The sequence below is a fragment of the Pempheris klunzingeri genome, chromosome 9, assembly GCF_042242105.1.
Source record: "Pempheris klunzingeri isolate RE-2024b chromosome 9, fPemKlu1.hap1, whole genome shotgun sequence".
NCBI lineage: Eukaryota > Metazoa > Chordata > Actinopteri > Acropomatiformes > Pempheridae > Pempheris > Pempheris klunzingeri.
This window is the reverse complement of record NC_092020.1, coordinates 19,766,094-19,897,296: the sequence shown is the minus strand read 5'-3', so window position 1 is coordinate 19,897,296 and position 131,203 is coordinate 19,766,094. Positions and strand designations below refer to the sequence as shown.

The 131,203-nt window shown below is 40.6% G+C and overlaps 10 protein-coding genes and 1 non-coding gene across 14 annotated transcripts; 9 read left to right on the top strand and 2 right to left on the bottom strand.

The window, feature by feature from the left end:
• The first annotated feature begins 14,992 nt into the window (after window positions 1–14,992).
• On the top strand, window positions 14,993–16,505 carry LOC139206823 (signal-regulatory protein beta-2-like). The gene is made up of 6 exons (XM_070836421.1): window positions 14,993–15,043; window positions 15,140–15,469; window positions 15,591–15,944; window positions 16,064–16,098; window positions 16,330–16,388; window positions 16,487–16,505. Exons 1-6 carry the CDS (start codon window positions 15,001–15,003, stop codon window positions 16,503–16,505), a joined length of 840 nt encoding a protein of 279 aa, XP_070692522.1. The 5' UTR covers window positions 14,993–15,000.
• Window positions 16,506–33,492: 16,987 nt separating this feature from the next.
• Window positions 33,493–42,851, top strand: LOC139206760 (integrin alpha-6-like). Its single transcript, XM_070836337.1, has 25 exons — window positions 33,493–33,718; window positions 33,800–33,921; window positions 34,781–34,860; window positions 34,940–35,210; window positions 35,634–35,753; window positions 35,966–36,179; window positions 36,882–37,078; window positions 37,527–37,615; window positions 37,705–37,832; window positions 38,124–38,213; window positions 38,295–38,359; window positions 38,689–38,834; window positions 38,918–39,064; window positions 39,233–39,354; window positions 39,464–39,620; window positions 39,903–39,986; window positions 40,099–40,178; window positions 40,276–40,350; window positions 40,579–40,681; window positions 40,774–40,950; window positions 41,036–41,137; window positions 41,253–41,363; window positions 41,563–41,667; window positions 41,772–41,897; window positions 42,252–42,851. The coding sequence occupies exons 1-25, from the start codon at window positions 33,543–33,545 to the stop codon at window positions 42,336–42,338; spliced, it is 3,174 nt and encodes a 1,057-aa protein (XP_070692438.1). The 5' UTR covers window positions 33,493–33,542; the 3' UTR covers window positions 42,339–42,851.
• Window positions 42,852–44,824: 1,973 nt separating this feature from the next.
• On the bottom strand, window positions 44,825–56,310 carry gpc2 (glypican 2). Its single transcript, XM_070837010.1, has 11 exons — window positions 56,133–56,310; window positions 54,235–54,393; window positions 53,011–53,145; window positions 50,876–51,051; window positions 50,658–50,738; window positions 49,899–50,064; window positions 48,959–49,089; window positions 47,684–47,830; window positions 46,693–46,829; window positions 45,346–45,518; window positions 44,825–45,197 (listed from the first exon to the last, which is right to left on the bottom strand). Exons 1-11 carry the CDS (start codon window positions 56,308–56,310, stop codon window positions 44,920–44,922), a joined length of 1,761 nt encoding a protein of 586 aa, XP_070693111.1. The 3' UTR covers window positions 44,825–44,919.
• A 2,158-nt stretch (window positions 56,311–58,468) lies between these two features.
• Window positions 58,469–78,167, top strand: LOC139207423 (cohesin subunit SA-1-like). Its single transcript, XM_070837141.1, has 31 exons — window positions 58,469–58,497; window positions 58,926–59,019; window positions 59,336–59,548; window positions 60,408–60,504; window positions 60,812–60,888; window positions 61,243–61,447; window positions 63,300–63,451; window positions 63,925–64,122; window positions 64,638–64,736; window positions 65,273–65,352; window positions 66,122–66,229; window positions 67,136–67,232; window positions 68,643–68,745; window positions 68,923–69,026; window positions 69,330–69,422; window positions 69,607–69,699; window positions 70,248–70,448; window positions 71,036–71,103; window positions 71,183–71,270; window positions 71,474–71,554; window positions 72,633–72,725; window positions 72,983–73,151; window positions 73,622–73,755; window positions 74,167–74,268; window positions 74,879–75,012; window positions 75,194–75,316; window positions 75,567–75,745; window positions 76,552–76,747; window positions 77,255–77,356; window positions 77,483–77,570; window positions 78,117–78,167. The coding sequence occupies exons 1-31, from the start codon at window positions 58,469–58,471 to the stop codon at window positions 78,165–78,167; spliced, it is 3,651 nt and encodes a 1,216-aa protein (XP_070693242.1).
• Window positions 78,168–79,446: 1,279 nt separating this feature from the next.
• Window positions 79,447–88,856, top strand: mcm7 (minichromosome maintenance complex component 7). Its single transcript, XM_070837447.1, has 15 exons — window positions 79,447–79,628; window positions 82,022–82,101; window positions 82,829–82,993; window positions 83,126–83,250; window positions 83,393–83,573; window positions 83,654–83,791; window positions 83,880–84,029; window positions 84,189–84,303; window positions 84,428–84,559; window positions 84,916–84,999; window positions 85,322–85,533; window positions 85,616–85,881; window positions 86,044–86,212; window positions 87,292–87,401; window positions 88,218–88,856. The coding sequence occupies exons 1-15, from the start codon at window positions 79,598–79,600 to the stop codon at window positions 88,441–88,443; spliced, it is 2,184 nt and encodes a 727-aa protein (XP_070693548.1). The 5' UTR covers window positions 79,447–79,597; the 3' UTR covers window positions 88,444–88,856.
• Window positions 88,857–89,551: 695 nt separating this feature from the next.
• On the top strand, window positions 89,552–92,811 carry LOC139206822 (uncharacterized). The gene is made up of 4 exons (XM_070836420.1): window positions 89,552–89,609; window positions 90,839–90,883; window positions 90,977–91,137; window positions 92,017–92,811. The coding sequence occupies exons 1-4, from the start codon at window positions 89,552–89,554 to the stop codon at window positions 92,809–92,811; spliced, it is 1,059 nt and encodes a 352-aa protein (XP_070692521.1).
• A 762-nt stretch (window positions 92,812–93,573) lies between these two features.
• On the bottom strand, window positions 93,574–100,651 carry cops6 (COP9 signalosome subunit 6). 4 transcript variants are annotated; one of them, XM_070836784.1, is made up of 10 exons: window positions 100,590–100,651; window positions 99,185–99,306; window positions 98,871–99,002; window positions 98,166–98,254; window positions 97,671–97,760; window positions 97,540–97,587; window positions 97,313–97,436; window positions 95,903–95,995; window positions 95,561–95,661; window positions 93,574–94,048 (listed from the first exon to the last, which is right to left on the bottom strand). In XM_070836784.1, exons 1-10 carry the CDS (start codon window positions 100,634–100,636, stop codon window positions 93,908–93,910), a joined length of 987 nt encoding a protein of 328 aa, XP_070692885.1. In that variant the 5' UTR covers window positions 100,637–100,651; the 3' UTR covers window positions 93,574–93,907. The 4 variants fall into 4 exon arrangements, with proteins under 4 accessions (XP_070692885.1, XP_070692886.1, XP_070692887.1 ...); XM_070836785.1 differs by having other exon boundaries at window positions 97,322–97,436; XM_070836786.1 differs by having other exon boundaries at window positions 97,698–97,760.
• Window positions 100,652–100,821: 170 nt separating this feature from the next.
• Window positions 100,822–104,779, top strand: LOC139207055 (F-box/LRR-repeat protein 12-like). Its single transcript, XM_070836688.1, has 3 exons — window positions 100,822–101,064; window positions 101,204–101,279; window positions 102,327–104,779. Exons 1-3 carry the CDS (start codon window positions 100,895–100,897, stop codon window positions 103,377–103,379), a joined length of 1,299 nt encoding a protein of 432 aa, XP_070692789.1. The 5' UTR covers window positions 100,822–100,894; the 3' UTR covers window positions 103,380–104,779.
• A 1,451-nt stretch (window positions 104,780–106,230) lies between these two features.
• Window positions 106,231–110,759, top strand: aurkb (aurora kinase B). Its single transcript, XM_070836777.1, has 9 exons — window positions 106,231–106,311; window positions 107,134–107,172; window positions 107,301–107,382; window positions 107,461–107,506; window positions 107,640–107,828; window positions 108,463–108,601; window positions 108,757–108,905; window positions 109,027–109,201; window positions 110,144–110,759. The coding sequence occupies exons 1-9, from the start codon at window positions 106,306–106,308 to the stop codon at window positions 110,315–110,317; spliced, it is 999 nt and encodes a 332-aa protein (XP_070692878.1). The 5' UTR covers window positions 106,231–106,305; the 3' UTR covers window positions 110,318–110,759.
• Window positions 110,760–111,095: 336 nt separating this feature from the next.
• trnal-aag (transfer RNA leucine (anticodon AAG)) lies at window positions 111,096–111,177 on the top strand. Its single transcript has one exon. It is a non-coding gene; the product is annotated as a tRNA-Leu (tRNA).
• A 588-nt stretch (window positions 111,178–111,765) lies between these two features.
• Window positions 111,766–126,533, top strand: bod1l1 (biorientation of chromosomes in cell division 1-like 1). Its single transcript, XM_070837107.1, has 30 exons — window positions 111,766–111,981; window positions 112,731–112,855; window positions 112,992–113,182; window positions 113,298–113,786; window positions 114,336–114,485; window positions 114,620–114,771; window positions 115,794–115,890; window positions 116,242–116,368; window positions 116,489–116,546; window positions 116,646–118,479; window positions 118,580–118,650; window positions 118,807–118,924; window positions 119,115–119,228; window positions 119,317–119,360; window positions 119,709–119,760; window positions 119,858–119,922; window positions 120,110–120,188; window positions 120,351–120,409; window positions 120,509–120,584; window positions 120,746–120,792; window positions 120,923–121,091; window positions 121,399–121,484; window positions 122,172–122,298; window positions 122,812–122,864; window positions 122,990–123,083; window positions 123,272–123,351; window positions 123,492–123,594; window positions 124,274–124,415; window positions 125,096–125,167; window positions 126,308–126,533. The coding sequence occupies exons 1-30, from the start codon at window positions 111,865–111,867 to the stop codon at window positions 126,429–126,431; spliced, it is 5,115 nt and encodes a 1,704-aa protein (XP_070693208.1). The 5' UTR covers window positions 111,766–111,864; the 3' UTR covers window positions 126,432–126,533.
• Window positions 126,534–131,203: the final 4,670 nt, after the last annotated feature.

The following is a 131,203-nucleotide window of genomic DNA, read 5'->3' as shown; positions in this document are numbered from 1 at the left end:
GGTCCTGAGTTGATGTGAAAAGAGCAGGGTGCGACAGGGTGTTTAATATGACGTGCTAATACTGCTGAATGTCAGGGTTGAATATATGGTCTCCCCAGCGGCTTGCTGGAATGAGACTTATTGGCTGTTCTCTAAAGTGAAGCCGTCTTCTCATAACTCCACAGTGTCTGGGTAAATAGCAGCCCAGGGCCCTGTTCTCCTATTCACCCATTTCACTCTCAACGACTCTTAATGCTGTTTTTCCAGTCCTTATTGCCTATCATTTTTTCTTGTGCATAATTTTTTTCCTTCCTTGGTTTCTCACTTCAACACTTTTAGACAGACAATAAAATTCACTAAAAGTTGGACAAGCTACAGTTTAAAATGCATTCAGAACAGTTATTGCCTTTCTCTGAGGAGCTCTTTTCCTGATCTTTTCCTGTTAAGAAATACACGGCAGGAGGTTTTCTTCTGTTTTGTTTTTTCCATTATTTTGTAATTTTCTCCAGTCAGTATGGGGGCAAGACATGATGATGGAGGCAGATAGCATCTCCTGTCCTGACCCCAGGGAAACATGATTTTTCCGGGGAATACCCCTCATCCCTCCAAGACAGAGAATATTTGCTGTAGTTCTGTGAAAAGTGGAATGTATTTTTTCTTGAAGAAATTTTTTTTCACATATTTTAATAGTTTATCCAGTGGGATTTGAAAGGTTTACATAAGCTAAGGACAGTCACAGATGTTTCTCAACCTTTGGAACATTCTGTAATCTGAATTATTGCACATCGTCTCACACTATTAATTGTTTAGTAAAAATTATGCTGATATTTCAGCAATCTTGTGCTTTTTCATGACATTCTGGTTGCTCTTGTACTTGTGCTACGCAAATTTGTTGAATTTCAACTTGCGTGAAAAGCATCGTGTCACTTGAGTCTCTCGTATTTACTGATGTATTTGCATTGACTTATAATATATATAATTGCACAGTGCAGAGCATTTGCTGAACACACAGTTACCATCCTGTTCACGAATGTTGATGACTTGATGACAAAGACTCCTGAGGCATTTCATGGCAAAAAAAAAAATGAAAATGTCAAGCTAATGGTGACGCTAGCGGAACAGTCAATGGATCACCAAAGTCAGTAGGATTCACCCTCTGAGAAACATGATTGAGTGGCAGTTAATGTAAATTTTCCCCGATGGGGGATCAATAAAGTCCATCTTATCCAGGACAAACAGAGAGTCTTACAAAGCCATCCCTAGAATCACGTAGCTTAAGATTCTTAATATTCATGCTGAGACCGTTTACGGAGTGGCTAAGGATCTACTAATCAATCTTATGAGACGACTTAATTTGCTGGCCTGAGAGACAATAAACTAGAGAGACAGACAGCAAAGCTTTGATTGACATTTAACAGAAGTGACTCACAGGGCTAACTTCATTACACACACAAACACACACACACACACACACCCGCAGTACTTAATTTTAGAGGACAGAAGGAGTTTGAGGGGTCCAAACGTTTCTGTGAGCAGGGGGACTTGCAGGTCACACGTCAATCACTGTACTGTGATCTGCTAAATGTCTGCTGGATTCCTGTCCTTTAGATTAAAATTGACTTCTGCTCAGACTAGGACATTCACACACACAAACACAGAGTACATTAACACTCCCTTGTTGTTGCTGTCATCAGGTAAAAACCTTGCATCTCCTAAATGTCAGCCTCTGGGATAAAAAAAAAGAAATGCTTTGAGCTTTGATGAGCCTGAGAGGATGATGGGCGAAGTGAAAAGGGTGTGGAAAGAAAGAAAAGCAGACAGGAGTTGTGTAAAGAAAGGGAGAGAGAGAACCGATTGACAGATGTTGTATACAGTGAATAAGTTAATGAGAAGGAAATGGGCAGATTGGAGAGTGACAAAAAAAATGGAAGAGAAAGGAGATGAATAAACAAATAGTCTGAAAAGAAGTTGACCTTTGTAAAACAGAACTAACACACTGAACTTCATGTATATAGCTTCATTCTGCAATGATATATCATCACATGACAGCTTAAATGTCCATATTCTACTTGTTCTAGAGTATCTGTATTCTCATATCTGTCTTCTGAGGTCCTACTAGAGCAGGTTTACATGGTCTAATGTTAAAAAAAACAAGTTATTTGTCTCATATAGATGTGGCTGCTGCAGCTATTTTCAGCTTCGTTTTAGAATAGCAGAAACAATCTGCTGCTTCGCTCTCGTCTAGACATCCTCGTGTTTCCGGGAGCTGGTGTTAGAGAGGAAAAAACAACAAGGTGGATCCAGGAGGTTTTTCAGTGGACGGAGAGAATCGACCTGTTGAAGGGCTGGAGGAGGTCACATGATCAACAGATCCCCTTATGACATCATTAGGGGATCTAAATCCAGACAGTGTTTTCACAAACATTTGATGGAGCAGTGGAAAAAGAGATAGTACTGCCTTTCCTTATAGTTTGACGGTTGTCGACTTTGCATTAAAAATAGATGGAGTTGGACTGCAAAATAATTGGTAACTGACTGATGATACCTTGCTGAACATCTACTGATGCAGTAACACCAGTAAATGAGATGAATAGTTAGGATGCACAAAAATTGCCACTATGGATAAACAAATTTATCATAAGGAAATTGAATGTTAAACATAGTTATTGTACTGCCCACTTGTTTTGAATGACAAATTATTTCTATTAGAACTGTAAACAGGGTTTAGGGTTTTCACTCCATACCACAAAATGCATGTAGCGGTTACTGCACGTTTGATGAAACGATCCACCAAAGTTATCTTAGCACTCTAGCAGGCTACTAACCCAAGTTTCATTACACTCAGCCTCCTAACCCAAGTTTCATTACTTTCAGGCCGTGCTATCCATTACCCCAACCCTCGTCATACTCTTTAGCACTCCTCAGTGTTCATTAATGATGCTGTCAACCTCAATTCCCCCATCAGGCAAAGCTAAAGTAAGCCGAGTGCATTTCCCTGGAATAATAATTTTCCAATTATAGCTTTAGCATGATTGTGCAGTTTTGGAGTGCATTTCAGACATACATGATTTCTGTTTAATACCCACTGGAAATCAGAGTTATTGGACGTTATAGCTTGTGTATCAAGGAAATAGAAATCATTCTTTTACTAGGGAGATTAGGGAAACGTTACAATGAACAAAACAGAGATGCCACTAATTTCCAACAACCAAAATTTCTTGTTTTTCCCCTTTAGTTGTCTTCTCTCTACTCTGCCTCCTCTCCCTCTTCGCACTGGCATGGAGTGGGAACATTTCAGCTGGTTTCAAATGCTGTGATGTCTGTGTTGTAGCGATTGCACATTTGCCGTTACAGTGATAACCAGTTCTCATTAATCATGGGATTGACACCAGCTCATGAAACGCTGACATGTTGGCCCGTGTGCAAGGCAATTAGGCCGAGAACAGTAGTTAGAGACAATAGGGAGACAAGTTTGCCATTCACCATCCAAACTCAAACCCCATCACTCAAAAGTCAAAGCTCAAAGCTCTGGAGGTCAACAACATCCTGTCCACCCTCAAACTGTTGAATCACTTTGTGGAACTTAAGCGCACACTTCAGCAAATCCCACATTTTAAACTTGAAATGTATTCATCACGCCCCTTTCAAGTACAATACATTCCATTAATTTGGCAGACACTTATGTCCATAGTGACTTACAATAAATGAAGCACGTCTGGCCTGGCGTGCTTATGTGAGCATTTAAATCGCAGAGGGGAGGAAAATACGTTTTTTGAAATATCCATGCATGTGTGGACATGGCCTCAGAATTTGAAAGAGTACAACTTCAGGTCCCTCCCCCTGCAGCATGTACATTGTTGCTCTAAGTAACACAGACTTACCTGAGGTAAGTGAAAAAAAATCCTCATGAATCACCTTTGTCTTCAGTTCAGTGTTTTTGCGTACCCCTATTATATTGTTTGCATCATTTCATGTGAAATATGTTTCACAAAATGACAGTCACATCTTGTCTTTTAGAGCTAACAGGCAGCACTGATGTGTAGCGACCAGAGAGACCTGAGAGATCAGATTTAAGTTATCATGACAGCAAACATCTGTAGTACTCTAGCATCATTGAGCTAAACTGAATCCCTGCCAGGTCTAGAAATGCTGTTCTGCAGGCAACATTTTTCCTCTGACAGTAGGTTCTAGGTTCTTTTGCACCACTCAAGGTAAAATAGCTCCGGTACCCTCTCGCTACAGAGATCTGTACGTCTATTTATATAATTCTGCAGCGTTTTCTTCTTATAAGTGAGTGCTACTGCAGTGCAGGAGCTGTCCATAAAGTCCTCGTAGGGTGAAACATCTGCATGGATGTATTGAATCTTTTGTAAGCTCTGGGGCCAAGTCAGGTCAGACCTGCTAACTGGCTCATTACATCTTTTGCAGTTAATGAACCAAATCTGCTGCAGTCCAGAAAAACAAATGGCCACAGATGACATTACGTCAGAGTATTCCAGTAAGTGCCATCACTCCATAATGTAAACTTCCACAGCGGGTAAAAGGTTTGGCTCTGCATTTGATCTATTTGAAGGATATCAGCCCCTGTGAATGTGAAGAGGTACTGCTGTAAGCTCAGACATTTGTAAAAGGACAACGTTTGTGCAGATGCAGCTGTTTTAAAAGTTCAAGTTTTAATGGTGTCTGAGCTGCTGCCACACTTAACTTCATCTTTCAGTGTCCAGAGGGGAGAAAAATAAAATAAAATGATAGAAAAAAAATCACATTGCTTTCTTTTCAGTTATTGGAAATTACAAGGAATCGGTCTGTTTGAAATAAATGGACTTGGTTCAACTCTCAATTATTGTGACATAGATAAAGCATAAGTTCATGGTCCACGAGCCCTTTGTTGCAGTGTGGATTGAGGATCAGGGCTTTGAGGCGTACTGAGCCCCGGACTGTTTGTTTGTTTCATTTGTCCAACATCTGTGAACCGTGGATTACAAGAACTGTTTTTCTTCACGGACACATGCAGCTTTCATCCCCGACTAGAACTGCTGTACACACCATAATCTGTCCCCTCCATGCTATTTTACTTTCCTGATTCCTTTCTACTTTACTGTGTCACAATTGTCAGTAAAGGTATAACTATGTGCATGCAGCCATATGTATGCTTGTGTATAAATACAGCATTTATACCATGGTCTCTGAGAATGTTTGGCTTTGACTGGCTGACATGTAGGTGTGTTTTTTTTTTGGTAAGGGACAGTAACAGTTGCAGTAACCTCACATGCAGATGCTTGTTTTTTTTGTTCTAAATGAATGTGCCAGGATTAACTGTGCCAGGATCAGGTGAAGCCAAATAATCTAATGAGAACTACATAAGATAAGAGAGACTTCATTCATCCCACACCAGGGAATTTCACTTGTTACAGCAACAGAAGAGACAGAAAAGGTCCAAAACTAAAGTGTAGGTAACAGAAGTAGTGCAAAAACAAGCGATATAACAAATATAAAGAGAAATACAAATGTAAAAATGAGAAAAAAATATACATGTGTGTATTGCACACAATGTTATTTGTGAGAATCTGGACATCCACTAACAGGAGTCTATACCCAGGCTAGCTGCTCTGTAAGTCTCTTTCAAGGCATGAAAGGAAAAAGTCTTCCACTTTAATAAAAGCATACATTATCTCTGTGCCTGGGGACAGCCCTCACTATACTATACATACCAAAAGCCAGAAATAACAGAAAATCTAGAATTTTTGAGATATAAAATGAGCAGCTGCTCCATTAGCAGGACTGATCGAGCTGTCCCACCAGTGTTAGGTTCATATAGTGTACATCCAAGTTTCTTATCCGTATGGAGGGGCTTTGTCAAATCAAGTCACGTAATAGTATGAACGACATTATGATTATGATATCTTTGGGAAGAAGTGAAAGCATGACACTCATCAGGTCATAAATATCAGGATCTATAGAAGTGAACCACACAGACAGCTCGTAGTGATCAGAAACCTCAAACACATTTATGTTTGATATAAACATTATCCTAAATATAAGGTCAGCAATCAAAAGCTGCATATTACTTATATTATGACTTAAATTTCAGTGGAATTTGGTTTAGATTTACTTTGAAGGTCATATTTTGAATACAATGCCCTCTATTGGTGACCAGGAGGAGTTGCAACAAAACCTGATGGAACTTTATAAACAATATGATTTGCCCTAATTTTGTTAAATTACTGTCCTAATATTGTTAATGGACAGTAAAATTACTTCTTTAATTTTGTAATGATGTTGAATTCACCAACCCACAAATTATTCTGGTTTTTCCATGACTATGTTCTTCTTATGATTACTCTTATCATTTATTCAAACTAAATTGACAGAAAATTGCCCTCCACTTAACAAACCTTTCTCTGTATCCCCCTGTGGCCACAGAGATCTGGACTTTTCCACATTTGTCTTGTGAGTGGAGCCCAAGAACGGCAGCACTTTGGCCAGAATGTGGTAAAAAAAAAAACACGTCCAATAGCATCATCTGTTCCTCCACCAGTGGGGATGTTTTATCACTGCCTGGGTTGAAAAATGGATGACAGTCTTTTCTGCTTGCATTTACCCCAAACACCATATTTTCTGTGCTCCCAAGGGGGAAGTGAAGAGGGAAATGAGGATGCCAACTTTTTTAGGGGGCAATTTGTCTTTATAGATGAGGGGAATACAGAGAAGCCGATATACAGGACAGCACAAAGTTACACTGTCACACATGAAACTGAGGGTGTAATACTCCTAAATTTCAACATCCAAAAGTTTTATTGATGCTTTTAACCAAAGTGCCATTTCGGATACCATTACTAAGATGCCTCCCAGTTTTAAACATCCTGGAAAACAGGTACAAGGTTTGACAGACAAATGACGAATGTTAGGTCTTGACAAGAAATCTAATGAAACGTGTGCACACCGTTTGAAGTGTTTGAAGAATCTTACCAGGATGGCAACACATGTTAACTTTTTGTGCATTTGCAAGATCAGCATTTTGGACAAGGACTAGTGCGACATTTTGGGAAAAATTGCTCATCTGCTATCTTTAGATGAGAGGATTTATAGAAATATCTGAGCGTTAAGTACGGAACATAGCTTAAAGACTGGAAACAGGAAGAAAAAGCTCATTCCAAAGTTTTCCAGGTGTCCTACTAACACCTCTTAAGCTCACTAATCAACACATTTCATCTTATATTTTGTATACACATACAGAAATGTGAAAACACATTAGGGAGAGTTGAATTCTTTGAAAACCCTGAACAGGAACTTTCTGGAGTCTTATCATCCCCATCACAGTGTCACACAAAATGCTACCACCAGAGAAAGGGATTTTAATCCTACTGTATATAGCAGCTTAAATGCTTTGCTTTACTGACTCGTCAAATGCTTCTGAGCTATTTTCATTTTGGAGGAGAAAAAATAAAACCGTTCCATCAGCTACAGTCAGGACAACAGCAGCTACAGTCAGGACAACAGCAAGTTAGAGTAAATCAGTGATTTATGAGGTTTATTTATTTTCATATGTATAATATTGAAAAACCAATGGCTTTGTGATGGATTGTAATTCACTTTAAATCTTAATAATGCAGCACACCATAATACTCCGTCTTGGTATATCACACAGTAAAATGGAGGGCAGTAATATGAAATATATGTAACGCGCATAAATTGGGGAAGCACTAGAATGCACTGATGTGGTTGATGTGGTTGCCGTCCTTGTTTGTGTTGGCTGCACACACATATGGATGTGCTGCATGCATATGTATGAATGCGTGCAAATTTATATACCCATGTTGGCTGGCAGCCCCATGATGGCTGTGTGAGTGGTTTATCATTCCTGTCTGTTATCTTCATCACCATAAATCACTCAGAATGATGTCAATAGTCTGATTTCACAAAATGCTTCATAAAATTGTCAAAAGACAAGAGGCCAAACAAGAAAATTGGTGCGATATGCTGTCGGCATTTGAATGTTTTATATTTATATTCATTTCTTTAATATGATTGCTTGCAATAATGTACAATAGAGAAACACTGCAGTGACTGCAATATGTTATTTTGTTAGTTATTTTTGATGTTACCCATCAGACCGTCCGCCCCTAACATGAGCTGACAGTTATTTTGGGAAAGGGGAGAGACACTGACCTGACGACGACGCTTCCTCTGATCCCGGCGATGTCACCTCCCCTCAGGGCTGAGATACCTCATGTAGCACTGGGGCCCTTGAGGAGCAGAGAACACCCAGTCTGATCTCACACTCACGGCACGCAGCAGGAAGGAGCTGGATGACAAAATGATAAGGCACAAAAAAAGGCTGACCTTGAAAATACCTCAAAAAAAGGGAGCATAATGGAGTCAACGTGTACAGCTGGAACTGCAACACTGTCGACTGCAACACAGTGGACAGGTGAATCCAGGAAAAGGCTACATTTCTTTCATCATTTCAGGAAACTGTTGACACCTTTTTTTAGCCCCGAGATGTTTTGTGTGTTCCCCACGTTGCCTTAAACTAAAAAAAAGATTCTCCACATCTATCTTTTGATTGTGACACCCTTACCTCCTTTAGGCTTGAAGGGTGTTTGGTAAAAGTTTGTTTTTTGCTTTGTTTTGGGAGATGATTGGAAGTTAGCGGTTACAATGGACTCCAATGGTGCAAAATGTTAAGCTTTGTGGACATGGTAAACATCATACCTGCTGAATGTCAGGATATTAACTTTGTCAGTATCTTTATGTCATCATGAGCATAATGATGCATGTACCTCAAAGCAACCTGGAGGGGTGGAGGTGTGTGTGTGTGTTGGGGGGGGGGGGGGTCTCAGCTCCACTTTTGCTAGTTAAGCAGCACATAATCTGGACAGAAAGGGGTTGTGTTTAGCCTCTTAATTATTCATGTGTTTTTTGGGGCACAGTGCCATTTAAATTGCAGATTTAGCAAGTTGGAGATGCGAACGGTTTTCTGTTGAGGAAACAGATCTGCTTGTGCACGAAGTTAGTTTGTTGTGAACCCGTCTATGTGGGTATCTGAATATCCCCTAACCCAATAATAAAATGTAACCCATTTTACAGGGTTCCATCCCAAAGTTACACGGCAGTAGAAGTTAACTTCACTGATTAGTCTCCTCCTCCCCGTTTGATTTTCTATAAATACAAGCTACCAACTGTGAAAAACAAATCACATCACACCTCCTAGTGGTAATAAGTGGGACAAGTGGCACTTCCCTCTCTCTCTGACTCCCTCTTGAGTTTTTTTTAAACTGCAGAACAGTGGTAACTCAAACAGCAAACACTCATGTCTGCAGTAATAAAGATAAAAACAAAATGCTGGTTATAAATTCAAGACATTGGTATTTTGAATGGGGATGTTCCAGCAAATAAATGCTTTAAATCAACTGTTTTCTATATTATTCCAACAATCACAGTGCGTTTACGCGTGATGTCCGCAGACTGTCTCTTTTGTCCAGAGGACATCAGATCACAAGTTCAAAGTTCACTCAACATTTGCAGCCCTCTTACTCTGAAATCTGAGATGGTTTTAAAGACATGCAGTCTTTCCCCAGCCACACTATTTTATTCAATTGCTCAGCTCCAGCTCTCATTATACAGCACATTTCCTCTACCCATACTGCATTTCTCAGCCAAAAACAAGAGGGAGAGAAAGACCAGGGAAGATTGCTTCTCGGCACAGATCGGATTCCACCTGCACAGGGGGGTTTTGGTCTGGACAGTCGGTGAGGTATTGCGGTTTGGCGAGCAGGTTGTGTTTTTTCAGCAGAATGGGCAGGGAGGTTTTCTTTCAGTAATTACATACTTAGCAGCACTGGGAGACAAGAAGCAAGGAAGCAGACACATCAATCACATGCAAAATACAGCACTTTCAACAAGGTATTCTACAGTGAATAAAGAGAAATTCAGAGAGACCAGAGTATATAAATCAGAGGTGCTTCAGGAGTGTGCTGGACCCCAGGAAGAGCGCCAGGCTTTGAACAGGCCCAACTGGTTGTGGTCCTTTGTAGAATATACAGTAGGTGGATGTGAGAGAAAGTGTAGGCAGGAGTGGATGGTGGGCATTAGAGATGGTACTAAAGCTCCAAAGCTTGTTTCACCCCTGTGAAGCGCACCGTTTCAACTCACTGTGTTGGAGCTTGTGCCATATGAAGCATATGCGACGTGACTGACGATGTCCGTAGTTTGAAACATGACATTTATTTTGATCGTTCTGAAAGTTTTACAGCCTAACTAAATGATTGGCACAGAAGGGAGAATAACAGATATATGGAGATGTACACACAGTACGTATGGGAAGAGTTCCACCTAATAAAAATTTATGAGGTGGTAACAGAAACATGCCAATTTAATGAATATCAATTGCCAATTACATCACACGGAGACACATAAAATATTATAAATATCAACCATGAAGCTGAAACACACGAGACACTGGATCTTAACTACACATACAAAAAGCTACATTAATGTTTCATGTCTGCAAAAATATTTTGCATCTCCACTTTTTGGACAATTTGTCAAATGTTCCACTGTAATATAATTGATCCTAAATAACGTCTACATTTAATGAAGCTGTTTTGAACAAAAGTATTCAATAAATAACATGCAGGCTTCTTGGTCTTGAACTACATACAGGAGAGAGAAACCAATTAAAATCAGTGGGGCGTTGTGGTGCAATGAGTTCTGCAAGCCACCAGATGTCACCTTCTTTCTACCAACCAGGAATAAATAAGACCAAGTGATGGTGAATGGTTCCTTCTCCTTCATAAAATGATATTTACTTACAAAATATGTTACATGAATTAACCTTGCTGGGGCTGTCAGGTGGAACAAAAATGACAATTGCTTGTTTTGACCCAGTATTATTTTTAGGGGGTAATTTATCCAACTGAATATGTCTTGTAAAAATTTGTGACAGACTAAAAGTAAACCTTGAACTAGTTTTGTCCAACACTGAGTTTGATTGCTGACCCAGTGGTTTTCTGCCTCTAGGTAAAGCTAACCCAGTTGCTCATGAACAAGGGCCCCAAGATACCTGAATTTCTTTACATTTTAGCAGCAACTAAAGAGAGCAGATTCACTATTCTCAGACAGAGAACCACGGTCACAGGCTTTGAGATGCTGACCCTCATCTCGCTTCACACTCTGCTGCTCACTGCCCCGCCATGATGGAGGTCACAAACCGAAGGAAACCAGCAGAAATACTCATCAGCAAAAAGCAGAGCTTCAAAAAGCCTCTCAAGCCTTTTTCCCCTTTTGCATTTTATGAAGTTAAATAGCTTTCTTTTCACTTTCCAGCTCTTACTTTAATAGCCTTTTCAAAATGCTTAGTACTGTAATTGGGCAGATTTTAGTCTTTTGAATATTTAATTTCAGCCTAACTGAAAGGAATGAGTACCTCATTCAATTCTCGCACATGAAACAGTTATTTTTTTGACATTTTCCTTCAAAAGACCTTGAATGCAAGCTTTTATGTTTCATAGCAACACAGCACAAAAGAGTGTAACAGGGCTGGAGCACATGTCCCTCAAGTGACAAATTGTGGAGTTAAGAGTTTATGAAGGTGTTGGACAATTTAACAGATGGAGAAAATAAAAAAATCATTGTTGTGCAGATGAGGTGGGTATGTCCAGCTGGCTTCAATAGTAAAGTGTCTGGACACACGCTATGGGCCAAAAAATGAAAAGTACAATTCATGGGCCGACTAAGTATTTCACTCAGCTACTGTTGTCAAAGTTTAAAAGTGTGATTTTCTTCATGGTTGCCCCTGATGTGGTGTTTCCAGGTGTTTGGCTCCACAGCAAGATGTGTGATTTAATAAAGGACTCAATTACGCAGGTCGATGTTTAGCGCAAAGATCTGTGAGAATCAGCCGTCCAGGGGGAAGAGGGAAGACAGATGAGAAGCAGTTACAGTCAATTAACCAACACTAATTGGCAATCCCACCTCGACATTGCCATTGCAGAGCTGCCATGTTTAACTGCACGCCTCTACTGCTGCTAAACTTTAACCTCATGGAGGAGCTGTTCGCCAAAAATTGTGTTTCAGTATCAGACAGTTACTATCCTCCGTGGCTCCATCTGTAGACTAGAATACAAGGGCCACAGATTTATTCCACAATTTATTCCAAATCTATGGGTCGAACATGTCGCACCTCACTTACTTTTGCAGTTTGTTCACCTGCCTCATCAAATCGCCATTCGCTTGAATGCAAGTGGACCAGAACTCTGCAGAAAAGCTTTTAAGACAAGCATGTAGATCAGTTTATGCTTCTCTTCAACCAAGCCAACATACAGCCAGATTATGGCTGAGGAATTAGTGACTCTGACTCTGGAGAGTAGTAATACAGCCAAATTTGGACATCCAAATCAACGCTAAGATCAGGTTTTGTCTCAGTTTTCTTGTGGGTCTGAGCGGCAGTTGCATGGAAAGGCCGAGAGGAAATGTGGCCAAAACCACACAGAAAAATCAAGAGATGTGGTGATCTATTACGGCTAGGCTCAGAAACCAGATGGACTCAAATGCACGACCACTGAGACTTTCACACAGGTGACACTCTTTACTTGACAACCACAAACAATATTTACAGCATGGATCATGGAAACAAAAGACATAACTTGAATACAGAAGCTTTCAACACAGAGACGTGACAAGACGATCTGGCACAAGACAAAGGGAGACGCAGACTATTTATACATGAGGTAATGGGGAACAGGTGGAACAAATCAGGGCGGGGGAGACAATCACACAGGCGGGAAACACACAAGGGCAGGAAGTCAACAAGAGGAGAGTTTAAGGTTTCGAAATAAAACAGGAAGTGGGAGACAAGACTAGACACAAGTGAACATAGACAACTTAACACACACGACGAGACATGACATGATCTCACAGAGAAACGTATGAGCGAGAGAACGAGGGCTACCATGAATGTGCAATATGGCATTAAGACAGAGTCCTGCCTTTTCATCAACCCATAACAATACTGAGAGAATTCATAATGAATTACACTGAGTGAATTGTATAGAAATAACATCAACATAACATTTCTTTTCTCATTTGTTTTGGTGTGTGTGTGTGTGTGAGAGGGACAGAGAGAGAGAGAGAGAGAGAGAGAGAGTGAGTGAAAGAGAGAGCAGATAGACGGTGGTTTTGACATACAACATACTGTGTTCAGTTTAGTTTCACAGCATTTTGTAAAGGCCTTTTGTATTTCTGTCTGTTATAAGAACAGCGAGAAAAACCACATGCAACAGCTACAGGCTGTTGTTTCTCCACCCTCTGACCAGCCATCGAGGCTGTTTACTCAGAACAGACCTGACTGTGAGCTTCAACAGGATATGTAGTGAGGGGAGAGTGGCTTGAGGTCTCATTTGTACTTGCTTGGCTCGACACTCATTCAAAGCATTGTGTTAAAAGTGCATTTTTGAAGGTGCAACGTATCTGCAATCTTAAAACATGCAGTCTTCAGATTATTAATTTAGACAGGATACCAGCCTTTCATCGGGCTATGGGACATCAGCAAGGCTGTCAAACCTATGTTGTGATGTTAATAGTGATCAACACTGTAGTGCGATTATACTGTGAAACAGCAGTGCAGGTCCAGCTTCTTCGGGGTAAAAAAAAAAAAGTGAAAAGAAAAGCCCATTTGCATTCACACCTTAGTTTGAAAGGCTAACCACAGCATCGTTTCCATGCGTCATTTGTTTGTCAGTGATGACTGTGAATGCATGTTTATCTGCATCTGTTTGCGTGTTAAAGTACAAAGCAGGATGCAAAGTATTTTTAACTCTGTGTGTGTTATGTGTACAGGGGCTGGACATGGCACTGATTAAACTGTATGTAATCTTGTATGTCAGAACTCCAGCAATCAACCAATCAATCAATCAGTCTTTATTTATATAACGCCAATTCATAACAGCGTTATCTCAAGACGTTTTCCATGAAGGGCAGGTCTAGACCAAACTCTTTAATTAAGAGAGAAACCGAAACGATTCAGGAATTCAAAATTAAGGATTCAAAAATCTCCACATGAGAAAGCATTAGATGTTATGTTAGGCAACAGTGGCAGGAAAAACTCTCCTTTAATGGGAAAAAACTTCAAACAGAACCAGGCTCAGAGATGCAACACTCATACTATATTAACTTTATTACTTTGACTTGTGGTCAACAACATTTTGACCCAGATAAAGGCCACAAAACACAACATGCTGGTCTATGAAATGTTATGACAGTTTGGGCCCTATAGACTAGTTGTGCATCTATTTTCATTCTCCTCACGAGGGGTCTTCATGGGTCCAAACTGACTGATGCAAACCACAATGGACCTAGGAAATTATGGCCGCTCAATTAAGTGGCCATAATTGAGTCTGATCTCCCTTGGGAATGCATTACATTTTGGACTTTTCTGCAGTGTACCAGCTACATCCATCTGTCAGCCTGGAGACAACAAATTTGTAATAAGACCTCTGCCTTGCCAAGTTTAGCAGACGTGGGCATGTACTGGTTAGGGAGGCTCTAATGACTCATAGCAGGGACTTAAAGTCATCTTGGCTTAGCTTTTTGAACATTCCTTTCAAAATACGTCTCTTGTGAGTTCCCCAATTTTTTGGGAGCGCAATACTAAATTGGTGGAGTACCCCTTTAACCTTAATCTTGTTAATTTGCCAAATCCAATTTCACAAAGTAGTTCTATTTGCCTAACCTTAACCATACCTTAGGCATGATGGAAAAGAAACAAAGCAATTGTTTATTCTCAGTGTCAGTGATAGAAACCAACCCGGCATGAAACAAAAGCTTGTTGTTGGTGTTTCATGTGTTTAGGTTGGAAAGATGGTTTATGTCATTTCCACTGTGGTAGTAGCTTCAGTTAAAAGCCAGCATAACAAGAGGCCAATCAGATTGCTCTGAAATTGTTCCCTCCCACTTGATAGGACTACATTAAGGTGAATCATCCTCTAATTTAACTGCAGTCTAAAGTGGATAAAGAAAAAAATGCTAATCGGGTTTTATTTACTGCTGATGTTCACAGTGGGGCGTAAGTTATGTTAGTATATGTGTATGGTTGGTAATTTAACGCAAGACATGCAAGGTTTTTCTCTGTTAATCACTGAATTGTATTTATCTTTCTCAGGATGCACAAACGATCAGGACTTGGTTATAGAGACTGCTGTTGGACAACATGTGACTCTGACTTGCGATCGTCAGAAATCGTCAGAAGCATCAGAAACCTTATTTTGGATCAGGCTTGTTTCTGGAAACATGCCTGAATTTTTAGGAGGAACATTTAACTTTGATTATGATGGTGTGAATGCCACCCCTCGCATCAGAGCTTATCAAGCACCTGGAACCTTCTTGTTGAATATTAATAAAGCAGAGCTAAGTGATACTGGAGTTTACTACTGCATCAAAGTAGCAGCCCTCAAAATGACATTTCTGAAAGGAACATTTCTGAGAATTAAAGGTAAAATTAATCACAGCAGTTGCTCACAGATAGTAAGATGTCACCATGATTTCTAGTTAAGTGGTAATGTATATAAAATAACATTTTAAAGTGTGTTTATATTCATGTTTGTATTTCCCAGGACCAGAACCTGACATCACTGCCATCATTCAAGACTTCCCATCTGATCCAGTCCATCCAGGAGACTTTGTGACTCTGCAGTGTTCAGTCCTCTCTGACTCTGAGGAGAAAACATGTCCAGAAGATTACAGTGTCTACTGGTTCAGAGCCGCATCAGATGGATCTCATCCCAGTTTAATTTATACTCAAAGACACAGCAGTGATGAATGTGGGAGTCCTGACCATCACACTTCTCAGAAATGTGTCTACAGCCTCTCCAAGAACATCAGCTCCTCTGATGCTGGGACTTATTACTGTGCTGTGGCCTCATGTGGAGAGATATTATTTGGAAATGGAGCAAAACTGGATGTTGAAGGTAACTTTGGAAAATTTCTAGAGCCATGAAGATCATGTAGCACAAAACATTTGTTTCAAATGCAATGTAATATATTGTCAAAACAATTAACTTATTTGTTGCTTTTCACATTGTTTCAGTGCTCAACATGATGGATTTGGAGACGACCAACACAGTTCTGTTTCTGTTGTGTGTTGCTTTGGTTATTATTGTGGGGATTATTTCCTTCCTGATTTATACCAACAAGAGGAAAACTTGTGCTTGTTGCAACGGTAATGAATGTTTCTCATCAATCTATCAGTAGCTATAAGTAAAATTTCACTTGACAGGATTTGCGTCACTGATTTGTGTAAATTAACCTACCGCATTTTTCATCTCAAATTCTTGTCTTTATCTTCTAATGCAGATGCCGTTGCTCTTCAAACAAATGCTGCAACAGCCAGCACAGATCGGCAAAGTCTGCAGGTAAGGTTCATAAAGAAAGGATGACAGTGAGGAAGTTATTGGCGTATTCTTCTCTCTCAGCTTTTTCTTAACATTTTTTTCCATATGTTTTTCCTCAGAGAGATGAGGGCACATTGACGTATTCTGCTCCAAATTTTACCAAGGGGAAAACTGGCAAAGCAAAGAGAGCGAATGCAGAAACAGCAGAGGGAGAGATGCTGTACACCAGTGTCAGGGTTTAACAATTCACTGGATTTTCCAATTAAAGCCATTATAAAAAAAAGATATTGTTAGTAGATATAATTATAATTTGGCACGCCATCGGTAAATATAATGCGTCACATCAATTTCATATCTGATATTGGTAGCAAAAAACAAAAAAAAAACAGTTGATATGTCATTTTAATACTATACTTTGCCAAATCTGTTTTGAGATCATTGTGTGACATTTTTATCCTGTTATTTTATTGAGGGGAATGGATCTTCATGCTGTAAAAAATTCCACATTTAATGGTTTTAATGCAGGAGGAAGGAAAAACCTGAGATAATAAGATGATAAATAATAATAATAATGGTAATAGTAAAGGCACTTGGCCAGATACAGCCCATAGTGTCAGACCTGCATCCCATGTGCTCTGGTTTTTGTAGTTAACTTAGCCTGGTACAGTGGAAAGGCCTCAATAACTAAAAAGCTGTGTCATTTACACAAGTGTAAATCCAATTATTCAACCTGTGAGTTTTTTAAAAAGCAGTTTTTCAAGAGCCAAAAAATACACGTTTGTCAAATTAAAGGCTCTAACATTAAGAGACGGTTTCGATTCTAAAACAGTACAAATCATCAAAACTATTTACTACCTGAAAATATTTAAAAGTTTTAAGTGAGAAAATAATATGATTCAGAAGAGATACACATTTTAAATAGGCTGTCAAAGGGTCAGTACTAAGGCAAATAATATGAATTTGTGTTCAAGGACTGAGTTTACAGAACATTTGCAATAAGGTACTGAAAATGTGTTGCAAACCTAATTAGGTTAAAAATTTGTATAACTAATTTAATGGACATATTTGACATATTTGACACATAGTGTTTTTTTTTTTGTTTAATGTCAAGTGGGATTTGTATTGTAAATTTTTCTGTAATTACTTGTGTACTTATTTACATGCCATATTTGATTTCAGTTACAACAAAATGTACCCATGATATGTAACCTGTTTATTTAACATGTGTATGAATATACGCTGTGAGTGTAATTCTGTTACTTCCTCTTATTAAAAGTAATATTTTAATGCCTTGCAAGCCATTTTTGCTGCACTCGCCTCCTGGCTAACAAGACAGAACATGTGAACAACACCACTCTGGAGCTTTTTAAACATTAAGGAAAAAGAATTTTAGCAGTTTAGGAGTCAAGTGTTTCCAAAAGGAGTTGGTAGACACCAAAAACTGCAGGTAAAATTCACAGTGTCAACTTGAAAGACAACATATGTATATGTTTTGGTCACAACTTGTTTCCACTGCTCCCATGGGACCAAAAAAATTCATTATTGGATTTTATATGTCAGAATTATAGTAAACTTGAATTATTTGAATTCACTGGTCTGCTTTTACTATATGTTTTTTTCAAACATCAAACTACCCTGCAAGAAACTATTCTATTTTTTTTTAGGTCATATCTGCATGTCACATATATATTTGTCCATCACAACATATGTCCTACAGCTGTAGATGGAAATGAAGCAAATAATATGTTTCATGTGCATTCAGTCATTCTTAAATGTATAAATACACTTTAAATGAAGACTGGCCAAAGAAAACTAGTCAAATTTTCAGCAAACGTCTAAGACATTTGTAAAGACATTTTGTACATATGTCTTGAGAACAACAAGCAAAACCACATGCAACAAATCTGGCCGACCATCAAGGCTGTCCACTTAGAGCAGGCCTGATTATGGGCTTCAACAGGATGTGCAGGGAGGCCGAAGTCGAGGGGAAACGATACAAAAGGCTTCTAGTTTTAGTTTAACCAGCTAACCAAGTTTGCTTTATATATGCTCGTATATGCCAAACCGTAAACTTATTCATTTATTCACCATTAATTTTTCATTCATGTCCTAATAAACCAAGGTTACCAATCCATCGCTGGACAAGTTTAGACTTGGTGATGGAGCCTGGTTTCAACAGTTTTGGCTTTCTTACTTTCATGTCCAAGTACTTAGGTTTGAATATTTTGTTTCTCTATAATTTTGGCCTTATAAAAATGTTCAAGGGCAAACTGTTCAATCTCTCCCCATGTAACAATGTAATTCATATTTCACTCTTATATATCCCTTATATCCTATATAGGTTATTTAGCTAAGATCAAACATTTGGTTTGAGTTCAAGCTTTAACATTCATGATTTAATCTAAACTGTTGCTGTTTGAGAGGTGAGGCGACTTGACTTGCATCTAAGAGAGGCATACATTCCTCTACATTGTCTGGGTACATTTAGCTGTAGAATATTTCCAGTGAGGTTACCAAAGCTTTTTTTAGATAATCTGTCACGTTTCAGATGCCAGTTCAAGTAACTGCTTTAACCACAAAGACCTGGGTGGGACCAGTGAATGTTCACCACTCCCCCTCTGTTTCGTGACATGCTCAGTCATGACACATCATGAATAAGCAGGTTAGCTGTGTGTTTGACCCTTTAACTACTGTAAATTGTTGTGATATTAGCAATAATCTTAACAATAATGTGTTGTTATGCACTGGGCATGTTAAAAAAAAAAGTAAATCAGCAGTGCTCAAGCCCACGCTGAAACAGAGACAGGAAGAAAACCATACATTGACTTCACACCTCATTTTGAAAGCCAGACCACAACAGTGCTAGACTTTCCATGCACCATCAGTGGTGATTGTAAAAGTGAGTGTATGTTTGTGCGTGCACACAGAAAAAGTAGACAGAGCAAAAAAGAACTCAAACATAAAGGCATTAACTGTAAAGCTTTTATTTTGAATTACAATTGACGTTTTGTTCTTCAACTTTGCTGTACATTTAACTGTGTTTGTGCCTTTATGTGTAAATGAAACAGAGATTTTGTCAGGGAATTGTTCTGTTAATTCAGTTTTCTGTATATTTGGTTGGCAGGTGTCCCTATCCCAGTTATTAACGGGTTCACCACTTTTCACATGGTTGCCTGTTATGTCTCGTCAAGTTTAGGTTAGGTTTAGTTCATGTGTTTTGTATTTCCCCTTTTATTGTGGCGTTCATTTTTTCCCTCTTGTTTCAGGGCACTTGACTTCCTGCCCTTGTGTGTTTCTCGCTCCTGTGATTGTCTGCCCTGTCCTGATTATAGCCACCTGTACTCCCTTCCATGGTGTATATATTGTCTCCATCCTCCCCTGCCCTGTGCCATTTCCAGACTAATCGGGTTTATAAGCAGACATGTTAGTTGTCATAAATCACAGGAGTAACCAGTAAATTTAGGGACAGCAAATATTGCAATACAATGCAGACATTAATCATGTTAATAGTTACAACTGTTTTTAACAAGTTTAAAATGCCCCACATTTTTGTTGTGTGTGCATAGAGAAAAGTGAAAGAGAGGCTATCAGACAGTCAGTCAGTGGTATTGACACTGAACTGCTGTGTATCTGTCCACCTCCACTTCCCACAACCGTTGACAGAGGCATGGCTAACGGAACAATTAGCAAGTATTCTAAGATGTGGACATAATCTTTCTTCGTTAGAAATTTCTGTAAAAATGGGAAAATAGGAAAATGTCAGGGGACAGCTAGTAAAATTGATATACCCCCCTTTCTGTAAAGGTCTTCTGCATTTCTGTCTGTCATAAGAACAGCAAGCAAAGCCACATGCAGCAGCTGTAGGCTGTGGTTTCTCCGCCCTCTGACCATCAAGGCTGTTTACTCAGAACAGACCTGACAATGTGCTTAAACAGGATATGTAGTGAGAGAAATGAGGCTTCAACACCCTAATTTTAGTTGACTAAATTGAAATTAGTTTTTCTTGCTTGTTAATGTGCCTATTCAAAGTACAGATAATGTCCATCTTTTGTGTATTTTTAAAGATGCAACCACAGACATCTACAAGCATTTGTGATATGCATATGGGTCATTTATGTTTGTGTTCACTTCAATGTATTGATTCACTTACCATTCATTTGGACAAGCTGCCAATCCATCACCACGCCAAGTGACATACTGTAAGCAAGGCTGTGAAACTTATTTGCTGATAATTGAGAAGATCACAGTTCAAAGTAATGATCTTGGTATTAAGTCCAGGCCAGGAATAGGGTATGAACATTGTCATCTGATGGCATCTAAGAATGCAAAGCACCAATCCACATAAAGGGGGAATAAAAACGACCATGACTTGTATGCTGTAACTACTCCTGTAAGTTGCTGTGATATTAATAATAACCATAAGCATAATAAGCTGTAGTGTTAGTCCACCTGCCATTAAAAGTAGGTAAAACAGCAGTGCAAGCTCAGCATCTTAAGGTTAACACAGAGTGCCAAAGGGAAAAAAAGCCCCTTTGCATTTGTACCTTCATTTGAAGCCCAACCACAACACTGCTGAAGTTTCCATGCATCGTTTGCTTGTCAGTGGCGACTGCAAACACGTTGTGCTCACAAAGAAAAAGCATGAAGCATAAAGCAGAACGTAAACTACATAAACGAACTGTAATACTTTGTACTTTTAACTGTGAACATTTGTTATTGACTGTATGGTCATTTCTGTCAAAACTCCAGAAACACTTTTAGTATTAAGAGCAACTTTATTATTTTTGGTTTGTGGTCAACAATGTGTTGACCCTGATGACAGCCACAAACTATGTCTACCTGTACATGACAAAAGCCACAGGTAAAAACAAAACCACAGCAAATCAACACCTGACCCTGGAGGTCCCCTCAGTGCCACTAACTTTTTTCATTACCTACATATCATGGACTTTATGAGGAAAGACTAAACTCTTATAAACCACCCACCATCTTCTATTGTAGATGAGCATATGTCCTTAAACCTTACACAGAAAGGATCTATGGCTCAGATTAACTCTTTAATGAATAAATATTAGCATCCAACTTTTTGGACCACTTAAGAACCCTTTGGGAACAAGACTTTGGCAACCTTTTCTCTGATGATATGTGGGAGACAATAAAGCAAGTTCATAAGTCTCACACAAAGTCTCATTCACTTTACAATACTTCAATTCAAAATAGCCGTCAAAAATATATCCTATTATTGATCCGATCTGTGAGAGATGCAAGACGGCTCCAGCGACTTTGTTTCACTTTTTTTGGGCCTGCCCCAGTCATCATGCTTTTTGTGGTGGGTTGGGGTGGGATTTTATTTTGTTATGTACTTGTTGCCAATGTGCCACTAAATGAAAAATAAATGCCAACAATCAGAACATTAGTAAAATATAATGAAAAAAAGCAAACTTGATCAGTACAGACACAGACAGCTACAGATTTGTATGCAGACAGTGGATGCGCTTGCACTATGATAGGTAATAAGTATTCCACACATTCCACACTAGAAAACATGTTGAGAGGAGCTTTGCTGTTTGTATTTAGCTGTACAACATGAAAAATAGAATTTAAAAAAAAGAGTGACAGTTTAACAAGAATAGGACCATGGATAGAGAATACAGTGCATAAATCTCAACATGTTCTCATTCCTAGATCATCAAACCCTGCCGCTTTGTCACACCCCTCAGCATCTGATACCAACACACAAGGCACCCTCCCACAGCAACATCAGATGCTTAAAGCAACAGCTCCAGCCATTCCCATAGATGGTAAAATACTGACCCTTTTAGCGTCAGTAATATGATGCACTTGCCCCGATCTTTACCACAGGTGTACTGGACCTTCATCATCATGGTAGCAATGATAAACATGTGGTTAACATTCTGAAATGGTCACAGTTTCAGTTGTTCTAGGCACAAAAAAAGCATTTGGTTAGATTCAGGAAAAGGTGGTGGTTTTGGTTAAAATGAGTTGCAGTGCACGAAATAAGTTCCCAGCCTGTAATGCCCACGAGTCACAAATTTAGAGCTGAAGGTGGAGATTTTGACACATCGTTAATTTTCCACTACCATAATGATTTTCTAACATAAACCAAGCAGCGTTAGTTGCTTAGCCATAATTATACTTAATCATCCTAAATAAATAAATGAATGAATAAGGCATTGACTATATGAAAATATTAGCATTTAATATAATCTTGGATTTGCAGAATTAATCACAAAAATATTAATACTTGCTATATATTTTAGGGTGACTGGAAATAAGGTTAGAATTGCAATAAATATGGCAGTCCATCAGTGAATGACAACAACACGTTAAAGATGTGCTGTATTGTGTCACATAGCCTCTTCTTCATCCTCTTTGTGTCGAGGTAATTTCTTTTAATACATGACACAAAAAATAAAATGACACATCATTTAGAGTGATATGTGTGTGTGTTTCCTAAAGAGTGTGACCATATTAGTGAGTGGTGAAGTGAAACATCCATCCAAACGAGTGAAGTTTGCTTTGGATTACTGTAGTTTCACATTAAGATCAAATCAAACCTGTGTTTATTCTCACTGTCAGTTATGCAGTAGAAACCACCATCCCACCCAAACAACACTTTATATGTGCTTGGGTTGGAAAGCTGCTTGAGATTATTTCCACTGTGGTAGTTAACACCAACATAACGGGGGGCCAATGAGAATGCTCTGGAAAAAGTGCCCTCCCACCTGATGAAATTATATGATGGTGAATCATTTTAGAATCTCGTCTAAATGACGGCAATCTCAAGTGGAATAACAAGATAATGCTAATAATATTTTATTTACTGCTGGTGCTCAGAGTGGGGCGTAAGTATATGTAGAAATGTCAGATTTACTCCTGCAGCATTGTCCTCCTCTAACAGTAATTTAGGAGAGAGCGTATCTTATATCACTTTTTCTCTGTTGTTAATCTAGAATGTCTTTTCAGGATGCACCAATGGTCATATCCTTGAGACAAGGACCGCTGGCGTTGGGGAGTATGTGAAAATGCCGTGTGCCCGCAAATCTGTGGGAAGCCTGTTTTGGATCAGGCTTGTTTCTGGAAGCTTTCCTGAAGTCTTGGGGAAAACAAAAAGCTCTGAGGGTGCTGAACGCCGCATCACAGCCACACAAGAGCCTGGAACATTTACTCTCCATATTAAAAAAACAAAGCTGAGTGATACTGCAGTTTACTACTGTATGAGAATATCACAACAAAACTTGACATTTTTGAAAGGGACAGACCTGACAGTTAAAGGTAAATACAGCAACGAAAGCAAGAGATTTTTTCAGACTCCTAGAAATTGGTGATTTCCATTGTAGTTCAAATTAATCTTAACTTACCTTAATTTCATTACATGTACATATGAAGTTCCCATCAGTTTACATAATTAATGTTAAAGCAACAGAGCCTTGTTTTAGAAATTATGTCGACATTTGTCTATATCAGTATGAATGTTAAAAGGTTTTTATCATCTTCTTTTTCCAATTTCCCAGGGCCAGAACCTGAAATCACTGCAGTCCCTCCGTCTGATCCAGTCAGTCCAGGAGACTCAGTGACTCTCCAGTGTCCAGAGGAACACAACGTGTGCTGTTTTAGAGTTGGATCACATCAGTCTCACCCAAGTTTCATTTATATTGAGGTAAACAGTGACGAGGAAAATGAAAGCAACCCTGAGGGAACAAAGAAATTTGTGCACCGCTTCTTCAAGAACGTGAGCTCCTCTGATGCTGGGACTTGTTACTGCGCTGTGGCCTCGTGTGGGGAGATATTCTTTGGAAACAGATTGAAATCTGAAACTGAAGGTAACTGCATCATATTTCTATAAAATGTATCAAGGTCAAGTATTTGTTCTTAATTTGTTCTAACTGCATAAAATATACATTCATGTCAGTTACAGTTTTACTAATTGATAACTGTCTTATTGTGTCAGCAGTCGGCACGTGGGATTCATCCAATGCAGTTCTCTTTTCATTATGCTCTGCTTTGGCTATAAGTCTGATTGTTGTAGCCTTTCTTCTTCATTCAATCAAGAAACTCCATAAGAAATATTCTTGTGGTTACTGCAATGGTAAGCAAAGTCACTCAAACATAAATTGATGCATCAAACAATATTCTGCAAAAACTGGATTCAAATTAATGCTGTGTTTTTATTTTGCAACACAGCTGCTGTCGCTCTACAAATAAATTCTGCAACAGCCAGTGGTCATCAGCACAGTCAGCAGGTGAGGTAAGCAAGAAAAAGATACAGCTGGAAAGTTATCAACATGTTTTTTTGATTGAGATTTCCCTGTATAATTTCTCAGACAGATGAGGACTCGTTGATTTATGCTGCGCCGACCATCAGCAGTAGGAAAGTTAGCGAAGCAGCAACAAGAAATACAAAAACAGAGGAGGAAGAGAGTATCTACACTACTGTCAAGTTTCTTGGTTTGGATTAACAGTCTGCACTGGATTTGCTAATTCATGAAATCAAATTGTTGTTTTTATTGGCAGCACTGGTAATTTCCTATTATTATTTATTTTATTATTATTATTCTAAATGTCCATTTAATTTAGGTAACTTAAAAATGTATTATGTTTGACATATTTCTGTTTTGTAAAGAAAATTAATCTGATGATGCAGACATAATGTAATATAATGCTTAGTGCTTTAAGCAGTAGAGCTATGCTGTAGGGATCTCATGTCTATATAAATTTTGTTTCATTGTGAGTTATTATTAAAGTTGTAAACTCCCTTTGTATATCATGAATTTCAATAAAAAAACATACATTGTGAAAGGAGATTTCAAACTGAAATAAAAGATACAGCTCTTAACCTCTGCTGCATTATTTTTCTCTGAGTCACTGGTTGAATGTCGTGTTTAATAAAACTCAGCACCCATTTTAATGTTACTAACTAACCATGGTAACAGACATAAAATCTAGATTTATAAACATATGTCAAATTAAAAAATGTCATCCTCATCTGGGCATAACAGACACACGCATACATATAAACTGCCCATAAAGTTAGAATAAAATGTTTTTTACCTCTTCTCATGAAATGATTGTGACAATGTGATTTATTCTTGATAAATAAAGTGTATATCTTCTCAACTTTATTGATCAAACTCCTCCAAACATATCACAGTGAAACTTAAACCACAATTAACCTTTGCAAACTGTGTATTCAGGCTTTAACAATTGGGGGTATTGAACAATTATTCCAACTTTATGGGCAACAGTGTATATAAACACTGTTGCCCATAAAGTTGGAAGAGTTTGATCAATAAAGTTGAGAAGACATTCACTTTATTTATCAAGAATAAATCACATTGTCACAATCATTTCATGAGAAAAGGTAAAAAACATTTTATTCTAACTTTATGGGCAACAGTGTATATATATATATATATATATATATATATATATATATATATATATATATATATATATATATATATATATATATATATATATATATATATACAAGAAAAACTGAAGTTAGCTCTGAAGTGAGGCCAGGAGTTAGGCGGCATTGTCATGCAGCCATAAGACAATGCTTTACAGTATTTCAATCAAAATCATATTTAAGACATCCCTTGCTTAGAAATCCCATCCTCTCAACACATTTTGGTATTTCATACTATGCTGTTGTTCAGTGGCCGATAGCATCTGGTCCAGTCCGTCCAGGTGTCTCTCCAGTCTCCAGACTCTCCTCTCTTTTCTTCATTGTAGCTGTGTGCTTGTACCCCTGCAGTTACCAGCACACTTAAAGTAAAAAACAAAGAAAAGCACATTCTCTCTTCTCTCTCTGTTTCTTTAAAGTAATTAATAAAAGACTATTTACTTTCCATGTGACCTTTCTTAGCAGACTCCCTAATGTAATATTATGCTGTGCTTTCTGTAGTGCTGATTTTAGCTCTCTTTGTTGCCCATTATAGCTTTTACAATCTACCATTACATGCTCAACCGTCTCTGGGTGATTAGTGTGTCAGTCCAGTTGGCTGCTTGCCTCTTCTGTGAAGTTTGATTGAGCCCTATGAGTTCGACATTCAGAGGAGTAATGACGGTTTGCTCCTGCTGGTTCTTGCCCCATATTCCTCCTGTTACATACAGCTATTTTTCTTATTTAGTTCTTGTTGTCTCGTTTGTCTCATGCACAACCTGGGTGTGTGTGTGTGTACGTGCACGTCACACGTTTTTTTTTCCATATTGAAAGTGTATCGTTGACATATTGCTACACATATATGCTCTTCAGAGCGTATAAATGTGGTGTGGTGATCACTGATATGCAGATTGTTGGATTTGCATTAATGCTTTTTGATCCCAAATTTATTTTATGAGTTTACTTCCACAAAAAAGTAAACTCATACTATACATCCATAATACATCCATATACTGCTCTCACCAGACCACACAGATTTCCTCTTTAATGGCAATAAACATTTTCCTGACATTCATTTTGACTGGAGTATATACAGTCCTGTTGTAACTCCCTCTTATTCGTCCATCTTTTGGCTCTTCCTCAAGGGGAAATCCAGCGTGACGTAGTTCACTGCCATCACCTCACCATCCTGCAAATGGTTATGATTGTTAGATGTTAAAGCAGTTATACTTACTACATAATGTTTGAATAGTGAACACTAAAAGCTATAGTAACCAATGTGCTATGAATAATCCAGAGATTTTATGCTGTAGCCAAATTATTGAAGGTCCAAATTTTTAGCTGTTAGTCTGGAGTTACGTTGAAGTAACAGCAAAAATCATCATGCCATGGAGTTGTCAACCCAAATGCAATTGCTCCCATTGTTACTGCAGCAGTATTTCAGCTCCCAATGATGCAGATTGCTTACATTCAAAATGCATCAAATACATTTAGAACTAAATGTAATGTCCATCAGAGTGTTTTCCACTGCATTAATGATGAAATGTTGTTAATTAACATATCTAACAAGTCACAAAAATGCTGATACTTAACAGCATAACTAAGCATAAATATCTGATGTTGCTTGTGATATCTGCTTGATAGAAAAACTTGAACTTAAACTTAGAAATAGATTAACCAAGTGCTTATTATTGTAACTATGACAACAAAGGTCCCCTGACCTTAACAAAATACATATTTTGGGGGTTTCTAGTCATAACCAGTGTAAGATCATCAATGTTATTTTCTAAAACTGTCATGTTGTCTTGTTGATATGTGCATCAGATCAGGAAATGTATGTCTTGTTCTGGAGGGCATGAATGTGTTTTGTCATTTCATTTCAAGGACTTGTTGGATGAATGTCAGGTGTGATTGGTTCTTGAACCAAAGTTTTGCTCCTCTTCCAACTCAGAGATTATTTATTTGAACTGTCACCTCTGCTTTCTCCCACCAGCAGCTATCCCAGCATGCTCCTCTCATGGGGTTTGCTGCTTCTCATATGAAATGAATGGGAGCGTTCTAGTCATGCATTAGATGAAATTGTATAAGATGTAAGATGAAAAGTATATTTAAAGTATATTTACCTTATTACTGGGTTGATCCTCAGCTGGTTTGTGATGCCCAGCATGATTATAAACAGTCACTTCTATTAATGGAAGAAAAATATTTTTAGCAATAAAGATAAATAGAATAACTTAATTAAAATATATATATCCATGTTGCCTGCAGACAAGAGTGTTCTGCTCAGCCCTTACGCGATGATACTGCCTTCTGCTGCAGCCAAATATTTCAAATGTTGACACATCAGTCCGGAGCACCTGCTGCCATTTCTCTGCACCCTAGTTCCTATGTTTTCATGAATAGTTGATCACCTGGCCATGTTTCCACATCAGAGGTTTGGCTTTTTGCCTGCAATTCTTCCATGAAAACCACTTCTGGCCAGACTCCTCCAGACAGTAGATGGGTGTACCTGGGTCCCACTGGTTTCTGCTAGTTCTTCTGATTTCAAAGGGAAGTAAACATAATGCGTCTTTCATCTGCTGCACTACGTTTCCTTGGCCAATCAATGGTCCTCAATGTTGCCCGTTTCTTTGTGCTTCTTCAAAAGAGCTTGAATGACTCATCTTGAAACCCCAGTCTGCTTTGAAATCTTTGCCTGAGAGAGACCTTGCTGATGCAGTATAACTACCTTCTGTCTTGCCGTGGTGTTTCAGTTAATGACTGCGTTTCAACCTGCATATGAAACTGATGATCATTAGCACCTGTTTGGTATTATTGGTTAATAATACACTTGACTATGATCCTACAATGATATCTGACTTTGCGCATGTGTACCTAAATCAATTGATGCTGTTGTGAAGGAAGAGGGTGGTCTCACCAAATATTGATTTGATTTAGATTTCACTCTTTGCAATTTGTAAATCAATTTGCACAGCGCTGTACCTCCTTTTCTAATATTTAAGATTTTTTTCAAACAATTCAAATACTGCATCATGTTGTCTAAATTTAAATTTGACGTCTTGGGACCCAATCTCATTCCCCCAGAAGACATTAAACAAAGTTATGTCTTTATTGAGGCTTCCATATGAAATAAAGAGAGCGGAATGAGCACAGACCCGTCTTCTCTTCTCTCACACAAAGGCACATCAGGTAGCCAACATTGTGCTTTGATGATAAAAGCTCACTGTGCACATGTCCATTGGTGGGCCTTACCACTTCAGAGGAAACATGTCATTGTCACATCTTCACATCTAGTTCCTGCACTAAGAGAGAAGAGACACTGCCTACATGTTGCATAAGTAGAGCAGAGCTGAAGTAACTTTCAATCAGCCTTTGCTTTAACCCCTTGAAGGTCTTCAGAAATAATCACGTTAAAGATCCTTACACACATAAATGTGTATGCATAAAAACAAGCCATAAAAATGTTAAAAATCTTTCTTTTTTTTAAATTTTTTTTAAATAGTTTTTTAGACCAGCATCAGCCCTAATCATACATATCAAATTTTAATTAGTTTTTTAAAAAATTAACCCTTAAATTGCCATGTTTTTGTCATGATGCGCATCATTTTATGGTCTAAAATGCACAAAAAATACATGAAAAAAATTGAGAACTCTGAAAAATTCACCATCTTGCAAAATTATAAGCAATATGCATGAAAAACTGATAAAATATGCTAAAAATAAAAATCATAACACACTAGAAAGTGCTGAAGACCCTCAAAGGGTTAAAAACACAAATAACAAATACCCCAGATTTTATGTTAAACTGACATTTTCCAAGTACATCACTTATCCTGTAGCTAATAATGAATTTAGTGAATTTAATGAATGACAAAACACAATCACAAAACATATGAGTGTGTTTACTCTGATCAAATTACACCTAATTTATCATGTATACACAGTGTATACACAGTGAATGTAAAACTTTGGTGGTTGTGTGAGGCAGAACTTTCAGTACGTGAAATGTGTGAACCAGTGCACCCCAAATGTTTCCATGTACAGTTATTTTGAAACAAACCATTGAGAATTTGTGCTCATGAGGTACTTTTACAAGTGCACAAATACAAAGCAAACATTTGTGCAGTTCAGCTGAAAGATATTTAAATTAAACATAAAATATGACTAAGAAAACATGAATCAACAAAGGCATATGTATATTGCAGCACTGGCGTCAATGCCTGTGAAACAACAAGCTACGCCGCATGCAGCAGCTGAACCACTGACTGTGGTCAAGACTTTGGGCATCAACAGGATATGCAGCCAGGATACAAGAAGCCTCTGCAGGCTAAATTTATCAAAAACAGTTGCCCTGACTACTAATTACTCAACCTCATGCAACCAGAATTGTTGTTCAATAATAGATTGTAAATAAGTTTTTAACCTTGGTTAAAAATAATTTAAAAATCCTTTTAACCAAGTACACTATCATATTTTTTCCATCATACATCTTTAAGGTTTATGTGATCTAAGTCTTAAAATGGGGGTCAAAACAAAACTCTGGTGATTCAAAGATGTTGCATGTTTCACCAAGATTTTACATGATGAACAGTTGAACTTGATGTCACTGTGGGCTCAAATGATGCTCAGCATCACATTTGCAGACCATCAGATGGTTATCTTGTGTGTGGTTGAGCAAAGGAAAGATCATCTTTTGATATTGACAGTCTCATAGAGTATCTAACCCAGTTCAAAGTAATCACAGGAAAATATTTACTATTTCAGTCTTCTCACTGAATTCTCTGCAAGTTCAACACTAGTAATGAGTTGTAGTGTAACTTTTGATATATTTGGGGAGATTAGTAAATTTTGCAGGTGTCATTTTTGCAGACAAAAAGAATAAAAAAAAGAGTGGAGTTATGGTGAGGCAAAGTAGAAGCAAAAGTTAAGCACTTTCAGTCCCCCGCACTCATTGCAAAGCTGCAGGTTAGATCAGGGGCTGCTCTCAACAACCATAGACTTTCTAAAAGCAGTGGACATGGCAGCCATGACGTCACCCATTTGTATGGGAACTGGCATTTTGAAGCTGCAAGTTAAGCGTTTTCAAAATTGCCGTTTTGCGGCTGTCACCATCTTGATTTTGGAGCGAGAAGTGACACGTGATAGTCACAAGATAGTCCCCCCATAAAGCTTAAATGGGGCTATGATTTACAATGTGAATATCGTGCTGTATCGAAGAAGACTTGAAACTAGCGATTGAGACCTTAGAGTCATTAGGAGGTAATATTTATTACTGAGGTAATAAATCAAGTGGGTAGTAGGCTCATTTACTCATAGATATCCACACAATATGACTTGTTTCTGGAGCAAGTTCAGTCACCACCTGCTGGCCATTAGAAAGAATACAAGATTAAGACACTTCCACTTCCTGGCTTCACTTTTAAAACCAGTGAGTCCATGTACTTTTTTTATACAGTCTGTGTCAACAGCTAAAGGCCTTAGTGAAACATCCACACAGTGACAGAACAGCACTAAAAAGACTACACAAACAAGACGAAACACACAATACATATTACACGCAGCTCAGGAGTTTTTAGCAGATTTTTCAATCTCACCTTAATGCTCTTGATGATTCACAGAAAAATCCGTGTAACGAAAGAGTTCAGTACAGTCTCTTACAGGTGATACTCTTGTGGATTTTGCAGAGTTCTCCAACCGAAAGCAAACAAACTCGCACAGTGGGCGCAGGGACCAAAGTTGTTTTTTATTTTAGACACAAACTTTAAAAAAGATTTTGAATTTTTAAATTCTCAGAACTCAGAAGATGATTTTTTTTTCCAGTAGCCCACAGTGATGTTACTGAATTGGCTTTTTATCCTGATTTTTTAAGGTTTGTTTGCACAAGGACTCCAGTGGTTCCTCAGCCTTCCACCAACATGTAATGCAGTATGACACAGGAAAAAGGATCATCACATACATAAATATCTTGGTTGCATCCACAGGAATACAATTTCTAATATGTCTAAAATTTGCCCAGTTAGTCCTCAACGCAGTAAAAAAAGATTTTGTTCCATTAGTTCATTCTGTCCTTTCTCTCTTGCAATCTTACATTACAGATGGACAGGAAGTATATCAAAGTATGAGCCAAACTCACACAAACAGCATCTTAGTATGTGTCATGAATCCTTCCACTGATTCCTCTGAACTTGTTTCTTTTGAAACTAAACGCTAACTCGTTTATCATTTAGTTTCATTATAAGCAACCGAGTGTTGTGTTAGTTGCTATGGTCAGCTGTATCAGTGACTCTACCATTATTCTTGTTGTTTGAAGTTACCTCTTCTTCTACTACAACTACTACTACAGGAATTAGATGGATAGTAGTAGAGATGAGTATTGGACATACTGGATCTTCTCGCAACAAATACTCTGGTGCCACCTGGCGAAACAATGCACTTTTAATTTCCTGTGGGCCGACTGTAATGTCCTTGTGCGTCTCTCTAAAAATTCACATTTATTCACATGATGTGTGTGAAAATGTTCATTTTTACTGTAGCCTTCATGTTTTCTGTCAGTGCATAGCTGGTCCACCTTAAAGGTTAGTCCACCTTAAGCCTGATTAGTCACCAGGTGTAGCTCCTTGTGCTCCAGTACAGTATTCTCCATCTGAACCACAATTCTCCTGAGCTGCTTTTTTAATACAGTGATTTATTAGCTGATGTTTTAATGTCATCTTGTCGTCTTGTCGTCCTTGACTGACCGCTCATGTTCTCATTGTTTGTGACTGATGAAAAAGGTATGTGGGGTAAACTGCATTTTGGGAACAAAGCTGCTGCAGATATCTCTCTCACTCAAGTTTTCTCTATGCTGAGGTTCTTGGCTATGTTTTTAAGTCAAACATAAAAATATGACATTGGGGGCTCATTCAACCTTTTAAACATTGTTTTTGTGCAACATGCAATAAAAACTTAAATGGATACATAAAATGGTAATTGCTACATCTGCAGCAAAAACCTTGCAAAGCACTTTAGATAAAAGCACCCTACTAAGTTTTAGCCCAGCTAATTTATATCAAGCTGACACCAACTTGTCTGCAAGAGATGCTGTAAAATTATCAGTTCACATGTTATAAATCGCAGTGGACATTACTTTCTAGTATGTAAGGTTAGTTATAAGGTTAGAAACTGAGGAGTAACAGCTAAACATTATTGGGCTATTAAATCATGACATTTTTTTAAAAAAAGTAAACATTCAGCCTTGACAAGATGGAAAGTATAAATTTCTAACTACAAAGTTTGATGGTGCAATGGGAGATGATGTGTTTCTGCAAGGTAGTTCTCTGGTGTGAATGAGTAGCAGGCTGTTTCTGAACAAGAGGTCATGACTTCCCATAAATTTCACAACAGAATGTCAGAGTAAATAACGAGGACAAGTTCATGGCATACTCAGCCATGTACACGGTAACTCTTTGGCGTTGACATTTGAGGAACTAGTGAAAGTCTAAACATTCCCCCATGTAATTTTCTAATACATTACCAGCAGAAAAGATATTTGCTCAAAGCAGAAATTGGTTAATATTAACTACTGTTGTCAAGTCATAAAGTTGAACAGTGCAGTTTTGTTGTGAAGATAACTTTCTCTCCACCACACCCTGTTTGCCTGTGTCTACAGTGAGCCATTTAGCACCTGCTAGGACCAATCCTTTTTCTGAGGGTGAACACTCCCTCTGTGCTCTCGCTGCACACTGCACAAGAAAGAGCAGATTAGAAAGGCTTTGATTGACAAATTCATGGCAAAGCACTGGCACGCGGTGTATCTGTGGAGTGTCTGGCACCTCCAGACCCTAAACGTTGCAGCTTTCAATCTGGACACTCAAAATGTGCTGCAGAGAAATGGAGATCCGGGAAGCCTGTTTGGATTTTCTGTTGCCTTCCACCTGCAGCTGCACCCTGCCAGAAAGACCCTGTGAGTGAAAGGAAGTTATTCAAGTATGAGTAAATTAAAATCTGATTTTGTGTCTTACCACTGGAGGTGTTTTTCCCCCAGATTGCTGGTAGGAGCTCCACGATCCAAACACCAGAACCTAGCGAATGTTACAGGTGTCATATTCCAGTGTGATCTTTCTACAACATCAGAGCGTTGTCAGCCCATCGAGTTTGATAGTGAAGGTTTGTTTGCCTCTTTTATTTGAATCTGTATGAGTCATGTTTTTATGTTAAATGTGATGTAATCAGTGGCAGAAAGCAAACCTCAGGACAATTTTTAGGTAATTTCATACAATTTTATAATTTCAATCCACTTTTTTATATCCATGTTTCAGAGGGAAATGTTGTATTCTTTACTATATCTACTTGACAGGTATAGTTACTTATTGAACAGAGATTAAGCCCTTACATTAAAAACAGATTAATTTATTAAATAAAGTGCACTGCTAAAGATTAAACCACCTTTTATAAAAAAGCAATGTCTACTTGCACAGGTTTCACCTTTTATTAGTAATTAGCAGATCCACCAACGAGAGAGCTCCCCTCTCAACTTCAACGTGGTTTCATTCAAAGAACTGTTTCAGGCCTGAGGAGTTTGAATTGTGAAAAAAAAAATATATGCATATAACATAAGTCTACACGGTAAATGCAGGTTTGTGAAAAAGCCCTTTTTCGTTATCATTAATAATCAACATCACCCCCATCTGGTGACCCTAAAGGAGCTTACTTTATGTAAAGTAATGAAAACTAACTCCACCTCATCAACAGCAAACAGCTAAATGCTGCAAAATGCAACAGCAAAATGCTGCATGCACAATGATGCATCACTAATAACAATCTAACAGTTTTATATTCTATTTATATTCATTTAAGTACATTTTTGAGAAAAAAAACTCTTTACATTTACTTTGAATGCAGAATGTAGATGTGTAATGAAATATTTTTACATCATAATATTTTTGTTTATTAAAAGATCGAAGTACTAACTACTGAATGTAATTATATCGACATTGCTGTGAGCTCAACGTGTTTATTTATCCAGAGTTCCTTGATAGCAAAGGCATAAACGACCAGTGGATGGGAGTTAGAGTGATGAGCCAAGGTCCTGGTAAAAATGTAATGGTAAGCAAAAACACTGCATATTTAAAGAATTCTCTCCATATTTAAAGTCTGCAGTAATTTCATCATCTATCTCTTGTAGGCTTGCGCTCATCGATACCAGCAGTGGAGCCCAAGCCCGAGCCTTTATGTCCCCCGCTTGGTGACGGGTCAGTGTTACCTCCTAGGAGATGACCTGCAGGTCGGGAAGGAGGAGAGGAAGTGGAGGAGGGTAGTTTGTGACAACGAACACCTTACCAGACGTCAAAAGGACCATGAGTGGTTTGCATACTGCCAGCAGGGTCATGGAGCATCTTTTGCAAAGGACAACACATCTCTGTTATTTGGAGCACCAGGAGCGTACCTGTGGAAAGGTAAAATTAAACTTAGAACAAACATCTTTATAGAATTTAACATTTAAAGATCAGTTTTTATTTTTGTATAACTGGACGTTGCTACAGGTTCCTACTGAAAATATAAATCTTCAAAACTTGGTCACAAAAACTTTAAAAAATTTCATTTTAGAAAAAAAAAGACTACAACAATTTCCTAAAACAACTGTAAACGGTGCATTTTACCTGAAGTGTGAACTCTATTTGTATTTGACTGTTCATCACAATGCACTCATCAAGTCCACATTATTTTGATCATCACTTGTTTCAGATCACAATGACATGCTGTAAAACGTATATGCTGAAACATGCACTTAAATTCTGCAGCTTTCCTGAGAAGAAGAAAAAAATGCAGCATTTTAAGTTTTGTTATTCTGTATTTGTCTCATGTGATGCTGTTCAAAGGAATCGTACGAATGGAGCCTTTGGACAACCTGGACTTCTCCAGTGAAGATCCTCGTGAAACTGGGGATATTGACCAGTTTAACCCCAAACTGATTCCTCTCCAGAGAGACAGCTACCTGGGTCAGTTTCTAGTCTGGTTTGAGTCATTTAATGAATTTCAGGATAGATCTTGCTTCATATATCCAAAGACTGATGAAATTCTTAAATAAAGATGGGCTTTTCATAACTAACAATACTCTTGTAAGTATTAAGAGGTACCCTAAAATGTAGGTACCCCCTACCTTTGTTTCCGTATAACTTTGCCCTAAACAGCTTCATATTCTGCCCTGCAGGATTCTCCATTGACTCTGGTATGGCCCTTATTGGGGAGGGTGAGCTGACCATCGTGTCAGGAGCGCCCCGAGGAGGTTACAGCGGCCAGGTGGCGTTTCTTAAGGCAGACCCTGCGGCAAAGAGAAGTTTGTCTGTGGAATTAGTTCTCTCTGGTCCGGGTCTGGCCTCCTCCTTTGGCTACGATGTGGCAGTGGTGGATCTCAATGGTGATGGGTAGGTTTACTTCAACGCTACCAGAGTTACCAGAGGATGTCTCCTCATGATTTGTTTACTCTGTGACTTTTTATCATCACCGGCATTAGGTTGTGTGCTCAAAGTCAAAACTTAATGGCCAGATTTCTATGGCACTTGCTGTTTATATAACTGTTTTTAGTGGATGATTTGGTGACCCCACGGCTTGCAGCGTAACATGATCATTTCTTGTTATTTGAACACAAGTAATATCCAAATCTAACGGCCAGATTGCCATGAAATTTACTGATCACATTCATGTCCCCAAGAGGATACACCCTTTCCGTTTTCGGCACACCAAGAGCTTTGCTCTAGCACCACGCTGCAAACTAAATTTGCAAACATCTAATAGCCAGTCTGTAGATGAAGCTATGACCTTTCCCTGTGTGTGGTAGTGTTATGTTAGATTTAGTAAGTAGTAAGGCTCAAGAATTATAGAAAAAACACGTGTGTATGTATGATATTGTGGAGTAAACCTTGCCTTTATGGTTCAGTACTACCTTATTTGCATTAACATTCAGGTGCTTGTCATGCCAGCGCTGTGAAATGTGCTCACAATCTACTTCACACACCTTTACTATCGCTACTGAAACACTCTGCCAAAACAAATATGGCTGCCTGTTTCAGTATCTATCACTAGACTGCTAGTGTTGCTCTTGTGTTGCGCTCTTTTGTTATGTGCAGGTGGGACGACCTCGCTGTAGGAGCACCGCAGTTCTTTGTTAAAGATGGTTTGGTTGGAGGAGCGGTCTACATCTATATCAACAACAAAGGAAAAGACTGGGAGAAGATTGTTCCAACACAACTTCTTGGACATAAAGACTCCATGTTCGGCCTTGCAGTGGAAAACATTGGAGACGTTAATCAAGATGGCTATGGAGGTTGTGAAGTGTTTATATCAAATATGTCATACACTGACAAAAGATGGAAATGTTTTCATTTTAAATGTTGAATTATTTAAAGTGAGAATATGTAACTTTTGCTGTGCCACTGTACAAGTGGCAATTACAGGATAATGGTGAAATATAAAACAATCATACAATATTACCCACTATAACCCACTGATTTGGTAGCAAAACCTGAGTGTAATGAGATGAGCATGGGAGTGTTTTTTCCTTATGAATTGGACTTTTCATTTGCAAGCACAATTATGTTTCTTCCCTCAAAAGTTTCACTTAAAATCTTGACAACATCCTAAATAAAGGACAGGCAGGTCATACAAACGCTGATATCAAACAGACTTTAAGGAAATTCAAGATACATTGTTAAACTACTCTGTTTGTCTCTACTTTATGCTGTCACCACACAATCTGTCTTACTTGGTGTAAGATATTGCCGTGGGGGCACCTTATGATGGTTCTGGTCGAGTATACCTTTACTATGGCTCATCAGATGGCGTCGACAATAAGCCAACACAGGTGAGGTTGTGGGTTCAAACCTGTGGTTTGAAATATCAAGACTAAACAACAGACTTTGAAATTACGCTTTCATGTTTTGACTTCCTCAGGTTATCTCATCGGGATCCAAACAAGTTATTCTGTTTGGGTATTCTCTGTCTGGCAACTTGGATGTGGACAACAATCAGTACCCTGATTTGGCTGTGGGGTCTCTTTCTGATTCTGTCTTTGTTTACAGGTAAGATTACAGCTACATCTCAAACACTTGGAGATGGAGAGAAATATATCAGTTTGAATCATTTAACTTTTTTCCTATATTTACTTGCTTTTTATGTTTTTGAAATTATCTATGAATCTTCCTTTCTTAGGCCATCTTGGCAAGCACTGGTCTATCTTAATCAATCATAACAAAAACATAGTAAATCACCCCTTTTGTTGTCTTTCATATTCCTTTCAACTACCGTGTCTTATCGTAACTGATCTCAAACCAGTGAATTTATCCAACCTGTCATTTTTGTTGCCTCTACAGAGCAAGGCCGGTGGTCAGTGTCAGCATCTCTCTAAAGATCACGCCAAACAAAATAGACATCACAAAGGAACAATGTGATAAACGCACGTGGTAAGAAGCACGAAAACACAGACGTCAACGTGATCCATCTGCAGGTTTACTGGCTTTTGATCCAACGTGTCTTCTGTGAAGTTATTTTGCAGCTCAGGCATGCTTTACCTACACAGCACATCCAGCAACATTTAACCCTAAACTGAGTAAGTCAATATAATTAATATGCTTTGGAAAATAAGTGTATGGATGGACCACAGAGTTAGAGCCCACAGTGGTGCTTAGATTAGTTAGATTCTTGATTTAAAAGCTCAAGCTTAAGTTATCATTTGACTATGTTAGCAGTATAGAATTAATGGCAGTAGATGTTGAAGAAGTCTAAGTAATAGTAGTAATAGAAGAAGCTGTGGAAGCTCCAGTGTTTGCTGCAGTAATAATGGTAGTAGTAGTATACTAATAGCTACAACAGTGGTGGTTATAGTGAGTGAGTGAGTGAGTACAGGCAGCACTTTATGTAATCTTATGTGTGCCTCAGTCTTCAACTACACCTTTGAGGCTGATGCTGAGAGGAGGAAAGTGAGGCTTCCTCCCAGAGTGGATTTTCTTGGTTCGTCTCGAGGAAAACTGGAGCTGCCGGGACAGAAGAGAGAAATCTGTACTGACACCAAACTCCGACTTCTGGTACTGTTCTGTGTAACCATTTAAGAGGCCCATCTAACACCAAACTGTGCACATTAAGCCACAACAAAACTCTTCTGTTCCAGCGTGATATTAAGGACAGGCTGCGCAGTATCCCCGTCTCTGTCACTGTGTCTCTGTGGAGCTCCAGTCAGACGACCGAGACAAACACAGATCAGGCCGACATCACTCCAGTCCTCAACCTCTTCCAGCAAAAGGGCACTGTCTCAGAGGTACGAGTGTGTGTGTGTGTGTGTGTGTGTGTGTGTGTGTGTGTGTGTGTGTGTGTGTGTGTGTAAAAGTGTGTATCTATCTATCTGTCTGTATACCTCTTTGTCAGTAAAATGTGTGTTTCTTTGAGGGATATGAAGAAACAATTCCTGCTGTGTTGTATTTCACAGATTACCTTAGAGAACAAGGGCTGCGGTGCTGACAACATTTGTCAAAGTAACCTCCAGTTACAGTACAAGTTCTGCTCCAGAAAAACACAAAATAATCAAGATGTTTTCAAATCACTGGCCAGGTAAAGTAAAAAAAAAAAAAATGAAGCTAGGTAACCATCTTAGCTACACAAGGCGATGTGTGTGACTGGACCCTACCTCATGCTCACTGGGGTCACCTCCTGCCTTTAGAGAGGATGGTGTTGCGGTCATCACTCCCTCTGATGAAGACATCGCTTTGGAGATCACTGTGACTAACAGAGACGGGGATGACGCACACCAGAGTCACTCGGTCATCATGCTCCCGGATACTCTTCATTACTCTTCTGTTGTCTACAATACAGCAGCAGTGAGTATACAAGAACTCATTTGTGGAGAGCAAAATGTAAAAAGTGTGGAATATCAGCCATTAAAGTAAAAAAAATACTGTGATGAAAAAGTTGATGTGTTGCATTGTTTTAGATTACTGTGCATGTGTATCAAGATTTCCTAAAAACTGTTTTTATTCTAATATAGACACAGTTCCTTGTTTTCTGAATGCACTTTTGTAAAGTAGCTTCATGAAAAGCATTATAAATAGAATGTTTTAGTATTATCATGACTAGTTGTAATATTACTCATTTATGTACAGGAAACACAAGTGAGTTGTACAGCCAATGACAAAGGAACACTAATAGATTGTGAACTGGGAAACCCACTCCAAAGAGACACTGAAGTAAGTAGCGTTTCCTGTGTGTGTGTGTGTGTGTGTGTGTGTGTCACCATATGCATGTATAAGCATATGTATGCATGCATACTGTATGATGACTTTTTTTTCATCCCTTCAGGTCAGTTTTCATGTCATACTCACAACGTCCGGCATCTCGCTGAGTACAGAAGATGTCAACATCACCCTGAAACTTGAAACGCAAGTGGTCCTAAAAGAGCAGATATTGGCACCGGTTATTGATCAGTGGACTGTGCATGATTATGAATTAACATGTTCTATTATTCCTGTGATGTAGGACAAGTGTGCAGGCCATACAGCCGGTTGAGGCGTTAGCCAAAGTGGTTTTTGAGCTGCAGCTTCAAGTATATGGGTAGGTCCTGATTGCTTTTATTGTCTTCTAAATTGTGTTATTTTATGGGTATTGTTTGTAGTTTTAGTTGATCTGTATTTCTGCCATTTTTAAGTGGTTGAACGTCATTTTTTTTGTATGCAATAAACGCCACGAGCAATAAATTTGAGCTTGAAAATAGTTTAGAAACTTTGGAATGATGAATACAAGTCAAAAGATATAACATTAAGGTGTGCCTTTGTTTGTCAGACTAGCCAGGCCTTCTCAAGTTTCACTTGGGGAAACCTTGAGGGGTGAGAGCGCCATAAAATCAGTTGATGAAATTGGAACTCCGGTTCAATATGAATTTAGGGTGAGCCATCGTTTGTTGCTACCCTACTGTAAAATGCCTTTAATTGCTTTTATTGCCTTGTTTTAAACTGTGATGTTTTGTTTTTCAAACAGATAACAAATTTGGGAAGACCACTGAAATCTTTCGCCAATGCATCACTAAGCATCCACTGGCCGAAGGAGAACTCAGTGGGAAAATGGCTTCTGTACTTGACTCAGATCAGCAGTAAAGGTACGCAGTCTGTCCCCTGCTCACCTGTAGACGAGGTCAATCCACTTAAACACGTAAAGGTAATACAACCTTTTGTTTTATTGATCAGAATTTAAGTAGGGCTTGCGATAAACCTCCCTTAATCTGATAATGTTTGGTATCAAGGGTTGGCATGACCCCTTTAGGAGAAGACGCGAGGCCGAACATGAAGCCCTCTCAACTGATGGATTCCCATTTCTACCGACAAGAAGGAAATACAAAACCTTGGTAATGAATCATTATTAGTTTTCTTTCGTTGATCTGATGTTTTTCACACTTCGTTCCACTTTTATATTCAGAGAGTTAGGAGGTTTTGACTTGGATCTGCTGTGCTCCCTGTCAGACCTGCTCGGATGGACTGAAGTGTGTGGAGATTCGCTGCCCTCTGCTGGGCTTGGACAGTACTGCAGTGATGGTTCTGCACTCACGCCTGTGGAACACCACCTTTACAGAGGTGCTCATTTTCTTCCTCTCATTTGTTCAAAATGCTTCATCTCTGACTGTTACATGTGATGAAAGTTCCTTAGTTTTGTTGCTTTAATGTTGCCAAGAACTATTCAAACTGTCTTTAAGCTTTGTGGCTCTTTGCTGCCTGTCGCCTGCCTGTCCAACAGCATCACTCAAAGTGCTTTTACTTTGCCTCTCCCACTTAGGATTACAGCTCTTTGAACTATCTAGACATTGTTGTGGATGCTACTCTCAGTTTAACAAACTCACCAGAGAATATTGGACTTAAACCAGAGAAGCCTGGGACAAAGGTATTTACCTATTAAATGATTTCCATCGTTCATTTTGAGTTTGTGCATTGCTCACCTGTAGATGTACGTCAATAACCCCACTCTCATGATATCATCATCCACAGGTGAAACTGACCGTGTTCCTTGAGAGAAAGACAAAATATTTCACCAAAATTGCCTGGTGGATAATCTTCCTGACAGTCGTCGCTCTGCTCCTGTTGTTGGCGGTTTTTGCTTTCTCTTTGTGGAAGGTAACAAATAAAATCAGTATGTATAGTTTGGGGTTTTTTTCCTTGAGAACTGTCATGTGATGGAAGAATGATCTCTAAAACAATACTGTACATAACATTAGATAATAGATTATATTCCCTCTAAGTTTTAATTAACTGCAGTTTTCTCACCTTCGCTGGATGATGAAACTGCATGGAACATAGTCGATGTTCTCAATTATGAATAATCCTTTCGTCACTATTTATTATGGATTAGTTGTCTTTACTTTCTACTATAATTTTTTACTATTCTTTTTACCATCTTCTATGTATTGCCGCAGTAAATGTAGTTTGTGAATCTCTGTATTGAGTCTTATATTTTCTGTCCTTTGTCAGCGTGGATGCATGAACTGCCTCGCTCAGAGCAAGAAGCCCTCACATGATGGAGATCCAAACGCAGAGACGGCTCATCTTAAAGGCTAAAAGGAGAACAAAGTCTGCCTCAGTGCCTCATTAACATAAGATTTGAATGGTTAAATCTGCTAGTAGTGCAGAATTTTTGGTTTCATGTTATTGCTGCCTTTGTAAAAATAAAAACAAAAATAAACCATAATTTTCTTTTTTTTTTTTAATGAAGCAGAAAATATCACTCGTTTGATACCAAAAAACTGTTACAACAACATGAAAAAAGTTGTGCTATACTTTCACCATAAAGGAATGTGCGAGTAGTGGGAATGGATGAGAGGTTGGACTAAAGAACAATTTACCTGAAGTTCAATGGAAATATTGCAGCCACCACATCCTAATCGGACTGCTGATCATCAAAAGCACATATGATTACAATACTGTCGCTTTAGAAATACTGTTTTCTCATTTGTCGTAGTGCAACATAACACTGTTTGTGGTGAAGTCTTGTACATGGTCTCGACTGACTTTGAAGGGTTTCATTCCAAAATTAAATTAGACAGTTTGTCGGCATGAATCACTCGCCAACACTAACACCAGACTGTAAATCTCTTATGCCTACTCTTCGTGACAGAGCACTGTTTTAGAGGATAAAATCATCTTTGATATGCCGAGTGGTTAAAAGGAAGCAAATTTTGAAAGATTTGAGATTGAAACCCTTCTCTTCCTATTTCTTTGTCTTACACAGGTGCAATAGCCCATCAGACTAGACCTGCACTTCTGTTACAACCAATAAAAAGTGGCCTTTTTCACAGCATCTATACATTCTTTTTATATTCCCCGTCTGTACTTCTGTTGTCTTTTGGGATCATATCCATCGACTTTCGTCATCTTTGACAAGTCACTAGACTAGGCAAAGCTTAGCTTAGCAAAGCTTAGCATCAAATAAACAGTAGGAAATGGCTAGCCTGGTTCTGTCCAAAGGTAGCAAAACCCTCCAAACAGCACCTTATGATTTTCTTTGTTTAATAAATCATACTGATTACCGATTACTTGGCAACTGCTCCCAGCCAAAAAATAGTCCGCCACATATTCCCACTACAAAACAAATTAGTGAGCTTTAAAAAGGTGCTGGTTGGCAGATGTAGATACCTCTGGACCTCTGGTCAGTGTTAAGCTGCCCCCCATTTCCAGTCTTTATGCTAAGCTAAGCTAATTGGCTGCTTGCTTCACATTAACCATGCAGACATCAAAGTGGCATCAATCCTCTCATCTGATTCTCAGCAAGACAGCGAATAAGTCCATTGCCCAAAATGTCTGCCCAAAACTGATTCTTATAACTCACTCTGTCCATGGATTCAGGTTCTGTTTTTCCCCTCTTGAATATTCTTTGATTTTTTTTCTGTCAAACCACATTCAGCATATGAAAATCAAGAGCCATCGTCTCACAGTTCTTGACAGCATTTGTCTTTCAGTCAACATTCAACCTAATTTCACATCACGTCGTGAGCTCGCTCACCGTTTTCATCAACTTTTGTTGCTTTTAGGAAAAATAAGTAGAAAAGCGCGTTAAAAAACATCCCAACATCTTTTCAATGTGAACTCAGAACGTACAACAGACAATATAAAACAAACACACATTCGCACACATTGCTCCTTAACAAACTCCGGTTCGGGCTAAAAGTGATGATTAAGTGTTTTGTTGTGACTGGTTTAATAACAACAGCTTTTTTATGATTGGTTTACGAAAAGTATTCGGTGGTATCAGGTATAAATACTTTTCCTTTTTTTTCTTTTTTAAACCAGAGAAAGTTAAAGACAAGCTCTTTTTTAGAAAAATAAAAACACTCCAACCTTGCCTTTAAAAAAAATCATAACAAGAACAATGAAATATTATATTACAAATAAATTAAAACATCAATATATTACACAAATTAACCCCTTGTCGTCACAAGTAAACCCAAATTCATTTGAGCTTTTAGGTACATTCCAAATAAGCCCCTTGTTTGGTTTTAAGAGTCATACTGATGACACTTTTTAAATCTCCAAGCCAAAATAGTGAGGTTTAATTAAGCGAGTAAATTAAGCCTGACTACTTCCGCAAGAGGAAAAATTAACAAAATGAACCACAGCCAGAACAAAACCAAGATCAATTAAATCAATCAACTTAATTTTGTGAGAAAGGCAGCAAACGAACTCAGTTAGATCGAATCAGCCTGCCCGCTGAAATCACGATTAATCTCCATCTCACAGACCACCAAACCATGAGACCATGAGCTTCTTCACCCAAACACGCTGCCAACTCATTTGCTGTCACTGCTACGCTCCAGCACTGCACACCATTCAGCATCAAGACTCCAGTAGGTCAAACATTTCACTGACGGCACTAAAAAAACGGCAGTACTTATTCACGAAGTATTGTTTGTAATCATCAATGCCTGGTGATGCCTCTTGTGTACTTGGGCAGTAGGAAAAACATTCACTTTAACGATTATTTTTGTGCTGTAAACAGGTTTTTTCATTATTGCTAAATTAGCCTATTTTTATCTTTTTTTCTGCTGGTGTAACCAAATTGAATGACATTTTTTTTTTTGTTTCTTCTTAATGTGCTTGAGACTCCGGCATGACAGAAAAACCACCTCCAGGTAGTAACAACCAGCTATCTCCACATGGGGGCAACAGTGACCATGAAAGGCAATGACAACAAAGGAACCAGGCAGAAAGTGAGCCGGCTGGTTGCAGACCTGACCCGTCCTTGGCCATTGTTCCTGTTCCACTTGGACCCGTTTCTTTCTCGGACTCGTGGCGGCTTCGCGGGGTTGGAAGCGGGGTTGCGAGGTGGTTTGTTGTAGGGCGGCGAGTAAGGCCCGTAGCCTGGCCAATCGTCATTGTACCTTTCACCTTGATCTCCACCCCCTGAGCCACTACCCTCCTCACCTGAGCAAAAAGGAAAAAGATTCCAGATGCATATACATTTACAGGATAAATTGATGCCGTTACTAATCCTGCAAATCACACATGCACTTATTACTCCTTTAAGGATATATACAAATACACAGACTGGCTGACTGACAGGAACACTCACTGTCCATGAAGTCCATGTCCTGTCCGCTCTGAGCGTGCCTCAGTTTGTTGGTCACCACCCTCAGCTCCATGATCAGCTGTCTGGTCCTCACATCTGGCCTGGCAATGTCCACCTCCACCTCGGGGTTGTTGATCTGGCTGACCAGCCCGTCGCCCGTCACATCCGGGAGGTACCTGAGTGCACGCGCAGTTGTTCATTTACAAAAGCACAGACATGGGTGCACACAAGCTCTAGGCGACCTCACACAGTGTGGCCTCAAAAGGGAGGTTTTACTCAGAAACAAAACTAATGAGTGTCACCACATTGTATATTTTTGCAACGACCATGTTCACTGTAATAATTGGACATTTTTACAAGGGGGAGCAGATCGATCTCTGCCATTTAATTGCAGCAACGTATGCAATCCTGACTTATGTATTCTTAAAAAGCAAATAATGGACTTTGGTATTGTGAACAAAATATGGATTAATGGAACTGCGTGTTATTTCTTGATACACTGACTGCTCCATGCTGGATGGGTGGCTGTAAAATGTTTTCTCATGGTCCACAGATGATGAATCCCTCTGACTTTTCCTGAAACGCCACAATAAGGCTGAAGTGTCTGAACCATCCAGTCATTGTAGAGATGCTCATGTCCCCGTCGGGATCAGCTGTAGTGATTTATGTTTTAACTTCACCATCATCAGGTCGAAAATTTTAATTTGTTGAATAATAATGGTCAGAATGTTTTTAGCTTAGATCACCACTGTGTTGAAGTACAGTAGAGCCGCTACCATGGCTGCAGACTATTAGTCTTTATTGTAAATTTTACAATAATAAATCATAAAGTAAAGAAACAATATGACCCATGAGTTGCACTGTATTTTCTTAAAACTACATTTTGTCCCAAATATATTTTTCCATGATCAATGGATTCATTGTCAGCATTAAATAATTGTAATGTATATGATGTGTTATTTTATTTCTGTACGTCTGGCTGCAGTCCCACTTTGTGATTAAAGCTGCTCAGGTGGGTGTACTTTTACATAAAACTGTGTTGCCTGATGCAGCTGGAACATCACAGACACAAAGTCATCCATTATGCAGACTTGTTTTTCCTCTCACCACACACACGCTCACAGGAGTGCATAGTGCCTCTAAATCAGCCCAGATACACAGTGTTTGGTCTGTGTCCATGTGCATAAAAGCAGGCAGACCCACACAGTGAGCATGTGGGTGACTGGTGGTAGCAAAATTGAATAAACTCAGTCCATCTGTTGCATCCTTCCACCTCTGCACTATCACTCACTCTCTCTCTCCACCCCCACCGATCTCTTCCCTCCACCCCTCCTCTCTGATGTTGCTCACCTCCCCCGGGTCTGCCCGTTCCAGCAGCGGTCCTCATTTGTGACGTCCGCGGCCATCTTCTCATCGTTGCAGATGGTGTGTGGGAGGGACACCCAGAAGCCACGCATGGGCCGCAGTCGCTCCTTCAGCTCGGTAACCTACACGGAGGCGGAAAGGAATTGGTTATGACTCAGACCTGGTTTGAAAGTATCCTTGTTTGGTATGGCTGGCTGGAGGAAGCATATTGAAGCTGCAGTGCTGACATGACACTGACATGACACTGTTTCTGGGTCAGCTCTGAAACCGCACGTCTTTTATGTTTTATTAATAGATATGAATACCTACGATGCTCTTTCTCCTTCCTCTGCTTTTGGTTTCATTTATTTTGCAGCACTTGTATCTTGCAAGGCCTCTCTGTGGTCACAGGGGTGCTGTCTGGGCTCTGACCGCTGCATGCTTTATTATTAGCTGCTTGTACCAAGCTTGGACTTTACTGTTTTGTCCTTTCTTTGCTTTCTGCTCCTTTGCTGAACAATGTTGGAATCCTGATGTGTGCAATGCAAACTTTTTGACATTCTTAATTGCAGTTTCAGTGATCATTTGAAATCACATTCAACCCAAAAACAAGAGCCAAATGTAAAAAAAAAAAAAATCACTCATACTGATGAACCCATAAACGGCTATTGTCGGACTACAGTTTTGACTACAGGGCTGATTTTGCTTTATGGAGATTTTTAGCGTCTTTCAGCTCATAGTTTTGGTTTTCTGGCACACAACTAATGTTTTGCTTCACTCTCACTGCACTCATTAATTTTTGTTGCTTGGTGATAAACATAGTAGAATTTAGCAGCTGAAGAGATATTTTAGTGGAGTCCACTACAGAACCAAAAGAAGACTTCTCTCCAACTAGCCAGAAACACGACATCAATATCAGTCAATAAATGCTAATGTTGCTCCGTGTCTGCTGGATATATAATATGATAATGTGATATGCGGTATGTTTCTTCCTCACCAGTCGGTCCAGGTTAGTGCCTGCAGCAGTGGTGGGCTTCTCTTCAGGGCTGTAGGTGCGGAAAGGCCTCCTGCTGCCCCCTGACTCTTTGGGTGATCGTTTGGACCGTCCTGGAGCAGGCCTGGGGCTTCCACAACCTTGGAACACCTGGGGTACACAACAACAAAGCAATATCAGTGTCAACAGTGTGAGCATTATCATTACCATCATTATTATCATTATAAGAAACCAGAATTATTCATAAGAAGGTTTTTCCATTGCTTTGTGATGGTTTAAGGAAAAGTGCAGCCTATGGATATTCTTGCGCATATTCTCTAATTTCTTGGACATAGTTTGTGATAAACTGGTGTAAATGAGCTTTTTTTTGTTGCACTCACACTTCAACATGGCTTGTATTCATTCAATGATTATTTGGGGCACCCCCCCCCCACTGTTTATGGGTAAAGGCGCGTACCATGAACTGCAACCAAGTCCAGCTGGGGACCTTTGTTCAGTGTCATAACCCATCTATCTCTCTCTCTCTCTCTCCTCATTTCCTGTCATCATCATCTCTTAGAACGCTATGAAAAATAACCCCCCAAACGATACATTTCTCTGAATGGCCTAAAAACTGATCTACAAAGCAATCGTTGCTCTTTAGTCAAAACTGATTTAATCTGGATGATACATTATACTCTATGAGACCACCAAACAGCCAAAAATGCCTGGTTCTGTCTTCTAAGCAAACCTTATCGTTAGAGTGACCAATCAAAGCTCAGGAAGGGACTCAGTGGAGTCTACATCTAAAAATGTTGCAACTGAGCCGGATATTGGCAACATAACATTATTGAAACGGTTCTCCATAACCACCACAATCCCACTCTGTTGGTGAGAGGCAGCAATTGCATAAAACTGAGCTCTAAATGAAAGGGCTTCCTGTTCCTTGAAGCACCGCTTCCACAAACCAGGAGCGTCTCTGAGATGTGGGTGTCTCTCTGATGGATTAGCTGCTGGGACACCTGCCACGTTTTGATGATACTGTGAGGCTGTCATGCTCATTTTTACTGCAAACTGTCTCATTAAGAAGATTAAAATCAAAATTAAACAATAACCAAGACCATAGCTTTGACTTGTAAGATGTTTTAAAAGATGGTAGACGATGTTCTTTATGTGGTCACAAAGGTTCAATGAATACTAGAAATACTTTTGTGCAACAACTAGTTCGCAAAATCCTGCAAGAAAACCCATCAATTTCCATTTTATTTCCCCATCATCTGTTTGTGCCCTCTTCCTTGCCTTGGTGGAGATGGTCACACTGTTTTCCTGCATGTGCATGATGGCTTCCGACACTTTCACAGAGATGGAGTCGGCTGCAAGCTCCATGTTGAACGGCCCCTCCAGCTTCTCTGAAACCTGGTACAGAGCATCTGATAGACGACAGAGATAGAGATGGCAGGTCGATAAGGTTTGCTATGACTACAATCACCCAAGTTCTGATTGTCTGGTATTACACACAAAGAGAAAACATAGCTGGTGGCCTACAGAAGACCCTGATAAACATCAAGACAATGGCTCCCCACGTCTGAAATCTCTCACTGGCTGAACAGATTTGATTTACGTGTGTGTGTGTGTGTGCGCATGCATATGTGTGCGTGTGGTTACAGGACAGTACAATTAGGAAGCAAGACAACATCATATAAACAGAACTGAAAAATAAGGAGGAGAATGGTGGTTCGAGAAAAGGGTAGATGAGGGTAAAAGGGTTTTGGGTGGAGCGCACACGGACTGAGCGATGAAAGATAAGAGGGGGCAGTGCACATGAAAAGAAAAAAAAAGGCAGGAATGTATGGGTTTGATGAAAGGGGAAAGGAAACATAGGAAGACAGATCAATTGTGAAGGAGCAGAGAAGCATTAATCATTAATGAAGAAGGAATTCATTAGGGGAAAAGGAAGTGAAAGTAAATGAGTGACAGGGGGCAATAAAAGCGGTCGACTTAAAGGTGTGCTCATCTTAATGATGCTAATAATGTAAAATGCTTTTAAATGTCATTTGCACCATCATATCAAATCTAATAGGACCTCATATCATTGAAACCAAAGGTATTGTGGTTCTTTGATGATTGTTTTGGCTGAAACATGCCTAATCCAAAAAATTATAAAATGTGTCATGCACCTGACCTTAAGCCCACCTAAACAACAGCAGCATATTAGGATGTTCACCCTCCCCTCACCCACCAATGAAATTGCTCCATTCGGTGTCCAGGTCTGCCTGATTGGCTAAGCAGCCCTTCATCACGTTAAGGCACAGGGAGTGGCAGGGCCGCAGGGAGGGCATGCCTCGACACAGAGGGCAGTACCACTGACGCATCAGCCCTCGCACACACTCCGAGTCTGCAGTCAGCTTGTAAACAGAAACAGTGGGTTGAAGAGTTAGGGCAGGAAGAATTCATATAACATTAACTTTAAAGCTACATAAGGGAACTTCACATTCATTCAATATGCAGCAAATCAGCACCCTCTTATTCCAACAACTGATTCTGTAATTTGTTGTTACTAAAAAAAGGGACAAGAGAGAAAAATGTGGAGCAGACATTAGTTGATTTACTAAATTAAGTAATAATCATGACAGAAATTGATTTGCAGCTGTTATGATGATCGAACCCCAACCCTCAAATGACCGGAAAATCGAATGATAGAACAAATAAAAAAAACCAGAGACCTGGAAATATACCTACATGGATAATGAAAATAATCAAATCATCAAAGTCATATATAGTTATATTAACCAGCTTCATAATGTTGACTCAGCAAATAAGGTGAATCTAAAGGCTTTTATGTTACTTGGGTTGTGAAGCCCTCTCCAACTTTGTTTTTAGAGGGGCTATGAAAGATATAAAGATATGCATCATTATAAAAGGAAAACTATTTCAGGGCCTCAGATGTAGGCTAGAAAGTTAACAGCAGAACAGACAACAGTAAAAAGGAACAGCTCACCTTTGTTGCTTTGTTAACAATATCCCGACCAGTAGCCAAGCCCTGAGACAGAGCTCTGGCTGCAATGAAAGCCCTCGACACCTGAAGAAGGAGGAGAGAGAGAACACAGCCAGATCGGTCAACTGAACTCAATCAATCTGCATAATATGAAATACAGTTTTGTTATACCGAAGTCATCAGGTTTTGTCCATATTAACGTTTTTTCACATGGCACATACTTGTACGCGCAGTTTGCGGGGCACGTCCCCAAACGGCTGCAGCTGTTCGGCGTGTTTGCTGACGCACTCCAGGTAGTCCTCATTGAACTGATACTGGGGGTTGACCAGAGAGAAGACCCGCTCCACCAGTCTGGACCAGAAGTCTGACAGAACCTCTGACAGGCTCACACTGCCCCCTGTGGACACAACGGACAGCGTACAGTATCTGTAATCTGACAAAAATGTGGTTCCTGCAGGGGCTGCTGAAAGACGGGGCATCTTATTAGGAGGCATTTCAGCAGACTTTCAGTATGTTGTTCAATAAGCCTGGATTGAGTTTTTAAATCTATAGAATTACATTCTTATGCAGTGTGTTATTATGATGCTCACTGGGCAAGGTTAAAGGAATAGTTCACCCCAGTTCAGATGAAGTCAGCTATCATCTGGTCACTTACATGTCAAATGATGCTTGTAAACCCATCAAACTCACAGTAAGTTAGCCTACTTAGGTACTACTCTAGCATCTACTATTAATTAATTTATTTATATAACTCCCAAAATCGCAATTTGGCTCAGGGAGCTTCACAATCTGCACAGCGTACAACACCATCTGTCCAAAGAACCTTGATTCAGAAAAGGAAAAACTTCCCCAAAAAACACTTTTAATGGGGAAAAAAATGGAGGGAACCTCAGGAAGAGCAACAGAGGAGGGATGACAATGACACAAAAATTCTTATACATGTAAACTATAAAACATAAGTGAAGAATGTGGATTCAGCAGGACACTAAGCAACTTCTGGAGTCGCCAAATAGGTCTCCACCCTGAGGTAACAATGAAACGAATTTACTTGACTTTTGTTACACAGAGAATTGCTGACTACAAACCCTGCACACACTGTCTGGAGAACTTTGATAGACATCCCTTGGCATATTCCATTGAATGCTTTGTTGATGCAGTGAAAATACAGTCAAGTTAACTTAGTAGTTCTAACACAGTCCAACACACTTTGACTGACTTAAGGTGATATCAATGATGACCTGAACTCTCCCTTCATCATTTAAAAGTTATTGTATTTTGTGCACAGCATCCACTCTACTTGGTGCACGCTGCCACAGGATATTGTAATCAAATAAGGTGAAACTATATATACCAACACAAAGCATTCTTTTTCTGCTCCCTTGGTGTCTATATTGTGCTATTTTTCCCTCATCTATTTCTTCCTTTAAACATGTTTGGGTGCTTGTGCATTAGTCAACTGACTGAATATGCAGCTCTCCAATCTGTAGTCTACTATACTGCCTCAAATTAGCCATACATGCTGTTTGGCAGACAAAGGCAGGTTGACTAAGCAGCAACAGCCTGCAGACACAGACTCACCAGCGTGCCGCTGTCATGCCAAAACGGAGCAATGCGGAACAAAAATAGAAACAGTCATCCATGGGATTCCAATTCTCTCTCTCTCTTGTTCATTCTCCAATTCTTTTTGGCATTTCACGTCTCCACATGGGATCATACTGCGTCTTATCTGGTGTCCAGAGCCGCTGTGGATTTACCACAGCGGGGACACGGACCCATAAAACTACACTGAGCTGCCAGTGCAACAAGGAATCATCACAGCTTTGAACTACTTTTAGTCCTTTACCAACTTTAGCCAGATTACTGCCAAAAAGATTTTAAGCATGTCTCTACTCATTATTTATTTATTTGATAGGAATGTAGCACATTAATGAACATCAGCATAAAAATAAATTGTGTAAACATGCCAGAATTAGCAAGAATGGCAATTTATAATCATAAGCAGGTAACAAATACAGAAACATGAAGTGTTAATATTGAAATACAAGTACGCAAGTAGAAAAAGACATACCCTGTACAACATATCAGGTAAAAGTGTAGTTCTGGTCAGCCTTGATTGACTGACTGAAAAAAAAAGATGGATGGGATCTATTTTTGTTTTGGCATTTTCGATTGTTTTAAAGTGAGAACAGAGAGACAGAAAATATGAGGAGAGTAAAAAAAGTCATCAGCCAGAACTGAGGATGCTGCCATTTCCTGGTATGCTTCTTAAATTAGTAAACCAGCGGGACGCCCCTGATTTCATTGTTTTATTTGGAAAATTCCACCATCTCGTCGGGTATAAATTGGTTAAACTAACCAGAATAATATCTGCGCAGCTCCACAAACAGCTCCTGGAAGACGTGTGCGTTCTGGGTGAAGAGCCGGCCGTAGGTCTTGGTAAACATCTGGTTCATAGACTTCTCCGACAAGTCTATAAGCTCTCTGAAGAACTCTGCAGAGACGAAAGGAGAGATTAGATATTAATCTGACATCCATCTTCTTTGCCTCAGAAATCTTAGCCAGGTTCCTACATACATGGGTGCACAGTCGCCCCCTTCCTTCCAAGATCAACAGCTCAAGGGGACAGTTACATCAGATCCTGCACACTGGTAAATGAGTATAACAACATGTACTCTATTTAGGACATTAGGACTCATATGCAGTCTCCCACTCCTTCAGCGCCTTTAAATGATTCATCATGTACATTATATAAAAAGGATGAGGAGGAGAAAAAAAAGGTGATGGCGGTCGACAGCAGGTAGGAGGAGAAAGTGTAAAGTCAGCTCTCTGCTGTGGTTGCTGCAAACCTGCAGCCATACATGCAGGATTTGAGACGGTGTGGGCTGAATTCTCTGAAATACAGTCCCTAACACTGTCTAGGTAGGTTTTGGTCCTAGCGCCAAAAGTCGGAGACAATAACACTAGTGATGTCATAGTGATGTCATCAGGGTTACCTCAGCTAGGCTCGGCATTGACGACAACAAAACTACATCTTAAAGCATGCGTTACATACTGGTGGTTAAAACATGAGAGGAGGCAGAGAGTATCCAATTAAGTACACTATCTGGTTGCATTAATGTAGGATCCAGTGTTTCTGGTTTAAAAAAGACGGGATATCTTGGTTTCCGCTCCTTCAGCTGTGACTATTATTCTTATAATCTCTCTCTTGTAAGTTCCCCAAGTTTACACAAAAATTGCCGGAGTACCCCTTTAATTTCTCACATGGTGATTAAACATAAATAAGAACCATGCGAGGAACTCTGCAATATGTATGCAGTGCTGTGCTTTTAGCTTCCAGAGTCAGTTTTGTGGCTCTGAGAGGAACTGTGCAAGGCAGAGATCCCTAAATACGTTTTTAATCAGCTGTCACTCATCACTACTAACTGAGTAGAGGGAGAAGAGGAGAAGCCAAGTGCAGTTTTTTTGCTTAAAATTTACCCACTGTTGCCTCAAGAATAATTTTTTTGACCAATTTCAAACCACATAATGTTCTCAGTAAAGATGATTAATAACTGCGCAAGCCTGTGAGTCAGCCTCTCACCATCAAACCTGCGGTGTCGCTGGGTAAAAGTAGTCAAAAGGAACTGGCTGTTCTCTTCCACAGATTTGAGGAAGTCCCTCTCGCTCTGGAGTGCCAGCGTCTCCTCCATCTGACTGGAGCAGCAGGTGTAGTCCTGAGGGCAGAGCCGCAGGTGCTCACCTGGAGGACCAGAGGGTGAAACAAGGCCAGAGGGGAGAGAAAAGTTAGCAATGACTGCAACGTTTGTGGAGAAATTAGATTATTTTGGTTCAGACATAACATAACATGGCTAAGAGGTGCTATTCAAATAAAGTTATTTTTAACACCTCAACAAAAACCAGGGCTTATTGTCAACGTCAGCAGGTCTAAGTAGATGTTTTCAGTGAGAAAGTCAATTCCTCCACTCAGTCTGTTCAGTTACTGCGGGGATATCTTATCAAAGATAAGGGTGCAATAGAAAATTGTAATTTCCCTGCATGAATTATTCAGCCTCAGTCTGTCTCTCTTTGTCAGCTCAGGTTGGGTCTTTGATATGTCAGAAGTAATGATATGCAAACGACAACCAGGGGAGACAGAAAAAAGGAAACAGTTCACCGAATGTGGAAAAGGTTTGAATTCTTTGTTTCTTTAATTTTAACATCTAACATGAATTTTACTGCTGGTAACACAGTGAAAAGTGTCATCCCCAACTGCTCCCTGGCCGATGGTAATCTCTGCTTCTATTGTTCTCTCCATGTCTCTCACTATTAGCCCTCTCTCATCCCTCTATTTCCATTTCTAAACTGCCTCTCTTCATCCTTCGCTCTCCCAGCCATCTGCTCCCCTGGCCCACGGGACAGTGAGCCAAGACTCAGGCAGTGATAGCCCAACACACACACACACACACACACACATACATACACACAAAATCAATCAATATTGCAGTTGTCTGAGTGGCTCACACATGGAGCTGAATTGCCACAAAATAAATCCACACACACTAGACATCTGCGTGGTCTGCAAACATACATTTCACTTATTTATTTTACTTTTTTTTTGTGGAAGCACCTGGTCTGTCTGGGGGTAACACACACACACACAGACACACACACTCTGACATTCTCTCACTGATTTACATGCAAAGCTGAACCTCCATGAAGTAGGCTAGATTTTCAGACACTCAAGTGCTCCATCATTATTTGCTCCCTCACTTGGTCAGACATTCACATTTGAACTAATTTCCACCTCCTCCCTTCTCTTGAGCCCTCTCCTCTATCCCAGCCCCCCCCTTCACCAAAACTTCACATTATCCAAAATCCGTCAGTTTGTAATCCACATGATACCTTTTCATTCAGCAGATAAGATTATCACCGGGGAACAGAGCCTATGGGTATATGCTGGGATTTAACAGTGAGCCAGTAGGCAAAGACTAATTAGGGGCGAGGCTCTTTGTTGCACCGGTGTTGGCAATTTGCTCATCCCCTTAATCATCCTATTTAAACAGCACAGAGGGGAGCAAGGGGCGGGTGTAATTTGTTTTAAACCAGCAGGCATTGTTTCTCTTGAGGAAAACGCACCATGATATCCCCATATTGTTTCTCTGGTGCTTATGAGTGACTTTTGTGCCACCTTGTACTTTTATATATCACTTCCATATCGTGACTCGTGGTGTTAAATGCATTGTTTTCTGTTGTAATGCACCTATAATTGTTTGGTGGTGGAGAGCAGCGAGTTTACAGTGACCTTAATGTGCAGAACGGTATTTTAATCCCTGTTGGGATGAACTAGAGCACGCTGGCGCACCTACATCTCTGCAGCGACATGTATCCAAATTGTATTAGAAGCTTGATGGGCACAGATTTATTAACAGATGACTGTGCGTGAGTTTACAAACTGTTATTGTGACGTATTCCAGCTGCAGGATGGATAGTGAGTCTTACCGGAGATTTGAGTCTGCGGTGCGGTGCCTGTGCTGTAGCCCTTCTCCGCGTACACCTGCCGGGTGTCGGCGCAGCTCCTCCCCGCCGCAGCCGCGGGGCTCCGGGTCCACGACAGTGCACAGACCGTCCAGAGAAGCACCAGCAGCGGGCACCTGGGCAAAGAGATCCGGGCATCCATCCTCACCGCGGGACTCAGAGAAAGATGGCAGGGGAGAAGGTTTATATAAGACCAGACGGGTGCAGCAGCTTTTTTTTTTTTTTTAGAAATGAATGAATGAATGGCCGGTTTAGACGCACGCAAAAGTAAAAAAAAAAAATAAGAGTAACAGTATCCGAAATCTTCAGTCGTGTAAAACAGTCATAGTTTTCCCCGGTAAGTGCGATGAACAGATGCGTCCGGGCCGGTTTTTACATCACACATATGTCTCCATCGACCGTATCCACTTAATTTGTCCTTCCAGGGAGATCCGCTGTTGTGTGTAAATGTGAAGGGAGTGTGGATGGGGCACTCCCGTCCCTCAGCCTCATCCTGCAGCCACCCCGCGTCAGGCTCACGGGAGCGAGCACGAGGATACCGGGAAAAGTGTCTGCTTTCAAAATAAAAGCAGTTTATTTATATAGGTTTTTTTTTTTTTTTCCTTTTTTAAATCCAACAAGGTGCTTTTTATATAAGCCATAAAACGTGTTGAGACAAGATGTAAAATAATAAAGAATTTTATAAGCAATATAAACGGTAAGAATGGTAAACTTGGTAACAAGATGTTCTGCATGATGTTCTACTGGAATTGAATAAGAGAATTAAAAATTACAAAACTAAAAAACTAAGACTTGCAATTTTTTGATAAAAGAACATTTGTTCCAAAATCATACTCAATAAGCTTTGTATTTTAGTAAAAGAAATGTTGGTCTGCTGCAGTTGTTAAAATAAGGTTAATTGTAATCCATTATTCACCAGCAGCCCTTTGTAATTGCTTTTTGTACTCAAGGTGAGCTGCTTTGGATAAGTTTGAGAGCAGATGGCACATGGAGATGGACAAGAAGGGCCTGAAGAGTATAAGCTGTTTTTAGTTCAGACATGGCAGCCATACTGGTTTTGAATATGGTCAAGGAGCTCCATTGGATAACCTCTGTTGACCTATGCACAGCAATTGCAAACATGGATTTTTCCTCCATCATTGCTTCTGCAGGAAAGGTTTGTAAAACTTTACATTTGTAGTAAAGTGACACCATAGTGACAGAAATTGGAGCCAGTTAATCAAATGTTTCAGAAACAGGATATTATAGGAAGAACAATATATGAGCTGGACTGACAGGATCTCTGCTTTATAAGGCAGTTTGACACTGCTGAGCACAATATAAGCTACAACTGAAGGTCTGTCTTTAAGCCCAATTGTGGTTTGCGTCGTTAAAATCACAGTAAGAGTTTTATTTTGAAGGTCTGAACCAGAAGTTGTGTGTTTCACCTCAGCTGACTTGACCCTGGTCATAGTCCATCAAACACAGAACAATGGACCATGTAGAGGGGGACCAACAGGGGAGAGAGGGGTGAGGATCCTGCTGTGATGGGGCGGGCAGCAGCTGAGCCAACCACCTCAGGGTCCTAAAAACTGGACAGACAGACACAGAGTAGACAGACCGGAAGATTACACAAACCAATGCATGACAGTAAATATAGAAATATATAGAAGGCATTTCCATAATGAGGGTAAAGTAGATTAACTGCAGATATTTTATAGGTGTATTGTTATATTAATATGTTCAGCAATAGTTAAATTCATAACCTAAACTCTATCCCTTGAATGAATTAGCTGTGATTCTACTGTTTAATCGGCTACCTGTTGCTGCCTACAAAGCAGAAAAGCGACCAATGGTCATCGAGCGATCATCTGGAAGGACCAATCACGTTGTGGTCTGAGGAGGCGCTGGCCAATCAGCATCCAGAATCACATTGCACAGTTAGGCGCGTACTTGACTATTGTTCGACCGGGAAGAGAGAAAAAAAAAATCACGATAAGCGTTTTAAGAAAGGAAAAATAGTCATCAATAGTCGCATTATCACGTGTGAAAATGATTTAATTATTTTGCTAACATTGGTTATTGATTAATTATCGCAGTAGCAGGTACCTGACTAGTGTTTTAAATGCTAAAGTTTGGTTCGTTCGTAGCTATGCTATGTTTTAGCTATCAAAGGGGCTAACTGTTAGCTAGTTTTGGTTGTGCAGCTAATTTTTATTATTCTATTCTATTCTCCCACTCAGCAGGTCTCAACACTGAAAAAGTGTCCTTAAAGTCGAGCCGCAGTTTAAAACCATCTTACAAATCCACTTTGACCGAGAATGGCATCTGGAGACTCGATTTTGGACAGGTAAAGTTATCCAAACCTAAGGTTAGCTAATCTAGCTTGATCATTTGTGGGTGTGGAGCCTGTCATTTTCGGCTGTTTATAGAAATAATGTGTTGTCCTCTAAAATAAAAAAAAAAGAGTTAAATATAGCACTGTGCTCTATTTTACATTCGCATAGCTCCGTCTGAGTTCAAAATAAAATTCCATTAAACCCAAGTGGCTCATTGAGATGGTTCATAATTACCCCACATTCTGCACTGTGTATTTGCACTCCTTTAGAAGCATATGTGCATTTACCAGTTGGGTACTAATTAGTTACTCTTGTGCTCAAATCATCAACATTTTTATCATGGTACCAGCCAGGCTTTGTAGTCTTGTTGGCCTCAGAAATAATTAGTTATTTGTGTTTTACAGTTTGTCTTACTTCAGTTTTCTTGTGTGTCTATTAGTCTTGAGTTGGATGACTTCTCTGATTCTGGCAGTGACTATGAGCCCGTGATGGAAGCCACAAAGCGGAAAAAACAAGCAGCGCGTGGACCTCAGGTAAACTATTTTATTCTCTCTCAGAATAGTTGCTTAGATACTATTTTATATTATTCCCTATGCGGTAGATCAGGGCTATGACCTTGTGTACGTTTGTATTTCTTAAGGTAGCGAATCATGTTGCCTCAGTCATCACTCAATTCTTATAAAAGATTAAAAAAGGCTTAACCAGAGTCATAATATCTGCAGCACTGTGGTAGATATTTGATTCAAGCGTACACCTTATCTTGCCTTGACTGCCACTAATTTGATTGACAACATCAGTTCACTTTAAGGCCCCTGTTTAGCTGCCCTCCCATCTCTCTTTCATCTTAAGCCACCCAAGAGACCCAGACATAAAGCTGCATCAAGGGTGACGTCCAGCCTCATCCCGACCCCTCCAGACCACTCCCTGCAGCAGCAGAGGCACTTATGGGGGACTTCCAAGCAGGCCTCTCCTAGACCTGTGACAAGAGTGAATGAGGGGATCCAGGGCATCAGTGCAGAGAATATCTATGATGCTGTCCGCTCCGGAAAGAGTGCCATGGTGGTGAGCAAACCGTCAGCTAAAGGGGGAAGGGGGTGTAGAGATAAAACGCATGAAGGGAGGGAGGTGCTGAAGGAGGCATGTGTAATGAGAAGAGAAACAAGGGTCTATGAGCCGACAAAGAGAGAGATTATCATTTGCTGTCAGTGGCTGACTGATGTGACCCTACAGAATTGCCTTTGATACACGAAGAGGAAAAAGTGTTTTTCCTGGGTTGTGTAGTCAATGATTGACAGCATGCGTCCATCCCAACCATTGTGTGCTGTGCCTGGTCCTTTCTGGGTAAAGACTAGAAAAGAAGGGCTGCATAACAATAGCAAGACAAAAAAGTGTGATGCGCCGCAATAAAGAGTCTGCCACTACAGTATAGGGCAGCAGCACAATGCAAATGGTGATTCTGGGTGAAGGCCCACTTTTATACAGCACATTCGGCACATCTCGATAACTGCAGTACACAATATTTATTTCTATGCTATGCAAAGGTTTCTCAGTTCTTGGCTAAATTTTACTCCATGCTTCTACTGCTACATTTCCAATTCATCACACTTTACATATGTTACACTGTTTTTTGGGGTTTTTTTTCAACACAACAGATGTTCTAAAGTAGTGTCTTTTATGTGTAATGGTTCCGCGGTTGCCAGAAATGATTATGCAAAGTAGATGGTGAATAAAACTGGAATTTTAAATGGGCCGAAAATATAAGTGGGGGAGAAAGTTGCTGCGTAGAGACCCACAAAAGGTTAGTGGTAGTAAAACCGGTTAGAGCTGAAATCCATAATGTTATTCTAATGTTACATTGTTGTCTGTGCTTTGATCTGAGCCCAGCTCTCTCATTGGCCGCTATCTCCCTGTCAATCTTCAGACGGTGGTGGACGAGTGGCTGGACAGCTACAAGCGAAGCCGAGAGGAGGGGCTGCTGGTGCTCATCAACTTCATTGTTCAGTCCTGTGGATGCAAAGGTCAGAGGTCAAGAAGGTTGGGGGTCGAGTTCAAGAGATTATCTTTCCAATTTCAGCTCAGGCGATGATCAGCAGTCAACTATTGATCAGTATGGTAACGATGCAATGTGTAGGTGCTGTGTTAATCCTGTCTATTGACAGCACACTCAATATCTTAGGAGAGTGGAATGAAAATGAAAGGAGATCATACCATGTAATCATATTTTTGATATGATCCAGCATTATTGAATTATCACAGTATCATATTTCAATCTCATTATAATTCCCAACATGGAACATTGTGTTAACGTTTGATTCTTTTGTCCAGGTGTGGTTAGCAGAGAGATGTTTGACAGCATGCAGAATGCTGAGATTATCAGCAAACTAACCAAAGAGTTCAATGAGGTGAGAAAATAGTATGTATTTGTTCAAATTAATCCTAAAATAAAGATTAGTTTTATTAGTCTTGGTTTTTGTCATCCTTTTCGCTTCTAATAATTATGGTGGAATTTGCTGAGAAAGTCAAACAACCTCCATATCCCATGAGATTATGATCTGAGGGATGGAGTACAGCATGATGGAACACACTAATTAACATCTAATGCTGATAAATGGACACATTAATGAGTTAATTACTTTGTTTTTCCTCTGATGTAATTGTCATTACTAAAGCGAACCACGAGCTTCTGCCTCAAATAACCACACTAAGCTCAGTGTGAGATGTTTCCTCCATTTCTTTTGTTTCCCATCGTCCTCCAGGATTCAGTGAATTACCCTCTGTGCACCCCAGGCCCCCAGCTGAAGCGTTTCAAAGCCGGTCTGTCCGAGTTTGCTCAGGTTCTAGTGCGCTCCTGTCGGAACAGCCTCATTTATGATGAGTACCTCTTTCCTTCTCTGCTGGCCCTGCTCACCGGCCTGTCTGACTCCCAGGTCCGAGCCTTCAGACACACCAGTACCCTGCTAGGTACGCACATTAGTACAACACAGATGCATAAAATAGAACAGCATACACACATTTAAAACTGATTTCACAAGGGAACTTTGATTATATTATTGAGGATACATTTTTTGACAGGTGCTTATCACTTTTACATGCTAGTAATTGCATGTTGTTTTTTTTTTATGGGGTGAAAACCTACACTTCATGCCCATGAGGTTTTTTGTCCCCCTTTACTTGGAGGCAGAGCACTGCCTCCTTTCAGCTGACATCTGTCTTAGTTGCGGGAGAAGATCTTTTGGTTTTCAGAAGGTACTTCTCATGTATAGCTTGCTTTTGTTGTTTCTCATTGTTTTCTTTCAAAACCTGTAGTGTAGCAGGATTGGTCCACAAGACCAGACAGGCTCCAAACCCCCCCCTCCTCTTTTTTCTCCCACCCCTGACCCTCGTCTTAAGGTTTAGGCCTCCAGAAGATCGGCTCAGCTGCCTGCAAGTAAAAGGCCACTCTATAGTTCACCCACTGGATGGCTGGATGTGGGGGATGAGTCAGTCTTGAGCATCTTGCTCCTGAAGAGGTTGACCAATATGCGTTTTCATTTTCCAATGTTTCAGCCACATGAGCCTTTGTGGTCTAAGTGATCAATACACACACATACTTCGTGTTGTTTTGCTTGTTTTTTGTCATAGTAGGGCTGTCGGTTGTTTTTCTGTTTGTCTTCTAAGAATATAAGAAAAATGGCACAATTTCCCAGAGCCCAGGGTGATAGTTTCAAATGTCTTTTTGTCCCACTAACAGCCAGAACCTCAAAATTTTAATTTGATTAATTTAATTTGATTTAATTTAACTTCACAGAGGAGTGGTCACAATGACTACAAACTTATTTTTCTTTTAGCACCTTACCAAATCCACTTTACCATTTCATGTTCAAATACCTTTAATTAGGTAGAATAAAAACTGAAACATGGAAAAAGAGTAAAAAATATGTGCTGAATAAAAGTATTCTATTATCGTTTAGGTGGCTTAACTAAATGTTATTTTACCTTTAGGGGCTTCCTCACAGCAGTTCCCAGGCAAGTAAAGGAATAAGTAAGAACATGGTAGAAACATAACAAAAACACTCCTGTCCTGTATGAGCTGTATCGTTGAGCATGAATGCTTTGAGTGCATATACGGGTGTGTAAGTGAAATGAATAGACTAATATCCCATATACCTTGGAGCCTACCATTGATATTATATTGTGAACGTTTACAATGGCGAGACTTGGAGCTAAGACCTCCACCAAGGCCAAGCATTTCAGCAAGTACCTCTTGCAGAAAAAGATGGCATTCCTACTCCAACTCTTCAGACACGCTGAAATAGATTTCTTTATGCTGCAAGCATGCTGTCGATGTTACAATGCGTTCTGTGACCACACACACATACACTCCCACACATGGACATCAATTGAAAATGGCCAGCAAACGAGCCCCGCAGGCCATTGGTTGACCTTGGCGACATGAAAAATTCTTAACTAGACACCGTTAGGGTTCTAAAAAATGGGTTACAATAAAAATGCCGTGTTGGTACATAGGAACCTAATTCATCTGCTAGACTACCTTCCCTGCTTCCCTCCATTCAACCATATCACAAAGTAAAATTTAATAGCTTATAGCTGAATAAAAATGAATAACATGTTTTAGTGAACAATGGCAGCATGGATGTAAGGGGTGGGGGGTTGCTTGTTTTTTGAAGTATTCATTTATTTCATTTTCTTTCTTTTTTTTTTTTTTTCCAACAATGTGGGAAATCTCACCTGTCTTTCTTCCTCAGATCGACTCTTGGTTACATGCAGTTCTGTCAGTACTCTTTAGCCTTGTCAATCTGTATGTGTTTCTCAGCCATGAAGTTGATGACTGGCCTGGTGGAAGTAGCTGTGATGGTGTCTGTTCAGCTGCAGACCACCCAGCGGCGTTACGACATGGAGAACAGCAAGAGGGCGCATGACAGAGCCTCCGACAGAGTGGAGGAGCTGCAGGCCACCATCAATGAGGTGACGCACATAAATACTGGCCTGGGTGCAGACAAAGCAGTACATCCACGTTATGCTTTTTTAATCAGAAAGGATACGGTGAACAATGTCAAAGGCTGGTGTTTTCAAAGTAATCAGAGTAATGAAACTGAAATAAATATATATATATATTTTTCCATGTAAGTCAGCCATGTAATATCACTCCTGCCCTCACTCATGGATATGGATTACCAGCATTATATATACTGATGAACAAATGGTGACATTTAATCCTTAATCACGATAAAACCTGAAAAACGTTGGATATGAGGAACATTTTTAGCTGCGAGGATTGGTTGCCCAGTGGTCCTATAGCAATAAAAGATGATTGCCCCAGCTGAACCACATGAAAGGGGTTAAACACATGGACAGGGCCCCGGGTGACTGGACCACTGATTTGTTCAGTCTTTGCTGTGCGTGTTTATATGCACGTCTCTCACATGTATGTGTTGTAGCTGCGGGAGAACAGAGAGGAGGTGTCTTCCATGATGAACGGCACGTTCCGCGGTGTGTTCGTGCACCGTTACCGAGACCTGCTGCTTGATATCCGGGCAGCTTGCATTGAGGAGTTGGGCCGGTGGTTGAAAACAGACCCTGAAGACTTCCTGAATGATGGGTGTCTTAAATACCTGGGGTGGACTCTATATGACAAGGTAAACCTATATGTAGGGCTAGATGATGGACGCTAGAGTGTTACTGTCATGTAATGTAACCACTCACCGCTGGCAACACCGTCTGGCACAGGGGGGAGCAGCTGTCTGTCTGCAGGCCAGCAGTGGAGATGGCAATGACAAAAACTACAGTGTTTAGGGAATTGGATTTTCCAAATGTAGTACCATTTTTATTTTATATTCATGTTACATTGTCTTTGACAGCCTCCCACATCGGACACAATAGTAGAATATCAATCATTTAATCAATATTTTTATTTATCATAACAAGTAGGTCTAGATCAAGCTCTTTAATTTAGAGAGACTCAACGATTTAAGAATCAAAATTAAGAATTCAAAAATCCCCACATGAGCAAGCAGTAATATCATCAGACAGACACAGGAATCCTTCACATACACACACAAGGAGAAATGTCCACTATAAACAGACTTTGGCATCAGTCTGCATGCAGCTTAGAGTGTATAGAGTTACTGTACTTTCTTCTTCTTTCCCTCAGCAAAGTCCAGTGCGTCTGCAGTGTGTGCGTGCCCTGCAGGGTCTGTACCAGGAGAACGAATTCATTGGCCGCCTGGAGCTTTTCACCAGCAGATTTAAAGTGAGGCATCCCTCTGGATTGGACTCACACCTCATTTAATGCCTCTTCTCTCCCTCCTTTTTTCCTCCCGTCTGTCTTTCTGTCTGTCTGCCTCAACATCTCTCTTTAATCTATTGTTTCATCTTATTGTATTGTTTCTGTTTTGTTGCCTTCACAGCATTTTATGCGCCCACCCCTTATTTTTTCCCCCTTTTTTTCACCGTTCCTGTTTGTTGTTATGGTCTCTTCCTTTGTCTGGGCGTGTGTCTGGGTGCGTTAATTGCTGCCAATTACTGATGGTTAATAAGCTCTTCTCAAACACATAAAAGCCCTCCTAAGCCACATGTGCTGCAGCAGATAAATGGTTTTCATGCCATGGCTTAGCGCCTAATCAGTGGGTTTGTGTGTGTGTGCATGTATGTCTGCGGGTGTGGGTACATTTATGCATATATGTGCGTGTGTCTTTTATGCCTGTTTGTCTGCTGGCATGATTGTGCATTTGTCTGTGTGTGCCACTACATATCTGAGTGAGTGAGTGTGTGTGTGTGTCTGTTTAGGAGAGGATGCTCAGCATGGTGCTGGACAAAGACCCAGACGTGGCAGTGGAAGTGGTCAATCTGTTGCTGCTGATCCAACAGTGAGGGATTTCTCTGTCTCTGGTGGTTTCTCTGTGCCACTATCTGCAACATACAGCACAGGAATTTCATTTTAGTAAATCAAAACATACGAGATATTATTTGCAGAAAAGTTCAATTCACATGCAGCTTAGAGCATCGGTAATAGTGTTACCCTCTTATTGTAAGTAGATAGTCTTCGGTCTTTTTTCCATATTTCTTCATGTGGGCAGTGATGATTTAAAGGTCAGATGCTTATGCGTCAACTCTCTGAATAACAAACTGTTCAGCACCCCAAAGTAAAACATTTTTTAATCTGTAAAAGTGATGCGCACTCAGCCAAACAGAATTCTCACTTGAAATACAAGGTAAAAGTACCCGAATACTGCAAATCAAGGTTGCCCACAAATAATTCCAAGTCCATTTTCTCAACAATAAAAGTGTAATGGTGACTCACAAGTGTGATAAAACGCTAATGATTCAGAGTGAGTCGTGATCTCTCACACTGGCCAGCATCTCGCACCACTGACTCACTTGTCTGTTGGATGTTTTGAGGATTGATGAACATGAGAGATGACAATGTAGTATTCATATTCAAGGATTCCAACTGATTAGTATGAAATGTCTGTTTGATTTTATGAAAAAGTATAAAATGCCTTAAGAGTCTGCAAAAAATCAAATCATTTGACAAGACTAAATATAATACTTTATAGCAACTGTTTTTTTACCTTGTGTGTTTAATGTAACTAATTGTATTGACTTGTAACTGTTTTAATGTGTGTACTTATGCAGGAGGACAGAGGAGGGCCTGAATGAAGAAGAGTGTGGCCACATTTATCCTCTGGTATATGCAGCACACAGAGGCCTGGCGTCTGCAGCCGGCACCTTCCTCTTCAATAAGTATGTTTTCATCCTTCCCCTCCACATGCTGTCAGACTAATCATTGTTTGAGTCGAAACATTAAGGTGCAGCTCCATATGTGCTCGTTATTCTGTGTGTCTACAAACATATTTTTCTATTTCTACTTTTATGATTTCTTCATCAAAGACATTTCACCAGAAATAAAAACTATCAAATGAAAAATGAAATGAAAACTATCAAAAAACTAATTCAATCTTTTGTAATGCAGTACAGTGGTCCCTCGTTTATTGCGGGGGTTACGTTCTAAAAATAACCCGTTATAGGCGAAATCTGCGAAGTAGTCAGCTTTATTTTTTACAATTATTATATATATTTTAAGGCTGTAAAAACCCTCACCATACAGTTTATACACTTTTCTCAGACAGGCATTAACATTTTCTCACATTTATCTCTTGTTTGACTTGTTTGTTTGTCTTGCAAACAGGCAGCACTTAAAAGTCACACTGCTAGCGATTGAACATTTATGTAAATTTGGCAAGCCGAACACATTCTGTACAGTACAGAGACACGGCACGGAGGAGATTGATTGACGTTGATCTACAGTCCCTTAGCCAATCAGGACGCAGAACACAATGCGCGTTCATACACTGTAAAAAAAAAAAGCATGCAAAATTGCACTAAAAAAATCCGCGAAACAGCGAGGCCGCGAAAGGTGTTATAGCGAGGGACTACTGTACATCATAATACACACCAAAGTTTGGATTGGACAACTGTTCTCACTTAAACAAGCAGTTTAAGCCTATGTACACTTTCCTATATAATGGAGCATTTTATTGAAATCAGCAAGCAACCTCTTCATGCCATTATCTGTAATTCTTCATTTTCTAATTTATGGTCAAAATAATGTGATAATGATGTTTTTTTGCGGGTGTGTTTGTGTGTCAGGCTGAAAGTTGTGATTGCCAGTGACATCCAGGAGAATGATAAAAGTTCCAACGCAGCCTTCTTTCAAATCCTCATCTCCTTCTACATCCAGAGTGAGGTAGTGTTTGTCTCATCTATTCCAATATAACTTCCTTTACTTCTTTTATAATTTCAGTCAACATCAATAATCATTTGGGGTAGTATTAGAAGAGGCGCAGACAATGTAACAAACAAAGCTAAATATTCAGTTCCAAAGTTGATTTCCTATTCTTTTTGCCCAAAGAGAATTTGACTGTTGATTATTTTATTATTTTTGGTCCATCAACGCTTATGCTAATTTAGTTGAATTGAAATGTTAAAGCAATGATCACTCATATTTATGTTGAAACAACGTAATATTTTTAGTGTATTAACATTTTTACAATGTAATGTAGAGCACTGTCCGTGATGATAGCGGTGCTGAATGCACACAGCTGTACCAGTGACCCAGATGCATGACTTTAATTTTAAATGTCAGGAGATTAAAGATTCATAGTAGCGTCAGACTCTTCAGTTGGATACCAAGATTTATTCAGACCAAGTGGTGGACATACAGGCTCGAGTCATGATGGAAACAAAAGTAAAGTAAGTAAATCCAATGCCACAACGTCAAATCATCATTAACTGAATGTACACAGACATGTTGTCTTATAGTTAACTTGACTAATAAAGCTCAAGCTCAATTTCAAAAATTAGATGGTACTTGAGAATTATGAAGCAGTGTCCTGTCTGTGCATGAACTGCAGGTGTGTTACACTAATGTCAAACAGCAGTTAAGATCATTGCATCATTACAAAGACATTTTTATCAAGTTCCTCACACAGTGGGTGGCCTTCCCCTCGTTTAGAGCAGTGTGAAGGGCATAAAGAATTTTAAAAAGTTATTTCAAATAATTTATGCATTAGACAAATGAAAATCTATTAATGATTATTTTAAATATTTAACTAAAAGTAGGAAGTAGCACATAAAAAAAAATAGTCTGAATAATTTTCACTGTTGCAGGGAGGAACACAGGCGACGTGCTGGAGAGAAACTATGATGGACTAAATATTTTTGGGGGCTAATTTCTCTCATCTGAATTTAGAGTTTTCTGCATTTTATTCTGGTGCCAGCAGCTACTACAACTTTAAAGTGTGCATTAGGATAGGGAGAAGTTTAATTTATCCGAGTTATGTGATTTATTATTCATGGCAGTGTGGCAGAGCTCCAAAAGACAAAACTAAGAACAATATTGCATTTTTCACTATTTTGGGGGCACCAAGTCACCTCAGCTTCTTGCATTCAAGTTTCAATTCAAGTCTTTCAGGTAAGATGTGTGTCAAACAGCTGGCGAGGCCAAATTGAGTCACATGTCCTCATTTTTACAACTCAAGTTTAAGTTGCTGGGTTAATGCACATTACATCTTAAATTCTGTACACAGGAGCTTTTTTAATTATGCAGTACATGACTTGGAAGTAGTATTCTACAGCAATTAATTAACTCTGACAGTTTCATGAGCATGGGGCGTACCTGCTGGACAGTCTGTGGAGTGTGGCAGGATCTGAGCTGAGAGACTGGGAGACTATGACGACACTCCTCCTACAGGACGCTGGTGAGGAACAAGATGGTCTCAAGCAGTCTTATCTGCGTCAATGAATCAATCTCAGCTTAACACTAAAACACCATTATAATTTATAGAACTCGTGTTGCTCCCTCGCTGTCACTGCACTGTGTAGTGTCAACCATCACCCACTCAGTTCTGCACCTGTCTGTACCGCTGTGTTGTCAGGCCTGGCGTATGAGGAGGAGGGGGTTCTCATAGAGCTGATGATGTGTGCCATCAGACAGGCAGCACAGGCAACCCCACCTGTTGGGAGAACTCACGGCAAGAAGGTGGTGACGCACACAAAGACACACAAATGTATGATTCTTCTCTGTAGTTTGTTTTGTGGAGCCGTGGCACTTGGGGGCGAGAGAAATGTCATGTTTCTACTTCAAATGTACCTATCATACAAAAAGTGACAATTTTAAAGTTACAAAATGCAACTTTATGACACTGAATAGGAACAAAACTGAGCTATCACAGTAGGCTCTTGCTTCATCCCATTTCAAGTTAAATTAGTATGACAATAAGTGACAAGTGCTGGGCATGAAAGTGACCTTTTTTAAGACAAAAATGTGTTCATGTGGAATTAGGTCCTGAGCATGAAGGATAAGAAGGTCCAGGAACAAGACAGGAGACGTCTCACCACACACTTCATCCCCTTACTGCCACAGCTGCTGACCAAGGTACACAGTCAGGGTTCACAACATACTTTATCACACTTATTACTAGTATTACTTCATTATATATTGCTACCTCGTAGTAATTGCACCCTCATTCTCAATATAGCATGAGTATACATATACAGTATTCTTTATTTTTTTAAGTTTTTAATGCTGTGCCTCTGATTTTCTGCGCTGCTCGCTGCAGTACTCAGCAGATGCAGGGAAGGTGAGCATCCTTCTCAAAGCTCCTCTCCACTTTGACCTGGAGATGTACAGCAGCGCTCCACGGCTGGAGAAGGTAGGAGTGTGACCAGCATGGTTGATTACCCTGTTTAAAATCTCTTCAGTAATTACATCATTTCCTATTTAGGGCTTCATATTTAATGACCTGGCATTTTCAAGTAAAGGAACAATAAATGAAAAATGGCAATTAAGCCAAATATTAGGGGTAATATAAATAAACTGAACTAAAATGATTAAGTGAACTCTTGAGAGACATTTAGACACAAATGGTGCGATTGTGGTGTCAGAGGGTACACATGACAACAGCGAATATACATTATACATAGACCATTTACCATAACTTTTAACGCAACAAGTGCACCCTCTTCTTGTCTCACTCACCGGCTTCACATGCACTAATAAATATGAGCTCTGTCCTGACTATTTAATTAAGATTCCCCCTCTTCAACAATCATTATTACTTGTTGACACAGTCATCACAGTGAATGCCAGCTGCCCCCGCTCACTCACTCAAGTCATTGTTCTTCTACTTTACTTGTTCTACTTCCCGCTGCTGTTCTCTCTCCATCTCTCCTCCATCACTCCCCCCACCGTCTTTGTCAGCATCTGGACCTGCTGCTGTCTCAGATATGTGCTATTGTGGCGAAGCACACAGAGGTCACTGTGTTGGAGGCTTGCACCCACCTGGCCAGCACCCTTTGCTCTGACCGCTACACCTTCTCCTCCCGCGCACACCTGGCATTCAGCCAGCTGCTGGACGTCCTGACCGAGTGCTTCAGCACCTACTTAAGTGACCTGCTGCAGGTGGGAGAGTGTGAAGCTTGCATACAGGCAAATATGGCATGTTATAAAATGATGCACACTATTTATATCAGTCAGGGTTGGCTGAATAAGAAAATACTCTCTGTATAATTTAGAACAAAAGCAGCACAAACTGCAGCGTCTAGAAAGGTAGGATTTATCGTAGGACTGCTAAGCTGCATTAGTTTGAGTTCAGTGAACCGTTTATTATTATTATTATTATTATTATTATTAGTTATCAAGAAGTATAAAGTAAGCATCCATCCCTTATCTATACTCCCTATCATTAGATAGTCGCAGGGGGGCTGAAGCCAATCCCAGGGCTTACAGGGAGAGATAAACAACCATTCACACTCCTATCACACCTACAGCAACTTAGATTCACCAACTAACCAAGCCTAAGTATTCAGTTAAACTTAATAATATAATTAAACCATTAAAACACAGGATTTCCAAAGACTTTTGGGGGAAAAAGGCAAATCACAACTGTCGGGATATTTAATGTAAGGATGTCGTTTTTAAGTTGTTGTTAGTCAACATGCTTAAAACAAATAAAACCTCAGATCACCCGTGTGTTTCTGCGTACCCAGGGTACTGCAGATGACGATGATATATACAGTGCAGCCACTGCCTTGAAAAGGATTGCAGCCCTGAGCAGGTAAGTGTGTGTCCTTATGATACACATGGCAGCAGTACAGACTATTTCTTACACACCAGTGTGTGTCTGTGTTGTCCAGTGCCAAGGACACGACAGGCTGGAAGCTGTTTGACTCCTGTCTTGAGCTTCTGAAGAGCAGGATGGAGTCCAGAGAGCTTGACAAGGAGGTCCGTGATAAAGTCAACCATTTTCATATTTGATGGGGAGTGTTGTAATCATAGAGGCTGTAGCTTTAAGTGGTTCAAACCCCAGGAAAAGATGAGTAGAGGCATTTTGGCATTTTTTACCAAAACATTCGATTACATTTTTTGCATATTGCATCAAAATTTCTACAAAAGCTGTTTTTAACATTCCTTTTGTCTAATTTCAGCTCATGGTGTCGGCTGTAAAGTGCGCAGCCTTTCACTTGATGTGGGCTAAACTGAATGCAGTCAACTCAACACCAACTGAGGTGCTCGTCTCACATTATAAAACTGCCACATTTTTCTATTCCAGCACTGAGTTTGTCCTTTATTGGCTGTTTAGAAATAGTTTGACCTTCCCTCAGTCTGTCACACACTAACTTGGCTCGTGCCTACCTGCACAACATAACGTGACCTGTGTGATAAATACTCTCTCGATGACTATCACATCACAGCCAGCCCGTGGTAGCCATGTTGGTGGCCTTCCTGTGTATTTGTGGAGCTTTTGTCATCTGTGTTGTTCAGCAGTTCACCAGCTGTGCAGGCAGCAGGCCATTAACACAGCAATCTGTTACTGTGCATCCAGGCACACAATGACACTCAGACATTTGTTTCCCACTGTTTCCCACTTTTTCTGTCTCATTCGATCTTCACTCTCTTGATCGCTTTTGAGCCCATTTTCACTTTGTTTTTGTTTCCTCACATGGCCATAAACACTGAGTATCATTATTACTCATTCAGCCATTTGAGTGTGTACCTAAACTAGCTTTAAGTTATTTTTCATGTGTTAATACCAATACTCAAACTGACAGGTTCCTCGTTAGGTTACTAACAGCAAAGAAGTTATGGTGAATCCCTATTGGCTCCGAGGTGGCGGTGCTGGTCTATAACTCCATGCTGTGACCCTGTTGTTAAGTGGTACTTTCAAGTCCTAAATCCCAATTGGTTGATAAATAACGTAAATATTGTTGCTGAATAATAGTTCCTCTAATATTCGAATAATCGTTAAATTATTTTAAAAATGGAATTGTTTACACGACTATCGTCTTGTTTTAAAGAGTATATTGTTTTTACTGGTTTGCCAGTTCGCCTATCAGGAGCAGTAGATCGCTACGGGGCTTTGAAATGGTAGAATTTGAGATGGAATTATTATCTTCGAATAGTTCACAGTGACTATCGAATAGTATTTTTGCTTGAAATGCACATCCCAAGTTGAAACGTCCACACGATTTCAATAACCTGGCTTACATCTTGTACCTTCCCACATGTAGAAATAAACTCATTTATGATCATATCTGAGATCTCCTTACCTCTGCCCCTTTGTTCCTCCATCACCATCTGTCCCAGGTGGAACTGAAGCGTCTGAAGAAGGAGGTGCGTTCATTCTGCAGAGTCTGTCAGACGTGTCTGTCTCTGAACCAGGCTGAGGTGAGAGATCAGGTAAGAACCTGTGTGATCCAACAGTGCTGCCATATCAGTTTGAACAAGGCTTTATGATAGAAATATGGGCGTATGAAAGGAAAAACTTGTAATAAGCTACTGACATTCATCAAAGAGCAGGTCAAAGTTATTATCCTTCAGACTAGTTGCCTTATTACCACGTGATAAACGCAAAGATAAAGGGTTACATTATCTTAATTGTAATTTATCTTTTTTAACTAATGTAAATTCTAAAGTTTGTGTCCTCCCGTCCGCAGGCGTTTGAGCTGCTCTGCGACTTGCTGCTCTTCTACAGTGCGAGTTCAGCTCGCTCTGAACCCGCCCTCCAAACGCTGGTCCACCTGCCGTCTGACTCTCTGCGCTCTGAGATGTCTGCTTTCCTCCTGGACTACGTCTTCTCTGACACTGAAGATGCTGAGCTCAATGGTATTTTGACAAGAAATGATGGGAAAAAAAAAAAAACACCTACTCTTGATAAATGTTTGCATAAACAAAGTGACTGCTGTTACAGATGTCATCCCTGTTTTTTGAACTACCAAATTGGGATGTTTCCTTGTGGATATGAAGGTGTTTTGGAAACACACTGCTCAATTTTAACTGTGCCAAAGCTCTCCCAGAGGACCCTACCATCATTTACGCCTGCAGACGTAGCTTTTGATGTCTTGTTTTTCATTATGAGCTACTATAACAGATCTTTTTTTTCTGAATTTCAGTGTGCTGCCAATTCCCAAGCCAAACACCAGTCTTTCTTCACGTGTTCTGTTTTGCTTGAGTCTTTCAAAGTTTATTCCCTGCCTCTATTGTCTATGTTTCCCACAACAACTATTGATCTGTTACTGCCCCGTCTCATGCTCTCTTCTCCCTTTCCATTCCTCCACTCCGGCCCTCGTTGCTAGTCGAGGGTGACGAGGAGATGAAGATAACGCTTCTCCGGAGGAAGCGCAACCAGCTGGCTGGCTACTGTAAGCTGGTCATCTACGGGGTGCTGGACCTCTCCGCCGCCACTGACGTCTTCAAACACTATAGCAAAGTAAGGGAGAGGGGGGGCTTTGAGCGATAGTTACATTTAATTAGCTCACCGATTCCTTTTCATAGACAAGCTGTGTGTCACACTTGATGGCACATACAAATTGTTAAATTAAATTGGTGAGTTTAGAAATTGTCAAATTAATAGTTAAGTTAGACTGTCATTCCTTGGAGAAATTAATTGGGTTAGAAATACAGTAACTGTTTATAAAGAATCAGTAATGGAAAGGATGTGTAAGAGTGGAGGAGGGTGAGAAAATCTGTGGTAAAAATGTAGTCAGAGGGAACAGTGGTTAAAAGAAGCACAGATAATGAGACGGAAGTGGACTATTTTTACACTTTCAGACATTTTAGACAGTGTTGTTAATTAAACAGACTAATGCTCATAACTGAAGTCTTTTCCGGTTTTCTCCAGTATTTCAAAGACTTTGGTGACATCATTAAAGAGACAGTAAGCAAGAGCAAGCTCATGAATCCCATCCAGAGCGCCAAGACTGTCTGTTTGAGTCTGCAGCAGGTGTGCACTTACACATCAATGAATATATCTGTCTGAGAACTTTTAATTAACACGTGAAAAAACCTTTAACAAGTAATTTGTAGTTTGAATATTGTCATTTAATTATGATTATCATACTGGATTAAATACTGAATTATATTAAATGCTACAGCCATTTATACAATATAATCATAGTTGGAAAGGATTAAGTTTTTACTATACTTTTACTACTTTACTATTTTACTATTTACCTGCTAAGTCTAAGTAGTTTCATTAGTGTGGTTAATTGGGACCAGTAATGATTGTGGTCAGCCCTGGCTTCTCCATTTTTATTTCATACTTGAAGAAAAAAGTTTTCAGTAAAGGGCTGAACCCAAGAACATGGACTACAGACTTTAATCGATGCACTCGTCAACGACATGCATGAACTCTATAGCTTAAGTGGGCATTTTCAAGTAATAGTTGAAGAAAACTATATAAAACATAAAATCTGAGAAACATTTATATTGTTAATTTTCTTAGCTAACCTTAGCAACCAGGTGGAGCAGTCTGCCCATGTCTATAGGGCTTGTCCAAGTGCCATACCTTTTGCGTAACATGTTTATGTGAAGTCATGTTTGTGTGGGCTCAGCTGTTCTCAGAGATGCTCACAGAGCACCACAGCATGCAGGATCTCGTTGAGATTAGAGACTTGGCCAAGAGACTCGCCATGAGCTTTGGCATCGATCTCCATCGTGTCCGCAAACCAATGGTGGCCCTGCACATGTGAGTGGCACACAGAGATAAGAGATTTTTCCTCTTAACCTGATAGTCATCTCAGAGTTGTTAATGAATCACCACACTTGAAGGGTGTAAATTAAACATCAAGTGTTTTTACATTGTTGATTCTGTGTTTCAAATTTGGTTTCTATGTCAGAGCTATTGTGTGTGTGTTGTTTGCTCTTAGGGACGGTATACGTTTTGCGTTTCGGGAATCACAGGAGGGAGAAAAGCAGCACCCAAATGTGGCCTTCCTGGAGATCCTCAGCGAGTTCAGTTTCAAGCTGGTGCAACAAGACCGCGCCCAGCTGTGAGAAACTAAAACTCACAAACCTCATCAACATCAAAATATAACTCAAATATAACCATGTGATATCAGTCACTCTTTCACTGAATCTCCGTACCTTAACACCAACTTGTGTGTCACATTAACCATTGTACTGGATTGAATTTGACTGATCATAATTTACAGAATCCTGAAAAACCTGAGCCACTAAATATAAACAAAGGTGTCTGGGTCTTTGTCCTCATCTCTCTGTCACCCTGTCGTTCCCTCCCAGGGCTGCGTTTCTGAAATCAGAGTGTCCCCGCACTGCCCCCTCCTGGCCTTCTTTCAGACTGTATCAGCGTTCCTTGGAGGCCCGCTCCTCCTCTAAACCCAGAGAGCAGGAACAGAGAGGTGGTGTCATCTCCTCACATGATACCCCTGTAGCTAAACGCAGGAGGACCACTGCACAGGGTGAGATGGACATGTGGCACATGTTTACAGTAATACTTGAAAAGGTGCTGCATGATATGATTTGGGAACTTTGTGGGAAAGTTGTATCTGTGATTCCCTTCCTAAACAGATTTAGCATAGTTACCATTTGGTCATTTCATTTAGTGAAAGGAAAGTCTATCAAACCCACAAATGCAACTTGGCTACGGCTGCAGCAAATGATTATGTAATTAATCATAAACAAATATAGTGTCAAATGTCCATCATCAGCAAGTTCCCCCAAGCCCAACGTGACGTCAGACCAACAGTTAGACTTGAAAATGTTCAATTTACAATCATATAAAACAAAGAAACTACAAATCCTCACATCTGAGAAGCTGAATGCACAGAATATTTGGTCTGTTTGTTGACAAGGGATTGAAAGAAATCCTCACTATGTATACCTACCAAGCATGGATAAATGTCTAAGACTTGTCTGTCTGTATGTACATACCTAGCAAACATTACCCACTCTGTTAATGAAAAATAAGAGTAGTTTTAAAAAGTATGGGGTCCCTCTATTAATTATCTTGAACATGTAAACTTGGAAATTTGAACATTGGGTATTATTAGCAAAAGGAGAAACATGTCATGTATGTTTGTACATTGATATAACTGTGTATTGTTTATCTTAAAAATTTAATAAAGTGTAACGGAAAAAATATAATAATATAAAATAGACCCCTTTCCCTGTGTTACTTTGCAGGATCAGGTAGTTTATAACACACGTCCATTTAACAGAGTGTCATAGTTAATAACCATCTGTTATTGGCTTCTGCCTCCTTTAGCTTCAGTGTCCAGCACAGCCACAGGGTCCTGGCTGGACAGCAGCAATATCCACAGCGGCCTGCACACCCCAGCCCTCACCTCCACCGTCCAGAGACAGCCAGCCAAGCAGCCGGCCTCTGGAAAAAACACAGCCGCAGCGTCTGATATTGGCGGCGGATTAACTGAGCTGGAGTCTGAGGATGAGTTCTCCTCGGGGTACGTTGAGTTCTTATCGTTCAACACGTTGGCCGTATCTACCATCTCTGCTTCAGAGGTTCAGGTATTACTGCCAGGCACCTGTCAAATGCTGGATATTGCCGAGGGCCAGTTTCTGTCTGTCGCCCAGCCAGAAGTCAGACACCGTCTGTTCTGTCATAAATGAACAATTTGTGCAGTCACTGGGCAAAAGGCTGGTCAGTGCTGGAGTCACCAAGCCGCTGTGGTCAGAAGAGGAAAAAGCTCATTCCTCTGGGCACACACTGCAGCTGCAGAGGCATTTTGACTTGACTGAAGGTCCTGACAGTATTTTTTCTGTTGTTGCCATAAAGTTATATATAGTCATGTGCACTGTGTACAGTAGGTGGGTGGATATGTAGATGAAGAGAAGAAGAAGGAAGGAAGGTTCACCACATGCCTTAAACATTTTACCAGCCAGCTAAAATTTGTGCTAGCATGAGACAAAGACCTCATGGCTGCCAAAGTTTACCTGCTGCTGTTCACCAGGTCCCACATGCGGAAGGGGAAGCCCATCCCACGCCGCCAGCTCTCCTCCAGCCAGACGAGCCCCGCTTTGGATCAGCAAGACCTGAACTCCCACCTCACCTTGTAAGACTGATCTTAGAAGAATTCACACGGTTAAATATTTAGACAATGTGAACATTTGTCTCATTTTGTGATGTCTACTATTAGGTAAGAATAATAACCTTAGAACTGACTGTGTTTTCTCCCCAGGCTGTCTCTGATTGAGGACAATAATGCAGAAAGAGAGGAGATTGAGGATTATGAAAGTGACTTTGAACATGAATCTACATACACATTGGTAAACAGAAATCAGGCACATGTTGGTCATAACATTTCAGCACAAATTACACACTCATTTACATCTCAGACGATACTCATGATGAATGGGCCCACTTTAAATCATATTTTTGTGTATCATTGTAAAGGTTTGGCTATAATGAACAAATCTGATGAAATTTGGGTATTAACAGCATGTAACCAGTTTAAGTCGCACCTTATAACATACTGCAGTACCACTGTTTTAGACCAGCGGAAATTAACTACAATTGTATACATGCCCTTGAAAGGACATTGTATATTTGTCCTGCCTAGCACAAACTCATTATTGTAGTACATTGTGGTAGCAAGTGTACCACTGGAGTATATAAAAATTCAGTATTTGTGCTTATTTCTGATGCAAGACACGTGAAGTTGGGACACTTCATCTAGTGGTACATTAATACAGTTTGGACAGGTTTTCTTTGCTTGAAATACAGATATTTTCTTTACAGAAAAGTATTTAAAGATTGAGGGCTCCGTTCCTGGGAAGCTAAAAGATTTTCTTAATGCTTTTATTGCTCTGCAGCCGTCCACACGTCACACCTCAGCCAGTGTCCTTGATGAGCTCTTCGACTGAGGGCACAGAGAACTGGACCGCCTCAGGAACAGCAGATCCTTTAATTAATGAATCTCTTCAACACTACTGCGTTTTCAGTTGTTTAAGTACAATTAGGGCCAACTGTTCTTCTAAAGGAGCCCTAACTGAGTTCACCTATCAGATCTGTTTCAGACATGAATTTAGTTTGAGGGAATGAGAGACAAAATGATTATGAGGTGTGGGGACAAATTGAATGTTTTGTTTACAAAATATGCCACATGTTCAAAAGAAATGTGTTGAAGTTCTGTTAGATCCCCTCTCTTTGTGTTCAGCATTTTGAATTCAGTTTCATAACGTCTTACATGGTCAACGGGACCTTTTTTTGTTAATTAAAGGTTTATTAAAAGATGCTTAATTGGACAAACACTGAAAGTGTGTCTTTAATAAGATTACAAGAAAAGATGTTTGAGTATATAAGATATGAGATGAGTGTATAAATCCTAAATATACAAGCATACTTTACAGAGATAATCAATACATAAGAGCAGGAAAAGCTAATTACCTAGTGTTTCATAAGTTCACAAGTATGCATTGAGAACAATATGTCAGGGGTTAGTAAATTGCTGAGGAGAGGGGTTTTAGTCTCTTTTTTATTGGAAGGGTCTTCAAGTACATTCATTATAGAAAACATGTTTTTGTTTGTGAATTTACCTCTATGAAACGTATCTGAGATATTTTTACTGAAATGTTGATTTTCACATATATTGTGTAATCACAGTGGCACTCACTATTCAAACATAATATAAACAGAAACATAAAATAGATTAGTTTTAGTCAGTGAAATACCACTTCAATGCAGCTAATTGGCCCTTCATAACATCAGGTAATTAAATGACTAACAATATATGCTATTACATTTACAATATGTAAATAAACTATGCCAAAAACAATGAAGCACAGTGCATAAGTGCAGTTCAGTGTTTTACAGGACAAATTTGAGTGCAAGACTTCAAGAGTTTTTGTGAGGAAATTACCAACACGATTTTTGTACCTTTTTATTTGCCCTTCGATTATAGTAAATATCCTTTGTGTTGCATCCAGTAAAGTTTGAGTTCACTCTTGGGTCACTCAGTTGCATGAAATCCAATCATCGCATTTCGCGCCATTCCTCAGTACCAGGGCGGAAGTTTGCCGAGTCACGTGACAGACAATCGCCCGCAGCTTTCGCGCCACCACGAGAGCCCGCCTCCCCCAGCTGAAAGGAGCCACTCGATTGGCTGCTGTGGACGTCAGACTCGCGCCACTTTTTGCACCGCGGCCGGTGGAGACGTGCGGGCTGAGAGTGAATGAATATCGGTCTCCGGTGGTAGTGGAGTGACCAAAACCCAACAGATTGAGAAAATTACACCTGTGGGTCGTTGCTGCTTTAGGAATATTGTTATCTCACCGGAGGGTCGACGTCTGCAGCCATGGCTCGTAAGGATTATGAGGCCGAGAAAGGTAACGTGAATGGGTTCCACAATAATGCATGGCAGCAACAGGTTGGCCTGAATTGCTAAACTTTTAACTTAATGTGTTCTCTTAAATGCTCTCTGCAAGCGTATGTTGGTTAATATGTATCACGGGGTGCATTGGATACATTAGCTGGTCCAAAAAATATTTAATGGTGTTTGTGCTGCTCCAACTAACGTAACTCACTAATTTCATAGCGTTGCCTCCTCGTTTTCCCTCTGCACTACCTTTATTCCCCTTAGACCACAACCCTGAAAGTGTATGTGCATGTCTGTTGTAAAGTACAATAACTCCTTGACATGGGGGAACCGAAGTGCTCCGTGAAGTAGTATAAACTTTTTCTGAAGGTTAGCGAAGTTGTTGTTAACTAGTTGAGCTTTGTCTGTGGGCTTGTGACTGCACGGTGACCCGGATGGATCCGCTTAAACAAAGGAGCAGGCGCCACTGGTGCAAGCACATGTCCGACAATAACTTACATTTAGCAACGTTAAGTTAATGACAGAAGGGCGAGATCTCTTAGTTACGACATGTTAAGTTAGCATCATATGCGCTTTTTCTCTTTTTTTTAAATTCTTTAATATGTAACTAAACGTCCCAGTTTAAACGCACAAAACGACCCAATGATAAAACAAGTTAAGAAAGCATTATCGTGATTTAAAGCATCCTTTTTCGGCATGCTCAACACACGCTGTTAAAGCTATTAGAGCCGCTTTTTTACGATGAGAGATAACATTAGCTAACAACAAACAGCTGGCTTTTACTTGTTGACGCTAATTTACGTGATACGATGAAACAGCGCACCAATACAAGTTAACGTTAAATGTCTTAAACATAATGTCCATAAGTTCAGCAGTGTTCAGTCCGTATTTTTCACACATCATTATCAACAGGACCAATTTAGAACACTTTCTGAAACTCGGACAGCTTCTGATTGAAGTTAACTAACGCTAACGACGTTGTGTTAGCATGATGGGCAGTTAGCTAGCGCTAGCTCTCTTTAGCTGACTGACAGTTACACATGCTAGCGTACTATTTTACATTAAGATGTACTGACTGTTTTAATTAAAATACTGGTTTGTAAGTCGGCTGGTGGCGCTGTGCCTTGCTTAAGGGAACCCCAAAAGCCTAATTTATGTGAGGGTTTGACTCCACGACGTTTTGGACCCGTTATTTATGTAGTATTCAACACTTTAATTATCACATTAAAAACTACAACAACCAAGCGTTCGTTGGAATTGGATAAAGTATGTAACCGTCCATGCCCGTACGTCAGCTCTCAACGCCAGTTGCTTAGGTAACTAATATGGCTAACAGTTTATTAAAAATGTTATTTATTTTAACTAAAAGCGGAAACTTTACTGTTATCTGATACATCGTCCAATCTGTGAATTCAGCTGCATCTCACTGTGTGTGTAGTCGGAAGTTTTACTCGGGCTGCATCAACCGTCCGAAGCCGTCAGCGTTAAACATTAATTCTGCGACCTCTTACCGCTCGGTGTTTATATAAAGAAGAGTGGCTGACATTGATGGAGCCGCCTCTGTGTTACAGCGCAGCCCTGCTAACCCCAGCTAGCGTTAGAAGATGGCTGTCCGTGGTTTTGAAAACAACAGCCAGGACTATTTTTAAGAGCGGAGGGGGGTCGCGGAGGGGAGTCGCGGAGGGATATGAGAGTGACGAGGCACAAAAAGCCATGTGCTGCTTTGTTTACAATAACATCCTCGAACACAGAAATAAGAAAGCTGAGCTGCAGTTTTTCTCCCACGGCGTCAAAGTAAGTGGAGTATTTTAACTACCACGCCAGGGATAGTTTAGTTTATTGTACCGGGGAAGTGGATATTGTTGGTAGTTGTGGCTCTTTCGAGAAGTGAGGGATATTTTCTCTAAAAAAATGGACACTGAACTGAGCGCGCCTGTTGTTGTATTTACATTCTCACCTCGAAGCTATCCGTCGCGTATCGCCACTTATTTCTCTCTAAAACTGTGGCAGAAGATGAGCACGGTCGGAATTCGCTTCGTGTAGTACATCAGAGGCAGTTTGTGCTCTACTGTAGGCAATAGTGACTCATCGAGATTACAGGATGCCATGTTACTCAACAAAGGGGGTCGTCGCAGGACAACAAATTAGCTCCCAGTCTGCAGGCCCACTGGTGGTGGTGTTTAGTGTTTTGTTTTTTTTCTTCAGCAGCTGTTAAACTTACCACATAGCTTTAATACTTCATCAAATGAAAATGTAACGCAAGTAAACAATGATTTCTTTGTGTGTGTGTGTGTGTGTGTGTGTAGAGCAAACAAAAAAATCTCCACCTAGTGTCTGCTGGATGTGGCCTGTGTTTTTCTGCTGGGAAATAGTGCTGAAGGTGTTTTTGTTTGGTTTTTGCAGGCAAATGCAAACGGTTCCTGCAGGAATTCTACACTGAGGATGACAATGGGAAGAAGGTGTTCAAATATGGAGCCCAACTTGTAAGTATAGTTCACCTTTTGATGATAATATTATCCACTGCTTTGGCCTTGACTAGCAATGTTGCTGACTAAGAGGTGATATTGACATTATTGCACAAAATGATAACATGAAGGAAAAAAATGCCAATTATCTTTTGTATTATTGATGATAATTTAATCCACTCTTTATCCCATTAGAATTTCAGTTAGTTGTCGCTTAACAAAATGTCTTAAACTAGAGGTTGAAACCCCTCAAGTGGTTCCTTGCATGTTTTTGAACAAAATATATATCGTATCATATTTTTTTGTGTAAAGTGAAAACCTAAGGCACCCCAGTTGCTTAGGAGCTAAGAATCTTTGGACCTGGTCTAACAGTACCACAAAGGTCTGGTCTGGGAGCTTTTTGATGCACCCCTCACTCATTTCCTGCCATCATTTCACTATTACTCTCTAATAAAGGCATAAAATGCTCTAAACATCTTTAAAAAGTCACCACTTGAAGATTGTTGCTTCACTCAACTGTTTTTCAATCTTGCATCACTGTAAAGTGAAATAATTACTACTAATAATAATTACTATATGTCCCCTCTGTTTGAAATGCCTAGGCCTCCGTACTGTATCGCATTATAAACCTGCAGCTGTGACTGTGCATCCAGATAAAAGACTTTGAAAGTGCGGAGGTGTCATTGGTGTGCAGACAAGGTCGTGTAGTTAAGTGGCGCGTCTAATTACTCGTCTGCGTGTACAGGTGGCGTTGGCCCACAGGGAGCAGGTGTCTATCTTTGTGGAACTGGATGATGTGGCCGAAGAGGACCCCGAGCTGGTCGAGAGCATCTGTGAGAATGCAAAGCGCTACACGGGCCTGTTTGCCGACGCCATCCACGAGCTGCTTCCAGAGTACAAAGAAAGAGATGTACGTGTATTCGCACAGTTGGCCGGGATGGTTTAAATTAAGTAAAAGCACTTCGATGAGAATATCAGCTGCAGTAAACATACATACCTGTTTATTAAAGAGGAAATGCAAAAATGCTTCTGTTGTATCCAGATTGTGGCCAAGGATTCTTTGGACGTGTACATTGAGCACAGGCTGATGATGGAACAGAGGGGTCGTGACCCTGCAGACACTCGAGACCCTCGTAACCAATACCCACCTGAACTCATGAGGAGATTGTAAGTTGAATTTTCAACAACAAATTTCATCTGGTTTAGTTTTCAGTCTTAAACTCTTAAATTTTCTCAAGGATTCTATTAAAATATGCATGTGTGTACTTAGGTGTGAATACTGTTCATGAACGTTATCTTCCATCTACAGCGAGCTGTACTTCAAGCCTCCCACCACCACTAAACCCAAAGTGGTGCGTGATGTTCGAGCAGACAGCATCGGGCACCTGGTGACGGTTCGAGGAATAGTGACCCGAGCCACTGAGGTCAAACCAATGATGGCTGTCGCTACGTACACATGTGACCAGTGTGGCGCTGAAACCTATCAACCAGTAAGATTGGATTCAGTCCTCTTGCATCCATTGACAATACACACATGTCGGGTATCCCTCAAAGTCTTTTTGTCCTTCAGATCGGGTCTCCCTCCTTCATGCCCCTCATCATGTGTCCCAGCCAAGAGTGCGTCACCAACAAATCTGGAGGTCGACTCTACCTGCAGACCAGAGGCTCCAAATTTGTCAAGTTCCAGGAGCTGCGTATTCAGGAACAGGTAAGGAACCACGTCGAAGAAAATTGTCACTCACTATTGCCATAATCTGTGCTCCGTTTTCTCACGAGTGTGTTCTGCCGTCCCACAGAGTGACCAGGTGCCAGTCGGTAATATTCCACGGAGCATGTCGTTGTTCGCCCGGGGAGAAAACACACGGCTCGCCCAGCCAGGAGATCACATAGCCATCACTGGAGTCTTCCTCCCTCTTCTGCGCACAGGCTTCAATCAGGCTGTTCAGGTATGAGGCTTAATTTAGGCTTTGTCTGCTTTAACCCACATTGCTCACAAGCCTGAGATCAAACCTCTAAGGTACGTTATTCACTGTCGGTATGGAGATACTGACTTTTTATTTTTGCTGTCCACTGTCCTATCCTGATTTTGGTTTTGGTCATTTCAGGGTCTTTTGTCAGAAACCTACTTGGAGGCCCATTGTATCACACTCATGAACAAGACAGAAGACGATGAGCTCGGCAGAGAGGACCTGACTGATGAAGAGCTTCGCAGCATCACAGGTCAGAGTTTGTTTGTTGAACCTCAATAAACGGAGACTATATGATCCCAAATGGATGCCAAAACCTGACTATCTTTTAGGAACTGAAGCAAATTAGGGTTTTTTTTGTTTTGTTTTCTAAACAGATGAGGGATTTTATGAGAAACTTGCCGGCTCTATAGCACCAGAGATCTACGGACATGAAGATGTAAAGAAGGCTCTTCTCCTGCTGCTGGTTGGAGGAGTAGAACAGGCGCCTAAAGGCATGAAAATCAGAGGTGAGCACTTCCTTGAACCCTTCTGTTGTTTTTAATCTTTGACTCAGAGGAAAGTAAGTTATCCTCATTCCAAATCTTAAATGAACTATCCAGAATGATGTATTGGGGTTGGTTTTATTTCCAGTGAATCACATCACAGTTCTAACTAACATTTATTATTACAGTAAGTTAAAAAAAGAAAAAATTTAATATTACATTAAGGTTAGGATGATCACATCATTGATTTTTGTCCATATCTGCACCCCCTGTCTCCTATCAATATGTGTGGATAATTTCTGGAAAAACAAAGCGTTTGCCCTTGTGAAATCTTGTTACAAACTGCAACACTCTTCCTGACTTGGCTCTTCTTCCTGAAGGCAACATAAACATCTGCCTGATGGGAGACCCAGGAGTCGCCAAGTCCCAGCTGCTGTCCTACATTGACCGTCTGGCTCCTCGAAGTGAGTACAGTCCTGTTTGTTGGTGTAAAAGTCCTGTTTCTGGTTTAATATTTCATCCAGTTAGGCATTTTCTTTCCATTAGGGCTTCCAGGGTAAAATATTAACTTTTGATGTGCTGGGCTGTCTAGAGAAAAGTGAAAGCTTTTGTTTTTAGGCCAGGTTTTTGACACTAGAATGACTAGAAAGCTTTAGTTTCCATTTTTAAACATGATACCAGTATCTCAATGTCTCTAGTTTGATAGAAACCTACTCAGCATTGTAATAAATTCTTATCTGTACACAAGTTAAACAAAATATATCACTTGATCTCTTGTGTCATCAGGCCAGTACACAACAGGTCGCGGTTCGTCCGGTGTTGGTCTGACTGCAGCCGTGATGCGCGACCCCCTGACCGGAGAAATGACCCTGGAAGGTGGAGCCTTAGTTCTAGCTGACCTCGGCATCTGCTGCATTGACGAGTTTGACAAGATGGCTGACGCTGACCGCACAGCCATCCACGAGGTGATGGAGCAGCAGACCATCTCCATCGCTAAGGTAAAGAGGACAGTGCTTGTTGTTAATGGCGGCTCATTTGGCTTGCGTCCCGTCTCCACTAATGCGTTTCGCTCCTCTCCAGGCTGGCATCATGACCTCCCTCAATGCCCGTTGCTCTATTCTCGCAGCAGCCAACCCCGCCTATGGCCGCTACAATCCCCGCAAGAGCATTGAGCAGAACATTCAGCTGCCCGCTGCTCTGCTCTCCCGTTTCGACCTGCTCTGGCTGATCCAGGACAAGCCGGACGCCGACGCTGACCTGCGTCTGGCCCAGCACATTACCTACGTCCACCAGCACTGCCGCCAGCCACCCACTCACTTCACCCCCATTGACATGAAGCTGATGAGGTGATTGAAACATCTGCTACAAATTCACTGCTATATTAATATGTTTAACACACTGAGGCAGATCCTTATCCCACACAGTTCAGTGTGAGTGAAGTTCAGCAGCAGGCCGTCACTCTGCTGGGCAATACTCTCAACAAGAATCTGAAATGTAAATCTCCCCAGGCGCTACATCGCTGTGTGTAAGAAGAAGCAGCCAGTGGTGCCCGAGCAGCTGGCCGATTACATCACTGCTGCTTATGTGGAGATGAGGAAAGAGGCCCGAGTCAGCAAAGACACCACCTTCACCTCCGCCCGTACCCTCCTCTCCATCCTCCGCCTGTCCACTGCCCTGGTGAGCACTACACCTCAACTCTATGGAGCTGTGGGTGGCTGGGGACTTTTTACAGGCCACATGCATTAAATGAAACAGCTGGAGATCTGTAATTATTTTGTCAGATGCAAGAAAAACTTTTTTAAAACTTGAATATTTTGTCATAAGCATTGCAGAGGTTTCACTCGTACGATCTTAAATATTTAAGTTTAGGAGTGATCATCCTAGTGTCGTCACCAATAGTCCACTGTGTGATAAAGTGCTTACAGTGCAGGTAGTGACGATAACATGGCCTACTGCAGTGTGAGCACTTGTTTCCTACGCTGGACCAAAGATCCCCAGCCTGCCAAACACGAAAGATACAATCTGCACATCAGATGGACAGACGTACATGTATTTGATATTAAGTTTGTTCTTGGCTTTCTAAAGTCTCTCCTGAGATGGTCATGTCTATTGCCTGGTAATGTCTCGGCCTCCGGCTGTCAAAAGTGCTGTTTGTGCAGGTAGCAGTCATCCACCTACTGCAAAACCAGCACTTCAGGCAGACAGGAAGGCAATGTGCTGCACACGGACATCCACAAGGGGGCCAGCTGCAACCATCGCTGTGTGGAAGAAACTGTTAGAGTTGAAGATGATCAAAAATGTATTCATTTGCACCACAACTGTTACATGTAGATAATCGAGAGTGAGCTGCAGGAAGAAGGTTTGTCTGATCCTGGCCAGCTTTGCAGGGTGGGCAGTCAGCCTGTGTGCGTTTGGAGCAGCTGTGCAAACCCATGCAAAACTGACCACGGCCAGAACGGTCATCAGTGTGTCCTACATATGTATCTTCAGAGTATTCAGGTTCCCTTTTAGCGTTTCAACGTTTCTTTGTCTTCAAGCTCAACCTGTAGAGAGACTAGCTGGTGTTGAGAGGCGGAGACTTGGGCAATTGCCGGCCATCCCAGAGGGCATTGCACTTGTCTCGGTCTGACAGTGCCGGCACAACGCAGCCTTCGTAACAAACGCGGATGTGTCGTCAATCTAAATGTCCGCTGTGGGCCACATTTGCTACATTTCCATCACAATCTTCACTGTTTCCTGCTGGTGCCTTTCCGCAGGCTCGCCTCCGCATGATGGAGAATGTGGAGAAGGAAGACGTGAACGAGGCAATGAGACTGATGGAGATGTCGAAGGATTCGCTGCAGGCTGACAAGTCCAGCACCACAAGGTTAGTGTTAACGCTGGAGCCTCAGACATGTCTTTTTAATGATGATATTTGTTCTGTTCAAACTGCACGTAACATGAGTGACCGGATGTCATCCGACCCAGAATTCCCTTTTATGAGTTTGTTGTATGCCTGTAAGAGTACCTGCATATCCTGGAGGAAGCTGTAAAACTTCTCTGGGGTTTTATGGAGCTCTGTTCACACGGCAGCATGTTCACTGAGGCAGGCGTCAAGACCAGTGACTTGTACACACCCCTCATTATATATTGTTCTCCAGTGGGTGCTTTAAGATTTTCAGGAGGCTTTTTATGCCAATGGGAGGGAGCGACGAGCCATGTTTCTTTAAACCGCATCAAGGAACATCCGATGCATATGAATTCGATTGTTCATTAATGGAGGAGTTATATATTGTGCTTATTTGCGTGGGAAGATTGAAATCACACGTCGTCATGGTGAGAGTGAATTCAGAGGCAGACAGTTTGTATATAGACTGAAATCGGGGAAATGGTAACAACACATGAAAAGCTACCTAATAAAGATGCTGTATTTGTTTTAATTTGTACAAAAACATGTGCAAACATGTATAAGAAGTGTTGTGGTTTTATAGGAGGGTTATGTCCCAAACAGTCAGACTATCTCATCTAACTCTTGGTAAAAAAACAAGTGTTTCCCAAAGTGTTAAACATGCTTTTTACAAAAACTTGCACTTTCTACTGGTTCCATTTTAACTGACCTTCAACAGCAATCAACTTACGCAACAACAGTCAAACAAGTGGTCTTCAGACATTTAATAGTCTTAACTGAACCCTCTCTGTTCAGGACTCAGCGTCCGGCCGATGTCATCTTCTCTCTGGTGCGTGAGCTCGCCACAGAGGGGGTGGCGGGCCGCGGTGGAGCCGGCGGGTTGGTTCGCATGGCCGAAGCGGAGCAGCGTTGCGTCTCTCGTGGCTTCACCCCCGCCCAGTTCCAGGAGGCCTTGGAGGAGTACGAGGAGCTGAACGTGTGGCAGATCAACCAGGCCCGCAGCCGCATCACCTTCGTCTGAAGCCCCCGGGACTCCTTTTTCAAGCACGCTGTTTTCAGCCGTGACGGGGAAAACTCTTTGTTGCAGGCTTTCTACAGACTTCTATCATATCTCTTTGTTTTTTTCTCCTTCAGCATTTTGTAACACAAGTCAAGCATAACGTGGACATTTTTAAGCACGACTATCTTGCAAGAATTCCTGCTGTTGAAGATCCATAGCTTTTTACATTTCTGTTCACCAGTAAATCTCTTGTAAATATGTATGTCAGAATTTAGGATTGTGTAGTACCTGCAGTCTGGGGCTTAAAGCTTCCAGGTTCTTTGACACAGAGCATTTCTGTACATTTTATATGTTGTAATGCAAATCACGCAAAATAAGTTAACATTGGGCCTTGTATTGTTACAGAGTTATAATAAATTCACGGTTCGATACTATGCTTTATGTGGTTATTTGGACTCCAGTGTGCACATGAAATGGGATGAAGAAAATTGAAGTGTGCCACAATCGCCCCTGAACACCTGGTTTGTTACCGGCGCAGCCTTCTTGACATAATTGCTGCTTTCAGAAGCTTGTAAAAGAAAAAAAAAAAGCCAACATACAGGGTCCCAACTAATGATTATTTTCATCATGCTTTGGTCTATAAAACGGTGGAAAATGTCCATCACAATTTCCTAAAAGCCCAAGGCTCCGTCCTCGGATATTAATGGTTGTAGTTCAGGGCTTCAATTATTTATTTCAGCCTCATCTGTAGATTGTATTTTCTGATTTATCAGTCAAAATGGTTTTTAAAAAATGGTAACTTTTATTTCCCCTCTTCAAATGGCTTGTTTTGTCAGATCAGCTGTCTAAAACCTAAAGACATTGAGTTTGCTGTCATAAAACAACACACAAAAAGCTGGGAATCTTAATTAAGGTGCTGGAACTTGGTTATGTTGTCAATTTTTAAGTTAATCAACCTAAATGATTTACTGTAATTGTGTTTGTTGCATACAAACAAGCAATTTATAGTGTGTAAATGTGAACACCATGTACCAAAACCAGGATCAGCACAAAGTTAGGAAGCTGCTTAATTTTGACGGTTTACATGTTCTAGTCGAATATACTTGAAGTCAGATATACTCATTGAAACATGGTCCTATTCAGGTGTGACGATAAAGGCTTTGAGAGTCTGGAGGCTTTTGCTGAAGGTACCCTGAAAATGTTTGAGAATTTTTTTTTTTTACTCTTAAAAACATTTACGTACACCTGCATAAATGAAAGTTTTAATGTTGGACGGGAAGTTTATAATGTATATTAGTGTGACAGTATCCTATAAGAATGCAGCCGTAGTCTAATTTTAAGTGCTTTACATGAAATGGTGAACGTGCCGAGACAAAAATGAAGCCTCTTCGTTGCTCATTGAGCCTTCCAGTCACATAACTGTTGGAAAAGCAGGTGTTCTTTGGGTAAAACAACCACCTTTTGGAGCTGACAGCATTTTAGAAACCTCATTATAAATGTACATTTAAGGCCGAGCAGGTTGTCATCTGTGATTTGTAGCACTTTTTGTTGGCTGAGATATTGTGTTAGTAGGCAGCATTTTCCCCCACAGTTGCAGTTGTCCCAGCAGGTGATTCTTTCCTTCCAGACTTAATGGGGAGTTTCCATTTGAAGTCTGCTGTCTTTATGGCTCTGCTGCTAAAGGCGCAGGGGCTTTTTATTCTCAATTGGCGCCAAAGGCCCCTTATTAAACGGTATTAAAAGAGAGGTGGAGACAAGATTTTGGTGTCAGAGTTGGTGGAGCGCTATTGGACGGGAGATAATGTTTCAGGGGGTCCCGCAGACAGAGCTGTATTTAACCCACTCAGCCCTGTTAGCACGGTGAAGACAGCTTCCTGAGCCAGGTGAGTAAAACAAGGCCATTAGGTGTTGACAGCGCTGGTCCATTCGACACCATCTGTGTGTATTTAGAGCCAAAGCAGGTTAACTTTGGCAGATGCTTCATCAACAATTTGTCTTATGATGCTGTGAAACATTTATCTAAAAAGTTCCTTTCTAATCTATTTATTATACACTTATATTCTGCAAAAAATGACTAAATTTCAATGGAAAGGACTAACATACACACTTTAAAATGAGCTTTTCTCCGTGAGTAGTGATGTATAAATGTGAAATTCATTTTAAAAAGATTACAAATTAGATCTCTTGCTTGATTACACAGCAGTGATTTTCTGAGATCTGTCCCGAATAATACAAATCAATTTTTGCCTCTCTGGACAGCAGGGGTTCAAGATGATTTCCTCATTGTGGTTGGCAGGGGCACTCTGCTGTCTGCTCCCAGGTCAGTTCTGACTCTTTATTATACAACTGCTACAACAAAAATGTGTCAAAAACATGTTAAATGAGCATCCACTGAATGATTTGTCTCCTCTTCCAGGTCTGCTGGATGCCAAATCTTTGTTAAGCACCATCAAGCAGGAAGGTAACTTAAATAACTTCAGCTGACACTTAAAAAACACTTCAGAATTGGTTTATCTTCTCAGGAACTGAGCTCCTTCATCTCATCTTTTAACAGAGATGGTCCCCGTCAGTGATGTTAACATTAACTGGATGAGAGCAAACGGCTTTCTGAGTCACTCCAGACCGAAGCGTAATGTGGACCCAAGGTGGTACAGAGGAAACCCAGACTTCCAGTCTTATTACCGCTACTACAGCAGCATCGGACACACTGAGGGGGTGAGTTATAAATTAATATCATGAATCTATATTTCCTGTAAAGATATAACACTTTGTGAACGGATGAGTGTACACAGTCACATCCTGGGAGACTCCAGTGAGAATCTTTGTCTGGCAGCATGACCTCTGTAATAATTACAAAAGCAGAAATGTATTCTGACACAGAAAGAAAAGTCAATATCTTCTATCTAGACGACTGGGTCCCTAAAGTGTGAAATGCCTCAGAGAGTTTATTTCAAAAACATTTGATTCAAGAATTCAATCTACAAAGTGAAACTGTATTTATTTACATATTTATGCCAATTCTTACCATAATTAATCCACACCTATATCAGTTATTCATATTCATCATGTGCAATTTATTTTTTTCACATTTGTCTGACTTTTGAGCTGCTGTGACGAGTGAATTTCCTCGATGTGAGATTAATAAAGTTTATCTTATCTTTATCTAACTCTGATCTTATGTTGTCATATTTTATCTTATCTTCAGAAGATTTTCCCTGCAAGATAGGGGGCATTTTTTTCCTTGATTAGATAGTGGACAGTACACAGTTTATAGGAAATGAGCCGATGACATGCTACTGGACTCAGACTAGGGACGTTCTGATTACAAGGTCGGCATTACCCACAGTTTAATGCTAAACCGTGGCTCGTTATTGACTTAAATCTTCATTTTGCATAGAACAGTGCTGACACCACTTTATTATATATTACTCATAAGACTGGCGTTATAATCTAGCTTCATATCATATTTCAGTTTTGTCCAAATTCATAAACGAAAATTACACAATAAAACAATCCTCATTGATTTACTTTTTTTTTTAAGCCTCTGCAAATGAGTGTGTCATCCCTTTAATGGTCCTGTTTTTGCCCTCTCAGCTCTATGAGATCGACAAGCTGCGGATGCTCTACCAGCAGATGAGGTACCTGGAGCACACCTACGGACCCAACGCTTCCTATTTCCAGAGCAAACTGGGAGTGCCAATGATCGCGTGTGACCCAGCTACAGACAAGAAGTGCAAAGTCGCTGCTCCTCCCCCACCCCCAATGAAAGGGGTCCCAAAGCTCACAGAGCCCCCGGCAACTCCTCCTCCTCTTCCTCCCGCTCCATCCATCTCCCAGGCTGACGTGCTCTACCTGTGCAACAAGAAAGACCCACTCTGTAAGCCCCATATCGTGTACATGCCCACCGGTGCTGTGCCCGTGCTCTGCGACCCCCGCTACCACAACCACTGCGTCCCTCAGAAAGCCGCTCCAGAGCCAGCTGCGGTGCCCCAGCCTCCTCCCCCTCCACCAAAAAAGTCTGCCCCCCCACCACCACCACCAGTCCTCGTCAAGAAGTCCCCACCGGCCCCTATCCGCACCTTCAAGGGCATGGAGTACGACTGTGACCCCTACTGGGACCCCGACTGCCTGATTGACCACCCACCCAGGCCCATGAAGGGGAAGGTTGTGGTCCCCCCACCACCGCCGCCGCCCCCTCCTGTGGTGGCAGAGGAGAAAAAGGAACCGGTGGAGGAGCCAGCTCCCCCTGTCTCCGTCCAGAAGAAAGTAGTCTACCCGTACTACTACCCGATGCCCTACAACCCCATGGATGACCTGTATGACCCGTCCCGCTTCCACTACCCACAGCCTGCTGCGTCTGCTGATGAGCCTGAAGAGGAAAGTCAGTAAAACTCCCACCATGTGTTGGAGGAAAGGCGCTTTTACTTTAAACAGACTTTAACTGACAACATCTAATGAACAATTTCATATTTTGAGGGATTTCAAACATACTGTAATGGAATACAACCTGCACTAAAGCGTAGTGCAAATGTTTTACAGTATTTGTTTAAACATTAATAATCTGACAACTGTTCATGTTTTCACCATTAATGTCAGCAAAACAGTTTTCAGTCATCACAAGCATGTAATGCTTCATGAGATAATAAAGTGTCAACAGAACAGTTTCTCACGAGTGAATGAGTTGTGTTTTGGTGTTAAATGTAAAGGTATGAGAAAACAGAAAGCAAAGACGACATTACCCCTTCTTATTGCCACATGGCAGGTAAAAGCAGACCACTAAAATAGACGTGCCAACCTGCAGGCTGGGGGTCGTTACGTCTACTTCCACTGTGCATTTAATACCAATAAAAATGCTGACTCCTGTTAGACCTCCGACTCTGGAGCTGCTGCCCTCCCCCGTTTTCCTGCTGCGTATGCCTGCCTGTTCAGACCTCCGAGGGCAGTCGAACAGCAGGAATGCAACTTCAAAAGACGAGCTAACTGCAAACACTCCTGACATTAAACCTGCAGCTCCACAAAGCTGAATTTCATAGGCTCGTTTCAAAGCGCAGGTCTGATGTTTTTATAGGCTGTGTGTTGTGTATAGTTACTATAACATAGCCTGTTACCATCAAGTCAACGTACAAAGAAGAAGAGTCAAAGTCCCATGAAAAAAAAAAAAAAAATCAGCAGATCATTTATTACATACAGAAACATGAAACAACAGAACAAACGGGGTGAAATAATACAACGTTCATGTACAGAGGATTCATTTCTGTGCACACCCAAGACAGTGTTGAGCGAAGGTTTGTACACGTCTCTTACAGACTGGTGTAATTAAGTGCTTCTGGATACACTTGTGGCTGAAAACGGTAAACTGGTTTGAAAAGCTACAGGTGGTTAAAGAATCTGTTTTAGGTGAACGAAATACAAAGAAAACTAAAAAGAACGAAACGGAGCCAAAAAAAAAAGAAACTGCAGCGCGTGTTTGTCTCTCTGCTTCGGCTCAAAAGAAGAGTCCTCTCATCCTCCGTCCGATGCCCTGTCTGTCATACAGGACGTTGAACTTGTTGATGAACTGGTTCATACTGTTGCAGGTCTTGGTGATGGTGCCTAAGTACGCCATGAGGCCCACGTCATTACATTGCTGCAGGGGGCAAAGAAGAGGCACCGTTATAGAAAACACTGGTAACTATGGTAACTAAATCCAATCTTTCCTTTTTATGAGTCTGAAGTGCAGATTCTCATCTTTCAGTACATTTAATTCCATATCAAATTCATCCAATTTCTATATTTGGAATGAAAAAACTGCTTTTGTTCAATCTTGTTTCCTGCTAAATTAAACATTGTAGACTTTCTGACAATATTCTACCTTTTTCTTATCGTTTATAAATCACAAAACCAGCAGTTATTTGATAGAGCATCCCAAGACATCTGTGTCATACAGCTCAACTACTGTCCCATTAAACTATTAAAGACACATAGAAGAACCGCACGGTAGCTCTGGGTGACACGCTCCCCATTAGGATCAGCTTTGGCAATGTAGTTTATTTTGAATCAATCCCACGCACACAGTCCTAGTGCTGAAAATACTTAGTGTATTAATCCGCATCTGAAAATAGTCCCCAGGAAATAAATACTTGCTCCTGTTTGAATGACGTTTGCTGAATACTGTGGTCGGGGTCCATGAAGCCTTTTAACAGCAACAATTCAAACACTTTCAAAGTACGTTCACCAGGAATTTCCAGACAGTTCCAGCAGTTGAAGCAGTGAAGAAAGATTACAGAATTCCTTTATGCCCACAGATATCAATGTACATTGTTTATTTTACCAGCTGATCATATTAACTTTGATTGCATGCTTGCTAATTTCCAGAGTAAGGGACTTATCAGGCTATGAATGGTCTATCAAGTCTCCTTTCTGCAGAGAGAGCGATGCCCGTTCTTTTCTGTGGCTCCTTTACAAAGTCATTATTTTCTAGTGTTTTGTCAGCAGGCCAGTTCTCAGTGAAACGACAGCCTGGCATGTTGGTAAAGCAACAACAAAATCCACCTGTTCTCGAGTGACTGATGAGTCAATCTATCCAGTACGCGTCTGGTGCAAGATGCAAGGACACGACAAACAAATATGACGACAGGGATTAAGATTGTGTAGATGAGGACACTATAATTCAAGCATATTCCTAGCCTTAAAAAAATAGGGTTGAAATAACGCCTTTTCCACTTGGAAGACTTTGTATGAACCCTGTACTGTGTCCAGGTGTGTTTACTGCTCTTTCATAAACTATATAACACATAGAAATATATGTGTGTGGTTTGAGCATTTTGAGAAAACATGGCGGACATCTTTGAACCGAAACATCGTTCTCTGTACTCTCATCTCCTCCCGTCTGTGTACTGATGTGTTTTTGTTCATTATTGGTAAATTTAAAAACCACAATCAGTCTTATGAAGAAGAAACTCCGGCTTTAGGCCGAGAGACACAGACAGGCTGGGGAAGTCGAAGTACCAAGACAAGGACTAACAATTTGTTGGTTTTATGATTGGTGTTTTTTATGGGATTTCCTTTAACCGATATTTTGAAAGATTTTTTGAAAACATAAGCATTGAATTAGGGGTATAAAAATTGTTGTATGTGGAGGTTCACAGAGCTTGCTTACATCGTAGAAGTCAGTTTTGAATTTTGTGGTGCTGAGGACCGGCAGTCTGTGGCACAGGGCGTTCGCTTCTCGAAGGATCTCGTGGTTAAACGGCACCTCGCCTGTGGTACGTGGAGACAGATGGGAAAGAGGAAAAACTAGTTAAAGCACCAAAACAGTGAGGTAAGATGATGCTGTCCAGGCAGTATCGAACTGTGACAGGCTTGTAATTATGGAGATGTTTTAGTGGCCTCAGTTAATGGTGTAAAAGTGAGGAAGGGAAACAGAACAGCTGTTCTCCCAACTTATTTTCACATTCTTTGCTCTCACGGCCTCATTGAAAAAAAAATAAAATCCTCTCACCTGACTCCACGGCTTTGACGTACTCTAGAATGATCTTCACCCGGCTGTGGAGCATCTTTATCGCACTGTGCTGGGCTATGAGGTGTTCAGCAACTAAACGAGAGGGCAGAGAGGATATTAGAGTTTAAAACCTACTCTGACAGAATCCATTTTTAATGACACTGTCGTCTATTATTAGTCTGTTCACAGGACAGCCGTTTCCTCCAAATTCAGTTTTTCATTCAAAAGCTGGTGATGGAGAATTCAGTCTGTTCTTTTAAGTAGTTCTTAATGTTTTGCTTGGGATTTATTGTTTTAAATGTGTTATGTGCATATATGCATTTGTTTTCCATAATTTTATTCTGCAAAGAAGTAAATTCAAGATTCTGTTCTTCTAATGTACAACAGGGGCACTAATCTGCTTCAGTTTTTATATCTATACAAAATCATCTTTATTTTCATGTTCTCCACCATGAGGTTTTGCTTATCATCTCTTACCAAACTTAATAATAATGCCTTCATGTTTAAGATGCTATCCTAGGATTATGTCAGGCTAACATAAAATCAGTACATTTACAAACAGAAGACAAAAGGACACACAATTTCACATTCATTCATCTTACATGCAAGACATAAACCTCTAATCCTGGCCCCCCTACGCTCTGCAAACACACTCACACCTCACATTAATTCTATATCCTCATCCCCCGCCATGCCACAATAAATTTTTCTGTCTTTTAGAGCCTAATAAATTGGCTTCCATACGTCACTGAATAGCTTCATTTTATTTCATTGTCTTTTCTATGGTCAAATATCTGTTTTGGTTATGTCTACCTAATGTGTTTACAGTATAAACATCTGATAAGGCAGACAGTTCACTGGGTATGCAACGACGAATCGGATTGCATATAACCAGCTAAGAGATGCCTGAATCTCCTAAACTTCCCCTCCAGAAAGACATTAATTTATACTTGCATTCTAAATACCTGCAAAAATGTGTCCTTTGGTTATGGGGGATTAAATAAGTAAGTACATCTTAAAAACAAGATAGACCATTACAGCCCGGAGCTGCACTAACGCACCGCTGCTCTACAAAGTCTGTTTAATCTTTTATTTTGAATGTAGAGTCTCTTAAAATTCTATTGACAATTATACAGTACAAAGTATTCAAAGCATGGCTACTGAAATTTAACTGCAAGAAACTCCACTGATATCTTCACTAGTGCACCTGGAGTAGCCATTTTATTTGGATTCCTCAGTAACAAGTCTGAGATAAGAGCCGAGATAACAGCTTTATGGGTTAAAGTTAAATAAACAAGGTTTATAAAAACAATGACTGCAATGCATATGTTTTACAGTTAGCATGACCCTGAACTGCACATTAATTCACTCAGTCTTCAATCATCAAAAGGCAAGAATTTAAACAACAACCTCTCTCACCTGTTGAGTTTTCTCCGGTGCCAGTGGCCGTCATTCGAGCCACGTGGTCGACGCCGATTCTCTCCGCTTCCTCTGTGGCCAGAGTGTACGTCAGCTCAGCAAACAACATGGTAGCCTGGATTCAGAACGTACACGTCAGATTAAACAATGCTCTGTGGGATACTGGGTCACTGCTGCAGTTAGGGATGTACAGATGATAGGAAACACAGAAAGGGTACCTCGCCATTGATGATGTCAATCACAGATTCATAAACACTAACGGGAAGCTGAAGGAAAAAAAAAAAAAAAATAGATGAAGCAGTGGTATTATTATTATTATTAAATACAAAACCAAGGCGTTTTCTCATACTTGAGGTGAGAATGCAGAAGAACTCACATCGGTGTGTTTGGTCATCGGGTTGAGCTTGAGGAAGAGAGGGCTCTCGATAATCTCACACACCTGACAGAGAGGGAGGGAAAAAACAATAAGAAAATGTGTCGTACACACACTATCAGACGTTAACATGATTTCACTTTTATCACAAACAAAATAAAACTCACTTATAATATAATGATGCTGTTATATACATTGGCACTGTGCTGGGGTTCAGAAAACACAATTTCTGTATTGGTTAAACATGAAACCTTAAGAAAAAATATCAGAATTCCTGTAATATTAATGTTACTGCTGTGTTATTTGCTTTCAAAATAAATGTCACAGCTCAGGTATCTGACCAGTGGAGGTCAGTGCTGCAGCAGGACAGGCTCACTCTGAGTGGCCCCTTCCCTCTGCGAGTGAGCAGTTAAGGATCTTCTGCTATCATTCACGTTTCCTCTACATATCACGCCTTTAACTTATGCCTACCTGCTTGTGAATATGGATATCTGACTGGTCAGGGGGGCCGCCTGTGGTGTACCAGCCCAAAAACTCCATTTCTTTGAAGACCTGTTTGACTGAGACACAAAATGAAATATTCCAGTAAAACATCAACCACCTTCTACTAATAAATAAACATTACTCAGTGAGCATGCTATAATGTACAGCAAGTCATTCATTATTGTAAAATGAACCCCGACAAGGTGATACAGGTCTGGAATCATCTTGAAGTGGTTCATTTTGCAGTAATGACTGCCACACACTGTACATTATCCTGGTTACACAGCTTTGTACTAAATAAATCACTAATTTGACATAAGATAATGATTTTAAAATGATTTTATTAAATGACCCATCAGAATCGAGGATTCAACAAAGCCGTGTTATAACTGAATCTGACGCACTTACCATTACATGTTTTATTTATATCAGCAACAAAAAACTAATTAGGAAAACCTAAATTGGCTAAAGTACATTTCAGGAACTGATCTGATGGATGCTGTTTTGGCCAGTAATCAATAATCAAGTCACTTCACAAAAATCCAAGCAGGATGCAGAAGGAAAGTAGCATTTCTTCTGTGTTCTTAACACCAACACAGCACTGCATGGGAATCACTGGCTACACTGCATTTCATGAAAATGAGTCATAAAAAGAGAAGCGTGCATAAAACGTATTCTTCACAAACCACTTACATTGTTCTTCCTTGGTGTAGTAGTACTCCTTGTCAATATGCACTCGGTCATCTATGGTGTGAGACAGCAACTCGAAGGAGTTCATCACCTCAATGTTTCTCCCCTCCTGCTTTCCAATCAGGGCTCCAATCACTGAGCAGGAGGAAAAACATGATGAACAACAGCTGCTATAATAACCTGTTTCGTTAAACTTAACATTTAACTTTCGTTAAAAAAAAAAAAAAAAGGTTAATGAACACAAGACAAGTTGTGCATTACGTTACTGCTTACAAGAAACACTGCGTGTCTTTCTAGCTTGGCGTCGTCATACATACCCTGCATTGGCCGCCCCTCCTGTGAGCGGATGCGTATCCAGTGGTCGGATATGTTGAGGATGACCAGAGGGTGTAAGGCCACAGAGACGCTCCCGGTGACCCCTGAGGCCATAACACTGGGGCTGGCTGCAGTCGTGCAGAGACACAAACAAGACGGGTTTTGACACTACAGCAACTCTAATAGTACTTAACAAGCAGTTGATGAATTGATCAGATGCTTAACATAAGAATTTACCAGCCTTTTTGTTTTATATCATTAGAAATCAAACAACTTTGCATTTTGGACCATTGGTAACTCAAAACAAGGAATCTGAGGACATCACCTTCAGCTCTGGAAACTCGTAAACCACATTTTTCAGTACTTCCTGATATTTCATAGATGGCTGATCAGTTAATCAGGGAAAATCAGATATTATCTTATTACAGATGTATTGTAAGATTAGATTGACTGTTATTGATCTCCAGTGGAGAAATTTGGTCGTCGCAACAATAAGTACAGATATGTGTAGAAAACAAATACAAAGATATATTTATACAGAGAGAATAAAAATAAGAATAGAATACACAATTGAAACTATACAAGCATTTGGAGACAAAATTACACAGTTAAGTGACAGTGGTGTGGTTCATTGGAGCACAGTCAACACATCTATGTAAATAGTGAAGCCCAGACAAATGTATCATATGATTAACTAATGGTACTTCATTTTGTACTTCATTTTGGCTGTATAGGCATTGCAAGAATAGAATGCAAAGTCAATGTAACATTGTAAAATATGGTACATTATCATATAGTATGGGGTATGGTTATATACAAAATGTGTTTATGTTCTTTAGTTATGTTACAATACAAATTCTGGCCGATATTTTGTTTTAAGAATCTGCTAATATACCCAATAGAGCAGTCAGTGATGTGTTCAAAGCTGATATCTTACAACGTATTATTGCTTACATACCTAAAACTGATAAGAAAACATGATTTTTCCTTAATCTGTTTCGATATTTGATAGTTGTTCAGTGACATAAAGCTGCTGCTATAAAAAATGCAGAGCGGACGTCCACCGCAATATTAGACTTGGTTGTTGTTACAGGTTGTCAGAGGGGTTTTCCTGAAACCCGCTTGAGCTGAGAGGTTTAGATTTACACTCCTGGTGCAAACTTCAGTCAGAGACAGGAGGATAAACCCGACTGAAAGGACCCAAAGTGATGCATGTGTTGACAGCTTTACAACACAGCCGCGTATGTTAACCCGCTTATGTCAGCAAGCAGGGGCTGACTACCATCATTAACACCACGTATTCGCCATTTACTGCCAATTGTAATACGAGAGTATATCACAGGTGACGATCTGCTTGCAAGTTTAGTGTTGATATTGAGCAGAAATGATGAGATAAGTGAGAAATACTCGCCTGCCCCATCCACTTCCATTCCTCCTCCATTGCTGGTCGCCATCTTGTCCGGTGAACCGCGCAGGCGCACTGGACTATTCAGCTAACAAACGTTAGGTGGCGATATCGCCGCACCAGGATATTTTAAAATGAGCTCTACCATGTAATTATTAGCATTAAGGTATCCGGAACTCACAGACAGCAGGTCGTTTATTTAACTGTAGACACGATACGATGGGCATAAAGAGAAATATATGATTTAATAGACAAATTGACCGCTAGGTCCCACAATCAAGGGGCAGCTGTTTCCTGGGGAGTGCTGATGCGAGCGCAACCTGTGTGCGTCAGGATATTAGTCCGTGTCCAAGGTTTGAAGAGTTTTGTTTACAAAATGGAAGAATTTAAAGCCTGCAATCTGGACTACTTTCCCGAAAACATTTTAATAGACGTGTTGTCGTATTTGAGCGTACGGGAGCTTGTCAGAGCAGGAAGGTAAGAGGAAATGTAACTTTGCTAAGAGTGTTTCTCCAGTTATTCGTCTTGGGAAACAAAAGTCAGTGTCTGCTCTGCCTTTGTTGTAACTCGTGTCACACGATTAAGTTATTTGTTGTATTTTACGGTGTTTTTTTAGAGTGTGTAAGAGATGGAAACGCCTTGTTAAAGACCAAAGACTGTGGAGATTTGTTGATCTGACTTCATGGAAAGGGGTAAGAGTGTTGCAAGCAATGTGGCTTTACCCTTATTCCTTTTAATTCGTCTTTTTATACAGTGTATTGTTTATTTCATCCACAGTGAAGCATGTAAGTCATCTGATAGAATAGCCATACAGCGCATATGTTTGCTAATAAATGGAAAAAAAACACGTGTATCAATAACTTAACCTCTTTCTTTGGCGATATCGATGAAAGGCTGAGAGTCAACCCTCTACTCTCTTGTTTGAACCCCCCCCCCCCAAAAAAAAAACAAGTCAGGATTTTCAAGGTTAAACTTTTAGCAACATCAGTAAATGACAAAGTGCGCGTACTATAATTTTTTAAAAACAAAATCAGCTGTGATTTAGAAAAACTTTGCCATGACTTAATTTCTAGAAGATTCCTTTTGCTCATTCAGAATGCTGCTGCTAAAGTGATATAGTAATTTATAATGTAAGAAAACTCAAATGCATCAAATTGAATCTATCTTGAAGTGATCATCCGTACACTAGAATATCTGAGTGTTCTGTGGAGCCATTTCATTGAAAATATAATCCAGTAGTCCCTACACAAATGAAGATGACACCTTACTCCAATACTCAAGGCCTCTGTACTGATACATGACCTACACCTCAAAGCTTCTTTTTAACTTACAAACCCTCTTGGCCTCTCAGCTCATCTGGTACAGTCTGCTCACTGTTCCCACCATCATTTAGTTATTATGCTTCACAGAGCTGGAAGAAGACTTGCCCTGACTTTGACTGTCTTAACTTTGATCACCACGACCTATGACTGAACCATTAGCACTCATCATTACCCACCCTCCACATATTTATCCGTGTACTCTTTATTTCTCTAATTCGTCTTTTTAAATGTCCTTTTCAAATGGTTTCTAACGGCGTAACGTGCATGTTGTTTTCAAACTGAAGCACTTTCAATTCCTTTTTTTAATGAAACATGCGCCACTAATGAACTTAGCCTCTGTGAGCCTCTGTTGAAGTAAATGCTATTGTATATGGATTATGTGTGTCTGTGCAAATGTTTCTCATTGTTGTGCGTTAGGTGACATCCCGCATACTTTGGCTCCTGCTGCGTCAGTACCTGGGTTGTGGACTACGGTGCCTACGGTTGCGTGGTTTGCTGCTTTCTGCCCGCGGGGGCACCTTCCTCTCTGAGTCTTGGCTCAAAGCTTTGTCCACAAAGTGCCCTCGCCTGCGTAAGCTCTATCTTCTGCACGCAGACCTGAGAAGCCTGCCCAGTTGCCAGCTTCTACCTCAGTCTTTGCAGGTGCTGGAGCTGCGTGGCTGTGAGCTGCCTCGAGAATTTTTCAACCAGACTCCTACTCCACCTGCTCCTTCCCAAGAAAGAGCAGAAGCCACATCCAGTGTTGGTGCTCAACAGCATAGAAGGGATCAGAAAGGAAAAGGGCCCGGCTCTCCAACAGGGATTGGCATTGAGAGGTTAGTCCTTAACAACGTGCCCTCTTTCACGGACCAGCATCTGCAGAGTTTGACATCCTGGGAGAGGCTCTGTCGATTGGAGCTGCGTGACACCTTTCGTGTGACGGCTAACGGGCTCAGGAGCTGCGCTGCCAAAGAGGGAGTCTGTGGTGTGGAAGGGCTTTCTAGGCTCAAGTTTTTGGAAATAGGCATCACTGGGCGGCAAGGCTACCAGTTACAGATGGCCTCACTCGGGCTGGGGGCAGGATGGCTCGGATTGGAGGAGCTGAGTCTGGGTGGAAAGGAGGTGGGGCCGGGCCTGCTCTGTGCCAGCCGCCTGAAGGACCTCAAGTGTCTGTGTCTGTGGGCCTGCACTCTCAGCGAGATGCAGATAGTGCGGAGCTGCAGGATGCTCCGGGGGCTCCGCCGGCTGGAGTTTTTGGACGTGATCTTCCAGCCTCGGCAGTGTCCACCAGTGGTGGAGGGGGAGGGTGATGGCAGTGGTGGAGAGGAGCAGGGCAGAGAGGAAGCTGCAGGCGAAGATAACACCAATGAAGAGGACAAGATGCTAGATATGAATGATCCTATTCCAAGTCTACGTCGCTCACTGGCTGTCCTGCTGCCATCCTGCTCACTCGTTTTCACCAACTGCTCTGTTCAGGTCAATGCAGAATGAAAGGGGCCTCCTCTGCTGCTGTAGACATACAGGCATATGTCATTTTATAGTCGGTATCAATATCAATGGAGTTTTGGATATCATGAAGGACTTCATGTTTTTTTTTTTTTTATTATTGTGACATGCATATAACCATGCCCAGCCTTCATGGGCTTACAGGATATCACAAATTCGTAGAGTTAGGCCCATAGAGTGATGCATACACATTTTCAAACAAAACAACAAAATGTCCAAGAATACAGAAAACTGAACCACTTTTCACAGATATTCAGACCTTCAGTCACTGAAAAAAACAGCTACTGTATAATACTGGAGAAATCAGGGTAAACTCCAGGTAAAAGGTCCATCTTGGCTTATTTTCCAGTTTTCCCCCCTAATATTTTTGAATATGCTGTCATCACTAGTGACAGGAGGGATGTCAGTTATGAACTGTGTAACTAAAGAGCTTTGGCTTTAGACAAGTGACATGTTACTTGTCATTCATGGCCACATGTTTGTCTAATGTGCATATATACATATATATCTTTAGTTGGTTTTGACAGGATATTTTCAAACCATTTTTCTTCAAACTTGAATAAAAGTGTGTATGTAATGGAGTTTTATACTGTGATATAGTACATTTTAAAGGAAAATCAAATGCGAAGCTCTTTATGGATAAAATAACCGGACAGGAATGTCTGTTGGCCAATCCAGCAAATTAAAAATTCCTGACAAAGTAAAGTACTTCATCACATTGATGATAGCATCATCATGCTACATAGCATACTTGCTATTTTACTTATGCCATTGCCTCAGAGACTCAGACATCAAAGACAGAGCTACTACATTATAAATGGTTTTGGAAACATTACATTTATGTCATCTCACGGTATTTATCATTGTATTTTGTGAGCCTACTGCTTTACCCAGTGTCTCTGAGTAAATCAGTGGGCTGTCTCTCATCCAGACTCATTGCTCACATGAATGCTTTAGTTTCAAGCATACTCTTTTAAACTGTCACAATATAAAACAAAATGGAATTGTGACTGCTAAACTGTAAAGACATAAACGTGTGTGCTACAAAGGCAGAGAACTGAAACGCACCACCGGCAACAATCCACCTGTTTCCTGTTTCCTGGCTACTTTTCAACACTGTACACGCTCAGAAAACATACTGTGTGTGTTACAAGCAGGTCCTCGCTTTGGTTTTGGTGTAACAGAAGAACGGGATATAACATATTTAAATGACTCTTTACCAAGTTGCAACTCACTGTTACTTTCCTAGATTTTTCCCTACAAGATTTTTAGAAATTATGAAATAAGAAATGTTAATTGTAAATGTCCTTTTTTGTTGTATTACTGAGGAATTACATGGAGGATCTGTGTTTCTGACATGAACTGTGTTGCATTGAACCAACTGTTTAAAGAAGGTAAAAATGATTTTAAAAAATTGTTTTGAATAAACCTATTTTGAACAAATTGAAATTTGAGTGTTATGTCTTATTTTGTTAATTAATTGCATCAACTTCTCATGAAATCCATTGGGCTGATCAACAGGCCAACACATATCAACCATTCAAAATAAACAACTTAAAAGCACGTGGTGCTTCTAAATGGGGAAAATTATATATTTATCAATGTTCATCAGTTATGAGGATAAAATTTTGTTTATCTCATTCACATCTTTGGATTTTGGACTTATCAGTTACCTTGAGCTCTAAGGAATTGTTATGGGCATTTCATTGGTGCTTTTGACATTTAATTAATAGACAATTCTTGATTATATTTTGATTGTAGTAGTCAGGAATCCACAATCTCCCAGGATGCTGTGTGGACGCTGAACATCAACTCCGTCCTCAAAAAGGCCCAGCAGAGGATGTACTTCCTGTGCCAGCTCAGCTGCTGATCCAGTTCTACTCTGCAGTCATCCAGTCTGTGCTCTGCACTTCCATCACTGTCTGGTTTGGATCAGCCACCCAGCAGGACAGGAACAGACTACAACGGACTGTCTGGAATGCAGAGAAAATCATTGACACCAATCTGCCCTCAATCCAGGATTTATACACACCCAGAGACAGGAAACATCACTTTAGAACCATCACACCCTGGACGCAACCTGTTCCAACTCCTCAGGCAGCCGCTACAGATCACTGCATGCCACACACAAAAACAGCTTCTATCCACAGGCCATCGCACTATTGAACACTTAAATCTACTACTGTATACACCCATATTCTACCTACCTCATGTATATATTGGAACCTGTAGCCTACATAGTAATTCCATATTTATTCAAGCATCATTGCACTCTGCATCATTGCGCTACTGTCTTTTCACACTTGTTGTCCTAGTTTTTTATATCCATACTTTTTTGCTTTTAAATGAGTATTTGCTTTGTCGTTCTTGTCTCCCTATTTGTCTGTTTATGTGTAAGTACATCGGAGCAGTGGAAAAAAATCCTTGTATGCATTCCTTGTATGTGTTCACATACTTGGCCAATAAAAGCTGATTCTGACTTTAAGGTGTCAGTGCAACAGTCTGCAGGACCCACACACAGGGGAAGCCATGACAAACGGGCTTGTATTTGAGTGAGAAATTAAGATCATAAACATATTTATTCGGCTGTATCGAGGACACCAAATGAGCACAGGATTTAGTTTATTTAGTTTGGCTTTTAAGGAAAACAACAGCAACGTGCCCAGAAAGCAGGAAATTCTTACAGGAAATGACCTCACAGCAGGGCGGGGTTAAGGCTAAGTAGCGTCGGCATCCACCAATCAGACGCTCTCTCTGCGATCTATTCTGGCCAATGGGCGGCTTCTGTGTGTAGCACACCGACCAATCGGGTTCGTGATGGGAAGCTTTTTGAAAACGTTGGCGGCCGCAGGAGTTCAAAACAGTAAGACCGGACTTTCTTCGGTAAAACGTTCATACTACAGTCACTACGATGCAGGTAACTTCTGTTTTTAATGTCTGACAGTGAAATAAGGCCGAGCAACAGATCAGCACATCACTTATTACTTATTGTTGTAATTTTTAGTGCTAAAGTTAACACAGATCTGTCCTAACTAGCTGTTAGCTAACGTTAACGTTGGGTCTGAGCTAACTTAGCACGACGCCGGGTTGTCTTCTGTTAAAATGCTAAAAAAAATAAGCAGAATATAATGTGTATACACATTACATTTTATACATTAGCAGGTGTCATTTAAATTAAATTAACCTGTGGTGTTGTAGGCTGTCCCTGCTTTACACCCAACATGAAGCGACGACGCTAACGTTAGCTTACTACCGAAACAGTGGCCTATTGAACCTTGGATCATTTTTAGATGGAGGATAAATATTCAGTGAATCCACAGGAAGCAGCAGCATCTGAAAATACAACACACAAATATGGTTTATTTGAACAATAAATGGATTTTGGTAATAAAACAATTACAGCAACAAAGTTTTAGGGTTGCAAACCACTCCGTGTGTTGTACCATACAGAAATACAAATATTTTCACAATATGGTGCTGAAAGTGTACACTTTACATACCACAATAGAATGAACATGTACTGTCCAGTCTAATGTAATCCATTACATCAGTGCAAATCACATCTTGTACACTATAATTAACGCAGACGTACTTCAACATCCTGCTTGTTGTGCATTCTTTAAGCATTGTCTAAAGAAACAACCTAAACCCAAAGATAAAAATACGTCTGAAAGACGAGGCAAAGAAGCTCAAATGAGCTGGAAATTAATACAAGCTGTGTGTATTTATGTCTTGACAGAACAAGGAAAATTACGAGCCCAGAGCTTTCCAACGAACGGTAAAAAAGATTAATAGATTTGACTGTTTTGGCTGATGTGTTTTGTTTAAGCCAATACTAGTTTTCCACTGTTTTCATACGTCAATATAGTGCATTCCTAATTCAGTTTATTTGCTTCTGGATATCAGTTCACAACTCCCAGCACGGTGTCAGGCCCACAGCGTGTTCAGGTGAAGCCTCGAGCAGAGATGGACAGAAATGCCATCACAGGTAACATTACCCTCCTCGCATACAGACGGTCAGACTCCTCAGGAAATGGGCCCATTCTGATTTTATTTTCACTTTTAGGCCCTGGAAGAGAGTGTGTTGGCTCATCCTCCACCTCAGCCCCAAAGTAAGTATATTCCTTAGTACTTATCAAGTTGTGTATTGGTTTCCGGTTCTGTTTTTTAGTATTGCTTTCAAACATGCACCTCTACCATTTGAATGGTAAACATGAGAATATCTATCTTTGTGCTCTCCATCAGGAAAGTCTCCATCGAAGACTTTGACATTGGCCGACCACTAGGGAAAGGGAAATTTGGTAATGTCTACCTAGCCAGGGTGAAGAAGCTACAGGCCATCGTGGCGCTGAAGGTGTTGTTCAAGTCCCAGATGGAAAAGGAGGGTGTGGAGCATCAACTCAGGAGGGAGATTGAGATTCAGGCACATCTCAAGTGAGTATCCATTTTTACCATTTTTATAATCTCAACAATATATTATCCTTCCTCAAACTAACCTGGGAATAAGGAGTTGCTAGATAAATTTGGGTGAATTGTTCCTCAGAGTAGCTTCGCAGTATAACCTCCTCACAGCCTATTTGCTACCACCTACTGACAATTACAGGAGCACTCATCAGGAGTCTTTTGTATAGGTTAGATGCACTTTGACACATGCACATTTTTGTTTGTCCTGAGCATTAAGTGCTTATTGTGATTATCTAAAGAACACCACATGCACTAAAACGTCTTGTAAAAACTTCACATTATGATTAGTGGGTAAAACCATCAAAACAGTTTTTGCAATATTTTGAACATTCAATAGAATTCACTGCAAAGCTAAAACAGCGCTACAATATCGTGGTGGGAGTGCGTGAGTTATGTTTTTCTTTGGTGTTGTTGTCTTGTTAAAACCTAACCAGCATTTTAATTGTGCATTTGCATTTATTTTTAACTATGGGTGGCTTATTTGGTGGATACTCATATTTTATACGGTATACCATGAACACACAGACTTTTAATTTCTCTGGCTTAGGTTTTAAATATGCAGTCTAAAGGCTTCCTCAAAATATAAAATCTGTTTTTTCCTTAGGCACCCCAACATCTTGCGCTTCTACAATTATTTCCATGACCAAAAGAGGGTATTCTTGGTGCTGGAGTACGCCCCACGTGGTGAAATGTACAAGGAACTACAGAGATGCGGAAGATTTGATGACCAGCGTACTGCCACAGTAAGATTACTGCTGTTAAAAGGCAGAGCTTTTAATTTGCAAAGGCTCACTGCGTCACATTTTAAAGGGCAGATTGACCACTTCTACCATCTTGTTTTAATCATCCTGAATAGTTTTAATTAAGTGTGAAAATCTTGTGATCTTTACATTTCCAGTACATGGAGGAGATTTCTGATGCACTCATATATTGCCATGAGAAGAAAGTCATTCATCGTGACATCAAGCCAGAGAATCTGCTTCTCGGCTATCGCGGAGAGCTGAAAATAGCTGATTTTGGTTGGTCTGTCCATGCACCTTCTCTGAGGTGAGGAGCCGCAGTGTCGGCACGCTGCTGCTGCTCGATGCTGCTGTATCATATCACACAAATCTTCTGCTCGCTGCCTCTCTGCTTCTCCTGCTCACCTCTTTCTTTTAAACCTATGCAGACGTCGTACGATGTGCGGGACACTGGACTACCTCCCCCCAGAGATGATTGAGGGCCACACCCACAGCGAGAAGGTGGACCTGTGGTGCATCGGGGTACTCTGCTACGAATGCTTGATTGGCAACCCACCTTTTGAAACTGCCAGCCACTCTGAAACCTACAAAAGAATTATGAAGGTTGGTTTTGGGTGTGACAGGGAAGCTTCAGGTCCCTAAAAAAGTCTTAAATTCACACTTACTAATAAAAGGCCTCAAAAGGTATTGTAGTCTTAAAATCCTGTTTAGGTCTTAAAACTCTATTTATTGAATGCTGTCAGCCTGGTCTAAAATCTCAAAAAAATTGCAAAATTGGCCTGAAATTTAACTAAACAGTAGATTGAATTCAACTTGTTGACACCCTGTGTGAACGTGTTATGTCAGCAGTACATGACAGGAACCTTTTCTTTTGCTCGGTTTTTGGTTTTTACAACAACCATAATAATGTAAGGTTGGCCTCACCAGTGCTAAATTTGAACTGTGAAGTCTGAATTTCCTCGTCATAAATTTCAACTCTAACACCCTCTAAAGTCAGATTTCCAACTCCAACACAAGTTGGAAGAACGTCACCAACCCTGACATCAGAATCCAAGATACCCTGTCCTGTCCGACTGCTGTCTGTGAACATGTTTCTACAGTGTATGTGCAAAATACCATGCAATGCATTATCAGCTGGTTTTGCCAAGAGCGGCTAACTTGGCTAGACCTGGTTATCTTTCTTGTTAAGAAACATGGTCAACTCTGGTGTGGCGTTCTGAGTTCTGACTTTCGTAGTTAGAGGAACACATCGTAAGAATGGGGTGTTCCTTCTAAAAAGTGTGGGGCGAGGATCTTATAGATGAGTGCTCCACTTCCTCTCTCTTCCCATCTTGATGTTGTACAAGTTAAACAGATAAGGCCAGAAATATAAGTAGTCAGACGATAAAGGTTCTTAACAAACCCCTCAACTGTAAACCTACATCCAAACAAAGATCAAATGGCTGATTAAAAGTATAAAACACACTGTTTAAACATGTAGATTCTACTGCACCAGTCCTCATTCACATTTTAATTCATTAATAAATGCTGGGTTACTGTTTGCAGGTGGATTTGAAGTTTCCTAAAAACATCTCAGACGGTGCACGTGACCTGATATCCAAGCTGCTCCGCCACAGCCCCGTCGATCGCCTCTCCCTACAGAGTGTCATTGACCACCCGTGGGTGCGCTCCAATTCCCGCCGAGTCCTGCCGCCCATCTGCCCCACCAAGAAGTGCTGAGCCCACCTGGGCTGCCTGTGTGCTTCCCACAGAGGGGTGTTTTATCTGTCCTTCACAACAGACTCTGGTCCAGCATGTTTTGGTTTCACTGCCACGGGCTCCAAACTGCCATTATTCTGGTCCATTTTATGAGGGGTATGAATGCATACCCACTTTTTTATTTTGTACAGTGTGATGTCATTATCTATGTCTGGTATGTTTCCTAGAGGTGTTTTGCGTTTTTATTGTCATTTCCTTTTCTAAAACTTTTTAAAATGGACACGGCTCTATTTTGGATTTCTGTATCTGACGGTGTTGACACCAAAGTACTACTGTTAGACTGCCTCAAACGGAGTATACTCTCAAATAGTTTAAGTATATGGTAAGTGAGGGTTGGGGTGGAAAGCATGTTTTATATTCCCTCAAGCTACACTTCAAATTTCTAATAAATATTACAAAAGGACTGTGTTGACATCTAATAAGTTATTGATACAAAGGCTGTGGCCACGTTGCAATCCATAACAGGATATGATAACAAGATAACATAAGATCTAATAACTTTGGAAAGTGGTTATGTTTGCTTTTGCTTTACAAAGGTATTGATTCAACTTTATGGTCACATGGGAAGCTGTAGTTTGTGATACCGTTTATTTATACAAAGGCGTCTTTGATATTAATATTTCTAATATAGAGGATAGACAGAACATCAAATTTAAAAATGTTTACCTTTATGATGACTGGATTTATCAATGGGTGGTATTTCATTTAAAACGCCAGTTGTCATTGCAAGGTGTTATACGGTAGCGTGGCCGAGCGGTCTAAGGCGCTGGATTAAGGCTCCAGTCTCTTCGGGGGCGTGGGTTCGAATCCCACCGCTGCCAACATGTTTTAACAGTCATGTTAAAGCTACACATTTTTCCTAAAATTACTGTCATCCACTTCCGCTTAATGTATGTGTTTCAGTGAAAGTAAAGATTAGACGATGCGGCAGTTAGATAGTTTATGGTAGCGTATCCATTTAACTTGGAACAATTGAACAGTAGAATAGGTTACTACCAGCAAACTCACTTTAATTCGGTTTGGGGCTGCATCTGTGTTTTTCTGTAGCTAGTGAAGTTAATCGAAAACAACAAGGAGTAACTTGTGTCAATGCTGAATAGTCAAGTATGGGTGTTTCTTGTTGCATTCAACCCGCTAGAGGTCGCTAAGCTTCACTTCAACATCCGTTCAACCCCATTTAATATCAATGCAATGCCGACATAATATTTCTTTAATGTCAAATCAGCATTTCAGCAAAGCAAACTAACATGCTCGTCATGAAAAATAATTTTAAAAACAATACACACCAAATGGAATCCTGTTAATGTATAGCGTTGCCAAACTTTTATTTTAGTAACAAAACCCTTTCAAAGCTCTTCCGGTTACTTTAACTTCCGGGTCAACCCTACTTCGAACTTCATGAACCACAACAGAAACCCGGTTCGTTCAAGTCGGATATTACCTGATGTATCGTCAGTATTAACTGTTTTATCCAGCCGAATCCAAATTAACGCTAATTTCATCCAGATATGGCTGGTTTACCTCCCGGAGACCCGCAGCTGGTCTCAATGATCGTCAATCATTTAAAAACACAGGGACTCTTTGACCAGTTCAGGAGGGACTGCCTGGCAGACGTTGACACAAAGGTAACGAGTGTTTAGAAACCGTTTGTGTGTCGTTTAAGTGACAGTGTAACATTCACGGGTTTATAGGAGTTTATTTCAGGGAGCGTTAAAAGCAGGCTACCAAACCTGCATTCAACTGCAACAACTGTAAACACACACCCACAACGACAACTTAGATACTCGTTATTAACGTTACAGTAAAGCCAGGAAGTTAGCTGTCGTCCGTGTTAGGAGAAAAGGCAACAAGGATTAATTTTTTATGAGTTAAGAGTCCGTTTTTCCTACCGTCGAGGCAGACATTTAAGTGGTTACCCTTCCCATTGCTAAAAACAGGGCTGGTACACTTCTTAGGTACACTACAGACACAAAAATCACATTTGATCCAAATGAGGAAGGAAGGAAATACTCATACATAGTACTCAACATACTATGTTTTATGTGCTCTGTGGTTTATCAATGTGCACTTAAACAGCCTTACCATGCAACAATAACGCATCTCTTTTTAAATCCAAAAGGTAGATTAGTGATGAATTACCTGTGTGAAGGTATTATCATCCTGCATTTAAATGAACTGCATTAAATTCAGAAGATAGGCAAACCACACAAACTGATAACATTATATCTTCAAAATAGGAATAGTCCACATTAAAACAACATTACAACAACCATAGTGTAGATGGTACCTTTTTACCAATGAATCAGTTGTGGCATTTATCAAGTACAATGTGCCCTCTCAGCGGTGGTAATTTTCCTGCTTTTTTGTCTTACAGCCAGCTTACTTGAACCTAAAGCAAAGAGTGGATAACTTTGTCTCTAATCACCTCTCTAACCACACATGGAGCCCTCATTTGAACAAAAACCAGCTGAGAAACAACATCAGACAGCTCGTGTTGCAGTAAGTCTCCTCCACCTCCTGATCTTTATCTCTGCTCGTGCAGATATGTCCAGCATCAGTATCTGAAACCTTTTCAAGCTTTGTGAGATTTTGTAACTACTTTTTATGTGCAAGTAAATCCAACTGCTCCTCTTAGGTCTGGGATGCTGGAGCAGGGGGTGGACAGGATTGTGGCCCAGGTGGTGGATCCCAAAATCAACCATATCTTCAGGCCGCAGGTGGAGAGGGTGGTCCGTGAATTTCTGTCGCCTGGCAGCTGCTCTGAGGAGCCGCCAGTCCCACCGCCTTCAACAGAGATCAAACCAGACTGCAGCATCCTTGAGCAAGGTACTTAGCATTTCATCCTTTCATCAACCATGACTGCCACTTCTGGTGCAGTGATATTTGTGATCAATGATTTTGAGCACCGATGTCGTTAACATGTGGCGTTGTATTTTTATAGCCTCGTCGTCTGTTCCTGCTACCACCGCAGCCAGCGACGCCATGTCCATCCTGGACACCATAACCTCTCTCAACCAGGAGGCAAGCGTCAGGGCCAGCTCAGCTACAGATAAAGAACGTAAAGGCAGAGCTTCAGATGACCTCATGCAGCTGGTGGAAGAGGGCGAGCAGGACATGAGCATTGTCGAGGAAGGAGACAGCGAACAGGACGGGAAGACGCCAGAAGAGGCAGAGGAGCTGGCGTCGGAGGTCCAAGCCTTAGAGGTGAAGACGGAGGACACTCAGGAACAGGCAGATGTGGGAAAAGAGGGATTAATAGAAGAGGTGAAGATGGAAGAAGAGGAGTCGGGAGCTCAAGAGCTGACTGAGGAGGAGAAAGATAAAGCTGCCAGCAAAACAAGTGGAAAACCCTCAGAGGAGAAGCAGGATGATGATCTACTGAAATGCACAAGTCAGGCCAAGCAGAAAGCCAGAGAACGGATAAAGGAAGGTGAGCTGCTTAAATCTCTGTATGTTTTCACTTTTAGAGCATAAAAATATAATAATACATAAAATATTCTTGATAAAACCAAATGTGACGTGGACATAAAGAATCATTCATAAAGTCGAGTAGCAGTCGAGCAGCAGAAAATTTGAGTTCATCTATGAAGTAAAAATGAGAAACATCTTCTGGAGTCTGCTCAGGATTTGCTGCTTCTCTCTGTTTTTGTAAATTTGACATCTTTGGGTGTTGGACAACAAGAACCAGGGAGCATGAGGAAATTGGGTTGGTTTAACAATTAATCAAGAGAATGAATTGTTTGCAGAACTAGAAATGAATATAATCAATATAAACTAAAACATAACATTTCTAAACAATGGAAATGAAAATGAAATTAACAAGCCCACTGGAAACTACCTGAAACTAAACCAAATGGAAAACTAAAACTAAAAACTAATGAAAAATACGAAACTGCAATTACTGTGATTACAATTACAGGTTAACACTAGATTTGTCTTTGGATTATATGAGGTTATGATGGTTGTCTTTGCCCTGCAGAGTACTTTCTGGAGGACTCTGACCTGGAGGGCCTGAGTGACATCACCGTGAGCTCCGTCCACACCAGCGACCTGTCATCATTCGAGGAAGAAAGTGAGGATGAGGAGCAGCTGTCTGATTCGTCTGAAGAGGGGGAGCTTCCACCAGATGGTCTCAACTCTTTATTCCTGCCTGAGTTTTGAACAGCTCGCTATATCATAAAATGTTACATTTGACTTCCACTTCCACTCTTTTCTCTACGTTGGATTTGTCATGTTTTCCTGTGTGTGTTTGTCCGTCACCAGATGAAGCAGAGAAGAAACAAGCTAGTGGAGACGCAGCAGAAGAAGACCGCAAACCTCGCCGCAAGGCCTACGTACACAAGCCTTTCCTCTACTCCCGTTACTATAGCGACTCGGATGATGAAATCACTGTGGAGGAACGTCGGAGATCTGCGGTGAGTTGTATTAATGTTATCATCATTAAAAGTGCAGCGTTAGCAGAGCATCTTCGCTTTAATTCCAGAACAAACCAACATCGTGATGTAATGGGGTTACGCAATTTTCAAATGACAAAAGCTTGTTGTTTTTTCTATTTGGTAGCACTACACAGTCACAGTCACTACACAGCCAGAGGGTCAGAAAAGAGTTGGCTCTGTAATGATTTATGTTACAGTATTACTGCCATTTGAAAATGAACTTGAACACGGAAGAGCAGGACAGAAGCCTCACAAGGCCTTTGTTTGTTAGTTGGACCTATTTTTTGACCACAGCTGAAACATGAGGCAGCAACACCTCACATCTGTCCCAGCATTTAAAAATAAAACTTCACAAGGTAGGATGACTGCATGGCTAAAAACCCAATGACCTGTGTGTCAGGTAGGCTGACCACAACCAGGCAAGGATCGCTGGCCAAACTGTTTGAGAGCATAACTCCTTATAACAGCACGGTGAAATTACCAAGGCAGAGCCAAACTCATGCACTTCAGTCTGTGTGGTTTGTTACTGTAACTCACTCGCCATCATATTTATTTTTGACCTGCAGCTGTTTTTTTCCCTGGTTTTATTGAAACACAGACATTAAGAGTTAACTCATGATTATTGTGTTACATGTTTACAAGTTTGAAGTTGTCAGCGTTCTTCTGTGAAGTTTTAAACTGTATCCATTCTTGTTTTGGTCTGACTATATAGAGTGATTTATTGCTTATGTCTAGTGAATAGACACAGAAGATAAGAAACTTCTTTAAAAAAAAAAAAAGGAATACTGGATTGCAATCACAATCATGGGTAAAAAAAAAAAAAATCTAATTTAGAAGATCTTCCTGTAATGTTCAGCCTCATTTAATTCTATTTCAAGCTAAATCAAAGGCGTTACTTGGCAAATTAGTTGATCAGGAACTTTAAAACCAAACAGATTTTCTTTGTCACTTGTTTTAATGACTGTTTTTTGTCATTGCTGTGTCTCTCTGTGGCCTCACAGGCAAAGGACAAAGAGGAAAGGCTGCTCAAGAGACAACAGAACAGAGAGCGAATGGAAGAAAAGCGTAAACAGAAAGCGGCACAGGCTGAAGAACAAGGTATTTCATGTGGACTTATATTCCTTAAAGTCTCTCTCTCCTCTGTGCTTTTGGTGCTGTCACATTTAGTTAGATTTTTTAGCATAATAGTTGAAGTTTCCACAGGATTTTTGGGTTGCACGGTGTAAGAACCATGGGAATGTGTGGTCACATTTCTTACTTAATTGTGTCTGAATGTGCTCGTAAAATGTGTTCCTGCTTTATGTCACTAAATCTGTAAATATCTGAGTGTGATGTCCACTTTATTCAGTCACGCTGCTTGTACTCATTGTTCCCATCTTAAGAATCTCCTCAAAATAGCTGTGTGAATTCTTTAACTGTCACGTCATTCATCAGACTTTCCCTGCACAGATCACAAAAAGCCAAAGAGTGGAGACTCGGCTGGGCTGGAGGGCCCCAGAGCCAAAGAGGCTCGCAAGGAAAGGAAGGTTCTGGAGAAAAAAATGGCTCTCAACAGGAAGAGGAAGCTAGACTCAAGGTAGGTAATCAAAAGCTGCGACGCAAACTAGTGCAGCTGCTGCTGAACAAAGCAACCAAATGTTCAGATGTACAAAATACAGAAAAATATAAATATTCATTCATCAATTTCACCCTACAGGAAAGAGGGAGACATTTCAAGCAAAAAGAAAGGAGATACAGAAGGACCCAAGAAAGCGGTATGTGGAACCCAGTCATGGATTTCATTGTAGGTAACAGGTGTTGCTGGATTGGTGAGTTGTAACAAGCATTTTTGTGGTTTGTTATTTCAAAATTAGGAAGTGAAATCTACAGCGTCAAAGGCTCCACAGCAGAAACTGATAAGAAATCTGTCAGAATCAGCATCGTCTGATGAGAGGCACAGGAGGATGAGCGGCAGCGTCTCAGAAGATTCCAGTGAAACCAAAAAGCTCCCTGACAAAAGCCGGACGCACTCCTTCATCCTGGAGTTGGAACAAGGTTCCCAAGAGGCTCTGAAACAGCGCTCCATTGGGAAATTTGATAGGTTGTCCCGTAAGGAACTTCACTCCAAAGAACGCAAAGAGAAAGAACGCAGCCTGTCAGATGAACGTGCCAAGCTCAAACAAAAGCAGGAGAAAAAACCAGAACATCAGGCAGATGAACCTCAGCAGAAGGATGGATCTGCTGTTAAAGTGTCCTCTGAAGAGAAAGGCGAGAAGAAGCCGAAGATTAAAAGTGAGAAGAAAGTGTCAGGAACCACAAGAGAAGGAAAGCCATCTGGGTCAGACGGTGTGGCAGACGAGGGGCCTAAAGATGCTGCTGCGAAGAAGGTGAAAACTCCATCTGGTGAGACTGCCAAAGCAGAGAAGGACAAAATTAGGGAGAAGGAGAAAGATAAGGATAAAAGTAAAGAAAAGGAAAAGACTAAAGGAGAGAAAACTTCAGCTAAAAGTGATTTCAAGCCGCTGCTCCGTCCTGACTCTGCTGGTTCCTCTGAGGACCGTTCTGACATGGAGCCCGGGCTTGACAGCAGCAAGAAGAAAGAGAAACATGGCAAGGAAGTGCTGAAAAGGTCAAAGAGCCACTCCGAGGACAGGCCAGGAGATAAAGCCAAGTCTAAAACAGACAGCGAGAAGGAAAAGTCTAAAATAGATCAAGACAGCCAGAAATCAAACAAGTCCAGCTCTGAAGTGGACAAAGATCCAAAACGAGTCAAACCAATTGAAAAAGGAAAAATCACGGAAAAATCTAAATCAAAATCCAAAGAGGAAACAAAGACTGTGTTGTTATCAAAAACGGAAAATAAAGGTCAGAGTTCAGAAGTCAAAAGTCCAGGAGGTGCAGCTGTCGGCAAACCTGAGACGACAAAGGAGAAGAAAAAAGAGGGAAATGTGAAGGAACAGTGGAAAGTCCCAGAGGAACCTCTCCATGAGAAATCAGAAATCAAGAACGCAAAGAAAAAAGTGGAGAAGAGGGACAAAGTCCCAGAAAAGAAAGATGACGAAGAGAGGAAAGCACCCAGAGAAGACAAATTGGAAAAGTCTGAGAAATCATCATCAAAGTCTTCAGCTTCCTCGCTGAGTCTGGACGCAGACGAGCAGCCGAAGAAACGTGCTCCCCTCCCAGACACCAGCACAGACTCCAATCCCGTCACCACCACCGTCACCGCTTCGTTCTCAGACGACACCTGCGACGCTTTAAGCGACATCACCCCTGAGCCACCTGAAGGTGAAACGGAGTCGCGGCTCAGCGAGATGCCAGCTGTGCCGGCTGAGGCCGACGCTCTGCTGACCCTCATGGACGTGTGCACGTCAGCAGAGGCGAGACTTCCACCTGAGAGCAGCCACAAGGACGCAGCGCCCGAGATGACTCTGCAGGATGCTGATATGAAGATGAAAGAAGCAGCTCTGACTCTGCTCTCCATGGATCCTGACTGCACTGTGTCCTCCACCTTAATTTGCCACGATACCAGTGGGGAGCCAGATGTGAGTCTGACCGCCCCGCCGTCGATGGAAACCTGTGCAGCTGAACAAGGGGAGCAGCATCCTCCTGTGGACGAGCAAACAGCTGCTGAATCTGAGTTTGCAGCCACCAAGCCGTCACCAGTCACATCTCAACAAACTGCTGAGCTTGGTGATGAAAACACAGCGGGTAATTAAAAAAGCAGTGATGGCATATGTGTGTGTGAGTTACTGGCTACCTAAACATTTCTGAATGTTTCCCTAAATAGAAAGATCTATTTCTGTTATAGACGTGTCTGAAAATTCAGAGAGAGCAATGGATGTGGAAAAGGACGAAATGTCCGAATCTCTTGCTGCACAGGTAAAAATATTTATAATATAAATAGCATCTGTCCTGTTTGGCTTTTATTTAGCCTTTTTGGACTGTTTCACCACTCCCTGTAAAATTCCTTTGGTTCAAAATATTTCAAATGGTGTTATTCTGCTGTGGAAAATCATTGTTCTGTGTCTTACACAGGGGGATGACACTACCCCAAATCAATGTCAGGCTTCTTTAAATGAAGCCAAAGGTGCAGAAATTGTTCCTGAAACGTCGCCAGATGAAAAAATGCCACCAGAAGCAGCTGGCAAAGAGGGTAAACCTATTACTTATTTAAACTTCTCTCCCATGTAGGCTTAAATTCAAATCTTGTTTCTTGTCTTTTGGTGTCTGTAACAAGTATTTCTTATGAGTTCCAAAGCAAAGTTTGTGGTTTGATGAAAGCCACTTCTATTGACCAGAAATTGTCTGTGCATCGACTTCATCGAGCTCATCTGTGATTTCAGCCCTGGATATTATCGTGTCCGAAACAGAAGAGGTCAGAGGAGCCGCAGAGGAAAACACAGTTGCAGTCGTTCCTGATACCACTGAACAAGCCTCCCAAATCTCCAGTAAACAAGGTGAGTGCTAGAAAAACAATCCTGTTGAAAAGAACACGATGGTTTTCTTTGCCTGACTGCTAACTTTAGCATCTTATCGTTACTTTAGAGCAAACCGAGCCCGACGCTGCAGACACAAAGACGAGCCCCAAGGTGACGTACCGTTAGTGCTTCACACATGAAACAATATATATTTTTTGCATCCAGTTTTTACATGTACGTAGACAGTAACAGTAAGTGAACAATGAAATATGTGATTATGGCTCCCACAACCAAAAGAAAAAACGTATAATATTTCAGGTGCTTCACATATTTAACAAAGAAATAAAAGAAAAAGAAAAACGCAGAAACACACAGCAATTTTGAAATCCCTGCACACCTCAACGCCTAAGAAACTCCGATAAGGGTTTCCACACTTTTTTGAATTCTCAAATTTTACACATTTTAATTGTTTTTCAAATTTTCATGTGAGGCTAAAATTTCATTTCTCTGAAACAACAGGCAGAGGAAGTGGAGGTTGAGGACAACCAGGCCAAGATGGACGTAGATAACAGTAAGCCCTTCCTCTAATCTAACCAGGACATTAAAATCTTTTTAAATTAAACCTGTGGACTAGGCAGTGTTATAGCCCTACATTCTTTCACCACTAGGTGAAGCCGAGGGCAAGACAGAGGAGCAGGAAAGCGCTGCAGCAGAGAAGAATGAACCTCAGACTGTAAGTGTTCAGCCTGAGTCACGCTCATTTACACTTTTCTCAGATGTGAACGGGTTAACCTGTTACATTTGTACCCCGTGTTGTTTGACTTTTTTTTTTTTAAATCTGATCCGTGTCTCCTCGCTGCCTACTGCATGTGTATCACACTGCTTTTGTAGACACGTGTATCTTTATAACTTATGTTCAGGTGGAACACAATGTCCCAGAGAAGACGGAGGAAGGAGCGAGTGGACACGAGAGTCAGTCCAAACTGGTCAAACAAATCAGTGAGTCACCTGACTTTTAAGGAAATCACCCGCATAATACGATTTTCCTCAGCTGTGTCTATGTGCGTATCGTGATATCTTGCTGTGTGTGTCGTTACAAGCTTGCTGCACCTTCTTCCTCCTCTGCAGACATCTCAGTCGTTGTTTGTTTGTTTGTTTCAGGTAATGTCTCCAGCACAGACAGCCAGGAAGACGAGAAGGGATCCGACCTGTCAGAAAGGGTATAATACCACATACTTTGTTTGAAAACACTTGGACAAATGTAATAAATGTAGGTGATGATACCCTGCTCCCCGTGCCAACACTTTGTTGTTCTGTAGGAGGAGAAGACAGAGGGAAGGGGAAGACGCAAACGAAAGCTTTCCAGTCAGAAAGCTGCAGCAGTGAAAGAATCTGGTATAGTAGCTGAAATTCCATATCAAATTTAAGGATTGTAAGAATTTGATTTGTCCATGAAAATCAGACAGATTCCATTGAAAAGCCCCCAGCTCTCTAGGAACTTGACTTTTTAATGCTGTGAAATAATGTGTTAATTTATGTTTCTTTTAACTGATCAGGAGATGAGAGGGAAGAAAAGAAAAGAAAAGGGGAATCGTCTGTCGAGGTAAAAGGAGCCTTTTTTCATCTCCTATAATAGTGGTGTAAAAGTGGTGCTTTGTGTGCTCTTGTTTTGAAACCCTTTTGAAATCCAAAAACGCGTGTTTGCTCATGACTGGTTTGCTTTTTATCTTCAGGAAACGGATCAGGAGACAGCTGTGGAAGTCAAAACACCACGCAGGGGTCGATCGTCCAAAACCAGCGAGGAGGCAGAGAGGGACCGGCCTAAAGAACCTGAGAAACTAGAGGAGGCTCCGAGCCGCGGGGGAAGACGTTCAGGAGCCGCAGCCAAAGAAGCCCCAGCTGGTAAGACTGTCACTTTAAATCATCCAACACAGATGTTCTAACAGTCTGACAAAAGTTGTCAGATATGCTATTATTATTGTTGTTGTTGTGTTGCTTCATTATTGAGGGATTTTTAAGTACACTTTTCATCATAGTTTCATATTGTCCTGCTCTCAGTCATGATGGATCGTGCACCAGCCAAAAGATTCAAATTCAGCCAAGTTATTAAGATCTGAAAAATAGAATTAAATGTTTAAAACTGTTGAGGAACAAGGTTTTGTGGAATCTGTTTTCTCTGATGTTGACACTGTTTTTCTTTTTTTTTTAGCCCCAGATAATCAGAAGAAGTGTGAGAGTAAAGATGAGGAGACCACTGATAAAGCGTCGCCAAGAAAACCAGCCAAGAGAGAAGAGGTACAGTAACTGAAGTGCAACATGTGCATAAATGTTAGATACTTCACATCACTTAACATCACCAGGTTTATCATTACAAGCACAGTTTCTTAACTCTGTACATGTGACACAGTGGGAAACCTTGAGGACGTCCACTCAGTGTTGACGGTCAATTGAGGCAATAAATACCTCCGTGTACTAAATATACTGTCTATGTTGACTGAGACAGCGGAGTTCTCCTGTTTGCAGAACCGCGCCAGTGGTGCCTACATGTACCATGATGCATTGCATGCGAGCTTCCGACTACCAACCGCCCAAACCTCTCCACCCTGCATTCTTTGGGTTAGCTTCAACCAGACACAGTTTAGAAACAACAAAAACTGCCAATCCTGAAACTCACTGCAGCAGAAGGTCTGATTGGCTGGTGATCAGACAGAACTACAGACTGTCAGCTCAATCACCCAAATAACCAGGAAGTACAGCAGAGTTTGCAGCAGGAGAACTCAGTTTTTCCTTGTCACACTGAGGTTTCTTCACTTGACTACATTTACCATTGGACATCCTCATAAAACATGCAGAGTTTCCCTTTAACGTCACACTACACATCAGACATCAGTGAATATCTTGTAGAGGACAAACGCATTAGCGTGTTTCACCATATCCTCTCTTTCATTGTGTGTTTTTAAAATTATATTTTCCTCTCTACAGCAAACTGAAGATGAAAGTGAACCAAAGAAAAGTGGACGGCGAGGAAGTCAAGTCAGTCTGCCGTCTCCTGTTCCAGAAGACACCGAAGCTGCAGGAAGCTCCGACTCCAAAGAGGCCGCAGACACCAGTACGTTTGTCCTTAATTCAAGTCAAAAGTATTTCTATGCTCTTTCCTCGTTTATCTTGTGTAGCATAACGAGACTACAACATGCATTTCTTTGTGCAGCCCTGTGTTGTAGAACGACGAATAAATTAACCTCGTTTTCATCTTGTTTAAATGACTGAAACAACTTTGCAAGAATCCCAGTGCATTTGTACTTGTTTACAAACACAAAGTCAAGCAAACGCCATCACTTGAACTGTATGGAGAGGTGTGGCTGCATGCCAACTCCATGAATACGTGGGCCAAACCTCCCCAGCTAATTTGTGCATTTCGTGGCATGATGTTCTGAGTAAAACGAGTTTTATTTCGCTGTCATCGCTGTTAACAAGCTGTCGAATAGTATGAGTGAGTCATTGGGTAATGACAGTTGACACGAGGGGAGGCTGGCAGCTTTGCTATGAGTGAAACCTTACAAAATATTTTCTAGCTGGTCCTTGTATGTAAAAGGATACATTATTTATCATTTTTCCGTCTCAGGTGAACCTGCGGTGAAGGGGAAGAGGTCAGAGGAAATGACGGCATCTGTTGAGGTGAGACCTGTTGTCTATGTGATTTAAAGCTCTGCACTTTGATCTGCTACTCTTAAATCTCTTAAATCTGTATTCACCTCTTCCTTTATATGTCTTGATGTATATTCAAACAATAATTCTACAAGGAAACCCAGGCTGACGGTAAGGAGGATGGTGAGGAGGTAAAACCGGACAGCTGTCAACAGGAACAAAGTGAGCAACAACCTGAAAAAGATGGAGGTAAGAAAACACATGTATACACGCTCTAAAAACTTTTTCTTTGTGTAACTACATCGCTCAGCGCAGTGGTTTGTACATACTGCATCTAAATCTTCTGGCCTAGATAGTTAGAATTTTGTGACATTTCGTCTCTACTCTGAGTTATTATGATCATTACAGTCTCTGTTTTGTACATTTATCTTTTGCAGGTTGTTCCCCCTCAGGGAGCCAGCCAGAGGGTGAAGAGGAGGTCAAAGAGGAGATCTGTGGCGAGAAGAAACCAGATGATGTATGTTGTTCTGTAAAAATACGAATCTTTATGTTGTGAACACTGGACAGTTTGTGTATCCATCACTTTGGCTGCACCGTCTCTGTTCTTAGAGTTGTCACCAGGTTTACAGACTCAAATATTAGTCGTTGCCTCTCCAGGTTGAGGAAGAGCAACCTCAGGAGGACCAAGAGGCGACTCCAAAGAGAGCCGCTCGGAGGGGACGGCCGCCAAAGGCGGCGGCAGCAGCCGCAGAGGATTCAGGTGAGGAAACTGAAAGTCGGATCTAAATCACACCAGAAGCCTTTTGTCACAAAGACGTGAGCGACTGAGCATGAGCACAATCCAAGCTGCCAGACAACATGATTGTTTCAGGGTTCTACCAAAGTCTTTAAAGTTTGGAAAATGCTTAATTTTAATCTAATCTGGTTTACATCTCCTCAGTCACTCATGCAAACCAAAAATCTCTGAATGTTTGAAATAAATGAGCACGCTGTCATGCATTGCATGTATTTGTCCGTCTCATGCCGTCTCACACCAGGTAATAATCAGGATCAAAACATACAATCAAAGTTAAGAAGAACAGCTGGTAAAATAAATAAAATGACAATATACGTCGATCACTGTGGGGATCAAGGAATTCTGTAAACTTTATTTTGCATTGGATTTAAAGTAACAATTTAGACATGATGATAAAGGCTCTGTTTGGTTTACTGTAAAAAAGCTGTACAAACCCTGTTTTGTAGAAGACTGTTTCCCATGTCAGTGTTAAGGATGAGTGATTAACATATGATTTATAAAAGTTAATTTCACTGACCAAATAGAATTTACACCTTTTTTCTTTTAAACTGTTTTTTTTTTTTTTTTACTTCAGATAATAATTCTATTGCTCCAGTAGAGAGAACTAGGAAAACTAATTTACCTTTTATCATCTTTCCCTCAGATAAAAAGGACAAAAAAGCAGAAGAGAAAGACAGCGAGCAGAATGATGAAGAGGAGGAGGAGGATGATGAGAAAGAAGGGGAGGAAAAAGGAACTGCAACCAGAGCGACCACGCGGTCAGCATCTCGCCTGGAGGCTGAAAGGTGATTTAACAGCTCACGGACACAAAGGAACAACAATTCTCCAATATCACACAGTCGTCCAGTTAATAACTTTACGATTTGTTTTCAGGATTTAGAGTAAAAACCTGCAGTAGAAGCAGCAGGGTTTGTTGGGTTGAAGTCCTTGAAAATGCTCAAGTTTGAATGTGGCATTTTCAAGGTTTGAGAAGTGCTTAGATTTTGGGTAAAGTGCTTGAAATCCTAATTACATTAATATAATATATCACTGTCTGACTGAGTAGTTCACTTTTTAGATAAACAAATAAGATAAGTTATAGTGAGCCAAATTTATTTGAGTGTATTTCATTTCCCACAGCCGTGGAAAAGCTGGAAAATCCTTGAAAAGTGCTTGAGTTTGACTTTTGGAAAAAGAGTAGGAGCCCTGAATCAAGTTATTAGAATTTAATAAAACCAAAACACCTGCAGATAAAATCAGACTGTGATAATAAAAACAGCAACTGCTGACTCATCAGTGCGGCCTCGGTTATGAGACACTGGACCGTCCTCAGTCAGCGGTGATGAATGAGCTTCTGATTGTTTTAGTGCTGAATGTTTGCACCCAGCAGGCATCATCACTGTCACATCCTATTAAACTAAAGCGGGGGCTGATTTAGCGCTAAACCAACAACTGTTGTTTCATATTTGTTTTTATTGCTCCTCAGAAACAAGCCAAGTAAACCATCCACCCGGGCAAGCCGACAGAACGGTAAAGAGGAGACCGCAGCTGGCATGCGGTGAGTTTGTCTCATTGAGGTTCAACAGAACGAACGAGCTTGAAGGGGAATCCGACCAAAACTGACTGCTGGGTCGCTGCTCTGTGAAAGAGAACATTTTACTAAACCTTTTCCCGGAATTTCAAAATGTTTTTGAGTTATTAGCTCCCAAAATTAAAATAAGAAATCATTTTACATGACCTAAAGAAGGTAGATTGAACATCTGGAATTGCACTACAGCTACAAGATCAGTCTTTAAAAAAAACCAAAAAAAACTCATGAATATTTTAGATGGGAGACTTTGTGTACTCAATGTGTTTTTATGTCTAACTTCATTATAAATCCAGGATCCTTAAATAGCCTGAAAAACTGAAATGAATTTAAATATTGACAAATAATCAAACTGTAGTACATTTAATTAATAGTGTCACTTTTTCCACGTGTCCACTCATAAATGTGTACAGAGCAGGGTCTCTGCTACATTATCAGTCAGTCACAACATGCCGCTCAACTTTTCCTTTTAATTTAATTTACTATATTAACTATATTTTTCCTTTTTTCTTTTTAAATACTTTGCACAATACATAGTCAATCTCATTAGATGCAGAAACGTATGACATCAAACTTATGATAAATTTAAAAAATAAAACACAAGTTTTCAAAATATTATTTAGCAAATAGAGTTCTTTACAACAATACCACTTTTATCTACCTTAAGTTATAAAACAAAGTCTCTCCCTCTCTTCAAACGTACCTTGTTAATACCCATATATTTAAGAGACTAGATGATTATTTTCTATTTCTACAGTATGTAAACTTTTAGGGCTTTCTCTTTGTTTTTCTGGGGTTTTATCTGTTCCTTTTTAATTCTGCCCATTTGTAGTTTCCAACCAGATTTTGTCAAATGTTCCTCCTTTTTTTTTTTTTATTTTAAAAATTCCTGTGAACATTACAAAAGTCTTAAATGTGTCTTTTAGAAATCTGTCTTTATTCAAAGAGGAATGTGGACACGCCACAAGCTCCACTCTGTGCTCTTATATGTACCAGAGGAGCGCTGGTTATTGCGACACCTCTTCATGAATACCAAATTTTTTAACCTGCCCCTGAACATAACACTTTGGACAAACGGACTGACACTTGCTCCTTGTTTCCCTCCTGCAGCGGGACGAGGGGCCAGGCAGCAGCGGCGAAGGGGGGCCGCAAACGGGAGGCCAGCCCCCCTGCGGTGCGAACGCGGGGAGGACAGAAATCAGAGGAGCCCCCTTCTAAGAGAGCCAAACGCTGAAACCTCCGACAGCGCTGGACCGGTTCGCCCCAGCGGTGATTTCTCAGCTCTCTCCGTTTCTGAGTCAGTTTTGTTGTCGGGGGGTCACAGAGCCTCTGCAGTCAGTTAGCTTGTAAAGCTGTTTCTGCTTCATTGACTGTAGATTTTGACCAGTTCTGGATAGTATTATACTCTCTCTCCTCTGATAGCTGAGTGTAAACCTGAGGATCTGTGTAGGAATCCCCCCAGAATACCTTCTACCGCACTACGCCCATATGGTTTGGATCAGACTTCATCATTCCTCCGTTTATCCAGTAATGCCTCGAGTATTTCAGGCCAATCAAAGGCCTAGCGTGCAGCCGAGTCGTCCTTTGAGATGAAGAGGGTGAGTTGAAATTGGGCCAGAGTGTGTCTCACTCCCTGCTGACGTCACTGTTACACACTCAGATGTTGTCTTGTACATTTTATCATACAATATTCATTCTGTGAATGAAAGAACAGCTTTTCCTCCCACTTTTTTTTAAGCTTCTGTTTTTAACGTATAATATTTAGAAGGTAAGGGACATTTTTTAAATTTGTTTTAATGATTTTTCAATTGAAATAACCGCAGTATTAGTCACAGACTGCAAAAACCGATTTTTACTCTTTTACTGATTAAGAATGTGATGCAGATAAAGAAACCGTTTCTTTCTGTCTGAAGGGAGGTAATCTAGTTATTTGTATTGCTTTTAGAGTTAAATGTATACCACTATAACAGTGTTAGATATTTTGCCCACCTGTCAATGTAAAGACATTTGTTTCATAAATGTAAAAATGCTGAATATTGCTTCCTTTTTTCATTGTTTCAGGCAAGTATAAATCACTTCACTTTCCTACTTGTGGTCGGAATTTCTTTTTAACCACAAAAACATGAAAGTACTGCAAATTGGTCTGTTAGTCTTATTACTTTGTAGACTTTCTATGTCCAGAATATACTAAAATTATAGTCTTCATATATTTTCACTTTCCCCCAAAAAACCTCAAAACTCAAGGAGACACCCTGAACTGTGTGGAAACCTCAAGAATCTGAAATCTTTGTTTATGAAAAGATATGAAGGAGCACCGAGCTGAATACAGATTTTTATTAATTGACCCTTATTATGTTTTTAACGTTATCTCCTCCATGTTTCCAAAATGGATGTGCTGTCTGTAATGTGTAAATAGCCAAAGACATTAACCAATCACCTGGCAGCGGAGAAGAGGAGAGGACATTCCTGCCTGCTAATGGGGGATAAAACTGACAAACTCAGAATGAAATATTCCACCGTCATTAACACGTTAGGAGGCTTTAATCGCTGCACCTGAACCTACGGGATCCAAAAAGCACGGAGGGAGGTTACGGAAAGCTCGAGTTCTCTTGGTTAAAGTTTTCCAGCCATTCCTGCGGATTGCTAAATTTGATTCCTTGAAGGTGTACCTCTCCCAGGTATTTCCTGGTGCTGCAATCCAAGCCTTAAAATATTAGCCCAACAGCTCTCATTTAAAGGTTTGGATCAGCTTTCGTTCAGCCATCAGGTCTGGCAGACAAACAGCGCTTTCACTCACTGGAGCGACCTGAGACGTCATTTTACTATAGTCGTTTGCATTGTAGTCCAAAATGATTTTTGAATTTTGCGAGGCAGGTTTCTGACGCTGAGAATCAGCAGTCTGAGGCACATTAAACTGATTTATAGGCAGTGTGTTTTATGTATGAGATGAACAACTGCTGAACTGCTTTCGACTCAGCACAGACCTCACATCAAGAGGGAGATTTTTAGAGAGAGCTGCAACACAAGAGAATCTAAATGTACTGGTTTGACTTCTGCTGCACAAGTCTGGACAGACACCGACCTGCTTTCAGGATCTTTGAATCCACTGTATCTGAAAGTGTTTTTCCCACACGCAGTAAGAAAAGGAGCATCGCTCTCAATCACAACCAAGTCAAAGTTCTGCTTTGTTCCTTCATGTGTAGTTGTCTGACGTAATCCATAATGAAACAGATACTCAGACACAGATGTGTGTTACAGTTTCTGACTTTGAGAATGACACACATGGATTGATCAATGGAGCGGAGGAAGACGTACTCAGATCTTCTACTTGAGTAAAAGTAGCAACGGTAGCACCACAGTGTAAGTAATGTGAATGTATAATGTGTATATTCAAAGTAAAAGTACTTACATCAAAATTAACATCAGAAAACAACCTCCTCCTCCTCCTTCACTCTCTTTTATAGACTCTATAATATTATACTAATAAATTGCTTGTTTATTACATTTGAATTAATAATTACATTTTATGTTTAATTATAATCTATGCCGTGCATACGGTAGCATACAGCAGCATAAGTGCAGCATTACTCAAGTGCAAGTTTGACATATTTTGTACATGATTAAAGATATTTGGTTACTTTCCTCCGCTGATGGACTGTACACAAAGAAAAAGTCTGACACCTGACAATCTGATGAAGACGAGACAGCAGAGAACTGACTTTTGACTAATCTTGACTTTAGAAAAACTCTGAAAAAATGACTGTGATGATATCATTTGTGTTATCTGAAACTGGGCAGGAAAGCCTGCAGTCCAAAGTGGTAACGTGGAGTTAGTGGGTGTTTACCAGCCAGACATTTAGGGTTTCTTGACCCATACAAGGGAATACAAGTCGAGATATCTTGGTTTCTGCTGTCTCTTGCAAGTTCCCACATTTTCTGGAAGTGTGTTGCTAAAGTACTGGGTTTGTCCTTTATAACATTACGTGACGTTTATTTGTTGTAATGACAACAATTTATGTCATCTTGTATTTAGTCGCTAAGAAAGTACATTTTATCTGTAAAGCGCCTTTTGAAATCAGTGTAACCGAGAGCAAACAGTAAAAACTACACAGAAAGACAAAGCCCACCTTACAGAGCAAGTACTTACTAAACAGGTGACTTTTAACAGCCTCTTTAAACTCTATTTTTCAGGGTTAAAGCACAGTTTGGGACTCTTCGTAATGGGTGGTACAGGTTATGTGTATTCTGGCAGGACACGCTGCCCCAGCCGGCATCTGAATGTGAAGGGGAAAGAAACTGCACATGATACGAGACACCAACAACATAAGCTGGTGGGTCATGGTGCAGTTTATCCAGCGCAGAGCTGTGGAAAGATGGTGGTTTCACACAGCTGTCAGGTGGAATAGAGGGAGCTGAGCTGAGGGGATCCTCGTCAGACTGCGGGGATGAGGGGGCTCTCTCACTCCTGCTGCTGCCTCTCTGCACTGGGAGTGGTCTTTCCTCTACTGGGGATTTGGCCGGGCCGACCAGCGCTGAACATAATGCTCCCTCATTCAGCCACTCCTCTCACAAGACATAAAAGTTAACAGGTGTTTAACGTCAGAAGTGTTTCATGTGAGTGTCGTAGAAATAGCCAGCGACAGGCAGCAGGGAGGGGCGGTGGCTCAGAGTCTTAAAGTTTTTTTTATTTTTTTTATTTAATTCTTTTGCAGTATTGAAATAGTTTTGCAGTTGAGTGGAGATCTGGATCGACTTCTGGCGTCTGAGGCTGCAACAAATACACACCAGAGAGCAGGAGTATCTGAAATATGTGTTTACTGACCAACATTTTGTGGTCAGACTGGATGGTTCAAGTTAAAAAAAGCATCATGTTTGGTCCTGTCTAATACAGACTTTAAAAGAAAAAAAATGTTTTTCACCTTGAGTTTTTACAGGACAGATTACAACATTTTATGCTGATGTATGTTATATTCTGTTTCTGTTGCAGTGTTTGAAGTGTGGGCCTTCAGCTGCTAGAAGGAAAGCTGTGGTTATTCTTTTCAGGGTAGATGTTGTATTTTCAAACTGGGTGATTTAAAGCCCCTGAAGGTCTTAAGTATTCCTGTACAACATTTAGTATGAAGAGTTTAAAGCAGCAATCAAAGCTAAAGGTCATTGAAGAAATAAATCATCATCTGTAAAAAATGTAATACTCAAAAACTCTTCATCTGCTCTGTGTGGAGTTTCAGCTACTTTGGTAAAAAATCTTTTATCATTTTTCAAATATTTCTTTGTCATATATGACAAATGACACTGAATATCTTTGGGTATTAGACTATTGGTTGAGAGAAATCAGGCTAGATGAAGACGTCACCTCTGGCTATTGCAAAATTTTTCATTTGTTCATTATTTTCTGACATTTTCTGACAAAATTAATTGAGAAAATGGTCAGCAGGATAATAAAAGTAGGCCTAATCCTTGGTTAACTGTGTGGGTGTGGTTTGATTGACAAACAACGCCACAACTGTCACCAGGGACACGTTCAATCTGAAAACGATGGCCGTCGTTTTGCTGCAGTCTCCGGGTTGAATGAGATGTTGCCTTGAAACGATGTGCAGTCAAACCCAATCAGCAGCCACATGTCGCATTAAAAAGGCAGCGTGCTCACATCTGCGACGTCTACAACAGGCTGAACACGCCTCCGATTTGGATTCAAATGCTGCTAAACTTCGGTCAGTGGAGGTACGTCATGCATGTTTTTAAAAAACGAGGCTGCTTATTTTCTCATTTTTGCCCTAACGCTGTAGTTTATTGTGTGGTGATACTAAACACCCTCTCCCACAGCTTTAAATATTCACTGTGCACAAAATGTGTATTAATCCACCGCTGAAAATAGTCCCCATCAAATGCACTATTTTCTCCCTTTTGAGTAACGTTTAATGAAGCCCACTGTGCCCGGCTGACATGAAACATGAAACTTTATATTTGTAACTAGATTGTAACTGGATTTATGTTTTCGGGGAATGA

Bases quoted from the DNA above. Each gene is read 5' to 3' on its own strand.
- LOC139206823 (XM_070836421.1), top strand. From the start codon at position 15,001: ATGCTAATCGGGTTTTATTTACTGCTGATGTTCACAGTGGGGC. The intron at 15,044-15,139 runs GTAAGTTATGTT...TATCTTTCTCAG, and splicing joins GCTGATGTTCACAGTGGGGC to GATGCACAAACGATCAGGAC. The intron at 16,099-16,329 runs GTTCTGTTTCTG...CTTCTAATGCAG, and splicing joins ATTTGGAGACGACCAACACA to ATGCCGTTGCTCTTCAAACA.
- LOC139206760 (XM_070836337.1), top strand. From the start codon at position 33,543: ATGGCAAAGCACTGGCACGCGGTGTATCTGTGGAGTGTCTGGCACCTC. The intron at 33,922-34,780 runs GTTTGTTTGCCT...TTATTTATCCAG, and splicing joins CATCGAGTTTGATAGTGAAG to AGTTCCTTGATAGCAAAGGC. The intron at 38,214-38,294 runs GTAAGAAGCACG...TCTTCTGTGAAG, and splicing joins CAATGTGATAAACGCACGTG to TTATTTTGCAGCTCAGGCAT.
- gpc2 (XM_070837010.1), bottom strand. From the start codon at position 56,310: ATGGATGCCCGGATCTCTTTGCCCAGGTGCCCGCTGCTGGTGCTTCTC. The intron at 47,831-48,958 runs GCAAGGAAGAGG...TGTGTACCCCAG, and splicing joins GTGTGACCATCTCCACCAAG to GTGTTCCAAGGTTGTGGAAG. The intron at 46,830-47,683 runs GTGAGGAAGAAA...GCCTCCGTGTAG, and splicing joins GCACTAACCTGGACCGACTG to GTTACCGAGCTGAAGGAGCG.
- LOC139207423 (XM_070837141.1), top strand. From the start codon at position 58,469: ATGGCATCTGGAGACTCGATTTTGGACAG. The intron at 74,269-74,878 runs GTGTGCACTTAC...GTGTGGGCTCAG, and splicing joins TCTGTTTGAGTCTGCAGCAG to CTGTTCTCAGAGATGCTCAC. The intron at 77,571-78,116 runs GTAAACAGAAAT...ATTGCTCTGCAG, and splicing joins ATGAATCTACATACACATTG to CCGTCCACACGTCACACCTC.
- mcm7 (XM_070837447.1), top strand. From the start codon at position 79,598: ATGGCTCGTAAGGATTATGAGGCCGAGAAAG. The intron at 82,994-83,125 runs GTACGTGTATTC...TGTTGTATCCAG, and splicing joins CAGAGTACAAAGAAAGAGAT to ATTGTGGCCAAGGATTCTTT. The intron at 83,792-83,879 runs GTAAGGAACCAC...GCCGTCCCACAG, and splicing joins AGCTGCGTATTCAGGAACAG to AGTGACCAGGTGCCAGTCGG.
- LOC139206822 (XM_070836420.1), top strand. From the start codon at position 89,552: ATGGTCCTATTCAGGTGTGACGATAAAGGCTTTGAGAGTCTGGAGGCT. The intron at 89,610-90,838 runs GTACCCTGAAAA...CTCCTCTTCCAG, and splicing joins TCTGGAGGCTTTTGCTGAAG to GTCTGCTGGATGCCAAATCT. The intron at 90,884-90,976 runs GTAACTTAAATA...ATCTTTTAACAG, and splicing joins AAGCACCATCAAGCAGGAAG to AGATGGTCCCCGTCAGTGAT.
- cops6 (XM_070836784.1), bottom strand. From the start codon at position 100,636: ATGGCGACCAGCAATGGAGGAGGAATGGAAGTGGATGGGGCAGGCGA. The intron at 97,761-98,165 runs GTAGGCATAAGT...CCTCTCTGTCAG, and splicing joins ATATCCATATTCACAAGCAG to GTGTGTGAGATTATCGAGAG. The intron at 94,049-95,560 runs GTAAGCAAGCTC...TGCCCCCTGCAG, and splicing joins TCAAAACTGACTTCTACGAT to CAATGTAATGACGTGGGCCT.
- LOC139207055 (XM_070836688.1), top strand. From the start codon at position 100,895: ATGCGAGCGCAACCTGTGTGCGTCAGGATATTAGTCCGTGTCCAAGGT. The intron at 101,065-101,203 runs GTAAGAGGAAAT...GTGTTTTTTTAG, and splicing joins GAGCTTGTCAGAGCAGGAAG to AGTGTGTAAGAGATGGAAAC. The intron at 101,280-102,326 runs GTAAGAGTGTTG...GTTGTGCGTTAG, and splicing joins ATCTGACTTCATGGAAAGGG to GTGACATCCCGCATACTTTG.
- aurkb (XM_070836777.1), top strand. The intron at 107,829-108,462 runs GTGAGTATCCAT...TTTTTTCCTTAG, and splicing joins GAGATTCAGGCACATCTCAA to GCACCCCAACATCTTGCGCT. The intron at 108,906-109,026 runs GTGAGGAGCCGC...AAACCTATGCAG, and splicing joins GTCCATGCACCTTCTCTGAG to ACGTCGTACGATGTGCGGGA.
- bod1l1 (XM_070837107.1), top strand. From the start codon at position 111,865: ATGGCTGGTTTACCTCCCGGAGACCCGCAGCTGGTCTCAATGATCGTC. The intron at 113,183-113,297 runs GTACTTAGCATT...GTATTTTTATAG, and splicing joins CTGCAGCATCCTTGAGCAAG to CCTCGTCGTCTGTTCCTGCT. The intron at 116,369-116,488 runs GTAGGTAATCAA...TTCACCCTACAG, and splicing joins AAGAGGAAGCTAGACTCAAG to GAAAGAGGGAGACATTTCAA.